Source organism: Salvia splendens, chromosome 11 (genome assembly GCF_004379255.2).
Source record: "Salvia splendens isolate huo1 chromosome 11, SspV2, whole genome shotgun sequence".
Classification (NCBI taxonomy): Eukaryota; Viridiplantae; Streptophyta; class Magnoliopsida; order Lamiales; family Lamiaceae; genus Salvia; species Salvia splendens.
The window spans coordinates 2904756-3047010 of NC_056042.1; the positions used below are offsets into that span (position 1 = coordinate 2904756).

Consider the following 142255-nt stretch of genomic DNA (forward strand, 5'->3'; position numbering starts at 1 on the left):
CCGCCATTTATGGAACCAGAAACTGTTCTAAATCTCTTCGATTCCAGGTGGTTCCACCTCGGAATCATCGGAACACCCCCGGAAACCTCAATCTCACCACCGCCGCCGCCATTCCCCCACCTCCAAATCCCACAGAATCATCCAAATCAAAAAGTTTCGCGCCAAATATTGTCTCTAGCGAGATCGAAGAGCGACGAGCTGTCGAGTTTCGCAACACGGAACCCCTCTCCCGATTCAGTCCTCAAAACCCCCCACCTCCAAACCATTTTCTCCGACAGAGAGTTTTCAATTTCATCGGAAATTCCGAAGATTCCGCTGGCGAAGAAATCCGCCGTCGATGGAAGGAGAAAGAAGCGGCTGAGCAAGAGCATGTCGGAGCTGGAATTCGAAGAGGTGAAGGGATTCATCGACATTGGCTTCGTTTTCTCGGAAGCGGACAAGGGGGATTCGGCTCTTGTTGAAATCATTCCAGGCCTGCAAAAATTAGGGCAGAAAATTGAATCGCGTGATCGGAAAATTGAGGAAGCTTCTAGAATGAGGGCGAAGCCGTATCTATCAGAAGCGTGGGAGTTTTACGAAGAGGAAAGATTGATGAAATGGAGGGTTCCTTCTTCTGCAACAAGTGAGATGGAAATCAAAGATAATCTCAAATCTTGGGCCCACACAGTGGCTTCTGCTGTTAGATGATGAGATTAGTGTTAATTTTCTTCTTTTTTAAAAAAATTTAAGTAGCGTTTTATGTTGGTTTTTCTTCTTTATTTGTATAGTTCAAAACTCAAATTCAAATTTTTGCAAATACCAAATTGAGCTGCATTGTTTGTTGATTCAAATTGACACATTCATTGATTACATTTTATATGTAGGTGTGTGTATGTATCTTTTGATGGCAGTTTTTTTTTGTCATATTTACATGTGTTATGCTTTGATTTTGTTACTGATATCTGGTCAAAATTGAATCTTGATTTCCATAGATGAGATTTGTCATGTGGATAACTCTTATTGCTTTTCAGAAACCAATCACCATAATACTTCCATAGATTAGATAGTATTTCAGTATTTGTCCTGATTATTATAGTTTTACAGTGACTGGGTAGTTTAGAATCGAGTTAACGAGTACTATACTAACGAGTTTTCGATATTATGGAAGAGGTTGGTGATGATTGCCTTCATTTCAGATTGGTGATGTTCAGCAACAATGTCTATGCTAAACACTGAGAGCTGGTGTTTCCTTTCCTTTGCAATATTTTCCATAGAGCATTCAGTTTTAATTCATTCTTCTTTTCCTTCCAAGCATCAATTCACTTTCCTTTCAAGCTTTTCCTCTTGGCCTTAATTAAGTCAGCCAAGGTAGTGATGCATTTGTTTAATCTTGAGAAATTCCTTGTGCTTCTGTTTGATTACTATTCAATCTCTAATCTTCCCTTTTTTCTTCAGACCTGCAGCATGTCCGGTTCCTTCCTTCGAGATCTTGTAAGGTATTCTCAATAATATACCTGATTCTAAATAAAATCTTATCTATCTGTGCCTTGTGCTTTGCTCTTTGAATGTTCTTCTTATCTATCCTTGTTTTTGCTGTCATCACTAGTTTTTGAAAATAAAGTTTTGCACTTTATTGCTGTCATCACTGGACTTTGGTATCAGTATCATTACCTTGTGCTTTGGTGTGTGACTGTGTTTTTTTTGGATGCTCATTGATTCACATAATTCCAATGACTTGTTCCAAGTCATTGGCTTGCAAGTCTTGGGCACCATTTGTTACTCTTGTCATTTCCTGGCACTTGACTGCAACTTAATAGCCAGAAATTGGCTGCCTCAACATGCTAAACAAGCTCAATCTCACTCTACAACCATGATATCCCACCCTCTTTACTTGTTCTTCCTCATCTCTATACATTCAACACTCAAAACCACCAGCGCCTCCACTGTGGAAGCTTACACCGCCACGGAACTAATCTGATACGACATGGAAGGTCTACAAGCGAGGAACAAGCGAGGAAAGAGGGAGGTTGTTCTGGCCAACAAACCGGCAGAATAGCAGCTGAAAGATATGGCACATGCTCAACAGACTCGGCATTTGTTATTATTATTTAAGATTTGTTTGTTGCTGATATTTCTCAGTGTTAGTTATTTGTGAGTCTATTTATTTGGATCTATCCCAGACGATGAAAAGCATCTTGGAAGTAAGATCGGATTAGGACGGCAGTAGCCGTAGGCCTCTGCGGAGGATTTCTCTTCATTGTTCTTTCATATTCAGTTATTCAATAAAGCCGAGTATTTCTTTTCCCAGAATTCTATCCTCTCTTTGTGGCATTTCATTGAGCACCGTTTGTGCTCTTCCAACTCGACGGCCTTTACTCTATCAATTGGTGCGGTGAACGATGGTGAATTCTCGTGTGGACGCGCGTTTGGACAGATTAGAGAAGGCTGTTGGGAATCTGGAGAAAAGTACGGTTTCGTTGAACGCTGCGGTCGACGAACTGAATGCCCAGTTTCTCAAAACTGATGAACGAGTGACGGCGATTGGGTCTCAGCTCGAGACGTTCATCGGGGAAGTACGGGCGGCTCTTTCGTTCGAAAAATCAACCACCAAATCTGGATCCAACGACGACGACTCTTCTGACGGCTTGGGGTCACACACGGCGGTTACGGGCATCACCCCGCCGATGACCTTCCCCACGTTTGATGGCACTGATGCAATCGCGTGGCTTGCTAGGGCAGAACAATACTTTATGGTTTCCAATGTACCACCGGAAAATCGCGTGATAGTTGCCATGGTGGCACTGGTGGGTCCGGCCCTGCCATGGATCCAATTATTGAGGAAACGAATTCCGACCCTATCTTGGGATCGGTTTACGCAGGAGATGATGAAACGCTTCGGGGACAACGGGGCTCTCGATGAATCTAAAGCTTTTGCTGCATTTCGACACGACGACTCCCTAGCTGAATTTGTAGCGAGGAAGGCTGCCAAGATAACCAATTCCTCGGATGCAGTCAAATTAACCCTCAACATCGACCATCTGTCGGGAACGCAACCTTCGACTCCGGTCTCGGTGCCAGCCGCCACTCCGGTGCCCATGAATCCAGGGGTTCCAGCGCGATCGTTCTCAAAGGGATCCTCTCAATCCCCTTCTTCGTTTTCGACAGTGGGCTCCTCTCAGCCACCCCCGCGTCGTTTTCGGAGTATGTCAACAGAGGACTACAAGAACCGTCTCGCAGCAGGCACTTGTTTCAAGTGTGGACGGAAATTCGACCCCACCCATAGATGCCCCCCAAAGACTCTGAATGATTGGTTCTGTGACGACGACGACGAGGCCCCTAACATCGTCTCACCTGACGATAACGAGGAGTTTGACTCCGGAATTGAGCTACAGCTGTCGGAATTATCCTTCAATGGTAATGATACCTCTCAGACTATGAAACTTTTCGGGGCGATTGGGCAGCACAAGCTGAAGGTGATGATAGATAGTGGCGCCAGCCACTGTTTTATCTCGGACCAGGTCGCCCGCACACTCCAGCTCCTGATCACTCCTACCGTTCAGTATTCGGTGACATTGGGCGACGGGTCTTCGGTCAGGGCCGCGGGTTTTTCAGGTTTTACAGGCCCATTCTCTCGTTGTCAACCTAAAGAAATGCCTATTGGGACGCCAGAGTGTGAAATGTCATATCGTCCCCTTCGAGGGCGTAAGGATGGATCCCTCCAAGGTGTCTGCTGCTTTGCGGTGGCCGACCCCGTCTACTCTGAAGGGAGTCCGTGGGTTAAATTTCCTTACTTCCGCCTTGAGGACAAGGCTGTTTCGACGGACGGGGCAGTTGATACGACATGGAAGGTCTACAAGCGAGGAACAAACGAGGAAAGAGGGAGGTTGTTCTGGCCAACAAACCGGCAGAATAGCAGCTGAAAGATAGGGCACATGCTCAACAGACTCGGCATTTGTTATTATTATTTAAGATTTGTTTGTTGCTGATATTTCTCAGTGTTAGTTATTTGTGAGTCTATTTATTTGGATCTATCCCAGACGATGAAAAGCATCTTGGAAGTAAGATCGGATTAGGACGGCAGTAGCCGTAATCCTCTGCAGAGGATTTCTCTTCATTGTTCTTTCATATTCAGTTATTCAATAAAGCCGAGTATTTCTTTTCCCAGAATTCTATCCTCTCTTTGTGGCATTTCATTGAGCACCGTTTGTGCTCTTCCAACTCGACGGCCTTTACTCTATCATAATCCTCCTTAGCTGCGGCACTTCAGCAACCACAAACGACACCAGCCTCCAGAGCTGGGGCACCGATCAAGGTTCGAAATACATCCCATCAAATGCCCCCTCCGTATCTTCCTCTTCCGATGCTTCCACCATGGAATCTTCGGTTTTTCCAGTCCCTTACAAGACTGCTCGTGTCTTCCATTCCCCTTTCACATACACTTTTCCCCTCAGTGAAGGCCAGAAATTCCTCCGCCTTTACTTCTATCCCAACATCTACTCGGACATTGACACTCGTCTATCTTTATTCTCTGTCAATGCAAATGCCTTCACCCTGTTTACAAACTTCAGTGCATTCCTTCATTCCAAGAATTTAACACGGCCTTCTTTTATGATGGAGTTCATTGTTAACATCGGAGCAACCCAAAAACTCGATCTAACCTCCACCCCCAATCCAAACTCTTCTGCTTTTGTTAATGGAATCGAGATTGTGTCAATCCCTGATAAACTCTACCTTTCGAAAGAAGGTGTGGGAATCAAATTTGTGGACAGGTTGGTTGATCTCAACAGCGACATGGCTTTGGAGAATATTTACCGGCTGAATGTGGCGGAAGCGCTGTTGACATCGGAGAAGATAGTGTGCCCACTCGCAGCATGTTTTGGGGATGGAGTCCTGATGATGACTACATATTCTGCTGCGATTACGGGTGGACGCCGCATGACGAAGGAGTTGTGATCAACTACACCAACCTTACTCCTTCCTATACTGCTCCCCTAAAGTATACATAACTGCTAGAACCATGAGCAACATCAGCAAAAGTTTAGAGTGGGCATTTCCTGTTGATTCTGGATTCTTCTATCTGCTCCGTTTCCACTTTTTTGATTTTCTGCACAGAAAGGAAAACGACATGGTGTTTACAATAAACATCAATAATCAAATAGCAGATACTGAAGTTGATGTCATCTTCATGGCTGGCGGCCCTGATTTTCCCATCTTCAAAGACTACAAAACATGGGTTCCTGATGTTGGAAATCGTGGAAAGCAAGACCTGCTGCTATCTTTGGTGCCTTTCCTTGAGATAAGACCAAGATATATTAATGCTTTGCTGAATGGCTTAGAAATTTTCAAACTCAATGATTCGGTAGGAAGTTTTGCTGTATCCAACCCTGAACTCGTGATAAATTCACCGCCGGTGTCACTAGAGTGGAACCACCTACCAGCAGCCGCGAAGAAGAAGAAAATTGGTGTTGTGGTGGGGAGTGTTATCAGCGTAGTTGTGGTGGTTGCAGCCGTGGCTATGTTGATTATACGGCGGCGTAAAGTGAAGGACAAGGCGGGCACAAGTGTGACCGAGTCATCGTTGGTAACACTTTCGACGAGGTCAAGGTCGACTCATGATACATGCAGGTATTTGTCCATTGACGAGATCAAGGCCGCCACCGGTAACTTCGACGACAGCTTCGTCATCGGCAGGGGAGGCTTCGGACGCGTCTACAGAGGCTTCATCTGCAACGTGCCCGTAGCAATCAAGAGGCTTAACTCCACCTCCAGGCAAGGCACTCGTGAGTACCTCACCGAGATCGACGTGCTCTTCAAGCTTTGCCACCTCCACTTAGTCTCCCTCGTCGGCTACTGTGGCGACGACGGTGAGATGATCCTGGTGTACGACTATATGGCCAACGGCAGCCTCCGCGACCACCTCTACGACTCCGAAAAATCACCCTTGACGTGGAAGCAGCGCCTCCAGATATGTGTGGGCGCCGCCAATGGCTGGACTACCTCCACAGCAGTGGCACCATCATCCACCGCGACGTCAAGTCTAGTAACATCCTTCTCGATGAGAAATGGGTGGCCAAGGTGTCGGACTTCGGCCTCTCCAAAATGGCCAAGTCCACACACGTCAGCACGGTCGTCAAAGGCAGCTTGGGTTATGTTGACCCAGAGTACTACCGCCGAAAACAGCTAACGCTGAAATCCGATGTGTACTCGTTCGGGGTGGTGTTGTTGGAAGTCTTATGTGAAGGCCGCCGATAATCGCAACATTACCAAGAGAGCAAGTGAATTTAGCAGAGTGGGCTACATTTTGCTATGGGAAAGGGACAGTTGATCAGATTGTGGATTCCAATTTCAAGGGCAAGATTTCGGCTGAATGCTTGAGCAATTTTGCAGAAATAGCCGTAGCATGCCTCGTGGAGAAGGGCATTGATCGGCCATCGATGAACGACATTGTTAGGAAATTGGAGTTTGTGATGCGGCTCCAAGTGAACCACCCGTATCGCCCATCGGGGGCATCTTGCTCGTCCACCGGGTAAGGACGGTAACCACCCTGAATTTGAGAACCTTGGGTTAGAGGAGGGGGCGAGAATTCCGTTTCCGGACTAGGGAACCATTCGTGGTTCCAACCACGAGAGCCGGATGGGTGATCGTCGGAGTCGGACATTTTTTTTGCAAGAGTGAAGTGAAAGATTGATAATTGATAAGAATTGTATAGTGTGGCGTAAAAATTTTTGTATGAAAATGAGGATATTTATAGATGAAAAATGAGAATTTTGGGGAAAAATTTGAAAAATAAACTAAAAATGATGAGAAAACAGATATAATTTATTGGGAGGTGGGAAAATATATTTTTTATAAAATAATTTTTAAATTAAAATTCGATTTTTTTAAAAAATGAAAAATTCCAACGGCTAAGCCGTTGGCCAATTGTGTACTGCCACGTCGCCCTGCTCAGCGGCACGGACGTGCTCGATTTATCGAGCAGCGCCGTACCGTCGGCGAGAGTGCAGCGGTGGACGAGGCGTTGTCGCGCCGTCGGCACGGACGCCGTCCATCCCAGCAATCACCATTAGGGACCGAAATATACGAATGATATGATATACGAATGAATCGAAATATACTAATGATATTATTATTGTTAAAAAGCCTTAAAGTCCACCCTAAGAATACCTGTTTCCAGCTATATTATATGTAAGGCGTGTTGGATTTCGGACCACTAACGGTAGGTAGTCCAGTCTTATGTGTGGTTCAATAATTATTCTAATTGTCTTTTGCATGTTTATTGTTTTTCTCCGAAAGGATCTAGACATATTCAGTTGTTTTTAAGAAGATATTACAACTTTCATTTGATTGAGTACATAAAAAGCCTATGTCATGTAGAGATTAAATAAATTAAGGGGATGTTCGGTTTGCAAGATTGTATCCCGGGATTAAATATGTACTAATATGTTTGATTTATGAGATTTAATCACACAACTCAATCCTAGATGGATAATCATGAGATAATTAGTCATACCTAACCCCGTATGACTAAAATAATCTTACAACTCTATCATAGATTATACTCCTATCTTGGTACTCCTCTGTCCCACTAAAGATGACCCACTTTCCTTTTAGTTTGTCCCAATCAAGATGACCAATTACTAAAAATAGAAGCATCTTTATCTCTACTTTATTCTCTCCCTCTTACTTTACTCTCTCCAGTTCACACACAAAACAAACTTGCATAAATTCTCGTGCCGTCCAAGGAAGGGGTCATCTTTCTTAGGACAGAGAGAATATTATTTTATCTTGAAAACCGAATACCACCTAAGTGTATTACAGCATCCTAACAATACCTTATCAAATTACACAATATACTCTCACGGAAATCAAATAGTAATTCAGTGTTTCGTCATATTATCAAAGAGAGAATTATCGTTTTTAAATCACCAATATACTCTCACAACTACTTAAATTCTGCATATCGTCCACGGTTTTGTGTTAAAATGACAACACCATTTAAGATGACATTGTACCACCAAAGACAATCGTTAGATTTAAGAGCAGATTCAACCTTAGCCTGCCACGTGGCAGACTTGTTTGCCTATGTATCGTAGATTGATTGATTATCTTTGATTTCGTATCACAAATTGATTGAAACCATATGTCGTATTGCTTGCTTATGTATCGCAGAATCCTTGCCTAGATTGTAATTTCAACTAAGGTTTCACCATAGTGCTCTGATTTCGTATCTCATATTGATTGGAACCATATGCTGAATTGCTTGTCTATGTGTCACATATTGCTTGTTACTTGTTGTCACTTTAAGAGTTGTGTCACCCTAACGCACCCCTATCGTCCACCGTTTATTATTTTGAAATTGAAAAATAGTTAACTATACTTTCTTACAATTTCCTGAACCATTCTCATAAGGAGAGAGATTGCCTTGAGGCCATCCACAACGCTGTTCCTATACCGTTCCTATATCGTTCCTTAAACCACTATTTGAGGGCCCCACTGTACTTTTTTACTCCATTCCTTAACTAAGGAACGGAACCTGCAACCCTCCGTTCCTTAACCGTTCCTTAAATTACTATTCATTCAATTTCATTTTTTTTATTTCCAACCCAATTCAATTTAAATAAACACACTTTATTAAAAAACAAACAAACTTTATTAAAAAACACACAACATTAAAAAAAATTTAAACTTTTAGAAAAATAAAAAGCACACAATTAAAATCCTAAAAAAATAAATTCGAATTTATAGAGAGGAATAGATGTGTGTTTGTGATTGAAATGAGTATGAAATAGGAGTATTTATAGAGTAAATAAATAAATAAAAAATAAAAAAAATAACGGATATAAAAAAACGGTCACATTACCGTTGCAATTTTTTTATTATTATTAAATTCGATTTTTTTTAAAAAAAAAATTTGAATTATTGCGTCACCGGGACGAAGCCCACTCGCGGGGCAGCGAGTGGGCTTCACGCGTCGAATGGGAGGCCGCCACGTCGCCTCGGCTCGTGTCGGAACGTTTCGTTCCGCGTTCCTCCGGAACGGAACGCGGCACGGCATAGGAACGGCATGGGCACGGAATGGCGACGGAACGAACTCCGGAACGGCATAGGAACCGCAACGGCACAGCATTGCGGGTGCCCTGAAAATTTTATGCTCAATGTAGTAAGTACTTTTAGCAGTTGAATTCAGTTATGTAAATATATACAAACCCAGGCCCTATTTATTAAAATTTCATCAAACCAACTGTCACTCACTCATGACTTAACTTATCATCATCCCTTCATAAAACTCGACAAATCTCAAAACTAAAATCTTTTATTACACCGGCAAAAATGTCACCAGATCCCTCTCCCCTCCTCCTCCTCCTCCTCCACCTCTCCCTCCTCCTCCACCACACCACCGCCGCCGCCGCGACCCCCACCTCCTCCCCCACCCCCAGCCCAAAACCCCCCTCCCGCTCCTCCCCCATTTCCCCCTCAACCCTCGACCCCAAACAGCTCCTCGCCCTCCAATCCCTCAACATCCCCACCTCCAAAGACCCCTGCTCTCACTCTCCCTCCATCTCCTGCGACTCCTCCTCCCCCTTCCGCCACCTCCTCTCCCTCACCCTCGCCAACTGCTCCGATGACGTCGCCCTCTCCCTCACCGCCCTCAAATCCCTTTCTACCCTCACCTCCCTCTCCTTCCTCAACTGCCCCGTCTCCCCCATCAAACTCCCCTCCGACCTCGCCTCCAATCTCCGCTCCTTCACCGCCGTCGCCAGCCTCAACAAACTCACCGGCGTCTGGCTCAGCCGCCTCCAGAATCTCACCTCCCTCACCGTCTCCCACGTCGCCGTCTCCGCCAGCGGCCCCACCATCATCCTCTCCGGCATGAAATCCCTTCACTCCGTCACTCTCTCAAACACAAATCTCACCGGAAATCTCCCCAAACACTGGCATTCTTCAAATCTCACATTCCTCGATTTATCGGTGAATCAGCTCAAGGGGAAAATCCCCAATTCACTCACCCAATTAGAGAATCTCCTGCATCTGAATCTCTCCTCAAATTCCCTCAACGACACGATTCCTTCCACAATCGGCGACTTGACCTCTCTCCAGAATCTCTCTCTTTCATCCAATTCTCTCTCCGGCCCGATTCCGGAATCCCTAGCTGCAATGGCGGCGCTGACGCATCTCGATCTGAGCTCAAACCAGCTCAATGGGACAATCCCCAATTTCATCAGAGACATGAAGAAGCTGAAGCACTTGAATCTCGCGAGCAATTCCTTCCACGGAGTATTGCCTTTCAATTCAACGTTTATAGAGCGATTGGATGTGTTTAAGGTCGGTGAAAATTCGAATCTTTGCTACAACCACACGGTTTTGGGGTCGAAATTGAAGCTGGGGATTGCCGCCTGTGATAAGCACGGGCTGCCGCTGTCGCCGCCGCCGGCGAAGGATTCGTCGGCTGATGACTCGAGCGATGGGGATTATGATGGTGATGAAGATGAGAATGTGGGGGAGAAGAAGAAGCGTAGCAGTGGGCCGAGTAAGGTTGTTCTTGGCTTTGCAATTGGGATTTCTTCGATTGTGTTCTTGATTGTTTTCTTGGTTCTTTTAGCTAAGTGTTGTAAATGAGTTTGATTTTTTTTAATGGTTGATTAGGTAGGGGATTATTGATTTATTGTGACATTAAAATTCATTTCATTGAGTTTGTTTGATTTATTTGGTGCAAGAATTTCGAGAAAGAGAAAGGGGTGAAATGAAAGGATGATTAATTTTTTTTGTGTTTGAACTTGAAGAGTGTTTCTGTTGACTACTTTTTTCTTAGATGTGGAGAAGAATGAATAAGGGGAAAAAGGAATAAAAGTGACTGATTATCACTTTTTAATGCTGTTGAGCTTGGGAGAGGATCCCCTGCTGTGCACAAATCACAGCAGGGCCCTGCTGCCCCTCACAAACAATTTTAAAATATATTAAATTTTTATTTTTATTTTATAAAAAAAAATAATAATAAAAAATGGTGGTGTATGGGGCAGCAGGGCCCTGCTGTGATTTGTGCACAGCAGGGGATCCTCTCCCGTTGAGCTTTACTTTAGAATAGTACTATACCTCTTCAACTTTGTTTATGTTTTAGATGCAAGAATCTGTTTTTTGATCATCTTCTTCATCTGGGTGTTTTCATCTTTTTTTACTTTTTTTGGATTGAATATAATTATGAAATGTAATAGTAGTAGTAGTGTTCTTGTTTTGATTTGGGCAATAGTAGTAGTTTTTTGTTTGATGACTTGTTATATTGTTGACTTATTATTTCAACAAATGTTGTCTTTCATTGAAATTTACTCAAATAAGTTGACATACTAGTACTATTTTTTATTTGCATAGGAGTTGGATTGATTGTATTTCATTAAAAGTGCCATATGGTTCTCAGTTTTCTTTGTTTTTGACTTTTTGGTTGCATTCCTTTTATGAAGGATGCAGGTTTATGTCCTTCAAGACTTTGGTTCATGTCTTTAATGGGTAGGCCATGAATTGAATTATCTAAGTTCACTCAAATAACTTTGCAAAGAATCATATCTATCTTGCTTCCTATTTAATTTTATCTACCAAACCTAACGTGGTAGTGTTATTGTTTGGGTTGGGCACTTGGACATGCATGTGGATGTGGGAAGAACCTTCAACCCATTTTATGGTGTTCTACATGTGTACAAAAATTAGTTCTTGTATTTTGATTTAATATGACAATTATGAATTCAAATTAACTATATCTAACTTTAGTAGTATAATTTACGTTTTAGCATTTAATATTGAAGTTTAGCTGAACACGTGATTTAAAAGTGGATGATATCATACGCATATAAACACATGAGTTTGGCCATTCATCATGTGCTCAGTTTGCTACTTGGATGTTGACATCATTGTATCTTCCCTGGAAAATCAAGTTTGCAACCTAATTTCACTTCCCAAATCCACTTTTTTTTTCTTTTATTTTGGAGAGGGTCATAATTGAATCTTAACATATAGTAGTATTTTTTTATACTATAAACAAGGTGTTACGGACTCAATTCCCAACCGAGCAATTCCCACATCGGTTGTGAGAACAACTGATGTGGGGTATATAGACTAAATGAGTTTTCTCTCCTAACAGGCTAGTATTTTAGGGATGAGTTCTCCTGTTTGGTCTGTATCAATTGGTGCTTTCATTGAGAGCTCAAACGACTCGGAGTGGTGGCCGGGCAACGAACTCGCCGTGACCAATGAGTGCGTTTGGGACCGCTCGGAGTGGTGACCCACGGAGTGGTGGCCGGGCAAAGAATCCGCCGTAACCAACGTAACTAGTCTTTTGGGATGAGTTCTCCGGTTTAGTCTGTATCACAAGGTTCCTAATTTAGGCATCGACCATGTGCAAACCAAAACATACTACCAATTTTTAACTTTGCTTCCTAGGATCTTGCTACACCAAAGGGATTATTTCATGATTAATTGAATGAATAGGGTTAAAACCATGGAAATAAGATAACTAGATAGTAGGGAAAAAGAAAGTAGAGGTGTGACGACTAACGAAGCTAACATGCAAACATATATTTACTACTACTATTATTTTGGAACGAAAACTACAAGCACTAGATTTGACAATATAAGGAGGATTTTGTTTTTTGTTTTTACTTTAATGATCAGCACCTAATTTAGAAATCTACATCACTTCCCTATTTAGGACTTAAGATTTAGTGGTCAATTTTTTTTGTCTGGCCATTTTTATAGTATATATCATTTGAATTCTTACTGACCAAAAATCGATCATATAATATAAATATTGTTTTAAAATTTCAAATTAATATCAATTTTAATGTACAGTACTCTATTTTAATAGGAGTATAATAATATTTAAATCACACTAATTTCTGGACTGGATAATACACGTACGGATTCTGGTAGATGTGGTGTATGTGAATTCCAGACTTCTTTGCTGAATCTTTGCAGTTTATTCTTACTCGCCAGAAAATATGGGAGGATGCCTTCTCAATCCTCATTCCGTTCTTCAATTTCCGTCGCTCTCTGCATTTGCCCCACTCAGATTCCGGCAACCATACTTCTCAATTAAAGGTAGTAATATAATCTCGCATCATCTCTTCGATTATTTCTAATTCTATGCCCTAATTTCGATTACGTCAATTCACTTCTGTGTAGATTCGTTCCTTTTCAAATTGCAGTTGGTAGTTTTAGCTGTGTTGTTGATTTATTTGGCTGGTATTATGCTTCTTTAGATTGTGTTTTGGAATCATGATTGAATTCGAGATCGCGATAACAAAAATTTTAGTACTATTTTTTGGTGAGGAAACCCCCAATCTGCTCGCGACAGAGCCTTCATTTCTGCAAATCAGGTTTCATACTGTTCAAGAGCTATCAATCTCAAGAAATTCGGTGCATTAGCTCATACATTGGAAATGCTCCTGATAGTTCGGAAAATAAGTAGTTTTCCCTTATCCATGCGATGCAGGATAGGGTATTTGCTAGGATAAAACCTCTCATCGTTTGGTTGCTATGTTTACTTGTGACTAACGCCATGTCTAATCTTATTTCTTGTGTGGTTGCATTTTCTCAAAAACTTGCCCGAGACAATGTATCTTGGTCCGTCTCCGCAATGTCAAAATTACATTGTATCTCATTATTAACTATCTCACCTCCACCTCTATGACTAATTTAATCCTAGAAAAACTCTATTTTGACTTATCTCATATTGTATCTCACGATTATCTTGCCACGCCACCTTAATGTACTTGTATCGATCCCTTGTTTTCTCCCGGTTATGAATTAGTATGATTTTCACTTGGGGCCTTCAGTAGAACTGTGGATCATTCTCCATAGTTTTACTAATGTGAATTCATTAGCCCTTCGTGTGAAGCTGTTTCCAACACCGAACTGAGGTATCATTTCTTGATGCAGCTTGTTCAATTTGGCAGAAATATCTGATCGATCTTTGGTATTGAGCATAAGAGCTGATGATGGAAAGAAAGGAATGCATAATAAAAAGAACCCTTATTCGGGAAGGGCACCTAAAACAGATGGGGCAGATGATGGTGCTCAATCTTCATCTCTGTCGCCTAACAAGGAAGAAATCCTAGCCCTCTTTAAGAGAATACAATCTTCGATCTCTAAAGGGGAGTCAGTAAATCCCAAGAAGAGAACTCCCAAGACGGCTGAAGATAGGCTCTCTCCATCGCCCTCAACCTCGGCTGAATCAATTCTGGATGTTCTTCATCAATCAAGAACACAACAAACACAACAAAAAGGTTAGGGCTGATGCATACCTTTTCAGCACAGAGAAAATAGTGTTTGTGCCAATAATCAGATTTGTGATGTTATGTGGAGTTTCACTATCATTTGCTTATAGTATCTTGATTGATCTGAAGTTAGTGTTTGTTCCATGACAGGGAAATCTGTAGCCAAGAAAGGCGATAGATTCCTCGATACTCAAAAGGATTCGTTGAAGGAGAAGGAGACTGCTGCAGCTGCAGCTGCAGAACATATAACAAGGCCACCATCAAGTTTCACCAGGAGGTCTCCAATACGCTCTCTGTCAAGCCCTAGAAAACAAGTTCAGTCACCTACTATCGCAATTCCAAGGGATGAAACTGAGCTGACAAATGAAACATCACAAATAGACGATGACAGTGATCATCAAGCCGTAAAGTTGGCAGAAATGAAACTTCCCGAGCTAAAAGAAGTTGCCAAATCCAAAGGGATCAAGGGCTATTCCAAACTCAAGAAGAGCGAGCTCGTAGAGCTCCTAAGCAAGTCGCTGACTGACGCCTCTCCTTGAATCTAAGTTGTTCAATGACTGTTAATGCTTGAACTTACCTTAACTTTCAACCTTTTTCCATTTCCATATTCATTAATTTGTAGAAGGGCGCTTTAGTCTGTCAAGAATTCTCCATTTGCTTCCATTTTTATGTATTCCCAACACATTTTGATTAATTGATATGGCCATTGCTGATCTCTGATGGTTCTTGATTGAAGCTACTGAGTGTTTCAGAAACAGGAAAATCAGAACAAATTTACTCGAAAAAACCAAGGGAGAATGAATGCTATAACTAAACAAGCCATCAAAAAATTACAAAGTGGCTGCCCCTGCAAACATCTTCTGTTTCCATCTGAAGAACTGCTGTTGCTCCCGTCGCTCCATCTCCTCTCGCTCCACTCCTCCACGAAGCTGCTGTCAACTGCGCCACTCACATTTCTTGCAGCCTCGCCACATATTTCACACAATCTACAACCCAAATTCAAGAAATCAAAACTCATCATGAAGCAACTAGCAAACAACAAAACTAAACAGAAGTGGCCAAACAGAGTTACTCACCTGTTCCCTTTAACTCTAAACCAAGCCTCGCCGCATTGCAAGTGAGCAAATCCAAGCTCACCTTTACACCCGCATCCAAGCTCTATCAACTCAGCTCCGCTCTTCCCAATCTCCTTCGCACTCAAATGGCACACTCTACAGACCCTCTCGTTCCCCGCCACAGCCTCCACCATCGAGCCAGACGAACATGCCTCCCCATTCTCCACATCCACCACAGATGTCTCCTTTCCTCCTATTGCAATCACAAATTCCAAATTTCTTGAACTATCACAGTCTTCACTCTTATCTCTCAGTTCTTGATCCATAGCCTCTCTTACACAACCAAATCACAATGTCAATGTATGTATATGATCAGCTTACATGACATACTTTTCTTGACCAAAGATAGTGGAGTTCCATATTCTTTGAGAAGTTGACTCATCTCTCTCTAATCTACATATTCTCTGAGAGGCTGAGTAATAGTACTATATAATGAAACAACTTATTCTGTCAGAGACCATTAAATGTTGATATATAACATATTCTGAAGCAGACATGAATTATTGGGTTGTTATAAGTTACTCTAATTTGGAATATTTTGCTTACAATAATCACACAATTTTAGTGCAAATAAAAGACTGCATAGTGTATATGGCTATAGACAACTGTATTGTGTAAGGCTGGCATTGATCATTACAATTGTAGTTTGGGAGAGAGAAACCAAGCAACATCGACATCTATGTAGAGAATGTGGTTTGTACAGTAGAATACACATTTTGGAGTTTTGTTTTTTTATGTGATTAGTAGTTATTAACAAGTTGTACATGTCTTTCAAATCAAATCATTGAATTCTCTTAGTAAATGATTCAAGGTATCAGTCAATTCTATAATGCCATCAGTTTAGATATATATTCCAATTTCCAACTACTAAAATTTAAGTCTGCACCAAACATGGAAATATTGATGTTGTATTTTTTGGATTTAAATATTGATGTCTTTAAAGATATTAACATATTCTAGATAACTGGATAGACACTTAACCACTCAACCGGATGATTATTTTATGACCCCTCACAATTTTTTTATAATGCAAAATTTTAAAAATTCCTTCACAATAATTATTATCAGCATAGTAGTACTATATAGTTAGGGTGCATTTTTGGATGGGCCGGATCAGCCCAAATGTTGTAAAGCCCACAGGCGTAAAATAGATCGAATTTAAACGGTAGTTGAGTCAGTTGAAAAGGGCCCGCGAAAGTGTCAACTTTATGTTAGCCAAAAACAAAGCCTTTTTGAGTGGCCAAGCCTTCTTTTTTTCCCTCAAATTCTTCGAAACAAAGCATGGAGATTTTTTTTAAAAATATTTACCAACTCTGTTTGGTAGAGAGTTGCTTTTTGCCAATGTGATTTTTTCTTGAAAATACATTTCTAAGAATATTTATTTATCCAATATTAATAATAGTATGTTATACCAACTGAAACTTAACTTGCAATCCCTGCTTATTCTTGATGTTTCTGCTTCATCTAATCCCATTGCTCCATTTTCCCACCAAACCTCCATTTTTTCCTCATGAATATCATCTCACACAAAAGAAAGTGGAAGAAATAAAATCAAAGCTACAAAGTTTGGTGTGTTCATGCATTCTTGGGCTGATAATGTGTCTAAAGATTAGTTTTTTTTTCACTGTGATCTTACTTAGAATTCAAAGGCTTTAGAAGAAATGGGAGGAAAGCAAGGCCCTCGTCCCAATTCATTAAGCTTCGATGCTTCATCCGGATTGAAGGATCATATGTTGGTGAAAGGATTCAAGAATGACTATGCCAAGTTCAGTGCTTATGGTAAAGGTGCTTATGCTGGCAAACGCCACGCCTGGTGGCCTCGTAGGCATGTGAGATCCGTTGTCTTCATCTTCGCGCTGCTCGGATTCTTTTTCTTGCTTGATTCATTCATGTACTCCTACTTTGATCCCACTTTCCTCAAGAATGGCCCCACACCAGCTTATGCACCAAAGGTAAACAAATCTACACCTTTTCAATCTGCATTTACATTTTATGGACTAATTTTGCTTGTGTTGCAGGACTTAAATGCTGAAAACGAGGAAAATGAAAGAGGGCCGGTCATGTACTCCCGGCTAGTGCAGTTGGCGTCGTTTTCACTTGCAAAGGTCTTATTCGAAAACATAATTGTGGTGTTATGTGTGGAAACTTGAAAGATAATTTAAGTCTGATTTGTTTGTTGTACAGATAGATCAAGAACAAAATTTAACCGAGTTTTGGAAGGAAACTCATCCCGAGGCGTCCACTTGGAAGCCCTGCGCGGATAGGAACCAGAAAAGGTGCATCTATATCTCCTAACTGATTCAAAACTTGTTGCCAACCTGTTTAACCTTTTGTGTTTGTCAGGGCAGGGACGCGAAAAACACCACTGGTTTTATACTGGTCAGTGCAAACGGTGGCCTAAATCAGCAGAGAGTCGCTGTACGTGCACAGATAACTGTCTCATGTTGTTTGTTTGTGTCTTTGCATTTGAGATGAGAGTTTTAGGCTATTTGTGCAGGTTTGTAATGCTGTGGCTGTAGCATCTCTACTAAATGCAACATTAGTAATTCCCAGATTTCTTTATAGCAATGTGTGGAAGGATCCAAGGTGGTGACTATCATTTAAACGCAACTTAGCTTCATTCTTTCACTCATCATTTCATGTGATGTCGATTTTTATTGACATCGGTTATCTGCAGCCAGTTCAGTGATATTTATCAAGAGGAGACATTTATGAACATGCTGAAGGATGATGTAGATATTGTAAAGGAGCTCCCTCCTCATCTGAGATCGACTGATTTTGAGGCCATTGGCAGCCTAGTACGTTGCCTATTCAACCTCAAGTTTCTGCAGAAAAGTTCTCTCTAAGGCCTCTCTTAAACCTTTTTTTTAGGTAACAGATGCAGACGTTTCGAAGGAGGCAACGCCTGATGAATACGTACGAAACATATCTCCAATATTATCGCGTAATGGAGTTGTTCATTTCCTCGGATTTGGCAATAGGCTTGGCTTCGAATCAGTGCCTTCTCATCTCCAGGTGAAGTCTATACACAGTGTCATTCTTTTCACTCATCTCCTTGTTTTTTAACAGTTTGTGATATGTGTAATATGTGCAGAAACTCAGGTGCAAATGCAACTTCCACGCCTTAAAGTTCGTACCAAAAATACAGAAACTTGCAGCCTTATTGGTGAAGAGGATAACGAAATACGAAGCTTCAAGAAGCTTGTTGGATAGACAGCTTCTTGGAAGCTTTATCCCAGCGGAGCATGTTGAGGCAGCAAATCCTTCCAAATATCTGGCGTTGCATTTGAGATTTGAAGTAGATATGGTGGCTTATTCTATGTGTGATTTCGGAGGCGGAGAGGGAGAAAGAACACAGCTCCAAGCATACAGAGAGGAGCATTTCCCTCTCCTTCTCGAACGTTTGAAGAAAGCAAAGTAATCAAAAACACGAAATGATGAACCACAGCTCTTTCTAGCTTCCCCTAATAGTACTAAACTTTTTGTTTTCATGGCTGCAGACAGCCTTCTCCCGAAGAACTGAGGAAGATGGGGAGATGCCCTTTGACACCAGAAGAAGCTACACTCGTTCTAGCTTCTCTTGGATTCGACCGTGGAACATACATCTATCTTGCTGGATCCCAAATCTACGGGGGTGAGTCGAGGATGCTTCCTCTAGTCAGCCTCTATCCTAATCTGGTGACGAAAGAGGACCTTCTCTCACCCACTGAACTCGAACCTTTCAGTAATTTTTCGTCTCAGGTAAACTTTGGCCTTTCTAACATTCAAATTTGATGAATATTGTTTGTTTGTTAAGTCTTTTTATAAATGGATGGATTGATGCAGCTTGCAGCATTGGACTTCATTGCATGCGGCGTTTCTGATGTATTTGCCATAACAGACTCCGGAAGTCAGCTGTCGTCCCTAGTGTCTGGTTTCCGGACATATTATGGTGGAGGAGATGCACCTACGTTGAGGCCGAGCAAGAAGAGGCTGGCCGCGATCTTGCAAGAGAACAGCACCATCAGTTGGCCTAGTTTCGAGAAGAGGGTGAGGAAGATGATCAAGGAAGGTCAGAGAGTGCGCCTCAGACGACCTGGCAGAAGCATTTATCGACAACCTAGATGCAGAGACTGCATGTGCAGTGACGGATCAGTAGTTGATCAATAGTTCATATTTCATGTCAATAGCCTTCCTGTGTATTTTGAGTTGTTATGAGATTAAATTTTGTGCTTGATGACGAAAAGACGAAGAAGATGATGATGAAATATATCGTTATTGGATTAAACTGTTATAACCCGAGCGAAAAGGGGATGGTTAAAACAAATGAAAAAATAATTGACAGAGGGCGATCTGTCTAGAACTCCTCGTTTCGAGTGTCTCCTTGGCGCTGTCCTTGTAGTCGAGTGTGTTGTCGAGGAACACAGACACGAGCAGGGCCACGGTTGGGGACGACAAGAATATGGTGTTGAGGAGATCATTGAACTGCATTGCATCACTAAAGAGTTATGATGGAATTTTCATCAGAAACAAGGAAGAAAAAAACAAAGTGAAACTGACCCATCCAGCCTTTGTATGAGCAGGGCCATGAAGAAGAGCAGCACTTGTCTTGTGTATTCTCTGAAGTACTCGGGAATGGACAGTCCGAGGAAGAGAGACACCCTGACTATGAAGAGGTTCCTCATCGAGTACATGTCCGTGAACTGCAAGAACGACAGCCCCACAGACGCTGCACCATATCCATCCACGCACAATCAATCACATTTTACGTTGGACAAAAACAACAAGAAGATAATAGGATGCTCACCAACAAGGCCGAACATAACGCAATATAGAGCTGCAAATATAGTGAAAGGTATTGATGATGCAAATAATGCTCCAAACTTGCCTGCACAAATTCAAACACGTCACTAACTCTGCTCAATCTGTTTACTTGGTTTATATATTTCGACTATATGATACTATGATGGTAGCCTTGCTTACCTAGAATAGCGATAAATATCATGAAACCAGCCGAAATTTGGATTACACGTCGACTGCCAACTCTAGTGCTTCCGAGAAGACCAATATTTTCACTGTTTTCATATATAGAAAGGTCAGACAAAGTAAACAATAAGCCAACAAATCCATCGAGACAGATTAAAACACTTACACAGAAACTGTGGATCCTGTAACTGTCCCAAACATTCCATCCAACAAGATCCCAATGCCCTGCCAACCAGGGGCGGACGCAGAAATTTTTTGGACTAAGGGTTCCACTATATATTTCCTCCATCTGCCATCAAGTGTTAAATAGTTATTTATTGTCCATCAACCAATAAATGTTGAGTAACTTTTTTGGAAAAAAAAACTAACCAGATGTCGATAAAAAAGAAAATAAAGCATTATAATTTGAAATAAAATTTATTTCTACTCACATAATAAACACTAGTGACTGTGAGAGTAGTTGGCCCACTTTTATGTCAGTCTTACATTTACAACCCAAACAAGTTCCATTTAATAATACTCCAAGTAATAATATTATAATATTATTATTTCATTCTGATTGGCAAGTATCTTCGTTTTCTCTATACATCAGAAACCAACTATGGCTGTTTTCTCTGCAACTTGAGAAATTTCAACTCAACCCTTTTTATCCTCCAATTTCTATCCATTTAATCTTCTATAGCACTAACTTGGTAAGGGCTGAACCCAAATTTCCAAAATTTCTAAAATTTTGTTTATAGAAAAAATATTAAAATAGACATTTGGGTAAGGGCTTAAGCCCCACCCTCTCTATGAGTGTGTCCGCCCCTGCTGCTAGCCAATTCCTCGGCTAAGAACATGGGCAGGAGGCGGCGTGGCGCTTGCTAAACGAGAAGCTGCTTTATACGCTCCGGTTGACTGCATACAAAAAAAGGGATTTCAGAGCTATGACAAAATTACCATCCAAGAAAAAAAACAATGAGAAAAGTAGAGTTTTGAAGTACCTCAATCATGGAAACTAGTACAGCAGCCATCATTCCAAAGGCATGGCCAGCATTGAATATAGGTGCACCCCACTGAAGTGGATATGGGATTTTGATCCTATTCAAGAACAAAACTTTGCACGAGTTTTTCCATTCATAGTTAATGAAAATGACATCCCATCACACTAACTAACCATGGTGCTGAGGAGATGAGGTTTGCTCTGTCAGTGCGGCAATTCATCTGAGTTTGCTCGGGATGATGCCTGTAAGCGCCACTTGCTGTTAGGAGGTGCACGTAAGCCCATATAACAGTCACCGATAGCAGAAGAGTGAATCGCTCCAATACTGGGATACCTCTAGTTTGGAAGTGCTTCAAGTACTATTCAACAAACCACCCATAAACACAAGCATTTTAGTGAACCATAGCTACTTAGTTTGGAGTTCATTTTCAAGTTGATAAAGACACTTTGCATTACCTGAGAAAAGGCAATGAACAAGAATAACATTGGAATGCCAATTTCTACACATCTTACAACCTGTTACCAGCTTATCAGTTACCTTATTTTTATGTTCTAAACAAAAACAAAATAGGATCATCTGAAACTGAAGACATACCACTGGAAAACCTCTATCAAGAAGGCCAAATCCCACTAGAGAAATGACTGGAGCCATCCCAAGTGGACTGAAAAACCTGATCAAGAAAGCATTTTTCTTTCAATTAACACACTCACAAATAAAAGAGGAGGAAATCGGGTATCTAGGCTAGTTTGCCTTTAAGATTATGTAAATGTACCCATTTTGTTATCTATTCCATAAATGGGAAAAACGCCAACCGCATTGGCGTTTCTATAAGTAAATACGCTAACAACATTAGCGTTTTATAATCTCGTCGTATTTTAGCTATATTTTCGCCAAATACAGCTACGTAAAAAACGCCAACTTAATTGGCGTGTTACAAGAAAAACGCCAACTATGTTGGCGTGTTTAATTTTAAAAACGCCAATGTAGTTGGCGTGTTAATCTAAAAAACGCCATTTCGAATGACGTGTTTAACATAAATACGCCACCCTAGTCGGCGTGTTTCTATTGAACCATATACCAATCAGATCTCCCCCAACATCGCGAACCCTAAACACTTTCCCTCCCCAAAACGCGAAAACCCTTCCCAAGGCGGAAAAACCTTTCGCTCGGGTCGACCCGGTGGTGGATTTGAGCGTGGAGATTTCGATTTTGGCTCATTCTTCCAAACATTAGTCCTTCTAATCGGTTAGTATATCAAATTTTAGACTCATTCTTCTAAACATTAGTCTTCCAATATTTGATGGATTGTTGTGATAATATATATTGTAGTGTAATTAATATAATAGTTTGACCAATTGTTATGGGCACACTAATATTTTGATGGATTATTATGATAGTATATATTTTAATAGAAATATTTTGACCAATTGTTATGCTATTATATGTTGTAGTATATCTAATTTTGTTACCAATATTTAATGTATTGTTATGATAATATATATTGTAGTGTATTTAATAGAAATATTTTGTCAAATTTTTGGGTCACTCTACATAATGATGAATATAAAAATAATACATATTTATTTGTGTTTTACATTATTGCAGATAGTATGACGTGGTGTGACAATTTATATTGGGGTGGAAAGATAATTCCCGGAGCAGTTATTTCGTATGATCCTCCTTTTGCTAAAGGATTCATTATGTTGGATGAAACAATTTCGTACGATGAACTTGTGGAAAAAAATTGTGAAAGGATGGGGATAAGCATATATGAAAACAAAATTCAAACAATATGGAAACGTACTATATGCTTTGGATCCGGAGTCACGTTTATAGGTGTTCAACTAGAAGAAGTATGCATGCAACTAATGTTTAGTGAGAGTGGTTATTGGAGGTGTAATTGAATTATATGTTGAGTATTCGGCAATTACTCAACATCATAGTCATCATGTCATAAGTTATGATGTTGGTACGTCTACGAGAGCCCAAGAACCATATTTTGCTGCAACACAAGATTTTGATGTTGGTACGTCTATGAGAGCCCAAGAACCATATTTTGTTGCAACACAAGATTTTGAAGCTGGAGGCTTGCATTTAGGGGAACGTGACAATTGTGATGTGGTTGAGGACATAATAGGTCCTGATAAAGCCGACTTTCTTGATCCACAATCACCTTATTATTCTGAAGATTCCGACACGGTTAGTACAGACTCAGATGGTGATCCGTCGGATGATGAACAATTTGTTGCTTCAAGACCATCCATTCCACTTGGTGATCCACAATTTGGAGAAACAGCAGTTGGAGAAACATCAGTTGGTGGAAGGGCAGTTGGAGGAAGAGTAGTTCCACAGTTCCCACAGCGTGGAATCAACTATTTTCGCACCTTACCAGGTCCATATGATAGTTTTGATCCCAAAAACTTTGAGCGTGATGATCCCAGTGTGCATTATTGGACTGAAAAAGATCATAGCAATGTCGGTTTGCATACTAAATTTAGAACGAAGTTGGAATTGAAGGCAGCTGTGACTCATTGGCATTTGGAAAAAATCCGACAATATACAGTTGCTGAAAGTAAAAGAAAGAGATGGCATGCAGTTTGTAAGTGGCCACAAGGAAATCCGAAAGATAAGTCCTTACCGCCATGTTTGTGGGAGTGCCGAGCAACACTGAGGAAGCATGATGAACACTGGAAAATTAGAGTGTTTAGCACTGCTCATACTTACATGGGGGATCGTAACTAAAATGGTCACGCTAATCTTTCGTCGGGTATGATAGCGTTGAGTGTTCGCCATCAGATAGAAAACGATCCTTGCTACAAGGTAAAAACAATTGTGGCGGATATTGAAAATAGATTTCATGTCAAAGTTAGTTACAAGAAAGCATGGTATGCTCGGAGGACAGCGATTGAGCTTGTATACGGTGGATGGGAGTAGTCGTTCAAAGTGTTACCAGCTTATTTGAATGAAATGCAAAGAAAAAATTCTGGCACAATTGTGGAATGGTTGCACGATGACATATTAAGCAATGGTATGAACAAGGTATTCAAGTACGTATTCTGGGCTTTTGGACCAGCTGTGGAGGCTTTTCAACTATGCAAACCAGTTTTAACGGTTGATGGAACTCATCTACGTGGACGATGTCGAGGTAAAATTCTTATTGCCGTTGGATTTGATGCTAATAAGAAATGTTTGCCTGTTGCATATGTCATTGTTGATGAGGAAACCAAATAAAGTTGGAATTGGTTTATGGAACGCATTAGACTTCATGTAGCAAAACATGAAATATGTGTCATATCTAATAGGCATGTGGGAATCATAGATGCAATGAATTCTCCCATATGGAAAGAAGAACCCAATGTGGGTCATCACAGATTTTGCTTGGTACATGTTAGAAAGAATGTTTTGCAGAATCACAAAGGTATCATGGTCAAAAGACTTGTTTGGAAAATTGGTATTGCTACCAAGAAGCGCAAGTTTAAGATCAGGCGTCGTTTACTTCGAAACGTCAACACCGAGGCTTTGCAGTACCTTGATGCCGTGGAGTTAGAAAAATGGAATCTGGCGTATGACAAACACAAAAGATGGGGTGAGGTGACCACTAATATGGTGGAATCTTACAACAATGTGTTGAGAGGCACAAGACAACTCCCAATTAAAGCTTGCATTGATATGATATTCTGGAGGACAATAGAATGGTTCAATGACCGGTCAATTGCATCAACACAGTGTGCCACACCACTTACCCCGTGGGCGCATGAAAAGGTGTGCAAAAATGATGCAAAAGGTCAATTACATAATGTGAGAGCACCCAACACAATTGCAGGCCATTATGTGGTTCGAACAAAGCGTCGAATTGGTGGAAATGGCGCTAATAAATGGAAGGTAAAGTACTTGGAGTCGCACTGCAAATGTCAAAAGTGGCAGATGTGGAGACTTTCATGTTCACATGCAGCGGCAGTTGATCGGTTTAGAAACGACAACATGATGTCGCTTGTTGATCCCGTATACCGCACAAGTGTTTGGGTAGACCAATATTCTACGGTGTTCAATCCACCCAGACACCAAGATTATTGGGCAGTGCCTGAATGGACTTTGCAATGTTCACGAGCTCAGTTAATGCCTAAAAGTCGCGGTCGATACCGTACTACTAGGATTCCTAATCAGATGGATGTCCGTGAAGCTGACCAGCCATGAGCCCGACGCCGATGTAAACATTGTCGTCAACTAGGTCACGACAGGCGCAACTGCCCGAATGCTCTTTCAAGGATGGATACTCAGTTGGTAAATGATGCCGCTGACGATTTTATGCCTCCACCTCCACCAAGATATGCAGTTCGAGGTCGTCATTCTATCAGTCACACTGATGATGCCGATCACGATTTTATGCCTCCACCTCCACCAAGATCTGCAGTTCGAGGTCGTCATTCTGTCATTCTGTAATAGAGTTAAGGCTCCCCCTACATCCGTCCTCATAGCAACGGCCGCTTCACACAAATTGTGGTACAAGCAAGCAAGCGTCGCACCACTCCAGCTATATGTAGAACACCGTTCTATATCCATGAAAAAGTGTAGGTAGAAGAACGAAATTTTATTTTCGGAGCCGTTGGGGATCATCAGACCACCAAGTAATAGCAGACAATAGATACGAGCCCGCTGAGCATATATGTTGTGTTCGTGGTCACCAGACAGCTCAATCCTCAATTGACGCGATAAGCTTGTCTGCTTAAAAGCCATTTCCTTCAACTCGGATGCGTCCGGTATGAATCCTAGAAAATCCAAACATCTGTCCTTCCAATATCCCGCTTCCGTCGGGGGGATGTAATCTGTCAGAGCCTCTCCATCAACTTTTAGGCCCCATAAGACCTCCACGTCTTCCAGTGTCACAGTCGCTTCACCGACTGGAAAGTGAAACGTGTGAGTCTCTGGCCTCCAACGTTCAATCAAAGCTGTGATAAGATGGTGGTCAATGTCTTTTGGTTTACCACACCTTAATATACCCCTAAACCCCATCTGGTCCACTATTGCCAAGACATATTGATGGATGGGAACATCCCAAATTATTCATTCATATCATCAGCAGCGTACATATTCGGATGGAACTCCTGCCCATATGTTGTTAGAGACGTGTTGTCTCTGAAAATATAATACAGATGGATCCGCAGGACCACATGCAAGCCGACGACGAGAGGTTGAAGATGATGCCATAATTTACCTACACAAAATATAATGCATGTGGTCTTGCGGATCCATCTGTATTATATTTTCAGAGACAACACGTCTCTAACAACATATGGGCAGGAGTTCCATCCGAATATGTACGCTGCCGACGATATGAAGGAATAATTTGGGATGTTCCCATCCATCAATATGTCTTGGCAATAGTGGACCAGATGGGGTTTGGGGTATATTAAGGTGTGTGGTACACCAAAAGACATTGACCACCATCTTATCACAGCTTTGATTGAACGTTGGAGGCCAGAGACACACACGTTTCACTTTCCAGTCGGTGAAGCGACTGTGACACTGGAAGACGTGGAGGTCTTATGGGCCTGAAAGTTGATGGAGAGGCTCTGACAGATTACATCCCCCCGACGGAAGCGAGATATTGGAAGGACAGATGTTTGGATTTTCTAGGATTCATACCGGACGCATCCGAGTTGAAGGAAATGGCTTTTAAGCAGACAAGCTTATCGCGTCAATTGAGGATTGAGTTGTCTGGTGACCACGAACACAACATATATGCTCAGCGGGCTCGTATCTATTGTCTGCTATTACTTGGTGGTCTGATGATCCCCAACGGCTCCGAAAATAAAATTTCGTTCTTCTACCTACACTTTTTCATGGATATAGAACGGTGTTCTACGTATAGCTGGAGTGGTGCGACGCTTGCTTGCTTGTACCACAATTTGTGTGAAGCGGCCGTTGCTAAGAGGACGGATGTAGGGGGAGCTTTAACTCTATTACAGAATGACAGAATGACGACCTCGAACTGCAGATCTTGGTGGAGGTGGAGGCATAAAATCGTGATCGGCATCATCAGTGTGACTGACAGAATGACGACCTCGAACTGCATATCTTGGTGGAGGTGGAGGCATAAAATCGTCAGCGGCATCATTTACCAACTGAGTATCCATCCTTGAAAGAGCATTCGGGCAGTTGCGCCTGTCGTGACCTAGTTGACGACAATGTTTACATCGGCGTCGGGCTCGTGGCTGGTCAGCTTCACGGACATCCATCTGATTAGGAATCCTAGTAGTACGGTATCGACCGCGACTTTTAGGCATTAACTGAGCTCGTGAACATTGCAAAGTCCATTCAGGCACGGCCCAATAATCTTGGTGTCTGGGTGGATTGAACACCGTAGAATATTGGTCTACCCAAACACTTGTGCGGTATACGGGATCAACAAGCGACATCATGTTGTCGTTTCTAAACCGCCGCTGCATGTGAACATGGAAGTCTCCACATCTGCCACTTTTGACATTTGCAGTGCGACTCCAAGTACTTTACCTTCCATTTATTAGCGCCATTTCTACCAATTCGACGCTTTGTTCGAACCACATAATGGCCTGCAATTGTGTTGGGTGCTCTCACATTATGTAATTTGACCTTTTGCATCATTTTTGCACACCTTTTCATGCGCCCACGGGGTAAGTGGTGTGGCACACTGGTTGATGCAATTGACCGGTCATTGAACCATTCTATTGTCCTCCAGAATATCATATCAATGCAAGCTTTAATTGGGAGTTGTCTTGCGCCTCTCAACACATTGTTGTAAGATTCCACCATATTAGTGGTCACCTCACCTCATCTTTTGTGTTTGTCATACGCCAGATTCCATTTTTCTAACTCCACGGCATCAAGGTACTGCAAAGCCTCGGTGTTGACGTTTCGAAGTAAACGACGCCTGATCTTAAACTTGCGCTTCTTGGTAGCAATACCAATTTTCCAAACAAGTCTTTTGACCATGATACCTTTGTGATTCTGCAAAACATTCTTTCTAACATGTACCAAGCAAAATCTGTGATGACCCACATTGGGTTCTTCTTTCCATATGGGAGAATTCATTGCATCTATGATTCCCACATGCCTATTAGATATGACACATATTTCATGTTTTGCTACATGAAGTCTAATGCGTTTCATAAACTAATTTCAACTTTCTTTAGTTTCCTCATCAACAATGGCATATGCAACAGGCAAACATTTCTTATTAGCATCAAATCCAACGGCAATAAGAATTTTACCTCGACATCGTCCACGTAGATGAGTTCCATCAACCGTTAAAACTGGTTTGCATAGTTGAAAACCCTCCACAGCTGGTCCAAAAGCCCAGAATACGTACTTGAATACCTTGTTCATACCATTGCTTAATATGTCATCGTGCAACCATTCCACAATTGTGCCAGGATTTTGTCTTTGCATTTCATTCAAATAAGCTGGTAACACTTTGAACGACCACTCTCATCCACCGTATACAAGCTCAATCGTTGTCCTTCGAGCATACCATGCTTTCTTGTAACTAACTTTGACATGAAATCTATTTTCAATATCCGCCACAATTGTTTTTACCTTGTAGAAAGGATCGTTTTCTATCTGATGGCGAACCCTCAACGCTATCATACCTGACGAAAGATTAGCGTGACCATTATAGTTACGATCCCCCATGCAAGTATGAGCAGTGCTAAACACTCTAATTTGCCAGTGTTCATCTTGCTTCCTCAGTGTTGCTCGGCACTCCCACAAACATGGCGGTAAGGACTTATCTTTCGGATTTCCTTGTGGCCACTTACAAACTGCATGCCATCTCTTTCCTTTACTTTCAGCAACTGTATATTGTCGGATTTTTTCCAAATGCCAATGAGTCACAGCTGCCTTCAATTCCAACTTCGTTCTAAATTTAGTATGCAAACCGACATTGCTAGGATCTTTTTCACTCCAATAATGCACACTGGTATCATCACGCTCAAAGTTTTTGGGATCAAAACTATCATATGGACCTGGTAAGGTGCGAAAATAGTTGATTCCACGATGTGGGAACTGTGGAACTATTCTTCCTCCAACTGCCCTTCCACCAACTGATGTTTCTCCAACTGCTGTTTCTCCAAATTGTGGATCACCAAGTGGAATGGATGGTCTTGAAGCAACAAATTGTTCATCATCCGACGGATCACCATCTGAGTCTGTACTAACCGTGTCGGAATCTTCAGAATAATAAGGTGATTGTGGATCAAGAAAGTCGGCTTTATCAGGACCTATTATGTCCTCAACCACATCACAATTGTCACGTTCCCCTAAATGCACGCCTCCAGCTTCAAAATCTTGTGTTGCATCAAAATATGGTTCTTGGGCTCTCATAGACGTACCAACATCAAAATCTTGTGTTGCAGCAAAATATGGTTCTTGGGCTCTCGTAGACGTACCAACATCATAACTTATGACATGATGACTATGATGTTGAGTAATTGCCGAATACTCAACATATAATTCAATTACACCTCCAATAACCACTCTCACTAAACATTAGTTGCATGCATACTTCTTCTAGTTGAACACCTATAAACATGACTCCGGATCCAAAGCATATAGTACGTTTCCATATTATTTGAATTTTGTTTTCATATATGCTTATCCCCATCCTTTCACAAATTTTTTCCACAAGTTCATCGTACGAAATTGTTTCATCCAACATAATGAATCCTTTAGCAAAAGGAGGATCATACGAAATAACTGCTCCGGGAATTATCTTTCCACCCCAATATAAATTGACACACCATGTCATACTATCTGCAATAATGTAAAACACAAATAAATATGTATTATTTTTACATTCATCATTATGTAGAGTGACCCAAAAATTTGACAAAATATTTCTATTAAATACACTACAATATATATTATCATAACAATCCATTAAATATTGGTAACAAAATTAGATATACTACAACATATAATAGCATAACAATTGGTCAAAATATTTCTATTAAAATATATACTATCATAATAATCTATCAAAATATTAGTGTGCCCATAACAATTGGTCAAACTATTATATTAATTACACTACAATATATATTATCACAACAATCCATCAAATATTGAAAGACTAATATTTAGAAGAATGAGTCTAAAATTTGATATACTAACCGATTAGAAGGACTAATGTTTGGAAGAATGAGCCAAAATCGAAATCTCCACGCTCAAATCCACCACCGGGTCGACCCGAGCGAAAGGTTTTTCAGCCTTGGGAAGGGTTTTCGCGTTTTGGAGAGGGAAAGTGTTTAGGGTTCGCGATGTTGGGGGAGATCTGATTGGTATATGGTTCAACAGAAACACGCCGACTAGGGTGGCGTATTTATGTTAAACACGCCATTCGAAATGGCATTTTTTAGATTAACACGCCAACTACATTGGCGTTTTTAAAATTAAACACGCCAACACAGTTGGCGTTTTTCTTGTAACACGCCAATTAAGTTGGCGTTTTTTACGTAGCTGTATTTGGCGAAAATACAGCTAAAATACGACGAGATTATAAAACGCCAATGTTGTTGGCGTATTTACTTATACAAACGCCAATGCGGTTGGCGTTTTTCCCATTTATGAAATAGATAACAAAATGGGTATATTTACGTAATCTTAAAGGCAAACTAGCCTAGATACCTGATTTCCTCATAATACGCCCAAAATACGACACAAGTATAAAACGCCACCTACGTTGGCGTCTTTACGTGTAAACACGCCATTAATATTGGCGTTTTACTTAAAGACACGCCAATTTCATTGGCGTTTTTCTCATATGTGGAATAGATAACAAAATGAGTACATTTACATTATCTTTAATGTAAACTGCCCCAGAAACTCGATTTTTCCAATAAAAGAGTTACTACATTTTATGACTTTATTTAACTAGAGTGAGATATATACCTGGAACATATAGCCCACAGCTGACTATATCCCAAAATAATCTGCACACTCGAAGCTACTATCAAAGCACCTTGTATTGTTCTCATTGTATTTTTAAATCTCTACAAGTAGCAATGATCCAACTCAATCCATAATTTATACACCATCATATTTACAGTATCAAACATCAAAGTCATAGTTAAGAAAAACACAAGGAGAAAAGCAGACATACCACTTCAGGGTCTGTGATACTTTGCAAAGATGGATCATGGATGATTGAAATTATAGCCCATGAGCCTCCTATAACAGTAGGTAATCTAGTTCCAAACAATGTCTGCAGCAATCTGTTTATCCCTCCAACAAACAGCAATGTCTGAACCACCCTCACTTTATCATCCTAATCACAACCAAAAAAAAATCATAAACACCTAAAATAGTAAAACATCCCCACAGCTGAGCCAGCTTCATGATTTTAGTTAAGTTTATAAAATAGTGATTGATTAGATTACGTACATCGGTTCCGCCCATCAAAGGTACAAGAAAAGTTGGAATCACCACAGCCGTTCCCAAAGCCAAAATGTAATGCTGAAATCCAATTGCTGATGATTCCCCTGTTTTCACAAGCTTATATTATTAAAAGGAAAAAAAATCCCACAAAATGGAGAAGGAGCGGAGGAATTAATTAGCCTACCCCAAGAAGGATTTGAATCGATGCAATACTCCAAGCCTTGGAGCTGGACCATTGGCGGATGGCTTATTTCCTCTGGTTTTGGAGCTGCCATCACTCACACACACTCAAGTTTCCAAAAGGGATTCAAGAATGTAGCTAGGATTAATGCAAACCAAAGAAGTCTTGGTTTGCAGTGATTAAAGGTACAAGTTTTGTCAATAAAAGGGGAAGTGAATAGAGAAAAGGAGAGTGGAAAAAGGTGGCAAAGGGGGAGAGGGAATGAGAAAGACAGTCGGTGTGAAATGGACCATAATCTTGTATATTTATATGAACATGTAGTGAAAGAGAGGGCAGTGTTGAAGCTTTTTCAAGTGTTTCTTGATTTGCTTTGTTTGATTTCAAGTGTTTCTTGATTTGCTTTGTTTGATTTCAAGTGTTTCTTGATTTTGCTCCCTTATTTACGATATTACCCCTTAAGGAACTGCCAAAACAAGATGTTACCGTTAGAACTTGAATTTGTGACTGTACTTACCCTTTTTCTTTTCTTTTGCTGATTTATAATATTTCAACTCTTTTTTTAAGTGGAGCGTTTTTATAAAATTTTGTTTTAAAAGTTAAATGAAGAGTGAATAAAACATAGCTAATGATTCTATTTTAAAAAAATACTGTATCAATTTTAATGGACATCCAAAAAAAATGGAGATGGACGAAGTACTATGCAAGATGATCACAAACAAATTGTATACCAGGATTCCGTGACAAAGCCAAGATTTCGTTGCTAGAGAGTCCAAATAGCCGTTAACAATTGTAGGGTATTTTAAGTTACCGTTAACATATGTGAGATATATTCTCGTCGGCGCATAGTGATTGTAGTTAAAAATGACTTTGAGATCAATAGACCACACTAAAATTCAAGGTAGATGATAAAAAAAGATGAATTAATGCAAAATGAACTTGCACAAAAAAATAAGTATTTAGAAGTAATAGAATAGATTTTTGTGAGTGTTTATGTGAAAAAATTGAATTAAAGTAACATTGAAAATAAATGAAAAGATCAAGTGCATATTTTTAGAGTAACATAATTTATGAAAGGAAACAATTCAGATATAACTAAAAAGAACCAAACTTAACTAAATTAAATTGAAATGAAGAAAATCGCATGATTTTTAACTAAGACAATTTGAAATAAGGAAGTAAAACAAAATAAAAGAACAAGTGCATATTTTTTGGAGTAAAATAATTTGTGATGAGGAAAGAATTCTAAAATAATTAAATTAAACAAATTTAAAAAAATGAAAAAAAAAACACATGTTCTAAGACAATTTTGAATAAGGAAGTAAAATAATTATGAAATATACTAAAGTGAAATAGAAAATAAACTAAACTAAAATAAGTTAAATATAAGAGGTAAAATATCTAGCACCTTGATGTAGTAGAATCGAGATTAGGAGTAATAATAATGTGATGTGTAGACTCCTTGGTCGCAGAGAATATACTTGAAAAGATTCCTCTGAAGTTATCATTAGCCTGATTCCAATTAAATTACAATCCAAAGAAATAATTAAAATATCAACGGCTTTCTTGCCATTGGAAAGACAAAATTAGCTTTGTTTTTAAAGTTTCTATGCTACATTTACATTAAATCATCATGACAATTACAGGTTGTGAACATGGACATGCGTTATAGTAGTATATATAAATTGAATGCAGAAAATTAATGATTAGAAACTTTATATATTCATATAAAAATGAAGATTAATTACAAAAGGTAATTAAGGTTTCAATTGTTGTCTTATCAAAAAAAGTCTTGAACCCAAGTTATTATATTTCAAAATGGAATATAAAAAATCCTGTGCACCTTTTAAATTTATCCTTATTTAGTTTCCAATAGAGCTAATAGTTTAATACTATCATAATATTGCAAACTCTTATTTTTCTCCGATATCAGTGTCTAGCCGGAGTAACAAAAATTCTTGTATCTAAATAAATTCTACTCAGCTCATAATATAAAATCCTAATTTGACTTTTTAGAAATTTTAAGAAATTGTTTATCTTTACGAAAATAAAGTTTGTGTAAAAAAGTAGACGATATTTATTTACGATTTGGGATATAACTTATAGGCAAAGAAAATAGAGGATTAAAAACGTGCTAGTGAGAGCCATGTTCACAGTAGGTGGAAAGATCGCACTAAGGTTATAATAATTTAGTTGTAAACAACTAGCAATACATATAAAGTAGATTGGTTTATTTCTCAATCAAAAAAGAGGAGACTGGCCTGGCCTGGCCTGGCCTTCCTTTCTGCTTTGATTCCATATCATCAATGAAGGAATCTGACTACAGACAGTGACACAAGATGGATTATAACCAAATTACAACTCATCATGACACAAAACACAAGAACAGCATTTCACTACATGCTGATTTACCTGGGTGTTACAGTTCGAGTACATACGAACCATTAGTGCAACATCGCCACCAAAATACTGGAAGGTAGGATTGATATCGATGGCCATGCATACGACGTATGTTCTTTACACAGAATACCGTCTTGAAATCTCTGTAACTAGCCAATCCTTTCATCTTCATGTTAGTAGCTATAAGGCGAATACGGGCAGCTTCATTATCTTCTGTCCGATTTTCTATCACTAGATCGTCTATCTTCTGCCTCCTTCCTTCGTTGTTGCCTGTCACAGAACCAAATTTGGCTCGTTCAAATACCTAACTACTAGAATATTGCAGAATGCAAATGCATTGTAAATGTTGCATTACACACTTGACTCAATCCCAAAACTAGAGCAGAATACTAAGATAAAAAAGGTAAACGGGACGGGGTAATAAAACTCCCAATTCTCGAAAGATGAACTTACGCAAATGCTGAGTATCCGCTACCAGCTTTAGCAGCAGATAGGAGTGCGGCATGAGCACCAACAGCAGAAAGATTTTCTTGCCCTCCAGCGGTCAAAGAACTCTTTTGGTCAACATCCACCTGAAACCCATTACGATGAATCAACTATCTCAAACACATGATTTTTCTTCAGAGCGGCAAATCTTTTTCAATAGAACAAAACCTTATCCCATTTTGACTTTTTGTTCTGTCTACCATCCCGACCCATGCTTTCTGAAGTAGCTGATGGTACGTTTACTACACCGGAAACAGCAGTCAATCCTTAGAAGACAGGATAAAATAAGAATGTAAACCACATGTGTTATTCGAAAGGGTAATATGCTGAAGAGTAAGACGGGTACCTGGAGTTGGTATGTTGATTTTTGGTGTAGGGAGAGCATTCCCTGGCTGTACTCCTCCAGGAGTGAACTCTAACTTCTGACTTTTTTTCCTTTCTTGCTCTTTCCTTTCGAATTCCCTTCTCATGTCAGCTTCTAATTAGCACAATTAAAAGGCGAATATCAGGACATATAATATGATTGTTTTTCCTTCAGAAAAATGGCAATAAAATTAATACCATAAATTCAACAGCATCTGTACAATCAGCCAGCAAAATTCAAAATAATTACTGACAAGTAAGAACAAAAGTTAGCAAAAAATAGTACTAATACATAAAGAAACCCCAAGTGCATAATATTAGAGAATATCTCAGATCCACCATTGAATAAGCATAATGGAATTCCTTTTTCCGATACTTTGGAAAGACCATTTGTGATTGTGGCATGCAAAAATCTCTCAAACTAACAATTATGTCATGTGGAAAGGAATCTTCTGACAAATTCACCCGCTAATAGTTTATACAAGCAATGATTACTTCCAAAAGTTATTAGGTGATAACTATGCTCATGGTAATATAGGTGCATGTACAAACTTATTAGTTTATACTCATGGTACAGAGTGATTTTGTAAATGCACTTAAGAACCATTAATAAAATTTATCAGAGAACAAATCAGAAAACATCGAAAGAAACAATTAATCCTGCCTCCTACACAAAAATATAATATTCGTGCACTAATTTGCACATGAAAATATGTGGCAGACACACATCAAAACTATGATTCTTTTGCATGAGGGGAAGAATAAAACAGAAAAAATGAAATGGAAGTAATGCGCCCATCTCAGGGGAACTGGATCCAGCAATAAAGGACAAATGCAGCTGTGGTAAAAAAACAATTCGTTCAGACCAAAAGCTAAAGCTCTAGAAATGGTTCTTCGTGTGATTGAATTTTCATATCAAACTAGCCCCTTGCACATAATTAACATATTTTCAGAGGCAAATCCTTTTAACACAATGAATATTTCAGGATGGAAAAATTGGCAGGTTTAAACCTGCAAACATCTAGAAGTTGATGTATCAGATAAAATCCACAATATATAATCTGAATAAATCTGGATCTAGATAAACATCAAACAACTGAGTGAAAAGGAGGCACTAAACACATTCCAACACAAACCCCAAACAGACAAAGGTTGTCTTTTGTGGGAAAGATATCATTTAGATTTCATGACAGCTAACAAAGGGAATACATTTAAGCTAAATCTAGATAAACATCAAACAACTGAGTGAAAAGGAGGCACTAAACACATTCCAACACAAACCCCAAACAGACAAAGGTGGTCTTTTGTGGGAAAGATATCATTTAGATTTCATGACAGCTAACAAAGGGAATACATTTAAGCTAAATCTGGGAAACTAGCAATCAAACCTATTTCATCGTAGAAGTCACTCTTGTCATATCCATGTGGGTCAAATACATCTTTACTGAAGCAGGATCCTATCTGATCAATATCTTGGTAAGTCACAGCATGCAGCAGGAAATCAGGATTTCGATATTCCTTTCTATTCCGCACCTCTGCATTAAAGCTTCTTCCAGTAGTCTTCTTTAGAGCAAGAAACCTACTAATCTTCTCCTGAAGCAACAAATCAGAAAGAAAATTTTAGATTTAAATGAAAGCTGATAAGAGAATATTCTGCAGCATAAATAACATAAGTAATACTAACGTACCAAAATGTGAGAACATTCTAAACATTAATATATTGATTTGTCAATCACACATCACACCCCTTCCTTGCCTAGGTATCTTAATTTCAGCATTATCAACACAATGCTCTATTCCAAAATGAAATATGCATTACTGGAACAGAGAATCTAAAAAAATTTGAAGCCACATTCCAGATAACCTTTAGACCATGTTTGACATAATTTAAGGTAAGAGATAAACCAGTAAAGTGTTCATGAGTCTGACACTAACCAACCAGAAGCTTAGTACACTGAATCACAACTAATCACTTCATACCTATTGGTCCATGTTGCAGTAATTTATATTTTTTGCTACTCTATCAATGCTTACTTGAGATTTATTTATTTTTCAATATCGACTATATAAAATCATCCTCTTTTATGTAGCTTTACTTATTCAACGTGATGAAACTAATGCATTATAGGCCATTTCAGAATATACAGCTAAGTTCTAACTAATGCTCAAATGCCAGGCCCTTGCAGAGCATCAAATAATCACAATGTTGAAAAGTTGACCACTCCAGGAATATGAATTTGAGCAACTGAGACCCTACACAATTTTGAAATTTATGTTTTCTCTTTAACATAATGGCCAAGTTTACAATGAACCAAGATGACTATACAGTAAAGGCCTAGTTTTTGTCATATTTCAAAATGAAGTGGTGGTTTTATTGAAGTTTTTTCTTCAGGTAGAGCGCTTACTTGCAGCTCTTCTGAGCATTTGGACCTGGGAGGTGGGGGCAGAAATTTATCTAATGGATCAATATTCTTTTGATCCTCAACAGAAACCATAACAGCATCCTCAGTCCCTGCAGCTTCTGATTCATTTGTAGCATAATCCATGGCATCTGTTTCAGGCTGATCTGGTTCTAATGATTGTGGGGTAGCAGCTCGAGTGCTAGGCGTTGGAAGCCGAGCCATACCTGGTGATTTCTTTTCTAGTGATTCACCTAAAGCACAAGCAGTGATTGTAAAAACTCTTGCAAACTAAAGAAACTTTAAAATGTTAGTATTTAGCTTTCATGTAAAAGGACCTTAAATCTTCATATACCACAGTCAGATGCTCATATTAAATTTATATGTATATAATGAACAGCATGATTATCACATTGTATTCGGTCTTAAAATGTGGGGGCAGAAGGTATAACTATGACCATCAACAACACACAAAAGAATACAGCTAATGCACTATCAAAGAGTATTGAGCCTCTTAACCATTTGATGTATCAGTGCACCATCCTTTCAAACAATATTGGGTTGAAGATTTCTAATTTGCTACTAATAATAAACTACCACGCCGGAATCCAATAAATTACATCGAATTCTACACAATTTTATGCAAGAAAATTAAGATAAATACAGAAGCAACGTGAGAAGACAAGTACCATCACTGCTTTGAAGTTGCTCCCCATACATTACTCGTCCAGTCGCCTTTATTCGACCTTCCTGAAATTATACAAGTTAACAACCAAATTCCAAAAAAATAAAGTAATACAGAGAAGAAAAACAATCACGTCATAAACATAAGAACCTCTGCTTCCGGAGACATGGCGCCCTCTTCATGAACATAATCCACAATAGTCGGCCGACTCTTTTGGCTCTGACCATTATTCAAATCCGAACCGAACTGCTGCGCTTGCAGCCGCTCTTGGGGCGAGAAGATCGTTTGCTGTGGAGTGGCGGATGCTGGAGGAGTGTAGCCGTTGAATCGACCACTCTCTTCCTTGCTGTAATCTGCAACACCATCGTTATCGTTCACGGCGACGGCATCCGACGCCGGAAGGGGAATTCCACCTTCATCGATATTTTCTACTTCCTCGTCGAGTTCTTCCATCTCATCATCTTCGTCGGCGTACATCGAGAGCAAGGCTATGCCCTCTGAAGGTTTCTTCTCAGATGCCATTCCCCCAAATTGAAACCTAATGTGAGGAAACGTTTTCCCCTCTTTCTGCTGAACCAAACTATATCCCTCGCGATCCAATTAGAGAAAGAAATCGAGGATTTGTGAAACTAGGGTTCAAATTGTTTGTGAACGATGAAGTGAAAAGACTAGAGCAAATTACGTACCAATAAATCTGGGGAAATACATTATTCATATAAAATGTATTACACTTATTTCAAATTGGCACAGAAATTTTAAGTTTGATACAAAACTTCGGCTGACTTTCATTTTAATACAAATCATAACCACCATCTTAACTATGTTAATTATATGCTTATGTGGCATATAACTCATCAACTAAATAAAAAAATGAGAAATTATGGGAAATTTATTCTAAACTCTCTGTAAGTAACTTTTGACGTTCCCTTTGGAGAAGTGACTCAAGCAAGACAAGCAATACTTCTCCATCTCTCTCATTTACTAATATGTGCTAAATGAAATGATGAATATGGTCGCTCGTAGCATTTGATAGTACTTGAGAGGTACAAAGCCTAAATGTGCATAGTTCTTGTTGGGAGTTAGGGTGTCCACAATGGTGGCCCTTGAAGGTCATCAAATGTTGGGAGTTAATGTTATTTTTAATTTAACTATATTATATTTTATTAGACTTTAAATTTATGATATTTATAAATTTAATTAAAATAAAATAATTTGGATCGTAAATAAAAAAATTCACAACCTAAAACCAAAATGTAACAAGAACTCCGTTGTATTGTATTAAAATAGGAAAATTATACAACGAAAGTTTTCTAATTTAAAAACAACAACCCGAAAACCCATATCACTCTGCGGCCCCTTCTACGGTTCCAGACCTCTTCAACCATATCAGCCTGCAGTGATGTATGCGATATTTGGCTCCGCATATCGGTGTACCGCTGGATCAAGTATTCATTACTACGTGGTACACCCATTTGCAGGGGCTCCATGGCAATACCCGAGCTCGAACTAGCACCATCTTCTGGTGTCCATCGCTCTGCAGCAACTCCGCCGCATCTTCCACCTCGTCGGCTTTACGTTGCATCGCTGCAACAAGGTTTTGGAACTCCAGATCTACCGCTTGTTGGAATTGTTCATTGTCGGAATCCATAGTTGCAAGGTTGAATCGAAATTGGAAGGAAATATTGGAAAGATTGGAGGAAAATGGAAGTAAAATGGAGTTGGAAAAATTGAATGGAAGTGTAGTATTTTATAAATAATTTTTGAAATTTAAAAAAAATTAAATTAAATTCTGCGGCCCAGCCGCGAATGGCGGCCCTCGGCTCTCGGCCCTGCGCCCCGCCTCTCGGCTCTCTGCAATGGGGGGGCGCGCACCGAGCCGCGGGCCGCGGCTCCCCCATTGTGGACACTCTTAATATACTATCTTTATGTTAGAATTTGTTGGAGTTCTTGATAATATTGGTGTTTTCACCTCTTGGAATTTAAATAGAGCTTTTTTCCATTTGTTGGAATCTGGTGATTACAAGAGATAACAAAACCGGGCGTAATACAACCCAAAAGAAAGAAAAGGAGAAACTGAACTAAATGAAATTACAACGTAAGAATTCGAAACAAAGAACCGTGAACTAAGTTTAGCCGAGTCGAGGAGGCCTCTTCCCGCAAGACGAGATACGCCCCGGTAGTGCTCTTCGGTTTGGCGTGTCGTCCCCAAAGGTAAAACGGCTACGTCTCTATTGATGCAGCACCGCAATCACTAGAGCTCCGGCGAACTGGATGGAGGAGAGAGCAGAGCTTCGACAGAAAGACAATGCAGAGAGAGGGAGAGAGCTTATGCAGAGAATGCTTGTATGTGTTGTGTCCTAATGCAGTGGTATGACTAGCCTATTTATAGGCCAAGCCACCATGCAGGGTCAACCAGCCATTGAAGGCTCATCATGGCCAATTCGTAACCGACGTCGGTTACAGGCGTGTGGCAGGAGTGTGCCATCCGTGTGTGGAGCGTGTGGATTTCTCACGTGGCACCCGTGACTGTGCCTCGCTTGACGACGTGTCAAGCCACTTGGATTGCTGACTCGGCGGTGGTCCAAAAAGAATAGTTTGGGCCAAGCCCCAAGACCAAGACCAAGTCCAAGTCCAAGATCGGGATCGGGATCGGGCCCGCGGCCCGCGCCCACGAGCACGAGCACGAGCACGGGCTCGGGCGGGGCGGGCGGCGGCGGCGCGCTCGTGTGCGCGCGTGTGGGCTTTTTCACCCATCTTGATCCACTATAATTATTAAGTAACATAAAGTCACTCAATTTAAACACATTAAAGATGTATTAATCTTCCAATGTGGGATAATTAACACTAGTTAATTATTCCCTAAGCACATGCTCCAAGCTTTAATTAAAAGCTAATTATGCCCAACTTTAATCCACTATTTCTCACTCACCGGAAATCGGATTTGAGAAAGTGAATATACTACATTTATCTACGTAAAATGTAGATCGACGCTATATCATTTAATTTCACAAAATTAAATGTCTCGTCACATTTATTCTTTGATCAAAACCATTGACCGGACATATTTAATCCATGATTTTTACACCATTATCATTATTCTCTCTGATTTATTGAAGTGTGTAGAGTAGGTTGTTTTTCGTTTGTTTGTGCAGGGGGGTCAGGGGTGTGGATGGCCACAGTGACGGATTTAGGGGGTCGGCCGACTCCCTCCCCTTGCCACTAGTACCGCCGGAGTCGGGGTTCGGAGTTGCCGTCGACTCCACGACAGATCCAATTCGATCCCCCGACCCTATTGAGCACGTCGCATATGGAGTTGCACTGTTGCCGTCTGCGAACTGTGAAGAAATAAGCATTAGTCTGCTATTGAAGAAGACAAAGTCTAATATTTTGGATTACTAGTTTTGCTCGTTGGTCACTGGATCGAGATAGTTTTATCTTTTTGTTGATGGCACGCGAAGATTATAATATGTAGATTATTTGAGATTATTATTATTATTATTATTATTATTATTATAACATAGGAGCATTTGCAGCATTAGATGAAATCAATCGAGTATGATGAATTTTTAAATCTTTCTGAACCTGTCATACATTGATTTTAAATTTCGCTGAACTAACTTGCCATACATTGCTACACCAAAATTGCTTAAATCTTGATGTCGTTTGATTAGTCAAATGCCACATAAGCACCATAATTAACGGAGTTAAGATTGTGGTTACTATTTGTATTAAAATGGAACATAAACACAACTTTTTGTATTAGTTATGATAACTTGAAACCTTTTGTACTAATTTGAAACAAGGGTGATACACTTTGTATGAAAAATGTATTTACCCCCAATAAATCTACGGTAAGGTAAGAATCACCTAATCCTTTTCCTAATACAAAAAAAAAAACTAGAGCAAATCGAGGATTTGTGAAATTAGGGTTCAGATTGTTTGCCAATGTTTGATACTTACTCTCATCTTTTCATTTCGATTTCGCTCCAATAAAAAAATAATCTCATTTAAAAATTCAGAGTTTTTTTTCACATATATTATCACTTTTTCATTTTCCTTTCTTTATTTTATTTTCCTTTTATTTCAGCAATTATCATCCATCCATAGAATTAGAATTATTTTTAAAGTGGCCAATGACAACACTAGTTTCTTTTACATATTCGCAACATATTATTTGGTTGCTAAACACAATAGCATTACATACATAAGTAACATAATGAACAATAGTGATCAGAGAAATATAAAAGATGATATGAACGTGTCGCACCAATATAACATGTTTAGTTTTGATCAATTACAAAAAATTCGTTAACTAAAGTAGTCAATTACACAAGAACTCAACTAATCATCTTTTGTGTTTCCTTATGATAAGTTTTTGGTTAGTCCTTACTTTATTACTTAAATGATTAATGCGTGAACGAATTGTAATCCTAATTTTTTTACTATATTTAATTAAGTTGAAGATAATATTCACGTATGGAAGTAAATCAAAAGCCACATCAATTAGGCATAATTATACTAATTCTGACCCAAACTCAATTAGAATGATTATATCTTGATTACTTGTCATTAACTTTTAACAGAATATTGGTCTTTGAGTAAAATCAGACGTGCTAAATTCATAAGACTAGTAAGTAGTACACTACTTATTCAATGATGAATTTTAACAGAATATCGGTCTTTGAATTTTTAGCTCATTCTATCCGAAGTTTTTTCTGATGTTACTATTTCCGGCTTTTTTATAGTGTTTTTTTTTATTCTTCCATCCAAAAAAATTGTCTCATTTGTGTATAATACAAATTTTAATGAGAAATTAGTAAAATAAGAGAGAAAGAAAAAGAAATGATAAAATAAAAGACAGGGAGAGAAAAAAATGAATAAAATATGAGAAATGAGAAAAAATAGATAAAAAGATAAGATAAAAACTTTGTTTTTTGAGTAATAGAGCTATTTTTTTTGCACCTCTGACAAAAAAAAAATTTGGTTAATAGAATACTATTACTATCTTTGTTCCTGAAAAGTATGATTTTTTTTCTTTTCTGTAAGTTCCTTAAAAGTACGAATATTCTAATTTTTGGAAGAGAACTCTCTTCTTTATAATAAAGTGAAACTCATTCTCTACTATCAATACTTTAAAAAAAATGGATAATAAAATATTTATTACTTCCTCCGTTCATGAAAATGATGATTTTTTTCCTTTTTAGCCAGTCTCTTAAAAGTACAAATGTTTTAATTTTGGGAAGAGAACTCTCTTCTCTCTAATAAAGTGAGTGCTGCACTGACAATACTTTAAAAACTTTTTCTTCTAACTCTCTTTTGTTTTACCAATTATGTATTAAAACATATACTACTAAACTAAATGTTCATACTTTTCAGGGACGGAGAGAATAATAATTTTATGAATGGCCATGACCCATGAATTTAAATTGGGATTTGGACGGACTTACTTCACAACTGGTACATGAAACGTGATTATCGCCTTAATTATTCTTAATATAAAAATAATGAATAATTCAGTATATTGGATCATGACTTGACCTAATCCCACATAATCCAAACCAAAATTCTCCAAATAGAATGACAGCTGGGATTTTTCAACATGTAGAACTATTTTATGAATCAAAATTTCATAGAAAAAACCTAAATAGTAGTAACAAAACACATAAATTTGAATATAAATATAAATATAAATATAAATATAAATATAAATATAAATATCATGATTGGGAATTGAGGGCATTATGGAGATTTTTTAGTTTTCCAATATTACTATTATTATTTGTTGGGCCGGAATGAACAAAAAGAAGAATAAGCCTCCTGTTTACTAAATGGGCCTCTCATGGACAACTGATTAGACAAGGTCAAATTAATAGTTGTAGTCCAAATTTGGAACTTAAATGTCTTTTTTTTTCTTTTTGATTTTAAGTTTAGTATGATGTGACACAATTTCATGACTTTTGAATATTGATATTATATCTCAATATCATGATTTTACTTGCTCAAAAAATCCAATAACTATTAAGATATTATAATACTGTTATTAAAATATTTGTTCAATAAAAATATGAATCAATAGAATATATGTTTGATGTTTCCTTGGAATAATAATTCTGTTGGACTCAAAATATTATCTGATCAACAAACAGATGAAATATATAAATACTACACCACCTTTGACATCATAACACTTATAAAATTAATAAAATAATTTCAAATAGGTACTTTATATAATTACACCGACATATTCTTAGTTACGTGTTCCGCTTCCTGTCCATGGGGAAATAATTTGTCTATTTTGTGATGGACAATTTCAATAACGTGCATGCATGGCATCACCGTTCCACGTTCCACGTTCATAACCTTATCCATTTATTAATTTCACAAATATCTATGTATTGCTTTTCAGTTTTTCTCTAATCTTTCCTTTCAAACAATTAATTTCATGCTAGTTATTTATTTATTTATTTATAGTGATTCTAAGCATACATTGTAGAATATAGTACTCCCTCCATTCAAAACAAATAGGCATATTGGTGGATGGCACCATTATAATGAGACATTAGTAAAATAAGAAGAAAAAAAAGTATAAAAAATGGGAGAAGTATAAAAGAAAATTTTTATTTTTAAAATGAAAATATTTTTTATGAATATTTTAAAAAATAAAATAAGATTATTTTACTTAGTGAATATTAAATAAAGGCATAAGAGATTCAATACCTGCAGTGGCGAAGCTATATGAGGGGGGGCATGGTCCCCCACCAGTTTCAGTTTTACTAGCATTTTATACAGACATATATCTACAAATATATTATGGATATATAGCACAGGTGGTTGGTGACTCTGCCTTTTTACCTCAACTCCAGTCAGTGGCGAAGCCACGTCGGGGCCAGGGGGCCCATGGTCCCCCCACCAATTTCTCGCTTGCCTATATATTATATGTGCAAACTATGCTTTACATGTTATTTGAATGGCAGTTGGATGTAGGCGTCGTCTTCAATTGGGATCTCCCGAGTTCGACTCCTCTTCGTCCCATTTCCTCTTCTTTCTGTTGAATTTTTCTCTCTTTTTTTTCTATTTATGCATTATAGTGTGTACTTTTCCCTCTTGCTTTCTATTTTTAGAGCATAATATTTGTTCTCTTTTAAACTACTAATTATGTTAATTCAAAATCTTTGTTACTTTGTACTTTCTTCTATCATTATACTTATAATAAAAATTTTAAAAATTATTCTGTTCTACTGGTATTTGTTAAAATTTATACTATTATTATTTTTATTTTCTATAGTAAACATTTAAACATCATAAAAATTCGCTTTCATCCATTATATTTACGTAAAAATCGAAATATTGGTTATTTCAAGCTTTCAACGTCACCTACATCTATCTGTTAACCGTGATTTAGGCCCCCATCGTAAAAATTCTGGCTTCGTCACTGACTCCCGTGTTCGAATACCACAAGGGCTATAAACATCACAAAGTTTTTTTCTAGTTTCACAAAGCTTCTCTAATTTAGTTTTATCCTTAGTCTTGTTTCCATAAAATTCTAAGAAATCCATAAATGTATCTTATAAATATTATTAGTAAATTCAATTTTAAAGTTATGTCACACGTATTATCCATTTTTCTCGTAGTCCCCATCTAGGCCGCATAAGTTTTTGAATGAAACAAAAAATATCTCACAACCATGAAGAGTAAATGGGTCCCTCAACATTAAAATTCTGGCTTCGACACTGAATATGATTGGCTGATTTTCGTATTGTCCAAAAATATCTCTTTTTTCTACAGGTCTCAGCGATAAGAAGTGATAACTTACGGCAATGACTTTTCTTAAATTTAATCTTCATTTGACAGCTATAATGGCTATGCAGAATTGAAGGATAACTAACAAGTTCGGAAGTTCCCAATTTGATTGAGATATCAATAAAGATTACCAACCAATTGAAATTTAAGTTTTACTACTAATTTAAGCTTTTGTTTAAAAATTTCAAAACACTCCTCAGAAATTTCGAAGTTACTTACGTAGGTAATTTGAAAAGGATGTTCTGAATTCTACATTTATTTATCTTGAAAATATTAAATATTATTTGCATAGATATTTATTTTCCACAGTTTCTCGAAAGAAATTGACACCTACAACCTAAACTCGCACCGATATTTATACAAATTAAAAATTTTTTGTCATAATATAAATGAATTACTCTCCTATTTATATGACGTTTGACACCCGTCGGTTATATGTCGAATTATCACATACTACACGTCAGTAAATTAGCCTCATTTGTAGGTGAATATTGCCATCTACCCCCAACCACATGATTGGTTCGCACCCGCATGTGGTGATGCTCGCGTAGCACGAGATCATTATGCGGCTGATACCCGTTCCAACAAACTAGGCTTTAACGCCGATCACGCAAGCGGCCGTCAAGCAGTAGGGCGGCGCCGGCGCCTATTTTTATATAGAATATGTCACTAAAATAGTTTAATTTAAAATTTTTATGATTTGTGCATATATGATAAGAAAAAAGTTACTAGTATTTAATAAAAATTGTACTTCATATACTTATTTTTATGATTTTTAAACCAATATCCCAATACAAAATACCTACAAGTTTAATTATATACATGTGCATTTATTACAACTCATTTCGTTATTCACTGAAATTAATTTATTCCCAAACAATTTTTTGGTTAGTAATCATAGACTCAAGAATTTAATTAGATTCAACTTTCCAATAATTTTTTTAAAAAAACAAACTTTTATATAGACCTCAAAAAAATGAGAGGGCTTATAAACAGAAGAGGTGAATTCATCTACGCAATCGGGCCCTCACACCGCCTACATAATAAGCGGGCCCGCAAAATCTGCTGAGGAGAAAGATCTCATTCTGCAATCGGCGAGCTCGTTCCATGGCAGCCGCGGCCGCCGGAGCGAAGAACGCCGCCGCCAAGCACAAAGAGATCAAAGGCCTCCTCCTCGGCCGCTACGAGGTCGGCAAGCTCCTCGGCCACGGCACCTTCGCCAAGGTCTACCACGCGCGCAACGTGAAGACCAATGAGAGCGTCGCGATCAAGGTCATCGACAAGGAGAAGATCGTCAAGCTCAGCCTCACCGCGCAAGTCAAGCGCGAGATCTCCATCCTCCGCCGCGTCCGCCACCCTAACATCGTCCAATTGTTCGAGGTCATGGCCACGAAAACGAAGATCTACTTCGTCATGGAATACGTCAAGGGCGGCGAGCTCTTCAGCAAGGTCGCCAAAGGTCGATTGAAGGAGGAAGTCGCGAGGAAATACTTCCAGCAGCTGATCTCCGCTATCTCCTTCTGCCACGCGCGCGGCGTCTACCACCGCGATCTGAAGCCGGAAAACATCCTCCTCGACGAGGAAGGGAATCTGAAGGTCTCCGATTTCGGATTGAGCGCGATTTCCGAGCAGATCAAGCAGGACGGATTATTCCACACATTATGCGGCACGCCGGCGTACGTCGCGCCGGAAGTGCTCGCGAGGAAGGGGTATAACGGTCAGAAGGTCGATATATGGAGCTGCGGCGTCGTTTTGTTCGTTTTGATGTCAGGATACCTCCCCTTCCACGACCAGAACGTGATGGCGATGTATAAGCGGATTTACAAAGGGGATTTCAAGTGCCCTAGGTGGTTCTCCCCTGAATTGTACCGATTGGTGACTCGTATGCTCGATGCCAATCCGGAAACGAGGATCATGATCCCAGAGATTATGAACAACAGGTGGTTCAAGAGGGGGTTTAAGCACGTCAGATTCTACATCGAGGATGATAAAATGTGCAGCGTTAACGACGAGGATGTGTTCGAGGATTGCCTCTCCGAGCTATCGCAGTCGGAATCAGACTCTGAGCTGAAGATCAGGAGGAAGCTGCCTAGCTTGAACGCGTTCGACATAATCTCCTTCTCGCGTGGCTTTGATCTGTCGGGGCTGTTTGAGGAAGGAGGCGCGAACAGTGGCACGCGATTTGTGACAACTGCATCGGTTTCGACAGTGATATCGAAGCTGGAGGAGATCGCGAGTGTTGTGAGCTTTACACTTAGGAAGAATGATTTCAGAGTGAGCCTTGAGGGGTCGAGGAATGGTGTGAAGGGGCCGTTGACGATTGTGGCTGAGATATTCGAATTAACGCCGTTGTTGAGAGTGGTTGAGGTGATGAGAAAGGGAGGTGACAGATTAGAATATGAGGAATTCTGTAACAAAATATTGAGGCCTGGATTGCTCAGCCTCACCATGGGAATTGCTAAGGATTCTATACCTCCTTCAACTGATTTGGATTCCGACAGTGAATACAGTGACTCACAAGGGTAAAGGTAGCATTTTGCTATGTTTTCTTGGTTTAACCCCATTCAATACCTAGAGTTAGATGAAGATCAGATGTAAGCTCATCACAGAAGATGAAGTAGGCCATGTAAAATCCTCTAGAGAAAGAATGCACTGCACAACTTAATTGTTGATGTAATCCTTCAAGAATTCTCTATGTAACAATACACACTTTCCTTGTAAATAATACTCCTTCATTGTCCTTTGTTGAAAGATTTGCATTTGATGAAATAAACACAAGACTTTTCAAGGTGATTTACTGATGAAAATCAAGATCCTCATTTTACAAAGAGTTAACAAGTGAGAGAACTAATTAGGATCAGAGCCCTGCTTCTTATGTTTCTTCTCAGCCTTTTTCTTACTCTTACTCCCTCCAGCTGCCTTTCTGCTGCTGCCTCCTTCGCTTCCACTTCCCTTTTGCCTGTTCCTCCCAGACGTGCCCTTGCCCTTCTGCTCGACCCTGTGCCTATCGTTCTTGCTCGCTGCAAAATGATCGTCAGATGTGCAGGGCGGATCGTACACATCCGGACCCCATGAAACCCGGCATTCCTCTGCTGGTCTTCCTTCTTTCTCGCGACTTCCTCTTAGGGCCGAAACCAGATTCAGTTGAGCTGTTTGCGTGCTTCATTCTTCACCAATATTCGATCTTCTAATATATCCTCCTCCTCATTGTCACTGCCTGGGTCAGATTTTACATACCCCATTTGAGCTAATAATGCTTCTTCAGATAAATCATCTTCATCTTCTTCTTCCACCTCCTCAATGTGATAGCTATCTACATTATTTTTCCCATTATTGATCTTAAGCTGAACCGGTATGCTTGTTCTTAGCTCGTCTATTATATCATCATCATGATGATGATCATATCCTGAAGAAGCACGACCGTAACACATAGCTTTCGAATTTTCGAATGTACAGCAAAAGGAAATGTCCTCCATTTACAATCAACAAGATGAATTATATCTGAAAAATAAAAAATGCACAGAATGAATGCAAATATAAAACAGATAGGCTTAAAATCAACAATAATGTGCTACTACTGGTAAGCAAACCGCAAAGAGCCATGAATGAATCAACAGAGAGAAAACAATCATAACAATACTGGAGCAACAGATCTCAACATTTTACGATTGCGATCAGTTATATCGACAAGGGGACGATTAGATTAACTCAATCGTTTGCAAATTAAAAAAAATATTGTGATCCAATAACTGTTTCTGAGAAACTATGCAATCAGAGCAATCCAAAAAACTGCAATATGACTATTAATCATCATCACTCACCTAGTTTACTGACTCTGGCTGCAGATAACACTGGACAATTAAGATTGGGAGGATGGTAACAACTACTTGGAGATCGAGATTCAGAGAGGAAACCTAGAAATGAATAATATCCCCAAATAGGATAGTGAGTGGAGTGGATGGCCTCGTCGTTCTAGGAAATGTTAGTGGGCCTTTCTTGGTGGAGAAGATTTCAAGTAGGCCCAATCATATCTACTATCTTCCCTTAAATAATGATTAGAAAAGGTGATTCCAAACATAATCCATATTTATAGTTAGGGGTGGGTAGGTACGGTATACTTTACCGAAACCATCATACCGTATACCTTATCGAAAATTCGATATGAGAAAAAATCATACATTTACCTTACCAAAATTTTCGGTATACCGAACTTCGGTATACTTTATTTTCAGTATGACAAATTTCAATATCGATGCCATACCTTATTTTCAGTATGTCATATCTAAATTCGGTATACCGTACTTTTGCGGTATACCAGAGTTTTACAGTATATCGGACTACAATACGACATACCAAAATATCATTATTTTGTAAATAATTCTAAATACAAACAAAAATGAAAATAAAAATTCTAAAATACTTAGAAAACATGAAATTTAATCAAACTCAAACATATTCAATAAAAAACTGCAACAATTAAACTCCACGCAGTCACATAACGTTCAACGATATTTGTTTGGAACTAATTTAACTAAAATCTTATATTTGTTTGAATCTAATTGATTCAACGATATCAAGTTTTCCTAATTGAGTTTATTTGATTTTATATTTACATGATTACCCGACAACTATAATGAGGCAAGATTTGATTTCTACATGTAAATATTTATTTGTTTGGTAAAAGTATGAATTTACTTGATATAATTGGCATATATTGATATCGGTATATACCGAAAATTATGGTATATACCATATTTTCGGTAAATACCTAAAATTACGGTATATACCGTATTTTTGGTATACCCCGGTATATGAAAATTCATACCGAAATAAATCGGTAAGGTATGATACCTTACCGAAAATTGCGGTATATCGAAAATCTGGTATTTTCGGTATTTTTTCGATACGGTAAGGGCGGTATTTCGGTATTTCGGTATTTTTACCCAGCCCTATTTATAGTGACTCAATTAGTCACCAGCATGTCAGCATCTGAAATCTAATCATATAGTACATCAACAACCAAATTATAAAGAGCCAACCACATGTATATTACTCCCTTTATCCTAGATAATTTGTCCCAATTTTCCATTTCGGTCTGCCCCACATAATTTGTTTCATTTCACTTTTTACCATTTTTGGTTGTGGACCTCATATTCCACTAACTCATTCATACTCACATTTTATTATAAAACTAATATATAAAAGTATGACTCACATTCCAATAACCTTTTCAACTCACTTTTCATCACATTTCTTAAAACTCGTGCCCGGTCAAAATGTCTCAAATTATCTGGGACGGAGGGAGTAATATTCTTCAATTTCAATTTGACTTCCTCAATTCATCTTAGTTTTATTAGTCCTCAAATCCAAAATATTTTTGGGACAGAACTATCGCATGTGGGATCGATTGGATGATTGAATTTGAATATAATTTTTAGTTATATGTGGGGTCGGCCGACTCTACGCGTGCAAAGACACAGAAGATGAGATTGGGCGAGAAACTCAACGTAGGCAGCATGCATGCTTTGCAGTCCGACCACATCGCGAACGACGCTCTGGTGTACCCTGCATATCCTAGCCTAATGACCCCCTCCCAACAAGCCATTTTCGCCGCGCCGCTCCTCCGAATCGCTTTTGCGGTTCGTTAAGGTGTCCTTGTAACCTTTTATTTAGTATCATTTCAAACATTTAACTCAAAATTGAATTTTTAATAAAATATTCTATCCGTACAACATTAAATATCTCATGTTAGAGTATCATTTTAATATGTTCACCATTAAATGTCTCGTATCACTAACTTATTTTAGAAAGTTATCGCATTTTGGTTTGAACAGACATTGCATCTCGTTATGTTTATAATGATCAATTGGGATTGCATCTCTTTAGTTAGTATATCTATTTTTCGATTTAGTTTGTAACAAGCGAGGGATTATAAGAAGGGGCTAGAAACGTGTTTCTATATTTTGGATCGAGATCTCAATAAATTAGGTTTATGATTCGATTTGATGAGTGAGTGGAGGGGGAGACATATCCTCATTTCCGCAGGTGCTAGACGAAATACGAGAATGAGATCTATCATCATTGTTGTCTGAGTCCGACGATATAGCCACGTCGTACTCGTCATCTTGTTGGGAACCACCTCCCCTACCCCCACCTTGTTGCATTTCAGCGAGTAGCAAGGCGGTCCTATGATCTTCTTCTATCTATAAATGTTATATAAGTTGAAGTTATAAGTATGAACACAAAAAAATTTAGAAAACTCAATTTTATGAAATTATGTAATATGAATTGTAAAAATAAATTTTCATTACTTACTTGCATGCGTTCAGCCTGCACTCGGGAAGCCTCTTCCGTAATTTCTCGATGACTAGGTCGCCTTGATTTTGAGGGACGACTAGTACTTTGATCTTGGGCAATTCCCTTGCCCCGATCACCACGTCACGGTCCACCACGAGAAGAAGACATAGTGATATATGAAAGTAGTATGTATGGAGTATGGAATAAGTGGTAAATTACGAGCACAACAACAAATATAGTAGTAAGTAAAAACTAGTAAACAACTTGAGCAATTAGAGAGAATGAGGAGAGAATAGAGAAATGGAGATTGAGAGAAGGAAATCCTTGTTAACACAAGAATGGGGTGAGTAGAAATGAGGGGAAGAGAGGTATTTATAAGAGTAAAATTGGAAGAAATAAAAAAAAATTAAAATTTCAAATTCGGCAGAAACCGCCGGTTTACCGCCTGAACCGGCGGTTCAGTCCACGGTTTTCTGATGGAAACCGGTGGTTTCTGACCGGTTTTCAGGCCTACGCCTGCACCCTACGCCGGTTTTCTGCAACCCTAGCTTGCACCCCTACGGACCCTAGCCGGAATACCGTCGTTGGAACCGTTGAACCGCCGGTTCCTGTTCCGGTTCATGAACCGGCATGCCCGAACCGACGGTTAACCGCCTGGCCGATTCAATTTGTGCATGTCTACCCCTATATATATATTTATATATATAGGGTTGGTTAATTCAATATTCAAAGGCCCACAACCAGAATTCAATTGCTTCAATATTATTTGAAGTACAAGTATATTTACTAAAATTTCTTTAAAGGAAATAAATGTATGAGTAAGTGCTAGTACCATTCTCTAATGTGCACTCCGAATATTCTGTAATGTGTATAAGAATTAGAAAATATATTCAATCTGAATGGTAATATTAGTGTTAGAATAGCTGTAACCCTAAAGGTTATGCGACTAATCTTTCTCAATTAAGAGCAACATATCATATTTTTCATTTTAATCCATCCATATTCACCAAAAATAAGCCGCATCTTCTACACAATTAATTTCTAATAATCACATGATTGTATTTATCAATTTCATATTAAAAATCTACAATACGATAATATTTTCTTAATTGTATTTATCAATTTCATACTCCATTTGTCCCTCAAGAATATGCACTTTTCCCTTTTTAGTCCGTCCCATAAAAATATGCACTTTCTAATTTTGAAAAGTCTTTTTTTACTAATGAGGTGAGACCTATTCTACATTAACAATATTTTATTTACTTTTTCTCCCTAGCTACTTCTCTCTTACTTCACCAATTTTACATTAAAATCGTGTCGATCCCAAAGTACATATTCTTTGGGGACGGAAACAGAGGAAGTATTAAAAATCTATACTCCAAAACTACTTTTTTATGGAATATTCAAACATTATATGAGCTGACAAGTTTCCGAAAAGCCATAACGGCTGCTGCAGGTCGTATCTAAGTAACACGTACCAATTTCTGATATTACTGACGTGTATATAAAGAAGATAAATATATAAATTATGACTTTTTTCCGTAAAATTATACTTTAATAATCATAGAGGAATGGTATACATTGGTACTCGTTCGATAATTTGCAGAGAAAACTTAAACCCAGATTAATTAATAAAGTATTTAATACAAGATCACACCGTTTACACAAGAAATGTTGCCCTAGTACCACCACCTAACTAGAAAGAGAATAAACCGAAACATGAATAGTATTTCATGATCTATTCTTTCACATTAGTTAGACTCTATCAATATATGCATAATGTGTACTAGTAACCTAACACACCTCCATCTAAATGATTTATGTGTTTGTGATTTGTATATTGTTATTAATTAATTACAACATTTATTTAGTAACCTTCCCCCATTTCCTCATCTGAATCTGCATCATGGAGGTGGCCGCGAGGAACTGCACGCACTGCATGGGAGAGAGCACGTCGAGAACCCCCTTCATCGTCTTCAGCCTCACGCAGTCGGCCATCTTCATCACCTTCTCCATCCCCGCCACGAGCCCCTTCAGCGCCACCTCCACCTCCACCTCCACCTCCGCTGCCTCCCCATCGAGGCGCGCCAGCTCCACCATCTTCCTGTCCGCCATCGCCACCTGCTGCCGCTCCATCTCCCTCTCCACCCTCTCCTCCTCCGCCTTTATCCTCACCCGCAACGCCTCTATCCCCCTCACCTGCATAAGCACAACAATAATGTAAAAAAACTAAACACCAATTTGGATCCAATATTTTATTTTTTTACAAAAAAGAAATTAAAATATTGTGCTTTATTAAACATAGCGCCATGTTGCGTTTTGAGCCACAGCAGCAGAGGATCCAAACCCAAACTAAATCTAATTGATTTTAGGATGAAATTCTAAAGATTTGTAACGACCTGATCCTCGCTGAGGCCGGCGAGGCTGGAGCCGCTCTCGGAGCGGGCCTCCTTGAGCGAGTCAAGGAGGCGGAAGGCGAGGGAGGGCTTCCACCCGGTGACCCAGAGGTAGGCGTTCTCGAGGGGGCTGAGCCACTCCGGAGCGAAGAAGGGGAGGGCGTCGTTCTGGGCCGAGGCCCATTTGATTCTATAATACTCCTTGTGGTGGGCCGTGAGCTTGTTCACAATGGGCCTGAAGTCCGCCTCCCCCGAATGCTGCTGCTGCTGCTGGGGCGGCGCCACGAGGAGCAGGCGGAGATGGCCCTCCAGCTGCCTTATCCACCTCTCGTAGAATTCCGAGAATTTTTCCTCACCTTGTGAATCCATAAAGACTTGCACTGAACCATCTCTTTATTTTTTCTCACTCTGTATATATATAGGTAGAGAGAGAAATAAAGAGAGAGAGAGAGAGGGGTGAGTTGTGAGGGGAGGAGAGTGACCAGATGGAGGGAGAAGGGTGAGGCCACGCTGCGATGAGGTAGAGGAATGCGTGGCCTTTCGCTAGCTTTGATCACGTGAACGTGTTGTGCGTCTAGGATTTCATGCATGGAATTCAATGCAGCGTGGACTGCTGCAGTACAACTATGTGTTACAGTGAGCATGCATGTAGATGAGTCTGCCCCTTCAACACACGGTGGTGGGTGGGTGGGGGGGACTGTATACGTGTCGGGACGAGAGGGAAGCGGGCCCCACCTGGGGAATATTGTACGATGTTAGTAGGTTGTCTCTATCTCGGATATGAGATACCGACCAATGCAATGCTTCTTAGTTTCAGGTGATTCATTGTTGTTTTCTTCTAATAATACGCACCTTAATCGTGTTTAATCTTTCAATTAAAACCAACAAACTTGTTTGCAGTGTCAACGCGATTTCACCTCAGGTTTTTCAACGCTGCATTGTTTTTATATTTCTTTTTATTGCCCATCCTTAATCTTGTTTTTGTACTCCTAGTTTATGTTCAAATTAGTTAAATAAAACCAATCCATTATACCTCATTTTATTGAACCGTGCTTTCTTTTGGCATTTCTTTTTATCGTCCCTCCTTAATTTTGTTTGATGGTGTTTCAATCTTTAGAAAAGATAATATTGATAAACTATAATTTGAGATATGACTAAAGGGGAGCATTAGGGCGCATCTTTAATTAGATTGCTAACATACATCCAATCACGTGCTGCCACGTGGCACGAAAAAATGCAATATTGTATACAGGAAAATGCAATATACATTTGTCAAGCTGTAAATGCATTTTCGTAGATTGCATTTTAGTTATAGGCAAATTGCATTTTATATTGTTGAGTTTTGCATATTAACATAAATTGTCTAAAATGTAAAATAAATTATATATAAATGCAATCCGTCTATATATAAAATGCAAATAAACCGCCTATATCTAAAATGCAAAACTCAACAATAAAAAATGCAATCTGCCGAAATTCATCTATAATTTCTATAAATGTATATTGCATTTTTCTATATACAATGTTGCATTTTTCATGCCACGTGGCAGCACATGATTGGACGTCCATTAGCACTTAAAATTAATTAGCATATTAGTATATCCCTATGACTAAATAAATTAAATTTGTCTAGCCAAACGGCCTTATTATTAAGTAGTACTAAGGGTAGTTCAGGTGTTATATTTATTTGTGATTAAAATCTATATATGTCTAATCTTATCTCTTAATATATCAGTGATTGTCTTTTTCTAAAAAAATTTGGTTTATGACAATGTATCTTGACTAATGATCTTGTATTTTGTGATTATTCACCTCATATTCACTATTATGATTAATTTGTTCTAGATACACTTCATTTTCATTTATCACGTTATCTTGTCCTAATGAATTCAGTGTCAACCTAGTTTACTAGATGATTCCTAAATGTGCTTTTGTCTATATTATATTATAGGAATATTAAGATTTATAAGTTACACTACTTAAATATCTTATATTCCTCTCCGTTAAGGCGCGAGCCTCTTCAAAGAGTTTACTAATCACCATGAAACAAATAAGTTAATGTGTGTAAAAGCTTCAACAAACCAATGCCAAACAACATGAATTAATCTATGTATACATTCATGTGCCTCACTCTTCAACATTTGATTTCAACAAAAACATCTGTCACTACTCACAACACACTCAACTACTATACACCAATATTTGTGAAAAGAAGCAAACCACTTTATAGGAATGGCATACTTACAAACCGCCTTTTTTTGCTGATATTGCATCAAAATTCAAGCTGCCTCTTGTGATAAGATCTCAAGTTCAGCCCACCAAAGGGGAGAGAGTCTCGGAAATGCTGCTTCGGGTGAGATTTCAAGCACCTGTCTTAATATCTGAATGGCTTCCTGCATCGTAGGTCTTGTCCTCGCTTCTTGTTGCGTGCACATCTGTATCACCTCGCACAGAACTTCAAGTTCCTTGTCTTTTACAGACTCCAAAGATGGATCAACCAAGTTCTTGATGTTGTGTTCATTCAAGTGCTGAGAAGCCTGATAATCACAGTTGATGAAAATAGTATCATTATTATACATTAGACTCCTGTTTCAAACATGCATTGATGGAATGAGGACTAAATGTATACCCAGTTTAGAATATCTCCATTCTCCTTCGAGCAAGGAAGCCTTCCAGAGATGATCTCTAGCATCAGTATTCCAAAAGAGTAAACGTTTGTTTCGACATCAGCAAGTGGAGGCAGTAAGGAATGCTCCGACTCATTTTCTGCAGCAGGAGCTTTTTTGGACTTGGTTATGAGTTCCTCCCAGAAAGCTACATCAGAGATCTGCACAAGCAAGACTCGATTAGTGTAAACATTGTCGTAGCTAATGAGCAATTATTTAGAAGAAGAAGACGAAGAAGAACTTTACTTTGGCAGCATAATCATCGGTGAGAAGAATCTCGTTGGAATTCAAGTTGCTGACTGCTAGTGGCGGATTGAGTTCGTGCATGTATAGAAGGCAATATGCAGTTCCCATTATTATCCGCATCCGTGCTTCCCAGTCAAGGTGCTCGTAATCTTCAACTGAAGACACAGAAAATGCTCAAATTAGCAAAGTGCTTTTTCACCAACTTTTATTGATAGCAACATTTACCATGCAGATGTTCAAAGAGAGTGCCATTTGGAGCATACTCAAACACCATCATCCTTGTGAAAGGTTTATTTTCTTCACAGTAGCCGAGAAGATTCACGAAATTCTTGTGATTCACACGCGACAAACTATCAATCTGTGAGAGGAGGAAAGCAGAGGGTGGCTTTGAAATGTTTAGATTTTGAAGCCTTCCAACATCAAAAAAAGGCTATATCATCTATCTAACCTTCTTTCTAAATGCAAATTCTGCTTGTTTTGACCATGCACTCGTGGAAGCAATAGCAGTTGAAGCAACACATATCTCTACTCCACTGGATAAAGTTCCCTTGTACAAAGTGGACACACCATCGATTGTGGTGATAATGTTGCTGAAATCCTCACAAGCAGTTTCTAGCTCAGGTCTGTTCAATTTAGGGACCCCTGAAGACGAAGAATGACCATTTCAACATGGGAAAATAGAACATTACACATGCTATCATAAAACTAGTGATGGTGAAAGTTGATAGATCACGTTAGAGCTCACCTGTAACAAATGCTTTCTGCAACTGCCCACTCAGTCCAGTTTTCCAAGGAACAATTGTTTTAGCTGCCTTGCTTCTGGAGACGATAAACATAATTGCCAAAAGAATGAGAAAGAAGATTGCAGCCGAAATCCCAATTATAAATATGAGTGATCTTCCCGAATGTCCAGAAGTGTCAGGAGGCTTATCCTCTTGACCTAGAGGAGGTGAGGGTACGGGAGGAGATACTTTTGGAACAGCAGGGAATGATCCACTACTTCTGCTTGGAAGAGTTTCCGTGGGCACCAATGGGGTTAGGGATGGAATATCAGGAGGAAGGGCAACAAGGTTAGTGGACTGTTCAAATAGTATGCGTCGCACAGTATTCCCTTCCTCGTATGTGTTCTGGATGAAGCGTTGCTCTGGCGGATCTAGATATTGCAGGAGGATGTTCAAAGTCATATCAGAAATGCACTAGCAGATAGAGATATCTACTAGATAAAGAAATTGTTACCTGTTAGATTGTTGTAGATATCATCAGCATGAGTCTGGGGTAATTCACTGCCAAAGCTGAACCTTCACAAACAAGACAACCAGTTACCACACATAAGATGCAATTAAGAAAAGATGACATATAGGACAAATGAATACAACTGTGGCTGCTTACTGCGGGAGCAGATTCAGGTAATGAGGTACGTTCCTTTTCATAGGTGTACGGGCAGAATCTGATTTCTTGGGTTGCTTAGAATTCTGCAATATGCTGCACAATACATGCATCATACAACCATAAGAACACCATAAATTTGTGGAACGGTAGGATGGGAGTAGATAACTATGACAAATATAGCCTGCAATAACTTTATGCCTAGAATAAGTGGGAAAAGCATAACTAGCCATGAGCTAAAGAAATTCTGCAGCAACCAATAGCATTTCTCAAGAAAGTCATTGTATCGAAGGACTAGGTATTCAAAGTTACTAATTTAGAAAGAAAATGTACATGTGAGATTGTGAGTGCATTAAATTCAGGCATTATTCTATTAAACGAGGTTAAATTCTGAAAGTGTGCAGCAGACTTGTATAGCCATGTTCAAAACAAGAATTATTAGGTGACGAGATTCGAACTGAATCCAGAAATGGCATATGTAGGAGGCCAGATAGGAATACTTTACCAGTGCCCAAATTTTCTATTTGTGCAGCCAATTCCAGAAGCATCAGAAGTTGTAAAGATGCAATCCAACTGCAAATCAGTTAGCAAACTAAGCTTCTCAATCTCCAGAGGCATACTTCCTTCGAATCTATTATTACAGAGCAACCTAGGACGACACTTCAAAATCAGCAGAGCTAAAATAATAATGCATCCAGCATCGCAAAAGATATTATTACATTAGATGGTTTACTTACAATTGTTTTAAGGAACGCAGTTTGCCTAGTTCTGCAGGAAGTGGTCCGCTCAAGTTATTATCTCTCAGGTCCAAAACTTCCAGAGATGTAAGATGTCCAAACCCTCGAGGAATGTTGCCAGACAGGTGGTTCTTGGATAGGTCACTTGTGGCACAACCAAAATACATTAATCGAGAATATCAATACAATTCAAAAGGCATCATAAAGACCAAATGAATTTCCATGTTATATGCATATTCAAGTTAAGGGAGTGAGAGAAGATAAAATAAGAAATTAGTTCCTTTGAATAGATCAATTCTTTTCCCAGTCAGATGTTTTTGTGTTTGCGTAGAAATAAGGTCAGTTCATTCGATGTTCAAATCTACAATTGCAAACATATATCTCTGTGCTCACTGCTAACCCCGAGCAGGTATGGAGAGAATACACCTATCTCTAAGAATATCGACCAGACTATCTGTAGCCTCACCAGGAAATCATAATCTGAGGGATCTATGGTGTTCTAGTGCAAGATCTGCTTGGGTAAAAGCTGTTGTAAATGAGAGACTCATTTGCAGCAACAAGTCAATAATATGATAGTAGAGCAAACAATGACATTTCATAGGTGCGAAAATTATTTATCACTAAAGAAGGAAAGTGATTTCAGTAAGGAAGAAAGGAGTTGATACTCACAGAAATCTTAAATGATTTAAATTTCCAAGCTCTGGTGTTAACACTCCCTCCAAATCATGTCCATTGAGATCTCTGCACAAAACATATGTTCATGAATTAGGAAACACACAAGTTCATTATACAGCAATAGATAAGTAGAAAGTTGCTTGAGATTTCAAGACAATAGAAGAATTGCTGCACTTGTAAATGAAGTAGGGACAGAAAGAAGATAAAAAAAAAAAAAGAAAGAAGATGGAGTTTGTATAACGGGACTTACAGCGAGACCACATTACCATCCGCACACTCAATCCCTGACCACATGCACGGATCACTGTCATCAGGATTCCAATTTGCTAAAGCACCAAAAGGGTCAAAGTCCAACTTCGCTCTGAAATGAAACAACGCCAACCCTGCATAATTCCCATTTCTGTGAAACTGCAGGATGCACTAAACAACACTTCACACTGATAGTTATACACCCAATTACCTTCCGAATTGAGGGACAAACAACCATGAATTTCCAACGCAATGACCAAAAGTGCGGAACAAAAGAACTCTCTCCCACCAATACTCCATCTACCAGCCATTGCTTGCAGAACCAACAGCCAGGGCTCTACACAAGATGATAAATATACTCTCCAGCTTTATAGTGCAGATAATCCTCCGAGCAATGTCGAATTACTCGGACCAAAAAACACTAGATCGAGAAAACTAGGTTCACAATCACACTACAAAGGCCAAAGCTACATGCCAAGTACACCAATCTATATCAGCTCTATTTAACAAAATTGGGGTCTGTCATCCTGCATCAGCTCCTACTCTTGCTATAACTGCATCATCAGGCTCAATGAACTAATTTTTCGATTCGACCTTCATAAAGAGGAAATTCCCACAATCAATAACATTGATATCCAAACACGCAACGAATCTCAGGAAACAAGCTTATCCAATAGCCCTCTATAGAATAACGGAATAACCCTAAAAACAAGCAACCATTGGAAAAGCAAAAAGGGCAGGAAACGTAATGTGATTACAGAATCAAACTAACCGGACAATGGGAGACAAGAATGAATCCGCCCTCTTTTGTAGATTCTGTGGAAATCGAGGAGAAAACGGCAAAAAAGGTCGACGGTATAAAAAATTATGAAATTGTGAGGTGATGGAAAATGTCAATACGGATTGAAAATTGGGGAAATTTTGATACAACACGGGGAAGAATGCCGTATGGGATTTCGTTGAGTGGCCTTTCCTGGATGATCTTAGAGGTGAAAAATCTCCTCGACCATCTTTCAGAAGGGGGGAAATGGAGAAGAGATTCTCTCTCTTGTTTTCTCACTCTAAAAAAAGAAGTTAGTCCCATCACCACCGGTCGAAACTGTGTTAGTTTATTTTTAATTGTATGCTACATCGATTAACATTAGAATTAAATTGGTTGATTAAATTTGCAATATTCATAGACATTGGAAGGGTGGGTAGAAGTAGAGAAGAGTCTGATGAAATTAAACGGTTAATCGCCGGCAAACGTTTTCGCGGGTGTTTTTGAACGGGTGGTTGTGCGGGCCCCACCCATCCACGCGCTTTTGCAATCCATGAATCAGTCTTTCTCTCTCCCGCTTCATTTTTATGCGTGCCGGCCATTTATATTTCTATATAAATTGATAAAGTAAATACATTATTATTATTATATGTTTTTTAGCAAATTTAATATAATAACAAAATGATATCGATGATGTCTTATGTAATGTAAGGACACTAATGATGCGACACTTAATTTACAAAATCATATTATAGTTATCAGTTCATTAAGAATCCTAATTTTAAGTTATACAAATAAAAACACACCCAACACAATCCTACAAATCATCGACTAGGTTTGCTTGCCGGTTAAAATTGAAGATTCTAAAAGACTAGTACAAAGACAATCGGTCGAAATGCATCGACGATGATAGCTTCTTCGACTTTAAAAATGATGAGGTAACGAAGAACGGAGGTCGTGTTCGGCCTCATGAGTTTCTAGCTACGACTAGGATTGCCTCCTTAGTGCTGAAAAGAGCGGGAGAAAATATCCAACTTTTTTGTAAGAAAATTCAGTATTGCGGATGCACTAATTATACCAGCGTCGATACTCTATTAGATATTAGGGTATCATGCTTAGTCTGTAGGATTTGGTCACCAAACGAGGATAAATATTAATTTTCGCAAATTTTGGATAGGTTACCCACCCCGATTAGACAACCATATAATTGAATTAATTTAGAAATTATATTGTGCGATTTGTTTATTTAAATTTTCTTTCTGGTATTTGTTCTGTGTTCACAGAAACTAGAAAGTCGAAACCCTTCTTTGTAGTGCCATACTCAATACAAAAACCTCATTCTTATTCTGAAAATTATTTCCACATACATCCAATATGAATATTGGGCTTTTAGGATTCCGCATATATTGATTGGGTAATATCTGTGCAACTTGAATTGGGCCTCTGTGCGAATATATAGGAATAGATTTACTCTGCATTTATTCTAATTTTAATTTGTATATTACTTATTTGTTAAATATTTAGTATGAAGTACTTGTTAAATAACTAGATATTACCTATAACCCAAAAAATATGGATTACTATTTGAATACATGGAAAATACACATATATAAATCTAATAGTAATGTCTTTTATTAGTTATATAAACTTGTATAATTGCTACAATGATGAAAAAAAAACTAGCTATAGCATCACTCTTGTGTACTACTATTTAGTACCACTACGTACTACAGTAATAGAGGCATTTCATTTTGAGCACTCGTTTTAAAAAAATGATAATAAATGGTTAAAGTAGAGAAATAGTAAAGTAAGATAAATAATAGCGTAGAGAGTACAATATTCTTTATCTTACTTACTCTTTCTCTGCTTTAACCATTTATTATCAGTTTTTCAAAACGAGTTCTCAAAATAAAATGTATTTGTTACTATGGAACAGAAGGAGTAGTATTTACTAAGGAGAAGACTTGATTGAAACGGATTGGTCTAACTTAAGAATAATTAAAAATTTGAAAGGTCAATCTTCTTCTCAAGAAATCTACGTATATCCTTAGATTTCAGAAATGATCAGCTATACATTAGTTTCGACTTGTATTTTAAAAGAAAACAATAAAATTGAAAAGGGAAGTTGAAAATCAATGCAACATCACTGTCGTCTCGACTCTGATCAATCATCTAAGAATAATATTTATAGAAAAAAAATATTCCAGCATGATGTCGTTTTGTTCATTACACTTTTTCAATGAATGTTGCAGTAACAGTTACGGTTGAACGATAAGTGCTTATAATTCGTTTGATCAACCACTTAATCAAACAAATTAGTAATCAACATGAAAAGTAGAACAAAGAATTAATAACTTGGCATTCGCTTCCAAATATTTTTTTTCTCACAATAGTTTATTTAGCTGTATTTTTCTCATTTTCTCTCCATTCGGAAAATCTATCAATTAATATATAACGTTATCCTTATTAAATTATATAATATTCTTCAAAAACATCCATATTCTAATTGAATTTGACAAATGCATTATATATTATGATGACATCGATGTGTCTTTTAAGAAGAAAAATATAACTTTCATTATAACCCATTCTTAATATATAGACTAAAATTAATTCTTGTTTATTACTACTAGTTTTTAATCTATGCTAGGCTGTTGCTTTATCAGTCCATTACAAATATGCAACATTGGTCCATCGATTTTAACAAAATAGTTGATATATGTGATTTTTAATGGATATTTTAGGATGCCTTACAATTCCATCATGTAAAATTAAGGATGGGGTTTTTTTTAATCAAAATACTAATATATATGGTTGAAATTAAAGTAGAGTGTGACGCTGTGTCCTACAAATGAATTGTGCCAAACCTTTTGTGGAAGCTAACTAATTGTAGTTATGTTCCACTCATGGACGGAACTAGAAATTTAGGTAAGCCGGTGCTGAAAAATAAAAATTATTAATAATATTAATAATTCATTTTCCGAGCCAATTAGTAAACTACCTAATTGAGCATAGATAAAAAAACAACAAAATGAATTAAATTTTACTAAAGATAGTATTTCATTTGATGAACAAAGTAAAATATATTTTCCATCCTTGGATATGATAATCAAATTACTGTTAAAAATCATATGCATTTAATTTCAAATTAGTATCAAAATAATGCGTTTAATAAATATTTCCCATCCTTGGCGTTCAAAATGATAGTTTTTATTTGAAAAAGATAAAAAAGAAAATAAATAAAGAAAGATGTTTATTCTAATAAAAACATAGTTTTGTACACTTAAATACCAAAAAAAACATTTTGTACATGTATGTGATGATTGAGAAAAAAAATAAAAATTCATAGTTTATTATACTGAGTTCGAGATAAATAAATAAGTATTATGGAAACATGCAAATTAATCTGTTAAATATATACAAAATATTAGTGTTTAATATTAATACTATTATTCAACAAAAAAGAGTGCATCTTCGATTATATCATTGTTTTAATTTATTTAAGAAATATACGTACACACAAAACGAAAAGTGGATCCCGCATGACCGCTGTAAAGTAAAATGTGTAATTGTTTTTTAAGTTTAACCCTCTCTTTTCCCTTTTTTGGCTTTCACTCTCTCTCCTTCCCCCCTCTTCTGTCTATATAAAATTAAAACTCGCCGCAGCTGAAACAAAAGCAGTGACGGCCATGGTGAAAGTTCTGCGACCGGGACCGGCTAAGCCCCCGCTGGAGCGGCGGCTTGGCCCACTGTATCTCCGTCCCTGGTTCTTCTACTCATGAGTCTGATTCACATAGCAATTATTTGTGAGTTGTGACGATTATACGCAGCTTTGAAGTATATGAAAATTCAGCCCAAATATAGTACTATAAGTTTTTCATACTTTCTCATAGTTTGAATACGAATTGGTCAAAGCCCATAGCTTGAGATAAATTTAACTATTTAATTACTCTAATATTTTAGCGTATACGTTATATATCTAGAATCTGCAAAGTTCAGTATCTGCCTTCTTAATTGATAGGAAATGAGCTCATATAAACTTTTTATGTTCAAATTTTCAACCTTTGAATAATATTGATTTGAATAAACACTTGTATTTAACTTTGTTGAAAAACAATGACAATAATTTGAACTGTTGGTAGTCTGAAATTGAAAATAAGTTCAACGGTCAAGATTGTAATTCTAAATTTGTACGAATATTTAATTGCTTCAGTTACCAATAATATTACGACAATCATAGAGGTAACCAGTGGCAGTGAATATTTGATGGAATAATGGATGGAAATCATGGAATATTTGAATGTGTTACATGCAGATGTGCATGGAACAAGGGTCAAACAAAAATTATTTAATTTCAAGACAGCTAAGCCCAGACCAATTTTTAAAATTTTAATCCAGGTGCCCTTCTATTTTTCAATATTAGTATATATTTTACTGATCACTGACAACATATTGTTTTTTTAATTACAATTTGTGACTGATCTTTCATAATTTCATTATAACCAAATAAAATTTTCATATCCAGTGATTAATATACATTATGAATTGGTTGATTAATATTTCTGTTATGAGCTATATATTGCGTTTGAAACTACTCACAAATACTATATGGATGATGTGATATATTTTAATTTGATGAGTAAAATTAATAAAACATTGAATATCGAATATAGTCAATGGCATTGTTAGTACGTGAATTTTAGTATTTGTCGACTGATTCCAAAAGTTAAATTAACTATTAATTCCTTCTTAAACAAAACTATTACTGTAACATTTGTTGATATAACTAAAAAAACCATACTATATTACTCATAATAATACTCACTCTAAAGTTATACTTCCTCCGTCCCACAAAATATGGACATTTAAGACGCGAAAATTAATGCACAATTGTTAAAGTAAGAGAGATAGAAAGAAAAAGTAATTAATTTATTGGTGAAGAATGGAGTCGTCTATCTTATCAGAGAGAAATAACTTACCAAAAATAAAAAAGGAATATTTTTATAAGACATCTCAAAATGAAAAATATCCTTAATTTTTATGGATGGAAGGAGTATAAGTGATTTACTCCCTCCGTTCCCCAATTAATAGGGGACTTAGGGAGTACTCCCTCTGTCCCGCTTTAGCAGTCCAAGTTGCTTTTGAGCACTCATTTTGTAAAAATGATAATAAATAGTTAAAATGAATAAATGGTATAGTAAGAGAGAGAATAATATAGAGAAGAGTCTTGTCTACATTATTCTCTCTCTTATTTGACCAATTCTCCACTTTAACTATTTATTATCATTTTTACAAAACGTTGCTCAAAAGCAACTAGGATTGCTAAAGCGGGACAGAGGAGTAGTATTTATTTGTCACCACTATATATGTATAGTTGTAATTTGTAACTATAAAAACAATTAGCGTAATTAATGAAATGTCTAGCCTGTAAGTACTCAATATTAATACTACTAATTACCAGGTGATACATACGCATACAGTATATATAATATGTGTGTGTACTATGTACTAGTACTATAAATTATTTATTTATTTATTTATTCAATAAATGACAATTTAATTTGATTTTATTTTCTGCAATATTTTTTTAATTAATTATTTTTACGAAAGTCGTTCAACATTTATTGGTGATGGAACAAAACATTAGTTCATTAAGAGTAGAGTAATTCTGGAGGCAAATTCTCCATCCATGTATGACGATCTATACTACCTTTACTAGATTTTATTTTTATTTTTATTTTTTACAATACCCCAAGTCAAAAATGGCTCTCTATCATATATGCTTTGAAAATTAGTTCACATAGTGGGTACATATTTATATATCTAAGTTTTTGGTGAATCAACGTACATGACGTGTTATATACCCATGCTACTACATAGTCAACAAACATGCATAAACCATGCTAATAGTAACTTATTTAGATTAGCATTTACAAGATCCTAACATATTAACATATTAGTAAGGTTTGTTTTACTATTCTACAAGCCAACGTTTAGGGTTTTCCCACTATTTCACATTGCAAAATCATTGGAATAAGTTTGAATAGATTAACACATAATTTAACTGATACTCTCTCGTCCACGACTAAGAATTCCGTTTTTTCATTTTAGCTCGTCTGCGAAAATGAGTCCCATGTCATTTTTTATAAATGATACTTGGGCTCCAAATTCCACTATATCATCCCACTCAAATTTAATTTAAAACTAATACTGATATATACAAGTGAGACTCATATCCCAGTAACTTATTTTCATTCGTTTTTCTTAACATTTTTTAAAATTCATATCGAAAAGAAATGATTCTCGTAATGTCGGACGAGGGGAGTATATGCTTGCAAAATCCCCAACCCTAAAAAACAATTAATTATGAGATCAATCTACCTTTTTGAGTTGTTTAAATACTTATTTACTTAAATAGTAGGCCGGTGATGGTTATAATTAACTTGAGTGTTTGCTACATGTAATTAACTATAAAACCCTTGGTGGGGGACCAAAAATGAATAAAAAGTTGGTTAATCTATAAAAACTAATGTGCTACATTCAATTATACTATTGAATGGCCTCAGTTTTAGAAATCTAAATTAATAAATCTTACTATTTAAACTAACCTTGACCAAGCAGGAGTAACTCTTCCTAACATGCCACATTAATTCGTAGGCAAAATAGTAGTAATAATAACAAGTCAAAAGAAGAACTGTATAATTACTTAAGACCATGCTTTAATTCAATTGATTAATAGATACAAGACCGTAAAATATGCCCACTGTGGATAAAAGAAATGTTGTTACATGCATTCTCACGTCAATCATTACAATAATATACTGCTCTACTCCATATAAATAAATATAATTTTGGAAGGCGGTCGATCGATATGTATTTTAAATAATTAATTAGATAATATTTTGCACTTGACATTTTGGTTGAATGTCGACATCCATGAAATATTTATACATAAATTCAATGAATGATTCCAGTCTAAAACGAGAAGAATGTCAACTCTACCACAAAATAGAAGACAAGAAATCATATGTTTTTTTAAGATGTGTAGGGTTTCAAAATATACTAGTTTTCAAGCTTTTATACTGTAAGAATGTTTATTTTTTAAAAAAATTCCATTATCCCCATTTTAAAATAATATAGCCTCTCTCTTGCTAATTCTCTGAGTATTATCAAAATAAAAGTGCGAAAACAGTTCTCATCGGTATTTATATGAGGTTCGGAAACCCTAACAACTAAAAAGAAAATTACTAGAAATTAAAACAAAAAAGAGTATTCATCTAACTCAAGATAATCAGGTTAAGCTTATTTAGATTAATCTACCATGCATTAATTAATTATTTAATTATATTTTAAATTTAATTTTTCTTAGATCAAAACCCAAGTAGTATGTATATATACCGTTAGGGTCATCTTCTATTGCTTATAGCATTATAATCCAAAATCAAGACCAAATCTCCACCATTAGATTTCAAAATGTGTGGATGAGATTAAATCTTACGAATTTCAATAAATAGTAGACAAAATATCAACAAAATGGTAAGATCGTCATTCTATTATCATATCATAAATTTCGTGTTTTTTTCATTATCAACATAGTGTATTACAAATATCAACACAATGACATGGGTATTTCAACACAAGTACACGAAAATATCAGCACAGTTTTATTGAGATTTTACATGCATTATGTTGAGATTTTACATGCATTATATTGAGATTTTACATACATTATATTGAGATTTTTTTTATGTATTTGTTAATAAAAATTTGTTTGTCAAAATATACGAAAACTGAAATAAAAATCATCAAATTCCATCATCCGAACGTCGTCGGAACATATGCAATTGAGATATCGTTAGAATTCTTATAAAATTACCTTTAAATTGATATATTTTTTGCAAAAAAATAATTTAAACCGAGTGAGTTACGTAAATTTAAAGTTTTTGGATAATTTTAATAAGAGAGAATTGACATTAATACTCTTTAATTTTATTTAGTAATTATTTAAATTTAAAATATAATTTACTTGACATTATATCAATCACTAAATCTTTAATTAATAGTTAAAAATTGGTCTTAATTTTAGATTGCTAATTAGTTAGTAATTGAACACATTTTATAATTAATTAAGTAACCAAATTTTTGTCATCGCAAATCCAATTGTTGGTTTAGCAAGAAACGCGAATATTGACTGACGTAACGCTGTAAATGCAGGTGACATATTAATTTAGTAAATTTGGTGATACAGATTCAATTAATTAACTTAGTTATATTGTTTGGTTTTACATGAAAAACAGAAACGTACAAGAGACAGTAGGTGATGCCCGGGCGGAATTGGAAAAAATAGAAATTGCCATCAAAATTGACTAAGTATATTGCAGTTAGATTTCCAACAAGAATGCATCAAATTCCACATAAATGTTCATTCTTTAATTACTGCCATATGCAGCTGTAATGCAATTAACATACGAATATTGGAAGCATTGAGAAATTATTCGTGGCTGAAAAAAATTCTTGTTAATGGCGATTTGATTTAACTGCATTTTCTTGGTCATTAAATTATGAACATGATGGGAGCAGTTATTATTCAACTATCATGCGTGGCTGTAAAAATTTAGAGCATCCACAACCGTGCTCTTGCCAGCGGCACGGTTGTGGGCCCGGGCGATACTATTCATGCTTGCTCTCTGACAAGAGCACAACACCCACAACTGTGATCTTCCGCAAGGACGAGCACAATTAATTTAATATTCAATTAAACATAATCATTTCCATAATACTAAAATTTATTAAAAAATCACAATAAATATTACAAAATACAAATAAAATAAAAAAGACATAATTAAAATCCTAAAAATTAAAAATTACATAATTAAAATACTAAAAATAAAAAATTACATAATTATTGGCTAATATTACCCGAGGAAGACTACTCATCCGGCGGCAACAACCCCAATTGTTTTTGGAGACCCACTATCATGCCCTCGTGCGTTTGAAGTTGCGTGGGGGTCATAGTTGACCTATCGGCCATATTGAGTTGGGCCAAAAGGGCCCACAACGAGTTGTTCGGGGTGGAGGTGGAACATAGGGTGCGGGTTCGGGGGCGGGGGCCGATGGAGTCGCGGAGCGCCGGCGCTCGGCCGCCGCCTTCTTCCTTCCTTGCGGTCGGCGTTGGGAACCGCTTGGTCCGGCGTCGGGGCTACCCAAGTTAGCTCCGGCGAGTTGGCTAGCCACTTCTTCGGAGCCGGAGTCGGATAGGGATACCGACCTTGACCGTTTGGAGGAGCCGCTAGAGGAGGATGTTACGCCTCCCAGATACCTCGGGTGGAACCGCGTTTCATGCCAAACGTTGAGGTACTTGAACGACTTACCGTTCATGGATTGGTATGTGCTCAGCGCCGCAGTGATGATGTCGACCTCGCTTCGGCCGCTCCCGGCATTCCGCTACTCCTGGAGGAAATAGCCATTGAACTTGCCAATTTCGTCGTTGGCTCGGCCGATGCAGTTGCGCGCCATACTCTCGTTGCGCTCGATCGTTCCCGGCGGCCGGTTTGCATTGTACCGGCGAGATACACGCCACCAAAAGTGATCGCCCGATTGGTTCGTGCCAACCGCCGCATCTTCGGAGATTTCGAAGTACGCCTTGAACATTTTATCCATCTCCGCCGGCGTGTACGGTGGCGGACACCGCTGCCGCGAGTAGGAGCTTGCGGAGGTTGGGATGGGGCGGTCGGCCTAGGCTCCGGTGTCCACCCGTATCGTCCTTCGGAGGCACCTTGGTCGTCGATTGGGTATGGACGGTAGCCACCCGGAACGGCCGAATCTTGGGTTTGAGGAGGGGCCGAATATTCCGTTTCCGGACTAGGAAACAGTTGTGAACCGAACCATTCGGGGTTCCAACCGTGGGAGCCCGTAGGGTTATCGCCTTGGCCGGACATAGTGATGTTGTAGGGTATGAGAGAATGAAGATGAAAATGGATATGAGAGATTGAAGATGGGAATGGAGATGAGAGAATGATGATGAGAATTGTGTAGTTTGATGTGAATTTTTGGGAGTGAAATTGGGGGTATTTATAGATGAAAGTGTGTATTTTTGGGGTAAAAAAAATTAAAAAAAAAATTTAAAAAGTGGGAAAAAACGGTTATAAACGGATATAATTTTTTTGGGAAGTGAATTTTTTTTTATCAGTTTTTTAATTAAAAACCGATTTAAAAAAAATTATTTAAACCCAGCGGCTATGCCGTTGACGAATGAGGGCGCGCCACGTCAGCTGCTCGCTGGCACGGCGCTGCCAGCGGCGCGAGCGCAGCGGCGGCGGGTGGCGTCCGTGCCAGCGGCGCGGACGGCGGTGGCGAGCAGCGCCACCGTTGCGGATGCTCTTAAGGTGCTTTTGATCTCGGTACGTAGTAGTCGTGAATGACGGTCACATGAGTTACGTAGCATAACATGTATGCATTGATCGAGTGCAATTGAGTTGAGGTGAGTCGAGCTAGTACTGTTGTTATACTTAATTCACGTAGCATAAAAATTTAAGGTGCTTTTGGGTTGTCCGATCATATCAAATGTTTGCACACATGTATGCATTGACCTACTGATAGAGTGGTTAATGCCCAATAGCCAATGTCTCAGGTTTGTATCCTTTGTGACATAGTCTTTAAAAAAATGTTTGCTCACATATATATTCCTTCCCTCAACAAATGTGTTTCGAAATACTTTGTAACTACGTATAGGGACTATTTTTATTCAATTAAAAACTTTAATTTATGTTTCTAAACACATCATCATCTGCTCTTTAAAAGGCGTCCGGATTCTTAGTTAGTGTTCCATTTAAAACTAAAGGGCGTAAAAGAAAACGTCCCAAAAAAATCTATAGATTAAGGTGTAATTAACAATCTTGTCCTCAATTTAGGACCATTTTCCTTGCACTTTTAAAAGAGTCAATCTAGTAATTGCTTCTCTCATTTTGAGGTCTTTAAGATGAATTTTTCGTAATGGATGCAATATTTGTTGTTTTCTTTATATAATATTCATAAATGAACATAAATTTAAAGGTCGTATTACGATAGACTCGAACTGAACCTTCAATTTAAAGCATTAACCACTCTATCACTAGGCCAACACATAATATATACTATGATATATATAGTGTGTACGTCATATATATTTATTTTTGGAAACCCTAAATAATGATGAATAAACAATGAAGCACATGGGGACAGAAAACTGTGATTTCACATTGTGGACAAACGAAGTCTTTGTTTAGGTAAGATAAGGTTGATACGGAATCCATTTTCAAAGTGATTTCTTGGAAAGCATATAATGCCCAGAAAGATCATTTATTTTTTATTGAGCAATAGATAAATCAAAGTCAGCAGAGTCACTAGCTGAGATGAAAAATAACACTAAAGCAATTAAGATAATCACATGACTAGATGAGAAAAAAAAAATTATAAATAGGACAACTGTCAAAGAAAAAAAGGGGTTTTTTATTTTTAGGGAAGTCACATGTTACTCAACAGCCAATGGGGCCCCATTCTTCATCTGTATCCATAATTCAAGAATTATTGCATTATTACACACTACACAACAAGTTGAGTGTCCGGCCATAATTGAATTTTCATTTTTTACAAGTTTGCATGAAAAAGTCTAGGTAAAAATCTCCATATTCTTACGAATAGTCGTCTTTGGAAATTAATTCCATTGTTGAAACAAACTCCATAATCTCAACCCTCCCTTTCTCTCTCTCTCTCACTCTCTCACCATTTCTTTATCCATCCTTCCATCTTCTTGATCAAAGATTTTCCCCAATTTGATCATCTTGTTAGTTGCATTCCATCTTTGATTCTCTTGATCATCAGAAAAGCATCGATTGACGGCTGGAGTCGGTCGAACGAGAATCCACGGGATCGAGGAATGAAGATCATCATCAGTTGGTGCTAAAAGAAGATCGAATACAACTGAGCCTCTGATTATATATCTCAAGGGTTTGTATATGTCTTGATTTAATTAATATTTACTTCATTAGAAAACCCTGATTTTAACCTTTTTGTTTTTAGACCAATATATCAGAGTCCTTTAATCTTTTCCCCTATGAATTTACTATTTCTTGAATGGTTATTGGTTTGATGCTTTTCTATAGCTTTTCACACTTAACAAATTAAGCAGATTTTAAAAAATCTGTTCAAAGAGTTGAGGTTTTGATCTGCAGATACACATCCTTTCTAGCTAGGATATGTACACAATTAACTTTTATATATACATAATTAATTTATTGTATGCTTCATGTAATACTGCCACTCTTTCTTTCAATCCCATTTTTAGGGTTTTCTGTTACATCATATCTTGAGCTATTTATTTGCAAATAATGAAGATGTAAAGATTATGAGTACTATAATATTTAGAAAATAGTAAAAATATTTGAGAATTTGTAAAACATTGAATAAATTTCCTCTCTCAGTCTATCTCTCTGATTTCCACTGCTTTGATTTTCAAGTTATTAATCTTATCTGGAGGTATAAAATTTTATTTGGTAACATGAGAATATTCTTTATTTTTGCCCCCTTAAATTTATTTTCTTATTCATCCTTGTTTTATTTTAATGGGGTATGGTGAGGGTGGATTTATCATTTATGTATAACTGTATATCAAACTCTTTCAATTTCTTCGTATAAATTCAACTGTCTTACCTGCCCATTTGGAGTTTTTTTAATCAAATCTACTTCCATCAATGAAGCTGAATGAAACAATCAATAAATTCCATACTTTACCATGATCTGATTATCCTTTTTTTCTGATGATTTATTCTATATACATGTATAATCTTATCCAAGAGCCCTAGTGAATGAATCTGTATGGTTTTGGTAAACTCAAATGTGTACTCCATATTTCTGTAATTTAACCTAATTTGATCTTATTTAAGACAGTTGAATCCCAAGAATTAATAATGCTCAATAATTCAAGTACTCAATTAATAATTTAATAATGAAATCCAACTAATATTCTTCCCTACTTATTCTCTGAATTCTTATGCAATTCATATACACATGCAGGTTTTGTATTAGTAGTAATGGCCTTAGAAGGATAGTGTCCATTCTAAGACAACATGGCATCATCAGATTCCTTGGAGAACCTGTCCTCGATCGACTTGAACGAGGAGGCCGGAAGCAATGTAGTAGGCGATCCCACGATTGAAATGTCGGGCATAGACGACACCTCCAAATCTGAAGATGGCAAGGATAAGAAGAATGCAGTTCGCCAATACGTTCGATCCAAAATGCCGAGGCTTAGATGGACTCCAGACCTTCATCTCTCCTTTGTTCATGCCATTGTTAGACTAGGTGGCCAAGAACGTAAGTTTTAATTACCACTACACATATCTATATGCATGATTTCTAATAAATTTAGGATTAATTATTTTAATATCAATTTTTGCAGGAGCCACTCCTAAAGCAGTGCTTCAATTGATGAATGTGAGAGGATTGAGCATCTCTCATGTCAAGAGCCACCTGCAGGTGCACAAGGCTAGCGTAACTTACTACTATATAATATGTCTTCTTTATAAATATTTTTTCTAAAAATTACATATAATATTGTTTCAGATGTATAGAAGTAAGAAGCTGGACGAATCCGGACGAGGTATGTACATTTTTCACATATATGTACACTACTATTTAATTTCAATTTTATAAAAATTTTGTGATTAATATTTGGATGCAACAGTAATAGGTCAAGCAAATAGGGTTTACATTCAAGGGAGAGGCTACTTCTCTACCTCATCATCAGCTTACACTGAAAAATGCAGCCCATTTCATGAGTTGAGAATGGAGAATGGTGGGATTGTCTTTGCAAAGAATTCGAATAATCAGCTCCATTGCTCCGTTCCATTTCCACAAAACTTGAAATCCCATCTCAGTTATGATCAGATCATGCCTCTATCTTCTTCCAGGTTCGTGTAAATTTGTTACGTACTCTAATGTCTCATATTAGTTGTGTAAGACGGCTAGTGTGAGGTTACGTTATAGACCAAGCGAGCGCTCTCTCCTAATATACATGTTTTTGGTAAGGCAGGTATCATCCATGGGCTTCATATCGCCATGAACCGAAAGTTAGGATTGAATCCGGCCGGATCCATGCATTGCGCGAGAGCTACTCGAACAACGGACCACTCATGCCGAGCCAGTTCCTCCAAGGGAGAAAATGGCCTTCTAGAGAATACATCCATAACCAATCCAAAGACAAAGAAATCTCCAAATCCAACAACATTTGGATCAATTCAAGATCACCACAATCTCGATGGAATAGTAATTCAATCGATAGCATCAGGATCAATCATCAAAAATCGCCTCACGAATCCAAGGCATTCAATCTCGAGAATTCCTTGAGGCTTCAGGTAATTAATTAGCTAACAATTTTCATTTCACCTCAAAAAAATTTGTAATTTTTTAGCATAAACATGTTTATAATTAATTAATTCATCTGCAGATGAATGAGGATTTAAAACTAGGATTGAGCCTCAGTTTAACCAGCAATAGCAAGGATGGCGCGGATCATTCGGATATTAACACGAAGCTTTCGCTTGCTCTAGCCCCTCACTCATCTACTGCAACATAGCTATAATTTGATGTTTTTTGATATATTATTCGATCATATATAGCTGATGAATAATATGCACATTTTATAGAATATATACAAAAAAGTGGCTTTAGTACTTGAGATCTGACCGTGTATGCTTGAGAGCATGGTAGTGAGATCTTATAAGTACTTAGTCTTTTAGAAGGATACACTTAGAAATTAGGTGCATTTTTGCATTGAGAGACATGAATAAAATCATCTGTATTTTTATTTTTCTTCATGTGTAATCTCATGACTTACTCTTTTGAACTTTAGTTTTACTTATGCTTTAGATTCTCAACTTTTCTTTTTGGTAGGTTAGCTTTGTCGGAGTTCTTGGTTTTGCCATATTCAATGATTTAATTTAAATATTTAATTGTCAAATAAGAATGGAAAAGAATTTTGCATTTTTTTTTAATTACAGAATGATTGAATTTTTAATAAGGAATGATGGGTAGTTTGGTCTAACACAATACATACAAAAAAAATATAGAAATAAAATTTTAATGCAATCATATGGGAAAAGATGGATTATTTAAGAAAAGAGAATACTATAAATGGTGGATGGTTATCAGTCAATTTGCAATCATATTTAACAATTATTACCTTGACCCCTTCTAATAAATTACATTAATTGAGCTTGATTATGATTTGGACAGGACAATTGAACAACAGTACCTAAAAAGTCCTCATTTTAATTAATTATTGAATGTTGTACTGGATTTTCGTCTTATTTTTTCTTATTTTTACACGACATCGATTCTTATGCAATTTTCGATAAGGAAATCTAAACTTTCGTAAGATAATAAAACACCCATTAATTAAGCCATATTCAGAAGTTAAAATGATTGATGTATCTGATTCTATAGTATTATTTTACATGATATTAACGTGAATGGCCATATTAATTTAGTATTTAATTTAGGCGAGGATTGGACCCCACACTTTGACTTCAAAGGAGCGGCAAATATGATTATTTTGTTCCTACTAACTGCTACACTTAAATTAGAATAATTAGTGATGATAAGTAGGGGACCCCGCCATTGTAAATAAATGAGAAATTATGTTTAACAACCTATTTTTCCTGCCCTAATTCGTTAGTCGTGACATAGTCGCCATGTAGTACTATTAATTTGCTATTGCTGTAGAGTAGTTAATATTGATGTTATGGGCCGAATATTGTAGGCCTAATAGATGATAGAAGTCCATCATCTTGGGCCCAAGCCCAGTTATAAGTAGGCACGTGGTATTAGGCCTCTGGGCTCCTCACAAAAAATACTATTGGGCTTTAGTAAAAACTTTGATCCTATATGTATCAGGAAAATTATTATTTAGAAATTAAATATTATTTTACTATAATTTGCAATTTGTGAATGTCGAAATTGCGGTTTTGGAGTTGCGAACCCCAATCTAGCTTTCGTGTAATGGTGAGTTGCGAATCACATTCATGAACCAAAGTTATGAATCCCAAACACCGAAAGCCTAAAATTCAGATGATGATGAAAATCAAGTGGAATATTTTGATAAAATTGTAATTTATAACTTTTATTGTTAAACAAAAATATAACTTTAACACAGAAGATCGATCCAAATATGGACTTTCTGTGATAATTAGGAGAAACCAATACCACTCTTCATCTTAATCTCACCACCATACAAAAAAGAGGGTTAACAAAAAACTATAACAACTGCCCTTCAAATCTCATCAACTTGACTAGTAGTATTTCCTCAATAAAATTAGTATGATCTGGAAGGTCTTGCAAATCTGCAAGCCAAGACACTTTCCAAAGAGCATTCATTGTGTGGATCCCTACGACTTCATCGGCCGCCTGTAAGAGGCACGATGCCCGAGCTCCTGCAAGAATACAAGCACGGAGTGAGAAAAGATGAGACAAAAACAATGGAACAGCCAAAGCCAAATTTAAGTAGGTGTCACACCTCTGAGTAGCGGACATGATCGTTTCGGGAGTTGGAAATCTTTACAATGGTCTCCCATTTGGAGTTGGTGAGTGAGGCCTTCTGCCCCTGCAGTTTCTTGGAGTGGAGAGGGCTGCCTCGTCGCGAGTTAGCAAATGGATTTCCTAGTGTGATGGAAGGCAGAGTACGCCAAAGCCAAGATTCCGATGGAGATTTTGGGAGTGGTGGAGGTAAAGGAGATCTCGGAGGAGGATCTGTCTCTATTCTTCCATTATCATCTACTTCCTTCATCGTGAACCCCACTTCACAAGGAGCTTCATTTCTTGATTCTGGCTTAGGTGAAGGTATGAATCTAGGACTTGGTCTGTTGGCTTTGGAGGCATCAAGAACTTGAGATTTTTTGGGAGCTGGATTTGTGCTGGGAAGTTCTTTCTTCTTCACGTAATCTACATGCACTGTTTTCTCCACAGGATAGTCTGCAGGGGCTGCGTTTATCTGATTCCTCGACACATCTTGCAGGGCCCTGAACATCTTGCGGGATGAAGCAATCTTAGCATTGAAAATCTCGGCTTCTTTAGGGACGCCAAGAAACCCTGCTCCTTCGCGAAATGGAGACTTTGGGGTTTCGTTGCGATATGGAGAAATGTTGCCACTTCGCTGGCGCCCCAATGGAGACACTCCTGCTGATCTGTGTGCATCACTGGAGTTGAGGTACTGGTTGCTAAACTTGTCGATTCTTGGAAGATCTCGTGACAGCACTCCGGAATGAAATTTCGTCTTTTGTACCACCTGGCAAGCATTCTGCAATTCAATAGATCATCATCAATCAACACAATGTGAATAGATTCATCTGATAAGTGTGAAAATTAGTTGAAAAATGAAATAGGATTGTTTTGAGAGATTGATCACCTTGTCAAGTGGTCCACTGTGTGCATTTCTAGTGAATCTTTTCACTTCACGCGTTGAAGGGGAGGGAGGCCGGCTCTTTGGCTTCGACTTCAATGCAGGGAGAGGATTCAGAAGGCACAGCGAATTCTTGACACAAAATCGAGGGATGATCCCCCAAGCTTTCCCAGACTTTTTACTCGGAGGAGCAACTGACTCCTGATCCTCGTCTTCACTCTCCATGCTATTTATATACTTGGTGTAATACGGTAATGCATCCGAACTATATTGCTTGAGTGACGACTTCATCTCCCTAGAAACTGCTTCCTTCGCCGGCTTCTTCACAGCGTATTCAGGCGTTTCCACAACAACGGCCTTGGCTGCTGGCAGGAACCTATCCATCATGAAATCTCGAGTTTGTTTGTCTACAGAAAAGGTTCCAGACGGCTTCACGCCAGAACTCATGTAGCCACTGATCCCACTCACACTGTAGTTGAAGGACCATGACTCTGTCAGTGAGAGTGTGTCGAGTGCATCTGAATACGCGTCATCCCCACTCTCTGAATCCGAATCGTCTTTACAGTTCAAACTATCATTCAATTTCTCCAAAAGACTAGCATGATCAGTAAAGGAAAATGCGTCAACATGGGACCTGTAAACATTCTGATCGTTCGTTCTTTCACCAGAACAGTATCTCGAGGGACCAGATAACCGGCCAGGAGGAAGCTTTGGGATTTCGCCTGAGCTGCGCCTCATGGCGTCTGATACCCTTGCTGGAGGAAGGCGCGGTGTGGTTGACTCCTCAGGGATATGTGAGTGGCTCTCGGCTTCACCTTTAGGCCTTCCCGGGATATGTTCCCAGTGAAATGGAACAGAAGCAGGTTTTGTCATCATCACCTCCTCACATTCCCATTTGGGTTTCGTTGGTTGAAGAGATTGCTGCCGGGAGGGCTGTGGCCTCTCCACCACCTTCCGTTTCACTAGCTCGGAAGATTTCGAAGGTGATGAATATCTCCTTGCAGACATAAGTGGTGCATTGAAATCTAGTTGCCTCTTTTCCATTTTGTGATTATGCTGTGTTTGTCAATCTAACACATAACAAGGACTAAATTAGTAAGTAGTAATAAAATTCATCAGTGATATACACAATAAAATTTCAACAACTCAAAAGTGTGGTAATTTCTTTTGAAATTTAATCAGCAATAATAGTGTTGATGATGAATCATTGATGGGCACACCAAACCTATGAATTTTTACGGCAAAGAGAACTGACCAATGCAAAGGCATTTACTTCACCCACTTTCACTTATCAACCAAGTTAAATTTCAAATTTAAATAGGCCATGAATGCCTCAACAAACCTCATCAATGTTCAGTTACCAGTCATATTTTCTTTCCCTTTTACAAATACAAACAGCCCATTTCCATAATTTCCCAGAAATTAGTGAGATTGCATCCAAAGTTTAAGACAGTCTGATCCAAAAGGTAGAAAATTTGACTACTTATATCATTTTCTTTTCCTTTTCCTTTTCACCTTTGAAGTCCATTTCCTGAATTTCCAGCAATTATATGCATCTACAGCTTGAATTTTGTGCTTTCATCAAATTTTATCACTAACCATTTATTAACAAAAACACAAAAATCAGAGACAAACTGAGCAGAATCAAAACAAAAATGTACATTCTCACAAATAAACCAAAAGCAAATCAAGAAAAGCTAGTTTCAAGAACTTCTCTACACCCCCAAAAAAAATCAAAGAAATCTTTAAAATCATCAGTCAAGAATGGAAATTTACTAAAACCCACAACACAACACTCCAAGAACTGCACATTGCACAAAGAAAGAACAAGAAAACCTTCCCATTTCAATCCATGAAAATACAAAATAAAAATGATTCAGGCATTTCATCGAGTACCTGGGGAAGAAAGAAGAAGTCCGCGGATTTCTTGGATTTGGAGTTTCTTCCCGCGAATGGTGGGAAAGGAAAAGGAGAAAAAGGAAGAGAGAGAGAGAGAGTGAGTGTTTGCTTTTTAAGGTTAATGAGTATGTAGTAGACAAGAGTAGCGCTGATTACTGACTGACTGAAATGTATGCGGATGGTATGACGTGGTGGGGCTGATTATCTTTCTCAAAAAAAGAAGAGGGCCAATCGCAATTCTTGAATTTCTCCAGTATTATCACTGGAGATTTGTCGTAGACGTATGTCACGGACATACCGTTGGATAACAGCGACAGTTATGAAAAAAACCTAACCGCATTTATTTCGCGCGCCCGTTTTTATTTTGTATCGGTCTTCGCCCGGTTTTTATATTTTTCTGGGCCGGACCCCTCTTTAATGTTCACACCACACAAAAAGCAATTGGATTTATTTATTTTTAGAAAAAATATCAATTTACATAAATTATATCTCTTGTTTTAGAACTGGATCCGATTAGTTTTTTGAATCGGTTCTATTTTTAGCGATGTAATCAAGATTAATTGATTCTTACGACATAATTTTGGATTTCTTGAACACTGTTATTAGGAAAAAAATCATTCGATTATGAATAATTAATTAACATAAAATTAGATCTTATATAATTTATTGCAGTACTATATACTTTTAAAAAAAAAAAAACTAATTACTATTTTTTTAGTTTCTACTTTTTGTTTGCCATTTTGTGTTATTCTCTTGTAACTTGTTTCTTTTTTTCGTTTAATTTTATAGAACGAATCATCACGAGGTATAAATCTTCAAGTCTATAACAATGGAATCATTTATCTGAAAAAAAGTGTTTTTCTTTTGAAATTGGAATTACATAATAAAATAATGTAATACAGATTATGCGTTTTTTTATGTGTTAATTTTATTATTGTTGTATTAATTTTCTTTAGCTTGCATATATCCCTTTTCATTATATATCCAAAAACAAATTGCGATGTGAATGTTTTTTTTTTTAATTGAATTTTAGAGATAAGTGTTTTTATCTGAAGTAAATATTAAACATTATTTCTTTCTTAATCAACATGAGGGCTGATTAATAAACTGAAAATTCAATTAAGATGAATAAATCCCATTATGTTTGGAAATTATGAAAATGACAAAAAAATCTTGATTATGCCTATACACTTACGTAAATTTATCACTATCTCTATTTAATTATATTGTCTGCTAGAAGGCAATGACGAATCTTAAAAAATGGAATTGAGTCATTGATTGCAAGTGAAGAAGAGCAAGTTCAAAGGCTATGTTGTGGAATTGACAGCAATTTCAAAGCGAAATTAATGCAGCTTTTCGACCAACTATCGCTGCAAATGCTTATTTTAATATTTGCCGTGAAGGTTAGGAAGAATAGCTTTAATTTCTCCATCTGCTGCAACTATATTTCTACTCATTTTTCAATAGCAATCTTTAATTTCTACGAAAATCTAGGTTTTTTTTTATAAAGATATTCAAAGTTCGTGGTAAATATAGTACTTATTAGTAAATTGTATATAATTTTTACTATATAATTCTATAAAAATAATGATGACTAGTCATTAATTCTGATTCTATCAATTACTTTAAGGTCCACTAATATTTTGTGACTATGCCTTAAACCAAAATAAATGCCCCTGATGATTTGTCGTCCGTTTATGGCGTCAATTACGTGATTTACGTACAATTTCTTCAATCTGAAATAGGATATCATTTGAGATTTGACATTCATGATCTCTAATAGTCGAGCAGTAGTGTGTGTGTTTTTTTTTGTCATTTTCCATACTAAAGATGCAATTTATTTCTCTTATATTACTGGCTCTTACTATAATATCTTTCTCAATCTGAAAAATAACTTATACTACGACTTTACTGTCTGCCATTAATTAATTGTTGACTAAATCAATTCAATCAATGTAATTTTCTTGTTGGTAGGATACACTTTCGGCTCGATGCATGTTATGGTATCAGTGGCGGATCCAGGAATTTATATTCGGGGGTGCGAGTCATATGATAAATCATTATAGAACATACCAAAAATAAAAACTAATACTAAAAGCAATATATTTGAAATATACAAATTTTAGAGTTATACATTTCAAAATACAAAAATAAACTACATTATATCTAATTTATTTTTCGACGAGTCTTCATTTCTTCAAAACGATTCACTATTGATTCAAACTCCACGAACACGCCCTTCTTGAAAGAGAATATTGATTCAATTAGTCTTAAGAATATACATAAGGTGCATCCTATGTTTGAGGTTTGATCAAGATAACTTCATTCCATCAAAACTTATGACTCTCTATTTTTAAAGAGACTTTAGAAGTAAAAGACATCTATTGGGAGAGAACTCATTAAGCTATTAGGTTTCTATCTTTAAGAAATTAATTAAAAGAGTAAAATAGTTAAAGCTAGAGAGGTTCAACTAGGAATAAAATAATAAATCATAAGATCAATTATTTAATCACCCCAAACAACTTAATTAACAAACAAACCATAACTCTTCTATCCAACAAATAGAAAAAAAGTCCATTCCTCACTTAGAGTCCAATACTTTAATTAATGAGAGGTCAAACTTCTCCTTTCTCTTCTAAACAAATCGGCCCACATAAAAAATAGTCCAACAATTTAAGAAATAAAAACTAGCCCAAAAGGAGGCCCTTCTTGAGTTGAGCCCTAGTTCTACCAACTAAAACAAAAATCAGATTTTTGAAAAAAAAAGAACGCCTCTTCTTCCTAACTCTCTCAAGCCTCTTTCCACCTATCTCTCTCGTCACTCTTCGCGGCCGGCTATAGCGTCGCCGGTCGTGCTCTACCTCCTCTCGGTTCTCATCTTTCTCCCTCTCCCCCATCAAAATCACAGCTCACTTCCTAATACTACTAAAAAAAAAATTTTGGGGGTACACTCGTACCCCCATTGTTCCTGCTCCCTCCGCCACTGTATGGTATAGGAATAGATTTTTCCATTATGTTTTAAAAGAAAAAGACAATCATCTGATATTAAAAATATTTTGTTTTGATTCTACCTATGAGACAAATATGTCACATGGCACTTCATCAATCCCAGGATTTTGCTAATCACTGATGTTGCTTTTCTTGAAATACTAAATTAGAGTAAAAAATTGGATTTAAATGGTATTGAATTGTCACCTACAATTAGTTTATACTCGAAAATACCTAAATCTTGGACTGTTGTATATACACAATCAGTGTTATAATTAGTACTCCACACCAAATAAAAAACTACTTAAATATATTTAGTACTCCACTCATTATATATGGAAAGTCAAACATAAGCAGCCAAGTCAAAGTTGCTATACTTCAATCGGATCCCTTAATTAAAGACACATCTTAATTGATTAATTATTAATCAAGCTTTTATCTTATCATCCGAAATTTTCGCTGCCTCTAACTAATTTCTCCCAAATTGTGTCACTACTTTATTAAGGTTATAAGAATTAGAATTTATGTACCCACACATACTTTTGTCTTGGAGTTGTTCATGAATATATTATATTGTTTCCATATGACAAATTGTCTTCTTTTTGGTAAGGAAATTGGGGAAATATTATTTTTCCAGATGATGTATGAGAAAAATGGATTTTAATCAGTCCATAAAGGTTGAGAACAGACCAATTGGGCTCTTTCATGGGCCTCAATCATCAACCGAAATCAATATGATCGAAAATTTAAAATCTCGTACATTAATATTGTTTGATACTAGTAGCAGTATTTAATTACATATTCAATGAAATTACTATGTACGTGCTAATTTTTAAATTAGTGCTAGTAAATAACTACTACCTCAAGACAAGGGTCGATTTCTTATTCATTTACTTGCTGATTTGGACTAAAGAAAAATAGTGGAATATAGTATTATTGAGTAGTAAAATATTTTATGTATTTATTTTAATTCCAATTCTGGGCCTTGCTCTTGGAACTGTCATCATAATTTCATTACTATGGTTATGCATGGTTGTTGAGAAACAAGCCATGCCCTACAATTAAGGAGCCTCTTATTCCAGAGAAAAAATAGGTCGGCGAATTATACAGTATAACAATATATTTGCATTTTTAATGATCATAATTAATTAATTTGATCCTTAATTTCGTAAATTACCTTGGTCTAAAAAAATCATCAATGGTCCACTTAATAAGTATAGTGACTAGTGAGGCTTGTGACCTTGTTGGGAATAGGGATATTGACTACAGCGTGAGCATGCATGATTTTATTGAAAATTTGGAGATATTTGTCTTGGACTATAAAGCTAAATCTAGTTTTATTTTCATAGATAAAGTCAAAAAAGTGTCAATAGTTATTATCTCAAATTACTTTTCATTTTCAATATTTAACTACGCAAACGTTGTAGGGATGGAACCTCTATTTCAAAGTGTTTACTAGTATTTATATCAAAAATGAATTATTAGCTCTAATTATGGAAGTCAAAAAAGCCTTTTACTATAATTTAGTGCATGCATAAAATTTCTTATCAAACTTTAGCTCAACTTTCGAAGTTGGTTTGAAACTTTGAACTCTCAGTTGCAATTAAGTAATTAAATGAAATTGTGATATTTTAATAAAAGTTGAAAAAAATAATTAAAAAGTATATCATGAATGAAGAAATTAAGTAGTAGTACTACATAATTAGTTAATCAAAATCAATATAAAATGACAAAATTTTTTGAATGAGTGCAAAATTTAACAACGCTAGGAGTCGTAGACGTTTATTGATATAAATATACATACATTGTATTAGACGGTATTAGACGTAGGGTTGGGTAATCAATATCATTCTTATTCACTGTAATTAGATGATAGGATTACAAGTTATATAGAAAGCTAGATATGTACAAAAAAAGGAAAACATAATTTACATTGATTGCTTCCTTTATTTTAGGCTAAATATATTCCTGTATCTTCTCTTGATTTCCCGTGATATTCTCCGATATCTTTCAATATCTTCTAACACTCCCCCTCAAGCTATGTAACGGGATTGCCGATACTTAGCTTGCACAATACATCTTGGAATGACTTTGAGTTCACTGCCTTCGTCAATATATCAGCCAGTTGATCTTCAGACTTGACATAAGGCATCTCCACCACTTTTGCCTCAAGGTTCTCTTTTATGAAGTGTCGATCTACCTCCACATGTTTGGTTCTGTCATGTTGGACCGGATTTTCTGAGATACTAATGGCCGCCTTATTGTCACAAAAGAGTCTGCATGGATGGGTTGGCCGTAGGCCTAGTTCTGTCATCACTCTCCTTAGCCATAATATCTCCGTTAATCCACTTTTAATTCCTCTGAATTCTGCCTCGGCACTCGAAAGGGCTACCATCTTCTGTTTCTTGCTTCTCCATGACACAAGGTTCCCTCCTACAAAAGTAAAGTACCCAGCAGTTGACTTTCGGTCGTTTGGGTTACTTGCCCAGTCTGCATCAGTAAAACCGTGTATCTCCATGTGTCCATGTTTCTCGAACATAAGTCCGTGTTCTGCGGTTCCTTTCAAGTATCGAATAATCCTCATGACTGCCTCCCAGTGCTCTTCCTGTGGCGCATGCATAAATTGGCTTACCACCCCGACTGAGTAGGCGATATCTGGTCTGGTATGAGAAAGGTAGATCAGTTTTCCAACCAATCGTTGGTATCTCCCCCTGTCTGTCTGCTTCGCACCTTCCTTCATCTGTAATCCATGGTTCTGAACCATAGGAGTGTCTGCCGGCTTACAATCAATCATCCCAATTTCTGCCAATAAGTCCAGTATATACTTCCTCTGATTTATGAAGATTCCCTTCTTCGACCTGAGTACCTCTATTCCTAAGAAGTATTTAAGAAGGCCTAGGTCCTTCATCTCAAACTCCTTGAAAAGATTCTTTCTTAATTCAGCTATCTCATCTTCGTCATCTCCTGTAATGATCATATCGTCTACATAGATAATCAGGCACGTGATCTTCCCGTTCCTCTTCTTAATAAACAGAGTGTGGTCGGAATTACTCTGGGTATAATCATACTTCTTCATCACCTCGGTAAATCTTCCAAACCATGCTCTCGGAGACTACTTTAGTCCGTACAGTGTCTTCTGAAGTTTGCATACCTCCCCTGTACCAAACTCACTCGCGAACCCGGGTGGGGGTTCCATGTAAACAGGCTTCGGCAGTTCCCCATGCAGGAAAGCGTTCGTCACATCGAACTGGTGTAGTGGCCAATCCTTGTTCGCCGCAACTGAAAATAATACTCTCACAGTGTTGATCTTCGCTACCGGTGAGAAAGTCTCAGCGTAGTCAACCCCATATGTCTGGGTATACCCCTTTGCTACTAGCCGTGCTTTATATCGTTCAACTGTGCCATCTGGTTTTCTCTTGATTGTGAATACCCATCTGCACCCAACAGTCCTTGCTCCTTCTGGTAACTTCCCTTTTTCCCATGTACTGTTCTTCATAAGTGCCTTCATCTCGGTAAGCATTGCTTCCTTCCACTTCTTATGTCTCATTGCCTCTTCTGCTGACTGTGGGATTTCCTCCTCTTCATATAGTGCAGCTTCAAATGCACGCGCCGTTTTAGTCAGATTCCCTTGTACAAAATTTGCTACTCCATAGCGACTCCTCTTCCCAATTTTCTCGGGTGAGTATCGTTTAGGAGGGACTCCCCTCGTAGTCCTATTAGGGAGCACATACTGCCCTGTGTCACCATCAACTGTGTTGTCCTCGTTTACAGGTTCTGTATCGCCAGGGTCAGTGGTAACTGTATTCTCGACAAGACTTGGTTCAGAAGTTACCTCGGATATCATCGGAGAGGGATTGCCTGGGCTTGGATGAGATGACTCTTGTGGTGAGACGTGCTCGGCGGCAGTGACTATCTCTGGTTCTGTTAGATCCTCAATCGAGGAGCTTGGAACTGGCACGACCCAACTTAGGTAGTCCGTTGTACCACCTGGATCACTCTCCCCCTGACTACTAAGGTGGGTATGGTAGAAGAATTCGGTTTCCAAAAAATTGCAGTTCATGGTCGTGGTAATTTTCTTTGTAAGTGGGTCAAAGCAACGATAACCCTTTTGGTTCATCCCATATCCTACGAACACACATTTAGTGGCACATGGTGAAAGTTTGGTTCGCTCATGTTTAGGAATATGGGTGTAGACAGTGCAGCCAAAGACTCTGGGTTGGAGGTTCAAGTGTTCGGGGATGTTGGCTTGCTTGGATAACATGTCAAGGGGGGTTTTCATATGAAGGATTTTAGTGGGTAGGCGGTTAATGAGATAAACTGAGGCGGCAACTGCTTCTGGCCAAAAAAATTTGGGAACCTTAGATTCGATCATGAGGGCTCGGGTCATTTCTAGAATAGTTCTATTTTTTCTCTCCGCTACCCCATTTTGTTCTGGTGTATATGCACAGGAAGTTTGATGGATTATACCGTTATCCCTACAAAATTGGTTCATGGTGCCGTTTAAAAATTCCCTCCCATTATCTGACCTAAGTGTTTTGATAGTGATATGGTATTGTGTTTGAACAAGTTTAAAGAAAGCGGTAAATCTATCAAATACTTCAGATTTATGTTTCAAGAAATAGATCCACGTCATTCTAGTGCAATCATCAATAAACAACACAAAATAACGAAAGCTATTCCCCCAATAACCGGTGCCGGCCCCCACACATCAGAATGTACTAAAGAAAACATAGATTTCATACGAGTGTTTGTTGGTCTAAAAGATTGTCTGTGGCTCTTGGCCAAAACACAAGTCTCACAGGCAAAATCAGATGGAATAGAAAGGTTTGGATAAAGTAATTTAAAGTAACCCGGAGAGGGGTGTCCTAGTCTTCGGTGCCAGAGCCAAGTTTCCTGTTTTGTGGATCCGTGAGCCAGCATCGCACTGCCATGTTGGGCTATCTCGTCCACGTAATAGAGCCCATCTTTCTCAGTGCCACGCCCAAGTATCCTCCTCGTCTGAATATCCTGTAGAATACAAAAGTCGGGATGCATCAGAAGAGTACAATTTAATTCCTTAGTCACATGACTAATAGACATAAGCCGTTGAGACAATGTAGGAACATATAAGCAGTTCGTGAGTCTTAGAGTTGGGGATATCTGAATTGTGCCCGCCCCAACAACAGTAATCAATTCCCCATTAGTTGTTCTTATGTAGGTTTTTGTCACTTCACTAAAGCTAACAAAATCATCTTTTTCGGGAGTCATGGTATCAGTTGCTCCACAGTCAAAAATCCAACCCTTCGATTTTCTATCAGATACATAGTGAACATGGAATGCAGCGGAAATTAAGGGGGCAAACTGATTTTTAGACACAAAATTCGGGGTATTTTCGGAAATTAGGGAAATTCTGGACTTAATTTCAAATATATCATAGTCTGGGGACTGACATGAAATAAGGTGGGGTCTTTTTTGATATTTTTCGTTTTTAAAGGGGGTGAGGTGATATTGAGTAAAAGCTGATTTAGGGTTTGGTTTTAACCCAAACCCTTTACCTCTACCCTCCTCAGCGCCGCTCCTCGATTCCGTCCGTTCCGCAAAATTTCCGGCGCCTCGAACGTTGCCGCCGGCTGACTGACCCTCCAATCGGACCCCGGCACCCTGTCCAGTGTTTTCCCCTTCGCTTTTCCGTGGGTTCCCTTCACCGTCTATCCCGACGGCCATTTTCGCCTGGGCCGTCGCTGCTCTCACCTTTTGCCGTTCCTCCCACCACTCTGGGTACCCCACACGCTTGAAACATGTATCCCATGTGTGTTTCTGCTTTCCACAGTGTGAACACCATAATTTGGAGGTGTCCGGTCGATTGGAGCGGTTGGGAGCGCCGGTGCGCGGCGGTGGAGGCCCGTTTCGGTTCGTGGGGCGCTGACTCTGGGCGGCGAGCCCTTGTCCGATCTCCCCCCCAAATGATGAATCGGCCGATCCAGGTGCTCCTACGGTTGGTGGAGAGGACGCCGGTGGCATGATGTTTAATCGAGCCGCCTCCTTCTTCACCATGCCGTAGGCAGCCTCGACTGATGGGGTCGGATCTTCCTTCAGAATTTCTCGCCTGATGGAGTCATACTCGTGATTCAGTCCCGTTAGGAACTTGATTAACCGCTTCTCGGTTGAATGCACTCGGAATTGGTCGATTCCTTTATCGCAAAACTGATCGGCTGTTTTTGGCATCGATCGATGTTAATCCACAGCCCGTGGATTTTTCGGTAGTATGTTTCCAGATCCATGTTGCCTTGTTTGATGTATATTGCTTGTTCTTCCAGGTTGTAGATGAGGTACCGATCTGCTTTGTTCTCGAATGTCACCGCAAGGCTGTCCCACAGTGCTTTGGATGTTTGATGGTGTGCGAAATCGGAGATGATATCGTCTTCGATATTGTCAACGATCCACGAGAACACTACCAAGTCGTTCTCTTCCCATTCGTCGAACCCTTTACTCCCTGGGTTCGGCGGCTCGTTTCGGATGTATGAGTAGGCTCCTCGGCCTCCAATTTTCACTTTGATCAATCGTGACCAAAGGGGGTAATTTCTTCCATTCAATTTGAATGCAACAGTAATTCCCTTACTGTTTCTCAGGCTCGTAATCGGCTGTTCTGTGGCTGTTTTTGTATCTTCTGCCTCTGACATTTTGATGCAGGATTATGGTTTGCTCGGTTGGTTTTTGGCTGGGATTGGTCGGGAAAGGTATATTGGCTATGATGAAACGTTTCTGAGCCAAGGATCGATTTGCTCTGATACCATTTTAGACGGTATTAGACGTAGGGTTGGGTAATCAATATCATTCTTATTCACTGTAATTAGATGATAGGATTACAAGTTATATAGAAAGCTAGATATGTAAAAAAAAGGAAAACATAATTTACATTGATTGCTTCCTTTATTTTAGGCTAAATATATTCCCGTATCTTCTCTTGATTTCCCGTGATATTCTCCGATATCTTTCAATATCTTCTAACACATTGAATAGCGACAAAATAATCAAACTCGATTGATTTTCACTTTTAATAATGACGCGAACGTAGAAGTATAGTTTAAAGGTTAAAGCCACTTCTTCCCAGATTCAGATTGCCATGTTTCCGGTTATCATTCTCAGATTTATGGCTGCAGATCTTCCGGTAACTCTCCGTCGTCATTGTTACCGTTGTTTCTTATCTTCAAATTCTCGTTAAATTGTTCCATTTTCAACTTTTATTGACGTGGATTCGTTAATAGACTGCTGCTCGATTGGTTATTTGTTCCTTTGTACATAATGAACGGATGAGGAAGTTTTGTTTGGTTGATTAATTAGAAATGAATCGGACAAAGGAGTAAAACAAGTGTTTAAGCTGGATTATTCTGTTTTCAGTAGTTTAAGCTTGATTTTGTGGTGGTATATCGGCATTACTGCTATCGTCTTCTTTACTTTTAGTCAGGGATGTGCATTGGTTTTGTTTCTGTTAATTATTGACTCTGTCACGAGAATGAGGTTTTTCCCTTCCTATATTGACTTAATTGATCAATAATCAGGTGAATTTGATCCTTCATTATTGTTTCTTATAATTTCCTTATTGTCTTGTGTGTGTGCGGGCGCCTTCGTGCTTGTGTATTGGAGTCGTGGAGAGACGGCTGCTGTTTGATGGCTTTGTTGGAGAAGTAGATTGTCCTTTTAGCATAAGTAGAGTGCACATTTGATTTATCACAGGGGTTTCTGGTTTAGGAAGAGTGTATTATGTTATTGGTTATCACAGTGCATTCTGTTGGCTAATGTAGGATAAGTTGGAGCAAGTTTCTGTTCTCTTGTATAGTGAATTTTACAAAATCTGTACAAGCAAAGCCTAGTTTTACTAATTATCGAGTGCTGAAAACTAGAAATAACGTGCAAGCAGTGTACCACAAAAACAAAGACAGAAAGCTTGTTGCCTAAGCTACGAAAGTTAGTTTACAGTGAATCTTCCATGCTGGAAGGCGAATGTGCTTCTCCGTTATAAATCACTCTGATGCCACAGAAGATAAAGAAAGTGGCATGCATCAACTACAACACTTGTCAGGATTTTTTTCATATTAATTGACATTTTTGTGGACAACATTTTCTCAATGTAGTTTTATTTCAAAACATTCTCGTGGAAAATGAATAGGTGATCCTGAAAATGTTTCTTTTATATATGGTGTTCATTTTGTTCCATTTTTTGGGAGGAAATGGAAGTTTGTTTACTCGGTTACAAAATGCTAATTCGTACATTCTGTTATGGAACACAATATTATAACCACTGTAAAGACTTCTAAGCTTTCTCATATTTTCCCCTCCTTTTCAAGTTGCAGATTATTTGTTCTACAGTCAGATCATAGACAAACTGTTTATAAACATTTTCTGTAGCAGAGTTTGTGTTGGCTATGACTCTTATGCACGTTACAAGTTACCAAACATGACATTGTATTTTGAATTGAAGAATACATGGAGGAGACAACAGACGATACTAGGCTGGTGGAAAGACCAGTTCATAGTGGCCAATGGTGGCAGTCAGGTCGTATTGATAAATTGCGGAAAATTTCTCTGGCTTCTCCAAATGAAACCTCAAGTTCTAAAGCAAAAGGTCAGCTTGACTGTGGGAGTCCAGCATTTCATTTTCCTCTGTATCTCTTGACCATTAGGTTAGTATCCGTTTTTTTTAAAACTTATCTAAGGGGCTGATGTTTCAAATGATGAGGAATATGTTCATTCCCACGTCTTATTTTGCATTCTAAAATATCCCTATGATGTGCCACCTCATCTTTCTATTTGCATAAGCTAGATTCACAATAAATTTCATTCAGGCAATAATTTTCCTTTCTTTGCTGAGAAAATTATTTTGGCTCTCTATATATTCAATCCAGTGTGTGAGCAAGTTCTTTCCTTAATTTTGTGAATTTAGTTCACCTGTTGATGTAACTTATAGTGACTATTTCTTCATGTATGAAATTCTGTAATGTTTCAGTCCCGAGCATCCTCTATTCCGTGGACATGGGCAATCTTTGCTTGGAGATTGCAGCCATTCATTCCGGGAGTATGACAACGATATAAATGCATCAAGGTCTGTGGTCTTCAGCATTTTTAATATAATAGTCAGTTTACAGTTATATTAAAAATGATTTGTCACTATAAGTTACATCAACAGATGAACTAATCATGGATGTAAGATGTCAATCAGGAAGTCAGTGTCTGTTTACTGGTTATTTTCCTGTAACTGGAATTAAGCCTGGGAAAGCATTGTCTAGCATATAAGCTTGTGATAAAAATTGGTCAGCATATAAAAGTTTTGGTTAGCCTGCCATTGATTTATCTCATTGTTTAGTTACATGCATATAGCTAGCTTTCTTATCTGTCTCATTAATATTGATCTTGTGAGTTTGTTCATAATGATAACATCTCCTACCTTGGCCTTGATACTGCTAAAAATATAATAGTGGGCTAAAATTAAGGTAAAAACTGAGAACGTATACATTTTTAATGCCTATTGCATTAACTGTAACCAAAAATAAACTCAAGTCCTAAACTTTAATTTGACCTTATACTCACAGATTCATTTTAACATGCATTTCTACCAATCCCTCTGCTTACGTTTTCTTTAGAAATACGTGTTGCAATGCCTTTTCGCATGTAGTTCACGATCAAATTCAAGGTCTGTTGGTGCATCTCCAATAGAATCTCGCAGAAGAAGACGGCGATGTATTAGCATGGTTGCTGAGATTGGTGATGATATAGTGAGATCGTTCTCTCTTTATGCTTGATTTTGTTGTTGTATCTTAAAATCTTTGGTATAGGGATATAAATTGTATGACAATTGTACTATGTGAAGGGGTCAAACCTTCTTTATCACTGAAGATGGAATGACTATATGATAACTAACCAGCACCAGATGATGGGTTAAATTACTCTTACATTCCATTTGGCTTCCGGAAAAAACTTGTCCATGTGTTTTATGAAGGTTAATATTGATATGATTGGGTGGAAAATAATCCATCGCATGAATTATGGCAAAATTATGATCATTGCAGAAGTTGATGTGAACTTTCTGATGTGCCTGGCTGAGCATGTTTATGAAAAATTTAAATTGAAAATTTATGCCTGGTTTCATGCATTTATTATTATTTCTACTTGTGTATTCTTCTTGAAAGAAGCGCTAATTGTTTCAGTTATTCAAGTGAATTCTATCTTTAGCAAGGCTGTCTGCTTTCTATTTTAGAAACCTCTTCAGCTCGGGTTGAAAAATATTTCTTTACTTAGCATTTTGTAGTTTAACTGTTGTTTTGTTAAAGATGCAATTCTGCACATGGTCACCAAAGTTTGAATTCAGGGCTGTTCGAGAAATGAGTGAAACTCTCAAGAGAAACCGTCATCCAGAGGAACAAGTATCTTCATCTTATAGCTGTTCTGCGAGTGAACAAGAAGACTGCTCAGACCTCCTAGGAAGTGTAGGCACCTTCTCTTCTGTTATTCCTTACATTGAGGAGTGTACTTCACACAGTATTTAGTTGGTGATAAAAGAGTCAGAAAAATATTTATTTGCAATGAAAGTTTTCTTTAATTTTAGTTTGAGAATTATTGTCTTGTAGTTAGTGCTGAACTTGAGTCGGCAGTGGTTCATATTTATGCTTTCCATTTTCATTCCTTAGTTTCTTACCTATTGTCAGTTTTGCCTTTAATAGACTTGTCGCTTTATGCATGAATATGTATACATGCCTGCTATTCATCTTCAATCTCTATGTTGGTAGTTGGATTTTTTGTATTATGGCCATCTTTCCTTTCCAGGTGTCAAGGCTCAATCCGGACGCACATGATGGGCTATATGGTCAAAAGCCTTCGACATATAAACTTCCCCTGAATCTGAAACAATTACACTCTCACAAGGCAGTCTCTATGCCTTCTTCTCCTCAGAGGTTTTCCAGGAAAGCTTCTCTTATGAGTGACACATCAGAAAATTTTGCAAATCCTGATATGATATCAACATTCAATAAAGTGCTTGAATCGTCAAAGTTCCTCAACGAGCCACTTCTACCCTTCGAAGAATGGAATATTGATTTTTCTGAGATAACTGTCGGAGCTCGTGTAGGAATTGGTAAGTATGTTCTTATATCGTATGATCACTTGCAATTCAAGACTATTTTATCTTCTTCCTTGTGTATTAGGATTCTTTGGTGAAGTTTTTCGTGGCACCTGGAATGGGTTAGAGGTTGCCATTTAAGTATTTCTTGAGCAAGATCCGACTGCTGAGAATATTGAAGACTTCTGCAATGAGATATCTATCTTGAGGTAAATATTTGCTGTACCTCTGATGTTAAAGTGTGTTGTGATAATGATTTTAATTTGTTGGGAATATGACATATTCAGTTTCCTAATGATCCCTTTTCTATCCTGCAGCCGGATTCGCCAAATGTTTGTTAGAAAAAGCACATTATCTTCTTAATCCAGTTATATTATTCCTTGGTGCGTGCACAACACCTCCGCGCCTGTCCCTAGTTACTGAATTTATGGAAATGAGTTCGCTGTATTACTTAATCCATGCAAGTGCGCTGAAAAAGAAGCTGAGCTGGCAAAGGAGACTCAAAATGCTTATTGATATATGCAGGTGTCTTGCTGAATATAGCGTCTTTGTTTCATTTTTTTCATGCTTACAGCATTGGGCTTATTGGAATATAGCATCTTCATCAGAGCAAAAATAAGACCACAAAGGCTTGATTCTGTGCACATTCTGTTCGGGCTTTTCCATAATGTAGTATGTTTTGTCGATTCTAAATGTTAGGTGGTATCTATAATGTCAAATGAGATTGTGAACGAATTGGATGATGTGTTTTATTGATCTGGTATCATTAGGATCACGAGCAAAGACTGTTGGGATTCGCACACACAAGGCTTTCACACACTCAAGAAGATCACACACACACTCACTGTTGTATGAGATCACACAATGCAGAAACACACACACTCACACTTTGAGTATTGAAGATGATAATCTTGGAGAGAAACTGGAAAACTCTTTATTGATAAAACTCATACTCACTACATACACGGTTTATGAGCTATTTAAAGCTCTACAATCAAGTAGCAACTGCTACTAACTAATTACAAGAAGAATCAAGAAAACAAGAAGAATAACCGTTACATCTCAGCTAACTAACTGCAGCTCCAACGGCTAGTTCGGCTAGGTTGCTTCTTCCTTCTCGGCTCAAGACCGAACTCCCTTCTCGGCTCAAGACCGAACTCCCTTCTCGGCTCAAGACCGAACTCCCTTCTCGGCTCACAACCGAACTCCCTTCTCGGCTAGTTCCAGCTCAAAGCCGAGCTTCCTTCTTCTGCCTTCTTCTTCTCGGCTAGTTCCAGCTCAAAGCCGAGCTTACCGAACTCTGCCTTCTTCTTCTTCCAACTGAAATGAGCACTCCATTATTACAATTCTCCACCTGAGGGCTCATCTCAGTTCTTGCACAAACATTGATCAACTTCTTGCAATGATCAAACTTGTCTCTACCTAGAGACTTTGTTAGCATGTCAGCCGGATTGTGCAAGGTGTTAATCTTAATCACCTTCACTCTCCCCTTCTCAATCTCGTCTCTAATAAAGTGCAACTTTATGTCTATGTGCTTGCTCCTTTCATGAAAACCCGGATGTTTAGCCAAGCACATAGCTGAGCTGCTGTCACAATGAATCACCATTGTCTTTTGGTCAAAACCAAAGTCAGAAATCACTCCCTGAATCCAAAAGCTCTCCTGTACAGCTGCAGTGAGAGCTATATACTCTGATTCTGTTGTTGAGAGAGCAACAACACTTTGCAACCCTGATTTCCAGCTGATTACAGTTCCAAACATGGTGAAAAGATAACCTGTTTGGGACTTTCTGTTGTCCAGGTTTGCAGCATAGTCTGCATCACAATAGCCCTGCACAACCTCCTCAGATTCACCTTCCCAGCCATTGAAGACAATTCCCCAGCCACTGGTTGACTTCATGTACCTCAATATCCACTTAAGAGCATTCCAATGCTCCTTCCCCGGGTCAGCCATGTATCTGCTAGTCACTGAGATAGCATGTGCCAGATCTGGTCTGGTACAGATCATAGTATACATAACACTTCCAACCACACTAGCATAAGGAATAGACTCCATCTCCTCAGCCTCTTGCTTAGATTTAGGGGCCTGCTCCTTTGAAAGCTTAAAACTCTGGGACAGAGGAGTTGATGCAGCTTTTGCATTTTCCATTTTGAATCTCTGCAAAACTTTCTCAATATAGTCAGTTTGCAGCATCCACAGCTTCTTGCAGCCTCTATCTCTCTGAATATGTATGCCTAGGATCTTCCTTGACTCTCCTAGATCCTTCATTTCAAAGCTTGACTTCAGATCTTGTTTAACTTTCTGAATTTCTGTCATAGAAGGCCCTGCAAGTAGCATATCATCCACATAGAGTAATAGGTAGGCAATGGGAGTCCTGCCTGCCTTCTTGATGTAAATACAATCATCATATTCTGACTTGGAGAAGCCAATCTTCTTCATCTGTGCATCAAACTTCTTATTCCACTGTCTAGGACTTTGCTTAAGTCCATAAAGACTTTTCTGTAACAGGCACACCTTGCCTTCTTCTCCAATCTTCACATAGCCCTCTGGCTGTTCCATGAAGATAGTTTCCTCTAGATCTCCATTGAGGAAGGCTGTCTTCACATCAAGCTGTTGTAGCTCCCAGTCAAGCTGATTCACCACAGCCAATAGGATCCTAATTGAAGTGTGCTTCACAACAGGTGCAAACACTTCATTGAAATCGATTCCCTCCTGCTGTGTAAAGCCTCTAGCCACCAGCCTTGCCTTGAACCTGACTCTATCCTTATCAGTGGTCTCAATCTTTCTTTTAAACAACCACTTACAGCTTACCAGCCTCCTTTCCTTACCATCTGTACTCAGCTTGGATTTGTCCACCAAAATCCATGTTTTGTTCTTGAGTAAAGACTCTATTTCCTCATTCATGGCTTCAATCCATCTTTCTCTATCTTTACTCTGCATAGCTTCTTTATATGTGAGTGGATCTGCACCATCAATACTTTCAGCAGCCTGGTTGCCCTGAGTTGGAGCCTCTTCTTTATCTGAATCAGACTCACTCCCTGAGTCAGTGACTCCACCTGCTCCTAGGCCAACCCCCACAGGCTCCACCTTGAAGAAATCACCCTCATCTTCACTGGAGTCCAGCTTATCTTTCAGGTATGGCATCTGATCCTCCAAGAACACCACATCCCTACTCACCAAGACCTTCTGCTTACCGGGCTCAATACACCAGAGCCTATACCCCTTAACACCCCTCTGATACCCCAACATAATACATTTCAGAGCCCTAGCTTCAAGCTTGCTTTGCCTAGCATGAGCATAGGCCACACACCCAAACACCTTGTACTTTGAGTAGTCACTATGAGCTCCATACCACATGTAATCAGGAGTTTCAGATTTCAGGGCAGTAGATGGGCATTTATTGATAAGATAGGCTGCTGTATACACAGCCTCACCCCAGAACCTGCTGCTCAAACCAGAACCAAGAAGCAGGCACCTCACCCTCTCTAGGATAGTCCTATTCATCCTCTCCACAACACCATTTTGCTGGGGATTACCAGGAACAGTACGGTGCCTCTTCATACCCTTCTCTTTACAAAACAGATCAAACTCAGCAGACAAGAACTCTAGGCCATTGTCTGTTCTTAAGCATTTAACACTTCTACCCTTCTCTAGCTCAACCTCCTTACACCATATCTTGAACTTTGTGAGTGTTTCAGATTTTTCTTTAAGAATATATACCCACAACTTCCTTGTATAGTCATCAATGATAGCTAGATAATACTTTCCTCCACCAATTGAACACACCGGTGAAGGCCCCCAAAGATCACTATGTATGTAGTCTAAAGGGGCTGTAGAAGAGTGAATACCTGTAGGATAGGGTGCCTTCTTTGCTTTTCCAAGTATACACTGCTCACAGGGGTCCATCTTGTTGAAATCTCCAGAGATCAGGCCCTTCTTGATGAGTTCTTTCAAGCTTCCTTCTGCTGGATGGCCCAGCCTTTTGTGCCATAGCATTAGGGAATCATCTGACACAGCATTGCTTTCTCCATCAACAGCCTTAGCCTTCAAATAATAGAGAATATGCTCTCTGTCAGCCTCCATCATCACTGCATCTCCAGATTTCACAAACAATTTTCCTTGACTTATTAATATAGTGAACCCCCTCTGCTCCAGCATTCCCAATGAGATGAGGTTCCTCTTCACTTCTGGAATATACCTCACCCCAGTCAGGATCTTCACAGAGCCATCTTGTAGGCTTAGCTTCACCTTCCCTATCCCTTTTATCTGACAAGTATGATTATTTCCAAGAACAACCGTACCCGATGCTTCTTGAAGATCATGAAACCAGCTTCTATTGGGGCACATATGGAAGCTGCACCCCGAGTCCATTATCCACCTGTGACTGACCCCACTGTCACTAATATTCATAAGTTGAGCCGGGGGATCAGCACTCTCCACACAATCAGATTGGTTGTGTCCCTCAGAGGCCATCTTTCTCTTCCATGCATGACAATCTTTCTTCAAATGTCCAGGTTTCTTGCACCAATAGCAAGCTCTGGTTTCCTTCTGAGCATCAGAACTTGAGGGTTTAGGGCCCTCAAACTTCTTCTTGAAGTTCTGCTTCTTGAACTTCTTCACATTCAAGGCCTCTGCAGCTTGAACATTGGAGCTTGCAGAGCCTCTGTTGGCTGTCTTCTGGAGTTCTTTGGCCATCAAGGCTGAATAGACTTCTGCATAGGTGATAGGTTTATCTCTTCCATTGATAATTGCATCACTTAACTGGTCATACGAGCTAGGCAAGGCATTCAATGTGAGAATGGCCTTATCCTCATCTGAAATCTTGACATCAACAGATCCCAGGTCATCAATGATCTTGTTGAACTCCTCTAGCTGCTCAATGATGGACCTATCTCCAGAAAAACTATAGGCATACAGCCTCTTCTTGAGATACAGCCGGTTAGCCAAGGATTTGGCCAAGTAAACTTCATCCAACTTGTCCAAGATCTCCACCGCAGTCTTGGCTTCTTGAACATCCCTCAAGACCTTATCTCCAAGGCACAGAATCACTGCAGAATGTGCCTTGAGCTGCATCTCCTCCATCTTTGCCTGAGCTTTATCATCAAGCACTGGAGCCTTTCCTTTCTCCTCTGGTTTTGCAAGAACTGCGGCCAAGCCTTGTTGAATCAAAACCGCCTTCATCTTCATCTTCCACAGGCTATAATCATTCTTGCCTGTGAACTTTTCTGCATCAAGCCTTGCTGTCATCTCTGAAACCGTTTGATCCTCTGCAAATCAGCTTCAATATCCCTTCCCACAGACGGCGCCACTTGTTGGGATTCGCACACACAAGGCTTTCACACACTCAAGAAGATCACACACACACTCACTGTTGTATGAGATCACACAATGCAGAAACACACACACTCACACTTTGAGTATTGAAGATGATAATCTTGGAGAGAAACTGGAAAAATCTTTATTGATAAAACTCCTACTCACTACATACACGGTTTATGAGCTATTTAAAGCTCTACAATCAAGTAGCAACTGCTACTAACTAATTACAAGAAGAATCAAGAAAACAAGAAGAATAACCGTTACATCTCAGCTAACTAACTGCAGCTCCAACGGCTAGTTCGGCTAGGTTGCTTCTTCCTTCTCGGCTCAAGACCGAACTCCCTTCTCGGCTCAAGACCGAACTCCCTTCTCGGCTCAAGACCGAACTCCCTTCTCGGCTCAAGACCGAACTCCCTTCTCGGCTCACAACCGAACTCCCTTCTCGGCTAGTTCCAGCTCAAAGCCGAGCTTCCTTCTTCTGCCTTCTTCTTCTCGGCTAGTTCCAGCTCAAAGCCGAGCTTACCGAACTCTGCCTTCTTCTTCTTCCAACTGAAATGAGCACTCCATTATTACAAAGACAAATACTTATGTTTTTCAGTTTATGATATGTTTCACTTGGTTGATTCTTCTTCCTTTTGCCACTAATTTTGGTCCATTCTTTCCTGGGCTATGCAGGGGATTAGCAAGCATCCATCGAATGAACGTGGTACACTGTGATCTGAAAAGTGCGAACTGCCTCGTGAACAAGCATTGGGTGGTGAAGATATGCGATTTTGGACTTTCGCGGAAACTGATCACCACGCTGATGAAAGACTTCTTCTTCAGCTGGAACGCCAGAATGGATGGCACCAGAACTTATTCGCAACGAGCCATTCACAGAGAAATGCGACATCTTCAGCCTGGGCGTCATAATGTGGGAGCTCTGCACACTCAAAAGACCATGGGAAGGCATACCATCTGTACAGGTAAAACCTCAGCATATACAGCAACCATCACACGAAGTCACGAACAAAACTCCATTTATATTTAGCAAGCCAGAGAGGGTCACATGATGCACATTTGTTGTTGTTCTGACGAGCAGATAGTTTATGCTGTCGGCAACTACAGGCAGACACTTGAAATCCCAGAAGGCCCTCTGGGAAAGCTCATAGCAGGTATACTACTTAAAGCTCTGTGTTCCTTTTTTAGAGAGTTACAAATTTTATTATCTTCTACATCTTCTTCAGATTGCTGGGCTGAACCAGATGAACGACCAAACTGTCACGAGATCCTCTCGCGCCTACAAGAATGCGAGCTCTTATTGTGCTAATATGCGACTCTCTATTCATTTATTTCGATTAATACATTAATGCTGCCTTTTCTGTGCACCAATTGCACATACAAGGTGTGGATGGGCATTGTTGATAGTGAGCATTACAAATATGGGCCGATAATTGGTAAATGTGGGGTAAATTAGCATTCTTTAGTAGTGCTAATCGTCACTTGAATATCAATTTTCTTGACAGAATGTAAACTATGATCTGATACAATTGTATGGAATGAAACTGAGCAAAATGTTTGCATAACAACACTTTCAGAGAAACTTGCTGATCCTACAGTTGCTTCTTTTCATATAAAGCAGTAGGCATGAAAAGAAATACACATTCAACAAAAAAACTGTGAAAGGTAACTTATTTCCTTCAAGTATGACTGGAATTCCATACATATGAGCATGTTGGGGCCGCTACATTATTCAAGAATCGGATTTATCTGTCTGTTCTCAACCATCACACTGCATTTCATCGTATGATATGTAAACTTAAAAGGCTAAGAACAAGTACAAGAATGAAGACGAGACCCTGTAATCTGTTTCTTTGTACACCAAGAGATGGAAGGAAGAACAACGAAAGCACACCCTGTATTATGGCGCCCTAGGGTCTGTTCCATGTTGCCAAACATAGACAAGCTCATCCCAGCCAGTGCTCGCCAAGAGCCCCTCAACAAGCACGCTCATATCAACGCCAACTGCAAACTCTGTGTGGTGATCGTACCTCCCAATGAGTGCATCCTCGACCATATAATCCCATAGGCACACGCTCATGTCATACGAGCAAGACGCTATCATGCTCGCCCTGTGGGGAGAGAACTTCACCTTCCTCACTGCGTAACCATGCCCGTTTAGCACAGCTAGAGGCACTCTGTAGTTCCTCACATCCCAAACTTTAATCGATTTATCCACTGATGCAGTTGCTATGATGCAGTCCTCGTATTTATTCCAATCACACGCCAGGATTTCAAATTCGTGAGCAGGAAGAATCATCGTAGAGCCTGAATTTTTTTAAGATCAGTAAAATTAGAGGCGATTGAGCAATTTTATTCGAATTTGTTCAACTACTGAAAACCTAATCAACAAAGACCAGCTCAATTCGCATTCAAATTGGACAGGTTGATACTTCATCTGAAACCTAAATTGCATAATTTCTGGTGATTGACTGATTGAGCAATTTTATCTGAAATTGTTCAACAAATGAAAACCTAATCCACAAAGACCAGCTCAATTCGCATTCAAATTGGACAGGTTGATACTTCATCTGAAACCTGAATTGCATAATTTCTGGTGAAATTGAGCTAACCTGGTTCTCTCACATCCCAAATGCGAGCGGTGCAATCACCGGAAGCGGAAGCGAAGACATCGGCGTGCCTAGGGTTCCACGCGGCGGCGTACACGCAATAAGCGTGCTCCTTGAAAGTCCTCACGCTCGCCGGCCGATCGACGGTCCACAATTTCACGGTATCATCCCACGACGCGCTCAGAAACGAATCCTTCCTGACGGTGTTGAAATCGACGCCGTGGCATTCGCGAGCGTGCTCGTGGAGCGATCGGATCGGATTGGCCGCCGCCGGCAGCGAGAGGTCGTAGATCTTCAGCGAGCCATCGGCCACGGCGGCAACGATGAGCGAGTCGTGCGATTCCGACCAGCAGACGTCGTAGACTCCGTCGGCTGTGTCGAAGGCGGCGCGCTCGGTGATGGTGGGGCCGAGCTGGAGGACGTGAACCCGGCCGTTGCCGAGTATGCCGAAATTCTGCGCGGTGGCGACGGCGACCTGGTTCTCGTAGAACGGGCTGAATTTGACGGAGTAGCCGTTGAACGGCGTTTTGAAAACTGGCATTTCTCGGCGGCGGAGATTGGGGTTTTACCGGTGCTGGATTAGATTATCTCGAGTGGTGTGATTAGATACAGCGCCCAATTATTCGACAACACCAACTCCAGTTAATATCTCTGCAGTTTCCTCCAGTGAGAGAGCCATCTTAGCTGAGACTAGGCTTCGGCTTGGGCTTATTTGGGCTCAGACAACATATTTAATACTCTATTTGGGCTTGGACTCCAAAAATTGAGCAGTGATTATAATACCAAATATGTGGACAATGTCATACCATACGGCCCTACGCCTATATTGACTATTTCTTTTTCGATATTGCCTAAAAATTATAATCCCTCCAAACTTTTTTTGACTTGATTATTAATAAATTGTTTGATTTTCTAAAAAATTAGTGAAATATAAATCTCACTTTTATCTACAGAGTATTAATGATACAATATAACTTGAGTGTTTTTTATATAGTCGAGTGTGGTGTTCACTAAGTCATAAATGGAAAAGGGTCAAATGGTTAGTGGACCTTTAAATTGTGGATGTTCGCATATAGTAAAATGGATCATTATTTTATGGACGAGATGGAGTACAAGAAAGGTAAGCTACGCTATAAATATACTTTGTGATAAAACTCAATCTGTTGGATAAGATGATGCACGTACATGCACAATTCAGTTGGTAAGACCATTTTTTCACCTGATGGATTGAACATTCAAATCATTGTTGATATTTGAAAACGCAAAAAATTTTAGTTTATGAGCTGTTTCAATTTTATAGTATTTGAATATTTCCACGTATAAATTTTTACTTTCTTATTGTCATTCCGGTCACAATATTTGTATTTCATAGTCACTATCCCAGTGCAGAGATTTATTTCAATGTAATTTGTTAAGATTGAGAATCCAATTGTCCAGGTTTGCAAGAAATGCATAGTGCATTTTTTAAAGGAAAAAATTAAGGAAATCCCCTATGCTCATGTCCCTCTGCAACTCAATTTCTAATTCCACTTGCTCCATTTTATAAGTATTCAGTTACATTATTTTAATAAAGATATTGAAGGGTCCTACATCTCTATTTATTTTATTCCTAATTAATAAATGGATTAATTCACAACTATGTACTACAGATGCCTGGCTAATATTGGTTTGGATTTATTCACTTATTTCTTGGAATATGTCAAAAGAGTTGGTGGAGTTGGCCAACAGAGCCAAACAGAAACTTATGGTGCGTGATCAGATAGTATTTTCTGAAAAAATAATAAAAGTAAGTACTCCTTTCGTTTCTTCATAGTTGAGTCATTTTTCTATTTTGATAAGTTTTTCATAGTTAAGTCATTTCTTTATACAGTAACTTTTTTCTCTTTCTTACTTTATTCACTTTCTACTTTATTCTCTCTACTTTTTCCTTCTCTTACTTTTTTATCTATTTATTTAACACATTCAACGTCTCTTTCTTAAACTTCGTGTCAAAAAATTTTACCTCAACTATGAAGAAACGGGCATAGTAATACTAACTAAAATTTAAGAAATAAAGTTAAGATTCAGACAGCCCATGACGTGACCTCAAAAAATTCTAATGATACCTATAACTAATTAATGTTGGTTTTCTTAAACCTAATCATCCACAAGCAAGTAGATTGAGTAGTACTTTCACTCACATTATAAGGCCACCCGAAATGCGTTACGCGGGTGGCCCGTATTTCGTTCCTGCGTGATGAAACCGGGGCGGGACGCGTTGCAGCGTCTCGTCCCGTCACCAGCCCGCCCCCAACCTGTCACCAGTCCCGTTCAGCCGTGAGGAAACGCGGGACGGCTCGCCACGCGCCGAGGCGACGTGGCGCGCTCCCAGACCATGCGTGACGCCTACTCGCCGTCCCGCGAGTGGGCATCGTCACGCTGACACAATAATTCATTTTTTAAAAAAATTCGGATTAAATAAAAAAATTAAAAAAATGTGCAGCCGTTTTTCCTTTTTTTAATTTTTTTAATTTTTTTACTCCATAAATACTTCTAATTCGTCATCATTTCGCACACAACTACACATCTATTTTTCCCAAATCATCACCATTTCCTCTCCAATTTTTATCTAACATCTAATCACAAAATATCCGGCGACGGAAACTCCGGCGGTGGCGGCTCCGGCTCATGGGATCTCAACGCGTTCGGCGACTGGGGGAACATGTACAACACATTGGGTGGTTCCGGTTCGTCGACGCCGGGCACCCAGGGTTCGTCGACGTCGGGGGGTACCAGCCACCCAATTTTGATGTGGATGCATATACTCGTCCCTCCGCCCCGCGGTATTCGCAGGGACTCTCCCAGATTCGGGAGGATTATCCGGTTCAACCCACTCCGGAAGAAGGCCGAGGCGGGGGAGGAGGATCTAGGTCAGCATCCGTACGGCCCCAAAGAAACTCTGGCGGTGTACAACGCCTGGATCAGCGTCTCGTACGATCCCATCGTCGGGAATCAACAACCCCGGAAGTGCTTCTGGGAAAAGGTCACCGAGGCCTACCACGAGATTAAGCCGTAAAAGACCCGCCGCCGCACATATAAGATGCTCCGCGCTCACTTTGACCGAGTCGACAGAGAGGTCAAACGATTCTGCGCCATCTACAAGCATGAAGCGGCTCAGTACCAAAGCTGAGCCACGGGAGCCGACATTCTGAGGTCGGCTTTGCGGGTCTACTTCGAAGACACCAGCAAACAATTCAAATATGTCGATGTTTGGGAGGTCGTCAGGGACGAGGAAATGTGGGCCGGTGGTGTGCGGTCCAGCTCGGGCTCGACCTCGAAGCGCACGAAGCACACGGCGAGTGGCCAATACTCGTCTGGTAAGGGCGGTTCGGGCAGCGGGCCACAAGAGTTTGCCTCGCAGGAGGAGGAGGCCCCGGCAGACGATGCCGGGGGGTCCTCCCGTGGGCGCCGTCGGCCGCAAGGGAGAAATGCGGCGAAGGCGGCTAGAGGGAGGAGGGGCCGAGCCGAATCAAGCCATGCGGGCTCGGGCTCGGGGGGACCCTCGAACTCTCTTATGTCCATGTACATGACCGCCACAATGGCGGACACTTCTCGCTTTACGTCCACCCAATACCAAGTCTGGCTTAACGGAATTATGTTTATGGCTGCACAACTTGGCATGCCGCCTCCTCAAGGCTTCGGTGCACCTCCACCGCCTCCTCCGGGGGATGATTCGCCGGCGGAGTAGTTTTTTTTTATTTTCTATAAAATTGTATTTTAAATTATGTCATTTTTATTTTTTTTAGGATTTTAATTATGTTTTTTATTTTTTGAATTTTAAGTTGTATTTTTATTTTATGTTGTAATGTTATTTTCTTTTTAATGAAGTGTGTTTTTTATTAATTGAATTTGTTAGAAAAAAATAAAAAATTGAAATTGAATGAATTGTAATTTAAGGGACGGTTAAGGGATGGAGGGTTGCAGGTTCCGTCCCTTAGTTAAGGGATGGAGTAAAAAAGTACAGTGATGCCCGCAAATAGTAATTTAAGCGACGGTTAAAGGACGGTATAGTGACAGCGTTGTGGATGACCTAAGCATCGATCGTATTCTTTTCTTGTCTATCTCATTATAATTAAGTCATTTTTTTATAGTAAAAAATAATATTTTATTTTCTGTTATTTTATTATACTTTCTATTTATTCTTTTGTCATTTTAATATTTTAATATATCTCATATTTTATTTTCTCTCTACTTAATTTATTAAACATCATTTAAAAATATTCTCTCTACTTAATATATTAAACGTCGTTTAAATGATTTAGGAAAGATTAAGATTCAGGTAGAAAGCATGAGAAACTCTCCAAAATGGACCCCTCTCATTCATCCTTCACATGCCGCCCACTAACATGTACATTTCTACCATTAAATGATATGGGTCCTCCAACTCCATTAGACCATATATATATACACCCACAAAATTATTATTTATTTAGGATATTAATCAAATCATAAACTATTTCGTTTCTATCTAATTTGCTAGTGACCTTTTCTTTTTGTCCTTGGCCCACGGGGGTGATATACATCAAATCAGTTATATCTAACTAAATTCTTTGGATATCTGTCATTAATAAAAAGAAATATTTTTACGAGTCATCATCTTGCTTTTGAATTTCTTTATATGAGGTTAAGTTGAAAAGACTAATGGATAGAGCTTAGTTATAATTTAGAGAAAAAGTTGGTATTTTTGCTAGGTAATAAGAATTAGATGCCCAACTAGGATCATGGTTTAATATTTGTCTATAATATTATTCTTGGAGAGGGTGTTACTAATCAACATCAATGTTTAAAATAATTAATGAGGGTTTAATTTCTTGAAATTGTTAAGCTTGTTTATCTGGTTAGGGATTTCTTATATAGCTAGTGAAAATATAAAGGGTGTTCTCCAAAGATTTAAAATGGATCTTGGATTGGATTAATGGTATGACAAACTTCACCAAATTGGGTTAATAAGACAAGTAAATATCTCACAAGTCAAATGTATTTAGCACTTCCAAAAACAAAATAAAGTTTTAAGTCTATCATATCCCTCACTTTCCAATGAAAACCACAATCCACATGACCTTTTCCTACCTTGTGGATATTGGAAGATCACAAATCCTCTCAAAAGAATATGTACAATTGTACATCCAATACACCCCAATTGTACAAATCCTCACAAGAATATGTACAATTGTACATCCAATACACCCCAATTGTACAAATCCTCACAATATCTTGATTTCATATCCTAATATTTCCATCCTCAATCTAATAAACACCATAGAGAGATTCTTCACCCTCTTTCTCCCTATCTCCCACTAAGGGAATCTCCGACCATCCCCTAAAACCCAAATTTGCAATTGAAAACACCTCCAACCATACTCCTAAACCCATCCCAAAATGTCCTTTTTTTGCGTTTTTGAACAGTTTTACTCCAAAGATGGAGTAGCACTGTAGCAAATACAAATTATTTCTGATAATTGCAAATAAATCCCTCTTGTTGTGAGATATACCTGATTTATGGAGAAGGAATAACCTATTTGTTGAAGAAGATGAACCAGAAACATTTACGCGAAGAAGACGGCCTTTTTTTAGGTTTTTATTTGTAGTTGGTCATATGGGCTTTGGGCTGATAATTTTAGTAAATAAAAGTAAAGCCTAATAAATTAATTTGACTGGAAATGGGTATATTTTTTTGGAGATTAGTAATCGGAGATTAGCGATAATTTAATTTTTTTTATACTATTATTTGAATTGCTCACTGAGCAGTGGACGCATAGTTTTTATAAGTTGTCACATATTTCCAATTATTTGAAATTCAGTTTACAATAAGTAGTATTAATTATTTTTTATAATATGTGATTATATATAACATGATTTAATACTATAAGTAAATAAATCAAATAAATTATTGATAAGTATTGTGGGATTAATGTGTAATTTAGATAAATATGTAGGTAAGATTGAAAAAGTAAAAAAAAGGTAAATGTGGAATATTCTTTTAGATTTGGGTTTGGTGTAAATGGTTGGAGTAAAATTACTGTTTGACGTGACATATACTGAAAAATGGATTTGAGTTTGGTGTAAATGGTTGGAGATGACCTAAACACTAGTAGTACTAAATTGACGCAAGCAATTATAAATAGAAAAGTGTCGTATTTCTATCTCGCATGTTAACTAGAACCCACGACCTATCGGATGAGATGACTTGGCGAAACCAATCATGGACAAACATGTGTCTCCACAAGCATGGATCCAACTCCTCACACCCAACCCAAATTATTGAACTTAGTGATAGAGTGAGGGGGGATGGCAAAGGGGAGAACGAATGATGGATCCAAAAAGGCAAAGTACAACACTCATTAAATCATGGCAATTGTTTACCAAATAAATAGTATGTATATATGTGTGTCATGATTATAAAAATGAAATATTATTTGCCAACATAAATAAGTGGAAATTGAAAAGAAAGGTCCAAAAGCATATAATAGAAACATGCAGGATAAAAACAACAACTCAATTGAAGTGATTGATACCCACCACCATTCTTCTCACTAATAATTCTCCACGAGATAACTCGAACGTCATCATCTAAGCTGCGGATCATCGTATTTATTTCTCTTCAAATATAAGAAGTGAATAAATAGAAAGAAACTTCTCTTCATCTTCATCTTCATCTTCATCTTCATCTTCATCTTTCTCTCTCTGAAAAAAATGGCAGCCATGAAAAACACAATCAGGTGCTGCATTTCCTGCATTCTGCCGTGCGGTGCGCTCGACGTGATCCGAATCGTGCACACGAACGGCCGCGTGGAGGAGATCAGCGGCGGCGCCGTGACGGCGGCGGAGATCATGAAGCTCCACCCCAAGCACGTGCTGAAGAAGCCGTCGACGGCGGCGGACGGCATGTGCCCCAAAATAACCGTCGTTCCGCCCGACGCGGAGCTCCGGCGAGGAAAGATTTACTTCCTGATGCCGCTGCCGCCGCAGCCGCAGCCGAAGAGGAAGAAGAGCGAAGCTTCTAGAAGCGGCAAAATCGCTTCCAAAAACGCCGAAAATAACAACTCCGTTGCCGAATTGCTCGTTTCCGATCGGTATTTGAGCGAGATTTTATCGGAGAAGGTGTCGTCGCAGAGAGATCGGCGGCGAGGGCGCGGCCGCGTTTGGAGGCCGCATTTAGATAGCATTTCCGAGGCGGCATCTGACGCTTGATTCATGGCGAGTGATTTTTCCTTTTTCCTTTTTCTTTTTTTGTTTCCTTTTTTTAGATTATTTAATAGGGTTTCTCAAACGAATAGCTTAATTTCTTGTTTTTATTTATAGTTTTCTTATTTTTTTGCTGCTTTCTCCAATGTTTTGCATGAGCATTCAAAAATTCAAAGTTAAGTAAAGATAATTTAAATAATTGAATTTGTTGGAGTTTGAATACCTGTCCGGTCTGACGTGGCAGTGTCTCCGGTACACGTGGATTAGTGCCATAAATAAATAAAATTACATCAATAAACAACAATATATTGGAGTAGTATATTTATTTGAAGTTTTTTTTTTAATGGAGTTGGTGCGCAAAAATTGGGATGAATTGATATGAATATATGTTTACTTTAGTTTGTGATGGTAATTACAACTACTAATTAGTGAAAGTCATATTAAATATGTATAGATATGTGATTTATTTACAATGTATATTACTGTATAAGTGAGAAAGAAAAGCTCAAACCCGTTTCCATGTTTTCTTGCAAAATATATGTAGTGGTCGTATATATATAAATAAGAGAATAAAGAATGTAAAAAATTAAATTTTTGAAGGCTGTGATGTCGGTTGGAATAGTTAATTATGGCCAATTCGGTTGGAATAGTTAATTATGGCCAAATAAAATTGGGAGGATTGGCCCTACTTTATATGTTGAGTATTACTCTCCCGTTCCATATTAATAGAGTCATTTCCTTTTTAGTAAAAGTCAACACATTTCTCCACATCTACTTTACTCTCTCTTACTTTATTCTCTCTTCATGTCTCTACTTTTTTTCATTTTCCACTTTATTCTCTCTTTACTTTACTCATCTAACACAATTTTTTTTAATCTCCGTGCCGAAAAGAAACGTCTTCATTACTATGGAACGAAGGGAGTATATAATGTGAAAATATGTTGAGTTGTATAATGAAAGTCCTTTTTAGACGAAGGAAATTTTAATTTGCTATAATAATTATGTGATTAAAATTTGTGAGCTAGCTTAGACATTTAATTTAACACAAATTAAATGAATTTTTCAAGACTGTCTTCGCCTGGAAAAAATATAATCCGGCCTCTTTCGAAAAAATATAAAACACGAGGATTAGTTGGAGTAATATTTTAGTCTATAAGTAATGCTTTATAAAAGTAGCTAGAATAGTTAAAACTTAAAATTATTATAGTTCCCTATAAAATATTACGTTTTTAATGATAAATATTATCTTTCAAGAAAAAAGTATTATTACATTTAAATTAAAGTATTACCTTTTGAGTTAAAAAATATTATTTTGTACTTTGAGTGTAAGTATTATTCCCTTAATGAGCATTGCATTTTAAAGATATTAAGTGTATATAATCCATGAAACATATCTTAGTTGAAGTATATTACTTTCTCAACAAAAAAGGTTCACTTTTTATTTTAAAAGTACAAAGTATAATAAAAATGAATTGCAGTAATTCAATAAAAAAGTGTTAATACTATGATTCTCCTTAAATAGGGAGTGTTATTTATTTCCTTTATTTTTTATTATAGCAAAACCTTTTGATGTAGCCATTAGCCAACTTCGACCATTCACATTTTGAGCATATATAATGTGTGTGTGGATGACGATTGTACCAATTCTAAAATCTACCACACATATGTATGTATAAAAGTTTAGTAAGTTAGGGGATTGTATATATAGATGAGAGAGAAATAAATATTTTGGGGTTGGATTGAGTGTAAGTCACTGATGAAGATAGTCTAAGTACGGTCTTGGAATCTACACAGATGAACCATGTTCCGATGCACACGAGTTGGATTCATTGTTATTGCTTTCGATCCTTGATCATTATTGTTAGACAAAGATGAGTCAATATCAACTCCGGCCTAGTGTTAGAATCAACCTTGTCCTTAAAGCAAATGTTTAGAAAGAAGATAAACAAGCATCTCGACAGACTCTCAGGTAGCATAGTCCATAAGGCCATCCGATCGAACAAATTAACCTTTGCTTATATTGGAACGAAGACCGATTGGCCTCTGAAGAAGGTGTCTAATAGCACGCCTTAGTAACAAAATGGTTCAGTTTATTTATATTTTCAATAATAACATTTTCAAAATTTTGAGGGATAAGGCTATATTATTTTATTGTTTTATTATATATATTAGACAGAGAAGACCATCTTACCAATTAAGCTACAGTAGTTTATGTTCAGTTTGATACTCCAAATTAATGATATTTAATTTCAGCAAATAACATTTATCTGTATGGTTTAAAATCATTAAACCACCATGTATCCATTTGATTAATTTGGTGACCCAAGCCCAAGTGTTTTCAGTTTATTTAACCCATCATTTAATAAATTTAGCAGACAAGCCCATTTCATCCCACATGTGAAGTCATTATGTTGCCAAGCTATTAGGCCAGCAATTTTTCTACTCATGGAGTACTACTATAAAAGGGGAAATAGTTTAAAAAATTGATGAAATTCGGTCAAATTTTAATTTATCATAATTTTTTTAAAAATTTATTAAATTATAATTTTGATGATTTTCTGAATTGTTATATGAATTGTAATTAAGGGCAACAGAAACCTATGATGTCATTTTAGTCCAAGTCATCTGTTCTCGATGTCCATGTTACACTTAATTTTCTCCAAATTCAGATTCATTAGATAATTCAGAAAATAGTAAAAGTTAAAATTTAATCAGTCATTTTGTTAAAATTATGGGATGGATCAGAATTGATCATATTTCTGACACTTAATTTCTCCAAATTCAAATTCATGGGATAATTTAAAAAATAGTTAAAGTTATAATTTAATAGGTCATTTCTATTAAAATTATGGGATAGATCAGAATTTGATCATATTTTATGGCATAACGTAGTACTATAACTATTTTTGTTTTTTTACAATCCATGACTATCATGGTGCGGTGGCCTCATTGCCGCCTCCGCCATAAGCGCCGCCGCAGCTGCTAAACCGATAAAACACAACAATTGCTATTAATCAACAGCTTGTTTTGTTTCTATTCTTATAAATTTTCAACTTATGGGCTTGAATACTTTGAGAATTAAGAGAACTTTAACTAATGTCGAATCAGTCTCATATTACAGATTTAAATAACTTATGTAGTGTTGCCTCGTCTAATAATAAGCCACGAGATCAAATATTTTTTTCATAAAAGATACTAAAATTACTTCCTTTAAAAATTAATAAAGTTATATAACATAGTTTTACGTAGAATTGGTAAAATAAGAAAGAGATTGAGAAAAAAGAAGAGATAGAGGATCAAATTAGTTTTTTTTGGGGGACGGGGAAATAGTAAAGTTGATTGTTAAAATTTAGATTGCTTTTCAAACATGGTTTCTTATGTAAATAGAGCATAGGCAAATTTATTACTTTCTCTGTCTTAGAAATTATGTCACTATTTTTTATTTCCGTGCATCCCATAAAATTTGTCACATTTCCTTTATATCATTTTTGTGGCAGTGGATCCCTCGTTCCACTACTTATTCCCATTCACTTACATTCCAGTTAAAATTGACTATTACATCCCATAAAATTTCTCGCACTTCCTTTATACCATTTTTGTGGAAGTGGATCCCAAGTTGCCATTCACTTACATTCCATTTAAAATTGTCTGTTATAAAATTTGGGGGACGGAGGGAGTAAATCTTAGTACTACCTTTCAAAAGGGGCAAAATCCCAAACCCTAGAAACCGCAGTCTACCGGCGCATCCTCTCTCTTCTTCACGTCGCCGATTCTAGAAGCTTCCTGCTCAATTTCGCGGCGGCGGCCGACGGCGGCCAATTCATACGCTCCTCTATTCTTGCAATTCCAGCCCAAAACTTGCTCAAGCATGTCGATTGCTCAGGATCTGTATCCTACCGAAGAGGACTACCTCTACGAAGAAGAGGTACTTCGAAACCCTAACAATCTCAAATTGTGGTGGCGATACCTAATCGCGAAGAGCGACGCGCCGTTCAAGAAGCGCGCCATTATCTACGAGCGAGCTCTCAAGGCCTTGCCCGGAAGCTACAAGCTTTGGCACGCCTATCTCCGCGAGCGCCTCGAGATCGTGAGGAATCTACCGATTACTCACTCGCAGTATCAGACGCTGAACAACACTTTCGAGCGAGCCCTCGCCACGATGCACAAGATGCCCCGCATTTGGACTATGTTTTTGCAGTCTCTGACGCATCAGAAGCTGATTACTCGGACGCGGCGCACGTTCGACCGTGCATTGTGTGCGCTGCCGGTTACTCAGCACGACCGAATCTGGGAGTGTTATCTGGTGTTCGTGTCTCAGAGGGGCGTGCCGATAGATACGTCGCTGAGGGTGTACAAGAGGTACCTGAAGTATGATCCAAGTCATATCGAGGATTTTATTGAGTTCTTGGTTAATTCGCAGTTGTGGCAGGAGGCTGCAGAGAGGTTGGCTGGGGTTTTAAATGACGACCAGTTTTACTCTATAAAGGGGAAGACAAAACATAGGCTATGGTTGGAACTGTGTGATTTGTTGACTCAGCACGCCACTGAGATATCGGGATTGAATGTGGATGCGATAATTAGAGGGGGGATTAGGAAGTTTACGGATGAAGTGGGGAGACTGTGGACTTCGTTGGCAGATTATTATATTAGGAGGCAGCTTCTTGAGAAGGCCAGAGATGTCTTTGAGGAAGGGATGACGACTGTAGTCACAGTGAGGGATTTCAGTGTTATTTTTGATGCATATTCACAATTTGAGGACAGTGTGTTGTCAATTAAGATGGACAATATGGATGACAGTGATGAAGAAGATGGGAATGAGGATGACATAGAGGAGGATGATGAGGAGGATGATAGGTTGGATATTGAGAAGTTGAGGAAGAGGATCAGCTGTTTTTGGTTGAAGAATGACAAGGATGTGGATTTGCGGTTGGCGAGGTATGAGCATCTGATGGACAGGAGGCCGGAGTTAGCTAACAGTGTGCTTTTGAGGCAGAATCCTCACAATGTGGAGCAGTGGCATCGGAGAGTTAAGCTTTTTGAAGGGAATCCCACAAAACAAATTTTGACTTACACAGAAGCTGTGAGGACTGTGGATCCCATGAAGGCTGTGGGGAAACCCCATACTCTGTGGGTTGCATTTGCTAAGTTGTATGAGACTCATGGAGATGTTTCAAATGCCCGGGTGATTTTTGATAAGGCTGTGCAGGTTAATTACAAGGCTGTCGATCATCTAGCAAGCATTTGGTGTGAATGGGCTGAGATGGAGCTCAGACACAGAAATTTAAAGGGTGCACTGGAACTGATGAAGCGTGCTACTGCTGAGCCATCTGTCGAGGTCAAGAGGAGAGGTACGATTTTTAGTTCCCCCGTCACACACAGATTCCTTCTCCCTTTATTCATGTGTGAGGATCTTTTATTCTCATGAAGTTGAAATTAAGTTATACAGTACTATGTTCTAAAAAATCTTTATGACTTCCAAGTAAGCTTCTGTGCTGTGCTGTTTTGGTGAGTCTAGTGCTGAATTGGGTCAAGTGACATGGAAGTCACATTTTTATTGACAAAATTGATCACGGTCCATGATAATGCTGCAGCTATATTATTTGGTATACATGTAAGCGGGAGGGACACTTGTAATTTCAATATGCATCTTGTGCTATCATCATTGCCAGTTGGTTAAATCTGTCACTTCTAGATTCGAAGAAATTCATAGAGCAAGAGTAGCATGTTTATTTTAATGTCTCCCCTACCAAGAAACTTTTGTGACCATTTTGTTTCTCTAGATTACTCTTCCCAATTATGAGCATGTGTTCATGGCTAGTCTTGATATCTTGTTTTCTAGTGAGTGTTGCACGAATCAGAATTTATAATATTCTACCCTGCCCACAAAAGCTTGAAAGTTGAAATACATAACTTCCTTCCTACAAGTGTACTGGAGACCATTTTAATATAAGGTGGATAAATTTCTCAAGTTACTTTGCTAGCAAATTAGATAGTTTATTAACAGAAGCACTGCAAGTTCAGTTAAAGTCTGCTAGTTTGTTTTATCTTTCTCCATTTGCCTATCTTGACTTTCACATATTTATAATACTCCCCAGTCGGTCCACGAAAAATAGACAAGATTGTGAATGGCACGGGTTTTAATGTATAAATGGTAAAGTAAGAGAGAGATAGGAAAAGTAAGAGAGAGGGAGGGAAAAGGTAGTGAAATGAGTGTTAGTGGATTGTGGGGTCCACATTTAGAATGATGTGCAGGGTTAGTATTGGTTGAAAACTTTCCTTTTAGTACTTAGTCAATTTTTTGTGGACGGACCAAAATGGCAAGACTTGTCTATTTTCCATGGACAGAGGGATATTTTCCATGGACAGAGGGAGTATATTCAAAGGGATTTTATGGATTATGAATGTAAGATTAAAAAAAATACTCCATCAATTTTAATTATTTTAGTTTGCATCAGGCCATGCTTTTTTAGGCAATCTAAGCTGTAATTCGTACACTTTTTCTATAATCAGTTGATATGATTGGAATTGAATTCGAATGCTTATTGTGCTTACCCTTTTATAGTTGCTGCTGATGGAAATGAACCAGTGCAAATGAAGGTTCATAAATCCCTTAAGCTTTGGACATTTTATGTGGATTTGGAGGAAAGCTTGGGTACCTTGGAGTCAACTCGTGTAGTTTATGAGAAAATATTGGATCTAAGAATTGCTACACCCCAGATTATCATAAACTATGCAATGCTTCTAGAAGTAAGTGCTAATCCTAATCCTCTGGTAGTAGTAGTTCTCTCATTCCTTTCTCCAATTCGCTAGATTGAGAAATAACTCCCTTGTGTCATTTTCCAGGAACACAAGTACTTTGAAGACTCATTTAAAGTTTATGAGAGAGGTGTAAAAATATTTAAGTACCCGCATGTGAAAGATATATGGGTCACATATCTTTCCAAATTTGTTCAGAGATATGGAAAATCAAAGCTGGAACGAGCTCGAGAGATATTTGAGAAGGCAGTTGAAGAGGTATGTTGATTCCTCATTTGCTATAGATTGGAGACATGTAGATGATTTATCCTGCTGTTTTGCAATTCTTTTTTATTATCTGTGCTATAAACTTGCAAAGCAGCTTTCAGTCAGTGCCATGATTCGCTACACGATTTGTTGGTGGCTCATTTACATGGTCTGCTTATAAGTTGCTTAGCTGACAAGTTTTGTCCATTGACCATTTCGTATCTGCTTTGAGAATGCGATGGCTGAAGCTTTTGAGCTCTTTCACAAATTTAAGGTTATCCCCACTTTTTGGGCCAAAAAGTAAAGGAGAAAAAAGGACGATCTTATGTTGGAAAACTTAGTCATTGTAATGCACAACACTGTGATTGCTTAAAATTTTAAGCTCTGAAAACATCTTATATAGCATGTATGATTTTATAACTGTTGAAATAAGCTTCTTGCTGAATATCTTAGCAGAAAGTTTTATAAAATAATCTGTTTCTTTCTTTAATCGAAACTATTGTAACTGAGGGATTTTGCAGACATTCTCTGTTGATCAAGCATAGAAGTTTTTGTAGCATTTTCCTCTTGAGTTACTGGGAAACTCCTCTTACTTCATTCTATAGACCTTGGTCATAGTGTTGTTTTCGTTATACCCTGTTACTGATATGTGTATTATGGCCGGCCTTGGGTTATGTGAAGCTTTGCATGCTTTTGTTCATAAGAGCCTGTGTTAATCCTCGATCAACATCCTTCTTTGTGTAAATGCACAAGCTTGTGCATTGTTTTATTTTTATACCTTCACAGATGCTGATTGATTAAATAAATTTTCCCTTGATTAGGCTCCTGCAGAATCAGTGAAACCCCTGTATCTTCAATACGCGAAATTAGAGGAAGACTATGGTCTGGCCAAAAGAGCAATGCGGGTGTATGACCAGGCTACAAAAGCTGTCCCACCCAGTGAGAAATTGGGCATGTATGAGATATATATTGCCAGGGCAGCTGACATATTCGGTTTGCCAAAAACTAGGGAGATTTATGAGCAAGCTATTGAATCACGGCTGCCAGACAAGGATGTAAAGGTCATGTGTTTGAGATATGCTGAACTCGAGAAGAATCTTGGTGAAATCGATCGTGCTCGTGCATTATACAAGCATGCATCACAGTTTGCTAATCCAAAATCTGATCCTGACTTCTGGAACAAGTGGCATGAATTTGAAGTGCAGCATGGAAACAAGGATACATATCGGGAGATGCGCAGAATCATGAGAAGTGTTGATGCTAGCTATAGCCAGGTAAAATATCAATTCTACAGGTTGCATGCTGCTCTGTTTTTTTTTCTGGAAACGTTTTCCCTTGACCGTTGTCTATTTGCAGACGCACTTTATCCTACCGGAGTATCTGATGCAAAAGGACCAGATGCAGACCCTTGACGAAGCTAAGGATGTTCTCAAGAAGGCAGGCGTGGCTGAGGATGAAATGGCTACACTTGAGAGGCAATTACTGCCCACTACCAATGAAACCAGTGCTAAAGATGGTGGTAGACGATTAGGATTCGTGAGTGCTGGTTTGCAGCAAAATGGAGAGACAACAGCAAATACAGAGGATATCGAGCTTCCAGAAGATAGTGATCCTGAAGATGAGGAGAAGGTTGAGATCGCACAAAAAGAAATTCCAGATGCAGTGTTTGGAGGATTGGTGCGGAAGAGAGACGAAGCAGACGACAAAGGTAAAGAAGCAACTGATACGGAAAACAAAGAGAGCGATGGTCATCTAGGTGCCTTGGAGAGAATCAAACGAATGAGACGAGGCGCCTAGATTCATCTATTTGAAGTTTTTGTATACATGAAATGGAATTTTGTTGATGTATCTTACTTCAAATATTGTCTATGTGAAATTCAAGTATGCTTATTTCCTTTTGAGATCTCATAACCCTGACTTCCTTGTATGGTGCAAGGCTTAAAAATGAGTTAAATTACGAGTGTAATCATGTTTGGAGCTTGAAACACGATAACTGATTTATGAGTATGATCTCAATTGGATCTTAAACTAACCAAATTATCCCTTTCAACAACTTATGTTCTAAACCCTAATTATGTTCGAGTATCGCTCAATGTGAATGTTTCGAAGTCATATGTAGAGATATTGATGCTCAAATATCCGATGAGAATAGTGTCAACCGTTAAGTTATTCAAATACATACTCTTCCCATTTCATATTAATTGAGTCATTTATATTGTGTACAAAAAATTAATTCTTTCTCTTACTTTATTCACCACCAATTTAACACAGTATTCTTAAATGACTAAAGTCCCAAAATGGTCCTTAACATATGACGTTTTTTTTTATTTTGGTCCAAAACATTATCTTTTGAATTATTCGGTCCCTCACATTTGAAATCAAACCACATTTAGTCCAAAATTGACGGAATAGTTAAAATGTAACGGTCAACAGAATTTAAATCAATTTTGACCGGATTAAGATTTATAACTATGTTTTATTAAGGACTAATACCTAATTAACCTAAAACTTAAAAATGTAAAATGTAAAATAAGTTAAAATATAAAACTTGCAAATAAAAAATAAAATAAAAATGTTCGACTGAAATGCGAAGCGACGCAACCTTCATCCACACTTCGAACAAACTCTTCCCTTAACTCTTCACAAAATTCGAATAGATTAGGGTTCTTTCTGCACATAAATTCCAATCGACACTTGGAACCCTAGATTTCGCCGGCGATTCAACCCGTTTCTCGCCGGCGATTCCAAAGTAGTTCGCAATGAGTTGGTACGTGTATGACTCCTATCACCGTTGCCTCGATGATCCTCGTGATAACAAATACACGTTTGAGAGGAGGAGGAAGGCGTTGCACAGTCAACCAACGCCGAGTGAAAATCGAGAAGGTAAGCTTTACTTCATGTTTAATCTCGTTTCGAAAGTGGTCCTAAATTTTTGTGTCAATTTGTCCTCTATTTGTCTCAATTTTGTCTTATTAGGAATTGATTTGTCTCGATTTTGTCTTATTAGGAATTGATTTGTCTCGATTTTCACTTATTACGCGATTAGGGTTTTGTCTCGATTAGGATTTTCACGCTGAGTGTGCTGAGCATGTGGGTGTGGTGTACTGAGTGTGCTGAGCATGTGGGTATGTGTGTATATTCTTTGATGTGTGTTGGTGGGGACCAAGGTTGGTGATGTGTGTTTTGCTTCGAATTTTAAATGCTTATGGTATGGTGTTGAGGAACAATCTTGGTAGTGGGGACCACACTTGTTAACATAAATATTTGATTGTTTAAAGTAGATGTTTTGGACTGATATGATTCTCATTTTCTTTTTATTGAAGATGGTACCTTCACAACAAAAGTGCATTATTCTGGATATATGGATGAAAGCCGTGGAAAACAATACGTGGATGAGATGACTGAGTACATGCACAAATGTGACCCAGAAAAATGGTCGAAACTTGAAGTAGATGACTTTGTTGAGAAGAAGCTTGGTCTAGATGTAAGTGTGTTGGAGTACTTTTACTTGAAGACTGGGATGAATTTAAAAGAAGGCTTGGTCCGCTTATTTGACAATAAATCCTCCATGGATGTGGCTGAAATTAGAGTAAAAGCAAGGATAGTTGACCTCTATGTTGTGGAAACAACTGGGGTAGTGGTCAGTCAAGTAACTCAAGACCATGGAGATGATGGAAAGTCCACTGACAAAGGAAATGAAAGGCTAGATGCGGCTGCTAAGGGGAAGGGCGTGGTTGATGTTGATGAGGAGGACAATGTGGAGGTGCCTCCATATGTTTATAGTGACTACGACCTTACACAAGACCATGGAGAGGCTAATGTTGATGATGGAAAGTCCACTAACAAGGGAAATGAAAGGCTAAATGCGGTTGTTAAGGGGAAGAGCAAGGTTGATGTTGCTGAGGAGGTCAATGTGGAGGTGCCTCCATTTGTTGATAGTGATTATGACCTTAGTGATAAGGATGAAGATAATAATATGGCTGCCCAAGTGGAAGGGTGGAAAAGGGTCGTGGATGTAATGTCAAGGCACCATACAGATCATACTAGTGACAGTGATCAACTTCCTAGTGACTCACCAAGTTCGGGATCCGAAGATGAAGAAGAGCAAGAGCATGATGACGATACAAGGCGTTTGACTAGAAGATATAAGGCTGACACTGATCTCAACGACCCGATATGGGAAATCGGGTTGCGTTTTAATTCCAAGGCAGACTTCAAAGACTTAATTCGTCACCAAGGAGTATTGTTGGGGAAGAAGCTGAGGTTGAAAAAAAATGACAAACATTCGTTGCATAGCTCACTGTCGAGGGGTACTAAGAAGCAAGAAGAATAGCGAATGCCCGTGGCTCGTGGTATTGGCTCATAGGCCTGCCCATGGGTTTTGGCAGGTTTACCGGCTCCACAACAAACATAAGTTTGGCGGGGCTTCATATAACCATGGATGTGCCAATGCACGGTATCTCGCTAAGAAATACAAGGAAGATATTCGAGTCATCCCTGGAATAACTGTTGGCCAATTTATAGAAAAGGTGCATTGTGACATGAAGATCACCATTTCTCCAGGAAAGGCCAAGAGAGCTATGCAACATGCACAGAGGCTGATAGAAGTCGACTTGGTGAAGCAGTACAAGCACCTACATGACTACAAGGCTGAAATTCTCAGGACTAATCCGGGAAGCACGGTTGTCTTAGCAACGCAACGACTTGAGGATGAAAATGACAGGTTTAAGGCCATTTACATTGCTTACGAAGCATATAAAACTTCTTTCAAACGCCATTGCAGGCGCTTGATAGGCCTAGACGGGTGTCATTTGAAAGGGCAAGCCAAGGGAATTCTTTTGACAGCCATCGGATTGGATCCGAATGATCAGATTTTTCCCATAGCTTTTGCCGTAGTTCAAATTGAAAATACTGACACATGGAATTGGTTCCTAGAGCTGTTGGTGCAAGATTTGGAAATTACGGACTCTAGCAAGTGGACTTTCATCTCGGACAGACAAAAGGTACAGTAAGCTAACATAGTATGCTTAAAGGTTCCTAAGTTTAAGCATAAGGCTATTTTATGTTATTGAACCAGAAACTAATCAGTATGTTTTCTGTGATTGGCTGTATATTTTGGCTGTTTTCTGTGAATGAACCAGAAACTAATCAATAACAGGGGCTAACAAATCTTTTTGTTAATGGCAGGGGCTAATCAATAGCATGAGAAAGTGTTGCCCGCATGTCGAACACCGGATGTGTGTTTGGCATATGCACAACAATTTCAAGAAATTGTTTCCTTCAACTATTTTGAAGGACTTGATTTGGGAGGCAGCTCGAGCAACTAATATTCATGGCTTCGAGAAGGCGATGAATGAATTGAAGGTAGAGAATGAGCAAGCATACAAGTGGTTGGCAGATCACACAACGAAGGAGAATTGGAGTCAAGCCTTCTTTGGGTTTGAAGCAAAATGTGACATCCTTGTTAATAACATTTCTGAATGTTACAACAAGGTCTTACTATTTGCTCGGGAGAAGCCGTTGTATGGGATGCTCGAGTGTATTAGGATGTATCTCATGGATAGGTTTACCACAAGGAGGAAGATGGGGGCAAAGTTGGAGGATGCTTTTGGGCCGAAAATCAGAAAGAAGCTTGAGAAGACAAAGGAGAAGATTGGAGAATGCATGGTGAGAGAGGCAGGGGAGTGGATTTATCAAGTCAATACAAAGTGGAATGACCAATTTGTTGTCGACCTGCGGGACCGCACTTGTAGCTGCAGGCGCTGGATGTTGACTGGATTACCGTGTCAACATGCCATTGCAACGATTGAGATGACTTTGGACAATGTTGACGACTTTGTCGCAAAGTGCTACTCAAGGAAACCTTTGAATTGGTGTATGAAGCCATCATCTATCCGATCCAAGGCCCACAACTATGGACAAAGACGGCCCACCCGAACGTTATTCCACCCGAGCTGACCAAGCTGCCGGGACGTCCGAAGGGAGCTAGACAAAAGAGCGTGCAAGAGGCTCGAGAAATAATAAAAGAGAAGGCTCGGGCAGCCCGTATAGTGCAAGTTAGAGATGACATTAATGGAGGCCAAAAGATGTCACAGAAAGGGTTGATGATGGATTACAAATGTCGGCTTTATGGAGTTGTCGGTCACAACAAAAGAAAATGTCCCCAACGTGAGCCAGCAGCTCCGAGGAGCCCAAAACGCACAAAAGGTATAATTATTTTCCATGTTATAAACCCTAAAAATACATAAACCTTACTAATGTTGATTGTCAACAACCTGTTTTGTAGGGAAGAAGCGGCAGCGAGGCTAAGAGAAACGAAAATGCACATTGTGTCATCATCCCGGTCACAATAAGCTATGATGCCAAACTGTTGTTGCCGATATGTTTGTGGATCAGCCCTCCTCGGCCGTGGGTGACAACCATGCTACTTCATCAACTGTGAAGAAGAACTGAAACTATGCTAATGTGTTTTTGTCTATGAAACAATTGTGTTACCCCCTCAAAACTCTTGTGTTACCACCTGAAATTCTTAGATTTTGGCTGATTTGGTTGATTTTGGTTTGGGCAGTGCCCATTGTGGTGGTTTATTGCCTACTTGTTGTAGGTTATGGTGGTTTCACTTTATAAACTGGTGGTTGATTTTGGTGGTTCTCATTTTGGTTAATGTATGTTGAATATGGACAGATTGCAAGGGAAATGAATTGTATGTTGATACTTGTTATATCCCAATCTTAAAATTTCATTCTGAATTGCTAACTTCATTTTGAACATACTTGTTATATCCTAATCTTTAAATTTCATTCTGCATTGAGATACTAATTGCAAGGGATGCCTCGTTATATTCTGAAAAGATAATCACCAGATTGAAAATATTTTTTGCACTCTTATGCAACATATTTATATAAGATTACACTGCCAATTTGGTCCTTAACATTTTGATAACATTTTTTGCAATCTTCAATCATACAACTCCTCCCCCGAGATTTAGTCCTTAACATTTTTTGGTCCATCTAAAATGCTTAGATTTGGTACTTACATTTTTTGCACTCTTAGAGCATACAACTCCTCACCCGAGAGCATCAAATCCAGCCTATAAGCCCCTAAATGCACCTCCTCACCCAAGAGCACCAAACTATGCGATACTCACATTTTGAAAACAATGTATATGTAATTCATGGCAACTCTAAAATCATGATATGAAGGTGTAGATCAGTCCATGCCACTGAAAGTCCAGTAACAGCCAACAAGAATATATGCATAGAGTTGCAGATATTCTTGCCCTTCAAACACCAAGAAACGCAATTTTGGAGTGCAATTCATACCATTCTGGAGTACAACATACACCAAGAAACGAAATTTGATTCAGATTCCAGATTTGATTCACCATTGGAAACGGAATTTCATTACTTGAACCCTAATATACAAACAAACACCACAACAAATAAACAAAATCCATACATCACAACACTACGTAATTTCTCTATTGCCCTATTATTCTCCTCGATTGATGACAAAATCAAACTAAAACTCTCACTTTCGGTCTCCGGCAGCGGCATTGCAGATGTCACGGCATCGTCTTCATCGATTGGCTCACACCACTTGAAAAAACGGCAATCTTTTCTCTCACAAACAAAGTATAGCTTCCCCCTTGTTGGTTTTCCATGGGTGTTGACGATTCTCAGCGAAGCCCGATTCTTGCAATGGCAATTCATACCGGAATCGGAGGTTACGTCTACCGCCACTCTCAATGGTCTCTCTGCTGTGGTTCGAATGGTCCATGGTTGGGGAGTTGGGGTTACTTGATGTTCTTCCGAGAACTAGGGTTTCTTGCGTTTATCTGCCTTCCTCAGACGAAGAAGATGAATGGAAATGAGAGAGAGAGAATTAAAATTAGTTTTATATTTATTTTATTAAATATAATTTTGAACCAAATTTGCGTTTATTTCAAAAAAAATTGAATTTTTATAAAACTTAATCGGGTCAAAATTGATTAAAATTGCTTTGACTGTTACATTCCGTTACATTTTAACTATTCCGTTAATTTTGGACTAAATGTGGTCCGATTTCAAATGTGAGAGACCGAATAATTCAAAAGATAATGTTTTGGACGAAAATAAAAAAAACGCCATATGTTAAGGACCATTTTGGGACTTTAGTCTTCTTAAATTCATTGCCAAAAAGAAATGTCTCTATTAACAAAGAACGGTGTGAGTATTAAATATTAGTAGTATTGTTTGAACTAGTTAACTAAAGATAAGCCTTACTCATGAGTATCATTTTAGTGGTGTAAAAATAAGAATGATGCAACGTCCACGGACGGAAATTGATTTTGTATTGAATTGATGCAAACTAGTGGAGATACAAAATATCAACTGGCTCTAGATTACAACAATGAAGAACATTCAACTCCGGTGACTCGTTTCTCACCGAATCTCACTCAGAAAATAACTCTCTCAACCATGGATGAAACTCTCCTTTCTTCTTGCCTAATCGCTCAGAGATATTTCTCAATTCTGCTCTCTTTAGCTCACACACACCTATTTGTATCAATGCGTGTGTGAGTGCAACATTTACTTCTACCAGCTCAGCTCAGCTCAGCTCGCAATGAGCTCAAGCGGTTGTCAGCACTTAAGAATTGAATTGTTAATATAGTAAACACTTAAATAAGCATTGAAATCAAATAAATAAACCCTAATCGTCTGTGGCTAAATAGATAGGGTTAGAGTATCCACAATAGGGGCGGCGTGGACGGATGGAAGGGGGCGGAAGGGCCATCGCCGAGTAGACGGCGAGGACGCGGTGGGGTGGGGGGCGGCGCAGCGATGCACGCGGCGGGTGAGCCGCGACGGTGGACAAATTTTTTTTTCTCATTTTTTTAAATTTATTTTAATTGCCTATAAATACACCCCATTCACCTCATTATTTTCACACCATTCCAACTCTTTATTCACACTGTCTCTTTAAAATTTGTGGATTCCATTGCTATTAAAAAATGAATGATTTGTGGAATGACGCGTGAGATTCTCTGATTCAAGAGGTGCAGAGGGAAGCCGACGAGGATGATTCTTCAATTTTAATTTATTTAATTAGCCATTTTTTTCTAATTAGGTATAGTCCGATAATTTTAATATTCATTGAATTAAAATATACAAAAAATAAAATAAAATAAAGTGAAATGTGGCAAAAAAAAGTATCCACTATTGCAGTGGAAACTTTTTTTGTGGCTGTGGACAAATCAGAAATGGCGGAGGACAAATTGAGCAACAAGAAAGGGCAAAATCATCATTTCACGGTCACGGCAATTGCATGACCGGACACATCTTCCCCAAATCCCACGCTCAAGTCATCATCATCGGCCCATCCGCACCGTGCGATCACATTTTAAGGCCAAAACAAATTTTTTTTCTTCTTTTTTTTTTTGACTGAACCTAGACAAAAAAGTCCCTAATTGTCCGCACCAAACAATCAATCATCGCTAAAAACCTAACCCACAGACGTAGCGTGACGCAGTTACCAATGACAATTCGGCCGAATTCGCGTGACCGTCGTTCTCACGCGCTCCCCCCGCCGATTACCAACACCCCCTCTCCCAGTCAGCCCTATCCCCTTTTTCTCCCATACATATCATCTCTCAACCCACAATCGCCTCCCGCCGCCTCTCCTTTCCCCCCCAATTTCCTTTCCCGATTCCTTCCCCTCGTTGAATTGAATTCGCTAGGGTTACCGATCCATGGGCGATTTGACGGAATCTTCGACTCCTCACGCGCCGGCACCGCCGCGGCAGGGGCCTTTCCGCGAGGACTGCTGGACGGAGGAGGCGACGGCGACGCTCGTCGATACCTGGGGACAGCGCTACCTCGAGCTCAACCGCGGCAACCTCCGCCAGAAGGATTGGCAGGAGGTGGCCGATGCGGTGAACGCGCTCCACGGCCACACGAAGAAGACGCACCGCACCGACGTGCAGTGTAAGAACCGGATCGATACTCTGAAGAAGAAGTACAAGACGGAGAGGACGAGGATCGCTGAATCCAACGGCGCCCTAGCCTCGTCCTGGCCGTTTTTCTCCACTTTGGAGCACTTGATCGGATCTAATTTCAACAAGCACCAGCAGAGTAAGGTGATTACGTCGCCTCAATCTGCGCCGCAGCTGTCTCTGCCTGCTCCGCCGCTGGCTGTGCCGTTATCCTATCGCAAACCGATGAATCCTGCGGTGGTGACGCCGTTTAGTCTGCCGCAGAAGCGTCCGATGTCGTCGCCGGTCGTGGATAAGTCGTTCTTCAGGAGAAATTACTCGGCGATGGCTGCTGCAGCAGCTGCACCTGACGATGAGGCTGATGATGGTGATGATGAGGAGTTGGAGGGTGATGAAGTGGAGGGAAGCGAGGATGGGGCTGAAGAGGAAGAAGAGGTAGGGCAAGAAGGGATGAGGAGACTGGCAAAGGCTATAGAGAATTTTGGGGAAATTTTTGAGAAGGTAGAGGGTAATAAACTGAGGCAGATGGTGGAGTTGGAGAAGCAAAGGATGCAGTTTGCTAAAGATTTGGAGGTTCAAAGGATGCAATTGTTTATGGATACACAGGTCCAGTTAGAGAAGGTCAAGCGAGCTAAACGACCTGGTTCATCTGATGGTATAGCTGCTATATTGTGATATAATCACTTTTCTATCAAATTTTGACATTTAGCTATATGTTTGCCTGTTCTTTTTCCTTGCTTGGTTGATTATATAAATGAAATTGCATAAAGAGGTTGCATAGTTTGGCACTATGTACTGCTAACTAGTTCGGACTTAGAATAAGTCTGTAATACTGTTCAGGTTGAGGCCTGTATTACCTTGGTGATTCTGGTTGGTTCCTTACATGTGTTTCTCATATAGTAGCTATTAATAGTTTGTCATTGCATATTGACAATTGACTTATATATGTATGTGTGTGTGTGTGTGTGATTCTAGCCCGTTCCTACATATTATTTGCTTTAGTTATAAATAAGAATTGGTCTGCATATTCTGTTATGTTAGCCCTTGGTGCATCTTGTTGATGTTGATATTAGGATTATTGAGGGAAGAGGAATGTGATCATGTCACCATGCTGGAAACTCGTTCCAAGGTCTTCAACCCACTTTTCTTAGTATTTCTTTAAACCCGTGCCGGAAAGAAATGAGACTCCTATTCGCGGATGGAGGGAGTCCTTATTAAAAGAAGTGTTGGCCTCTAAAGAATTATGAATGCATGAGTGATCTGAGTCAATAATCAGCTTTTCTTTTGTGTTTGATGGACTATAAATCCTAGATATAGGGTCTTAAGTTTGCTTTCATCGTACAATGTTCCTTAGGATGAACTATGAAGCCTGGGTTCGGCTTTGATGGCTGACAAACTCTCTTAGTTGGGGAGTAACATTAGTTGCATGCATAAGTATAGACAATGATGATACAATGAAATAGAAGTAATACTGAACTGATTGCCGACCATTATGATAATATCAAGTTAGTTTTGCTTTATCCTATATTGTCACAATGCCACTGTTGCTTTATTTTGAATGTTTCTGCAAGATTACATATTTAGATCTATACAAGATTCATTTAAATAGTAGGACTACTATATTATTGAGCAAGGCTTTTTTTTTTCTTCTTTTCATCTTTGTTCTATCTTGATATCTGTGCCTTTTCATACTGGATGGGCTACTATAGGTTCAGTACTTCAATCAAAATGGCCCCAGTTGAATTCTTGGACCCTTGAATTGAGTTTTTCATTTACCTCAGTACAATTTGTTGTAATCTTTTCCCTTTGCTTTTTGACTTCAGTGGTTATAAGTCAAAAGTGGATGTAAAATTTGGAACAGTTTCACATTATGATTATGGCCATTGCATAATTTGGAACAGTTTCTCTGCGGAAAGCATTGAGTTGTTTGTATCACCATCTATCTACATTTCGTATGCACTTATTCTTGATTTGTTTTCTGAGTTGCGATTTTCTGGCAATTATGCAGATATGTATAGCTAGTGGTGTGGACTGGGACGCCGTGCAAATCCTTGGTGCGGTCGAGCATTGAGCAGCTGAACAATATGGTATTTCTTCTTGTTGATAGGTGAAGAAGATTCTTTGGCCGGGAAAGAAATTGACTAGCTAATTTTTATGTAGAAGAGGGATTCATGTCAATGTTAGGCTTCCTTTGATCAAAATCTACTTTTGTCTGCCTGTTTAGGATCGTTAATTTTTGTTCTTGTCAGTTCATATAGCAACTTGTTAGTGTTTGAATGTGTTTTCATATAATCATTCGTTGTTTATTTCAGTTTCTGATGGTAAAGAGTTCTCTACCTTTGCGCCTATGCATAAACTATGTATACAATTGCAGAACGATTTATGATGAACTAAAAGCGTGTAGGAAAATTTTATCTATTCCAAATTACTATAATTATTGGTTAGAAATATATTTCATAGCTTTATTTTCTAGGTTTATATAAATCAGTTTTTATTGTGTAAATCAAATTTGAAAATAAGGTTTGATTGTGTAATATAGTGTTTTAATTGTTTAAATCACATTTTAATTATGTAAATCAAGTTCGGGGTCGTTGTCGGGTAATTGTTGCATCATGTCAATTCATATTATATCGCATCTTTAACGGGTTCATGTTGGATTCAGATTTATAGGTAAAAAGTCGGATTCGTGTTCGGATTGAGAATTTTCTTAATAAAGCGGGTTTGAGTTTTGTCTTAGATTAAGTCTTTATCAGATTGACCCGATAACGATTTAAGAACTGCACTTCCTATTTCAAGTGGGGCAGTAGTGGAGGAATGAGTTCTTTCACCTAAAATGTGCAGGGAGGGTAATAAAGGCCCAACTGAGTTCACGTGATGAGATTTAATTTGAAAGCATAGATCCTAACTTGTCATACTATTTTGTTTGGAGAGTACATTTTCGAAAAGCATATTTCTTTTAGAATTTTTAAACTTTAGTTCAATTGGGAATCTTGTTTTTTTATTTATTTAATATTTGGGAGAAAGAGACTTGTCCCGTGAATTGTGATCAAATTTGTACTTTGAAAATAAAAATATTGGGTTATGATTTGTAATTTGAATCTCGTGATTAAATCTGCTGAATTTGTAGACTTTATAGGTTGTTTTATTATTGTGGGACTGTTGACTATTCTCAGCTAAATGAATTGCATTTGGTTGATATATTTTGCAAATGTTATTATTTGAATACGAACTGGTTTCCAGAAATACTAAATTGTCAAGATGACTCAATCTCCCATCCTATAAATCAGAGGACATATTTTTATCAATTAAGTCATATTAATTGTGGTTGTATCTGGTCTAGTTACATAAGAAACATAAGCTCGAAATTGCACGATATATATAATAATCCACCTGTTATACAAAAGTATCTTTTTCCATATCAATCTCTATTGGGAATCTCATTTTATTTTATTATAAATAATAAGTATAATTCATTTAACTTATATTTTATTATAAAAATAATATATAAAAATATATTATCATATTTTTATATCTTTATAACTTATAGTAAGTTTTTTCATTTTTTAAAACTCATGATGAAGAAGGGAATTCATGAGGGAGTGTTATTCTAAGGGCGTGTTCAGTTTCCATTTTTCGCTTTGGGCAGAGTTGAAACTCGATGCTAATTGAGTGGGTGGGGCCCACCAATTCTTGAATGAATTAGAACGTTGAGTAAGCTTGAATTGGAATTTTTCTCTGCAACTTATTTAGCCAAAATTATGTGTATGGACTAAAAAACTCCTCTCCCTCCACCATGCGCCACCTCCTCTCCAACACTAATTTGGTTATGTAGAGATGCGTGCAGTTGGGGAATTCATCACTCAACACATTGTTTCCTTCCTCTCATCTATTGCTAATTTCTCAACAAATTTGGCCGTGAATGGAGTTCAGATTACCATGCCCAATGCAATTGCATTACTCTCTCTCATCGTGGTCAGATCTGAATCGGAATCAGAATCATGAGGATGTGGAGCGGCGGCCTCACCGACGCCTCCTCCCTCCGCCGCCCAATCCTTCGAACGTCGCCGTCGCCATCGGTTCCCTCCGCTTCCTCGAGGTTGTCCGCTCCAACATCGCCTCCTCCGGCAGCTCCCATATCCACTATTACCAAGCCAGTCCCCCTCTCAATCCGAAACTAGAAAATCATTAGAGTTGCGGGCTGAAAGCCGCGTCCTTCGGCGACAATAGTGAGGCGGAATGAATCTTTGTGGAGCAAGAGAGAGAGAGGAGTGAGCCAGTAATGGGATGAGAAAGAGGAGAAATGAAAATGACTGGGGTAAAAAGGTAATCTTGTTCCAATTCTAGGTTTAACTAGCACGCCCAGTTCCAAAAACCACCTCATCTTCAAGATTTCATTTTGGCCCATTTCCTATAGTAACAGTGCGGGCCCAACCCATATCTAGGGCTTTCAAGGATTTAATACAAGAAACTGAACGCTAGATATTACCCAGAATTAGGCCTAATTCTTGGTATATCCTAAAAACTGAACACGCCCTAAGTATCCACCTATATTTAGTAGCATTCTTTCTAAGTATGAAAAATTTGCATTTTCAGAAACTAATAAACGAAATTTCAAATGGACTCTATTACACAAATTGTATAGTATAAAATTGTAATTAAATGAGAACCACAAATCATATTATTTTATTGATTCATTAATATCAATTGACTTCATAAAAATTGTTGACTTTCAATATAAAAAAAATCTACTAATATTAATTATGAATTAATGATCTGATATTGAATCAGATATGTTTTGTAATATCAATTAATACTATTAATTCATCAGCAAATTGATATGGATATCAGTTTCACTTTAATGGTGATCTTATAGAATATGATACAATAGTTTTCCAAGATAAATACTACTATTAATTAATTAGCAAACTGATATGAATATCAGTTTCACTTTAATGGTGATCTTATATAATATGATCATATGTATATAATTACACATGTACAATAGTTTTCCAAGATTCAATGCAACAAAACACGAACCCCCTCGATTGTATAAATATATTGATCAACTTTTTTTGAGCTTGAAAGTTGAAACCACAAATAATTCGAATGGTATCTAAATGTAAGCCCTCTAGCTAGAGTACTACAATAACACCAAACTACAACAACATACATAGATATAAAATTACTATATTAAACTATATTATATGTATATTTACTATATTAAACTACATCTACAATAATATAGGATATGCTCTTGATCTTGCAGTACTTTTACATCACTTAAAATGTCTGTTATTCATTCCCAAGCTTTCTCATGTGGTGACGAGTAACAATTTACTTCTTCTTTCTCCATCCACTACAACTTCTTGCTATGTGAATTTAGACCTGCAAATTAGAGAAAAAAAACAGTAATAGAAAATTTAGATTAAAATTATTTTACAAGCAAACACATGCATATTGATTAGAAAATTTTGCTCTTGTTCCACTAGATAGATTGAATCAGAAGTTGATCATTCTGCATAATCATGCATAGTCTACACGTTTTTTTAGTTTCATGATATGCTCATCATATTAATTCTAAAACCAAACCAACAATATGTGACAATTTTTTTGTGAATGTGAATGCAAAATGATCAAAGCTAAGGAGATGGCGAACAAAGTCCACCAAAAACAATCGACAATCCAAACATCTACTACAAACCAACATATGAACAAGGTATACTAAAAAAAACAACACAAAAACTGAACAACGGACAAAATCAGCTAACACACAAAACAATCTCAAGTCCGCCTATCTTCTTTAGGAGCGGTATCGATCTCGCATCATGCATCATATCCAAATAATATCCACGCAACAAACACAAAAATCATGAAAAAACAAATACTCCACGAAGGCAAACAAAAACAAAAAAGCATAGCCTTAAACTACTCAAGTCGACAGTTTTAGAGAATCTAAATATGTCATCTGTTGCGACAGTCGACAATGAATGCCAAGGCGATTAAGCTAATTTACCAGAACAATGTCTATAAGATTAAGGCATTGTCATACTTGGTGTTTGCTTCCAATGATACTAAGAAACACTTAGATTTAACTTCAATTCGTCGGTATCCAAGAACTTGTTGAACTTTGAGATACAAACTTGACCGGCGAAAATTACACGGAAAAAACAAGGAACAAATTACACGGAAAAACTTGTGGAAAGCGGTAAGCCGAGTCGAGGAGTCCTCTTTCCGCAAAACGAGATACGCCCCGGTAGTGCTCTCGGTTTGGCGTGTCGTCCCCAAAGATAAAACGGCTTCGTCTCTGAAGTAGCAGCAGAGCTCCGACGAATGGGAGTAAGGCGGAGGTAGAGCTTCGACGGGAAGATTATGCAGAGAGCGTGTATGCAAGAATGCTTGAGTTTGTTGTGTGTAGAATGCAATGGATGCATGCCTATTTATAGGCCAAGTCCACCCACAGGGGTTGCTGGAGTCAACAGACATAATGTCTGTCATCAAGGCCATTGACCGTAACCGCCGAGGGTTACTGACTGGTGTAATAGCCGTTGGGAGTTGAAGAGACACGATGCATCTGGACACACTACACAACGGGGTACACCATGGACCGTCGGGGTCCATCGGGGACCTTTTGTCTCCTGTTATACGTCGGGAACATGACGTGGACCAGGACCACCATGAGTCGGGGTCCGTCGGGGATAACGTGGAGTTTGAGGTGGTCTAAAAAGAACAAGCGGGGCTTGAACCATGCTCAACGACCAGCTCCAAAGAACAGCCCAAAGACCACCCAAAGACCAATTGCCAAGATCCAAGGCACACGACGCTCGGTGCACGGGTCACGGTGCGCGGCTCGCGGGGGGGCGGCGGCGCGCGTGTGCGCGTGTAGTCTCTATCACCCATCTTATTCCACGATAATTATTACACATAATAATTCATTTTATTAAATACTTCATCAAAGAAGTTTATCATCCCCGATGTGGGATAATTAACACTCAGTTAATTAATCCCTTAGTTTTTCTCATAGCTCATTTCTAGCTTTATTGTGACCAACTTTAATATATTATTTCTCACTCACCTGGAATCGGATTTGAGAAAATGAATATACTACGGTCATCTACTCGGAACGTAGATCGACGCTATTGCATTTAATTTCACAAAATTAAATTTCTTGTAACATTTATTATTAGTCAAAGTCATTTGACCAAGCACGATTCTAACAATCCCCCACATGAGTGGAAATTGCCAAATGCATATGTATGCAAACACAAGTTCAACCCTCAAGAGGTATGTAAGCATAAGGACATGTAGTTTTTGGCTTTAAACCATCCATAGTCAACACCATCGGATACATAGGCGGACTAGTAGCGCGATGCTTTGAACTATTTCAGGCGGACTAGTAGCGCGATGCAAACACAGAGACAATGATATCAACACTTAAACACATCAACCTCATCCGTTCTCACATTTTGTGTCCATTTCAGGCCTTGGACACCACTTTGGATTCATAAGTGTATTGTTTGAAGCAGCCCCACTTCACACTTACATAGGTGATTCCTCGTTAAGTATCTTGCCATACCTGGTCTCCTTGAGAACTTCACCTCAACGGATACTTTAGGGATCATTAAAAGTCATAGACTTAACCTCACCACTATGCAATTTTTTTCAACACTCTATTACTCTCTAGGGAATAGATATAGATGAGTGTTCACACGAATTCTTATAGCTTAGTTTTCCCATTGAACCAAGTTCTTGGATCTCCAATCATCATGGTTGGGTTACCACTATGAAAATTCTTTTAGTTTGTGGATTTCAAACTCATTTCCTCTAGCAATTTATTCATTTGATCACGATTTAACCCTTTGGTTAGCGGATCCGCTAGATTATCCAATGACTTCACGTAGTCAATTGTAATCACCCCTGTTGTGATCAAATGTCTCACGGTATTATGTCGTCAACGAATGTGTCGAGACTTACCAGTGTACAAGCCATTGTTTGCCCTCCCAATAGCGTCTTGGCTATCACAGTGAATTAACACTCGAGGCACGGACTTTGACCAACATGGAATATCTTCAAGGAAGTTTTTAAGTCATTCGGTTTCTTCCGCAGCTTCATCTAAAGCTATGAATTCTGATTCCATGGTGGATCGGGCTATACATGTCTGTTTCATGGATTTCCACGAGACAACACCACCCCCAATCGTAAAGACATATCCACTTGTTGAAAGTGAGTCTTTGTTATCGGATATCCAATTTGCATCGCAATACCCTTCAAGTACCGGGGGTATCCCGAAAACTGTAGCCCATGATTTTGAGTATACTTGAGATACCTCAAACCTCTTACAAGAGCTTTCCAATGCTCTTTGCTTGGATTGCTCGTATAACGGTTTAACTTATTCACGGCGCAAGCAATATTAGGTCGAGTTCAATTAGTAAGATACATAATGCATCCAATGACCCGTGCATAATCTTCTTGTGCAACTGGCTCACCATGTTCTTGCTCAAGTGAACATTGAGCTCTATAGGCGTCTTAGCCGGGATGCCATCATAGGCGTTGAATCTCTTTAATACTTTCTCAACATAATGAGATTGTGTTAAGGTGATTCCTTTGGATGTTCTTAGAATTTTCATTCCAAGAATTACATCGGCGAGACCCATATCCTTCATGTCGAAGTTTCTCTTTAACATGGCTTTCGTGTCGTTAATCACTTGGGTGTTACTACCCATGATTAACATATCATCAACGTAGAGACACACTATAACGTATCCATTATCAGTGTTCTTAATGTAGACACATTTGTCACATTCGTTGATTTTAAATCCATTTGATAACATCACGTTATCAAATTTCAAGTGCCACTGCAACGACGCTTGTTTCAATCCATAGAGGGATTTAACCAGCTTGCATACATTTTTCTCTTGTCCAGGTACTACAAAACCTTCAGGTTGTTCCATATAGATTTCATCTTCAAGGTCACCATTTAGAAACACAGTCTTAACATCCATTTGATGAATCTCAAGATTGCGTACAACAGCAATCGCGAGAAGCACTCGAATTGATGTTGACCTTTGTTTAAAGCCTTGTTCGATACCTACTCATCTTCAAGGTCACCATTTAGAAACACAGTCTTAACATCAGGCCTTGTTCGCTTGCGCGATTCTGGCTCTTCATCCGCTGATTTAGAACTAGTGGCTTCATCCTCAATTCTCGTCTCAGAATTGGGTGCAATATTTTCCTTGTCTTTGTGAGGAAATATATTTTTAAGAAATACAACATTTCTTGACTCGATTGTTGTTCCCACGGTCACAGTCGGTATTTCAGACTTGTGGACAACAAATCGATATGCACTACTATTGAGTGCATACCCAATAAAGATGCAATCAACTGTTTTAGGACCGATTATAACTTCTTTGGACGGAGGAACCATCACATTTGCCAAACACCCCCACACTTTGAGGTATTTGTAGGATGACTTCCTTCCATTCCACAACTCATAAAGAGTAACGTCCTTACCTTTGCGTGATATTTTTTTAGGATGTAGTTGGCTGTCAAAACAGCTTCTCCCCACATGTTCTGGGGCATCCCCAAACTGATCAGTAATGCATTCATCATCTCTTTGAGAGTTCGATTCTTGCGTTCTGCAACATCATTAGATTGTGGTGAATATAGAACATTCGTTTGATGAATTTTACCACTTGCGTTGCATAATTCCTCAAACGAGGCTACGTATTCCCCTCCTCTATCACTTCGAATCATTTTGATTTTACATCCAAGTTGATTCTTGACTTCGTTCTTATAATTTTTGAACGCTTCTATTGCTTCGTCTTTACTTCTTAAAAGATAGACATAATAATATCTTGTGCAATCATCTATGAATGTGATAAAGTATTTTTACCACCTCTAGTTTGCACTAATTTTAAGTCACATACGTCCGTGTGAATTAATTCAAGGGGTTTCGTGTTCCGTTCAACCGAATGAAACGGTAACTTAATCATTTTCACCTCAAGACAAGTTTCACATTTGTTTTGAGTTTTTACTTCATTTGTCTTTAGTAAATCTAAACTTAGTAATCTTATAATAGCATTTGGATTTACATGTCCCAATCTATTATGCCACAAGTTAGAACACTCAGTCAAGTAAGAAGAAGTAGATGCATTCTTATTATTAGCCAACGACTTAGGGACATGGCGTGTAGCTACACTAAGCTTGAAAAGTCCGTCGGTTACAAAACCTTTTCCAAGTGAATTTCCAAACTTGTACAAAGAAAACCTATCAGGTTCGAATACAATTTTAAACCCCTTATTCACTAGTATTGATCCAGACACTAGGTTCTTGCGGATGTCCGGGACGTGCAGCACATCCTTCAAAGTGATGGTGACGCCAGACGTCATCATGAGAACCACGTCCCCAATGCCGAGGACTTGAAACGAGTCTTGATTCCCCATATTGATTTTCCTCCCTTCAAAAGCGGTGTAGGAGTCGAACTTGCTCTTATCGGCACAGACGAGGGCAGTAGTTCCAGTGTCGATATACCAACCACCTTTGTTATCAACAAGGTTGACTTCTTCCGTGACCACAACAACAAGGTAACTTTCATCCCAATCCTTGAACTCTTTTTCAACAACGTGGGCAGCCGGCTTCTTCTTTGGCTTGCGGCAGTCTTTGGAGAAGTGGTCAGGTTTGCCACAGTTGTAGCAGTTGCCTTCAACTTTCCTCGCAGGCTGCTTCCCCTTGCACTTGTCCTTTGTAGTTGGACGAGAGCATTTGTTGGAGGGACCGCCCCGCTCCAACAGATTGGCCTTTGCAACAGGTGGGCCATGACCCTTAGCCAAATCATCGCGTTTGCGCACGTCTGACTCGATGCACAGCTTCACAATCAAGTCTTCAAGATTCATCACCTTTAGCTTGTGCTTAAGGTAGCTCTTGAAGTCCTTCCAGCCGGGTGGAAGTTTTTCAATGACCGTGCCCACCGTGAAAGCTTTAGGCAGGGTCATTCCCTCTGCGGCGAGGTCGTGGATGATCAGCTGGAACTCTTGCACTTGGTCCATGATTGGTCGGGAGTCGACCATTTTGTAGTCCAAGTACTTGGCTATTACAAATTTCTTAGTGCCCGCATCATCACTATGATACTTCTTATCTAGCATTTCTCACACTTGTTTTGATGTGAGAATAGTGCAATACACGTTGTAGAGACTATCATCTAAAGCACTAAAAATAAAGTTTTTACAAAGATAGTCTCCTTTGAGCCAAACGTCATACTCGACGTACATTTCAACACGTGCCTCGTCCTCACTTGGCGGGGTTGGCTCGTTCTCCTTGAGGAAGTTTACGACGCCCAACGTTGTTAGGTAGAACAACATTTTCTGTTGCCACCTCTTGAAATCCGTTCTCGTGAACTTCGATGGCTTCTCGGCGGGTGGCATCATCCTTGGTGCTATTGGTGCCGAGTTTGTCCCATGAAAGGGACCAACTCCTTTGCCCCCGTAGGAGCTAACAATTGGTTGGGGCACATTACCCCCCATATTTGCGTGGAGCATAGAGGCCCCCGCATTCATGCCGACTCTGAAGTATCCAGCACCCGTGCCGACCCCGAAGGATCCAGCACCCGGGCTTCCCCTGAATGAGCTAGCACTCATGTTGACCCCGAAGGATCCAACACCTGTGTCGTGCCCGAAGGCCCCAACACTCAACCCAATGAAGGATTCAATGGAACCACTGAAAGTGGAACCGACCGATCCACTCGAGGTGAATCCGGAAACCGTCCCAAAGGGGTTGTTGAGGAAGAAGTTGAAAAGCCAGGAGTCGGAATCATCGTCATGTTCGACGACGTGTTGACGGGTGCAACGGGGGACACAGTGGATGGAACGGTGGCAGCGGCGGTAGACGGGTCAGTCGACATCTCCAAGCAAAGGTGCTGATTAAGTTCAGTTGGTGTGTGTAAACTCCTTTAGTGATAAGAATATCTCGTCTTGCGAATGTTGAACTTTGAGATACAAACTTGCCGGGCGAAAATTACACGGAAAAAACGAGGAGAAAATTACACGGAAACAACTGAAAAATTACACAAAAAAACTTGTGGAAAACAGTAAGCTGAGTCGAGGAGTCCTCTTTCCGTAAGACGAGATACGCCCCGATAGTGCTCTCGGTTTGACATGTCGTCCCCAAAGATAAAACTGCTTCGTCTCTGAAATAGCAGCACCGCTAGCAGCAGAGCTCCGGCAAACGGGAGTAAGGAGGGGTAGAGCTTCGACGGGAAGATTATGCAGAGAGGGAGAGAGCGTATATTTAAGAATGCTTGAGTTTGTTGTGTATAGAATGCAATGAATGCATGGCTATTTATAGGCCAAGTCCACTCGCAGGGGTTGCAGGAGTCAACAGACATAATGTCTGTCATCAAGGCCATTGACCGTAACCGCCGGGGGTTACTGACTGGTGCACTAGCCGTTGGGAGCTGAAGAGACACGATGCATCTGGACACACTACACGGCGGGATACACCATAGACCACCGGGGTCCATCGGGGACCTTTTGTCTCCCGTTATGCGTCGGGATTCATCGGGAACATGATGTGGACCAGGACCACCATGAGTCAGGGTCCGTCGGGGATAACGTGGAGTTTGAGGTGGTCTAAAAAGAACAAGCGGGTCTTGAACCACCACCCAAAGACCAGCCATAGACCAATTACCAAGATCCAAGGCACACGGGTCACGGTGCAAGGCTTACGGCTCGTGGGCGGGCGGCGGCGGGCGCGTGTGGGCTCTGTCACCCATCTTATTCCATGATAATTATTACACATAATAATTCATCTTATTAAATACTTCATCAAAGAAGTTTATCATCTCCGATGTGGGATAATTAAAACTCAGTTAATTAATCCCTTAGTTTTTCTCATTGCTCATTTCTTACTTTATTGTGACCAACTTTAATATATTATTTCTCACTCACCGGGAATTGGATTTGAGAAAATGAATATACTACGGTCATCTACTCGGAACATAGATCAATGCTATTGCATTTAATTTCACAAAGTTGAATGTCTTGTAACATTTATTATTAGTCAAAGTCATTTGACCAAGCACGATTCCAACAGTACTTTGCATCGAACCACCGTAGTTTGCAATTATCGGCAACTTTAGTGCAAAACAAAGTGATAGATTTCGGAAAATGCAAATGCGGAACTAACATACGCTGTCAATTAGATGGACAGACTCTTGCAGTAGTCCATTGAAGAGTTTGCTTAGGGCAACGAGTTGAGATAATCAGAATAAATCTTGAAATCTTTGCCAACCGAGCCTAACGCCCATACATATATGGATTCATCCTCGCGGCGGTTTCTAACGGAGACTTTGAAATTTCATACTACTATTTGATTTATTTATTTAACATAAAGATCAAAACAATAGTACCATAGGGATGTGTGAAATTCTGTCAAAAATCAAAGTAAATCTCAGTCATTGGATCGTGTGATATAACCGTTAGATTAATGACACGTGTCATTTAATAATGTAGATTGTATAGTCTAATAATATATTACGTTTTAGTCTAATAATGTAGCTCGGATATTATTATCACAACCATCCAATTTAAGGATTCAAGGGCTGAAATTTGCTTTGATTTTTGACAGAATTTCACTTATTGACCATAGTACGCCCTGGTACCATATATAGTAAAATATGCATGAGGCATGTTTACATGTGCAAATATAAATTAATGAGAGATTTAGCAGCCTCTACATGTGAATTTTAGATTGATATGTTGATTTATTGATTACACAGTATAATATGAGTAAACACATTTCCTACAGCATATTTGATTTAGGAAAAAACGAAGTGTTTCATACGGAGTACTACATTTTAATGAAATTCAAATTCACAAAATAGATTTATCCATGATAGACCTAAAACTTTCAAAAACATCTGTCATTTGAACCTTTTCCCCAAATATGATTCACTAGAAACTTATTTAGAGGTTTGAGTTTTTGTAACATGTCACGATTCTGATGACTTTTCGGGAAATTTCTAAGTTTTCTTGGGATCAATTTCTAAGTTTTTTTTATTAATGACATCGACCAATTTAACTAGATCAAAAGGGACTAAAAGCGCCAAACTTATGAAAGTCTTTAATATACTCTGCTAATTGAGATAAAGTTAAGGGACTAACATGGTGTCAATATATAATTACAAGGCTAAATAACCTTTCAAAGCACTACTTTATGTTTGAAAGAACTTGGCTCAGTTCAAGTAGGTCAAAAGAGATAATACATACATATGGGGATACATATGCTCAAAAGAGTTGGATTATAACCTAATGTCAATAATAAAATTAATTAACTGCATTTTTAAGGCTTCTTTAAAAAACCTTCACAATCCTTCTAGCCTACATTGCACTATCCCAAGTCACATGCACACTATTCAAGCAAATGCTACCCTTGTTTCACCTTTGAGCTGCATTTTCTCCATTAAAATATCATTATAATAATTTTTATTCAATTTTGCATAGATATCTACCACATCTTATGATATATATCCTTTTTTTTATAAGTTCCATATGAAAAATATGGAATGACATATAAAAGGGAATAACCCTTTATCTTTTACTATGATTTTGGGTAAAACTAGGGCTCCCAAAAGGGAATTATTGATACATATCCCACACCGATTTGGAATGACATATAAGACCCAAGGGAAAGGGTAACAAGTGGAAGGTGGTCATGTGGCTTTGGGTTTGCCACTCGGCGTGGGCCATTCGTGAACGTTTCATTCAAAAGGAAGATGGATTGATACGTATCTCCCGTCGATTCCACATGAAAGTTTGGAATGCGAGGGAGTCAACCTCTTTCCATTTCACCATGGTTCTGTATTAAGTTACGACTCCCTATTTTTTTTCTTAAAGAAAGGGGTTAAAGCTGAAGACAAACCAACTAATAAATATAAGGAACACCTAATCTATCATGGATCAACCAACAACTGAGCTTCAGGGGTGGTGACTCTAAAACATGAAGTCCTTTATCAAAACTATAAGTAAAATGCGATAAAAAATTAGTAGAAAAATTACTAATGCACACAATGAATCACTACTAAATCAAGAACTTGAAGTAACCCACACACTTAATCCACTATGGAGCGACAATTAAAGAGACATCATACTACTTCATGATCATAGAAGCACACACAAAGCTTTCACTTTTGACTCCCTATCTTAATACTCTTATCATCTCATGAGAATCCACAATCAATATTCAACAACTTTTTTATTGTAAGAATTCAGCAATATCAAACACTGGTTGTGTTCAAT

The 142255-nt window shown here is 38.5% G+C and overlaps 17 protein-coding genes and 3 pseudogenes across 22 annotated transcripts in view; 11 read left to right on the forward strand and 9 right to left on the reverse strand.

The window, feature by feature from the left end:
* Positions 1-9: 9 nt before the first annotated feature.
* Positions 10-687, forward strand: LOC121756086. Its single transcript, XM_042151548.1, has one exon. The coding sequence runs from the start codon at positions 10-12 to the stop codon at positions 685-687; it is 678 nt and encodes a 225-aa protein (XP_042007482.1).
* A 1162-nt stretch (positions 688-1849) lies between these two features.
* On the forward strand, positions 1850-6667 carry LOC121756090 (annotated as a pseudogene).
* A 2627-nt stretch (positions 6668-9294) lies between these two features.
* On the forward strand, positions 9295-10745 carry LOC121753721 (receptor-like protein 51). Its single transcript, XM_042148968.1, has one exon. The coding sequence runs from the start codon at positions 9310-9312 to the stop codon at positions 10594-10596; it is 1287 nt and encodes a 428-aa protein (XP_042004902.1). The 5' UTR covers positions 9295-9309; the 3' UTR covers positions 10597-10745.
* A 2141-nt stretch (positions 10746-12886) lies between these two features.
* On the forward strand, positions 12887-14955 carry LOC121753782 (SAP-like protein BP-73). Of its 2 annotated transcripts, none has more exons than XM_042149035.1 (3): positions 12887-13062; positions 13920-14249; positions 14391-14955. In XM_042149035.1, the coding sequence occupies exons 1-3, from the start codon at positions 12963-12965 to the stop codon at positions 14777-14779; spliced, it is 819 nt and encodes a 272-aa protein (XP_042004969.1). In that variant the 5' UTR covers positions 12887-12962; the 3' UTR covers positions 14780-14955. The 2 variants fall into 2 exon arrangements, with proteins under 2 accessions (XP_042004969.1, XP_042004970.1); XM_042149036.1 differs by having other exon boundaries at positions 12926-13062; positions 13903-14249.
* Positions 14956-15003: 48 nt separating this feature from the next.
* LOC121753784 (E3 ubiquitin-protein ligase MARCHF8-like) lies at positions 15004-15771 on the reverse strand. Its single transcript, XM_042149037.1, has 2 exons — positions 15317-15771; positions 15004-15226 (listed from the first exon to the last, which is right to left on the reverse strand). Exons 1-2 carry the CDS (start codon positions 15619-15621, stop codon positions 15004-15006), a joined length of 528 nt encoding a protein of 175 aa, XP_042004971.1. The 5' UTR covers positions 15622-15771.
* Positions 15772-16795: 1024 nt separating this feature from the next.
* On the forward strand, positions 16796-19622 carry LOC121756125 (O-fucosyltransferase 8-like). The gene is made up of 10 exons (XM_042151590.1): positions 16796-17307; positions 17374-17460; positions 17540-17631; positions 17704-17773; positions 17853-17941; positions 18033-18153; positions 18227-18370; positions 18450-18772; positions 18856-19096; positions 19181-19622. The coding sequence occupies exons 1-10, from the start codon at positions 17017-17019 to the stop codon at positions 19502-19504; spliced, it is 1782 nt and encodes a 593-aa protein (XP_042007524.1). The 5' UTR covers positions 16796-17016; the 3' UTR covers positions 19505-19622.
* LOC121756126 lies at positions 19572-32263 on the reverse strand (annotated as a pseudogene).
* Positions 32264-34040: 1777 nt separating this feature from the next.
* On the reverse strand, positions 34041-38972 carry LOC121754252 (SAP30-binding protein-like). 3 transcript variants are annotated; one of them, XR_006040567.1, is made up of 9 exons: positions 38375-38972; positions 38229-38289; positions 37546-37793; positions 36529-36733; positions 35124-35255; positions 34946-35043; positions 34745-34863; positions 34304-34561; positions 34041-34211 (listed from the first exon to the last, which is right to left on the reverse strand). XR_006040567.1 is itself a non-coding variant. In XM_042149625.1 (8 exons), the coding sequence occupies exons 1-8, from the start codon at positions 38744-38746 to the stop codon at positions 34498-34500; spliced, it is 1299 nt and encodes a 432-aa protein (XP_042005559.1). In that variant the 5' UTR covers positions 38747-38972; the 3' UTR covers positions 34041-34497. The 3 variants fall into 3 exon arrangements, 2 of the variants coding, with proteins under 2 accessions (XP_042005559.1, XP_042005561.1); XM_042149625.1 differs by having other exon boundaries at positions 34041-34561; XM_042149627.1 differs by having other exon boundaries at positions 34041-34561; positions 34946-35019; positions 38375-38968.
* Positions 38973-47012: 8040 nt separating this feature from the next.
* Positions 47013-48831, forward strand: LOC121756464 (CBL-interacting serine/threonine-protein kinase 12-like). Its single transcript, XM_042152014.1, has one exon. It carries the CDS (start codon positions 47132-47134, stop codon positions 48548-48550), a length of 1419 nt encoding a protein of 472 aa, XP_042007948.1. The 5' UTR covers positions 47013-47131; the 3' UTR covers positions 48551-48831.
* A 40-nt stretch (positions 48832-48871) lies between these two features.
* On the reverse strand, positions 48872-49455 carry LOC121756091. Its single transcript, XM_042151553.1, has 2 exons — positions 49262-49455; positions 48872-49145 (listed from the first exon to the last, which is right to left on the reverse strand). The coding sequence occupies exons 1-2, from the start codon at positions 49453-49455 to the stop codon at positions 48872-48874; spliced, it is 468 nt and encodes a 155-aa protein (XP_042007487.1).
* Positions 49456-54184: 4729 nt separating this feature from the next.
* Positions 54185-55086, reverse strand: LOC121756092 (protein DOG1-like 4). The gene is made up of 2 exons (XM_042151554.1): positions 54721-55086; positions 54185-54520 (listed from the first exon to the last, which is right to left on the reverse strand). The coding sequence occupies exons 1-2, from the start codon at positions 55084-55086 to the stop codon at positions 54185-54187; spliced, it is 702 nt and encodes a 233-aa protein (XP_042007488.1).
* Positions 55087-56818: 1732 nt separating this feature from the next.
* LOC121756312 (protein MALE DISCOVERER 2-like) lies at positions 56819-61771 on the reverse strand. The gene is made up of 14 exons (XM_042151819.1): positions 61449-61771; positions 60888-61270; positions 60678-60810; positions 60422-60493; positions 59753-59896; positions 59521-59664; positions 59019-59111; positions 58866-58927; positions 58375-58782; positions 58078-58271; positions 57855-57987; positions 57630-57784; positions 57347-57544; positions 56819-57254 (listed from the first exon to the last, which is right to left on the reverse strand). Exons 2-14 carry the CDS (start codon positions 60985-60987, stop codon positions 56997-56999), a joined length of 2094 nt encoding a protein of 697 aa, XP_042007753.1. The 5' UTR covers positions 60988-61270; positions 61449-61771; the 3' UTR covers positions 56819-56996.
* An 11318-nt stretch (positions 61772-73089) lies between these two features.
* Positions 73090-76322, forward strand: LOC121753938 (putative Myb family transcription factor At1g14600). Its single transcript, XM_042149238.1, has 7 exons — positions 73090-73421; positions 74487-74786; positions 74872-74948; positions 75036-75072; positions 75157-75382; positions 75505-75826; positions 75919-76322. The coding sequence occupies exons 2-7, from the start codon at positions 74540-74542 to the stop codon at positions 76045-76047; spliced, it is 1038 nt and encodes a 345-aa protein (XP_042005172.1). The 5' UTR covers positions 73090-73421; positions 74487-74539; the 3' UTR covers positions 76048-76322.
* A 1243-nt stretch (positions 76323-77565) lies between these two features.
* On the reverse strand, positions 77566-80985 carry LOC121754144. 3 transcript variants are annotated; one of them, XM_042149489.1, is made up of 4 exons: positions 80764-80985; positions 78874-79937; positions 77986-78765; positions 77566-77902 (listed from the first exon to the last, which is right to left on the reverse strand). In XM_042149489.1, the coding sequence occupies exons 2-4, from the start codon at positions 79909-79911 to the stop codon at positions 77858-77860; spliced, it is 1863 nt and encodes a 620-aa protein (XP_042005423.1). In that variant the 5' UTR covers positions 79912-79937; positions 80764-80985; the 3' UTR covers positions 77566-77857. The 3 variants fall into 3 exon arrangements, with proteins under 3 accessions (XP_042005423.1, XP_042005424.1, XP_042005422.1); XM_042149490.1 differs by lacking the exon at positions 80764-80985 and adding an exon at positions 80383-80742; XM_042149488.1 differs by lacking the exon at positions 80764-80985 and having other exon boundaries at positions 78874-80742.
* Positions 80986-90675: 9690 nt separating this feature from the next.
* On the forward strand, positions 90676-101675 carry LOC121755088 (annotated as a pseudogene).
* Positions 101676-101817: 142 nt separating this feature from the next.
* On the reverse strand, positions 101818-103462 carry LOC121755087 (peroxisome biogenesis protein 7-like). Its single transcript, XM_042150376.1, has 2 exons — positions 102773-103462; positions 101818-102467 (listed from the first exon to the last, which is right to left on the reverse strand). The coding sequence occupies exons 1-2, from the start codon at positions 103308-103310 to the stop codon at positions 102061-102063; spliced, it is 945 nt and encodes a 314-aa protein (XP_042006310.1). The 5' UTR covers positions 103311-103462; the 3' UTR covers positions 101818-102060.
* Positions 103463-109327: 5865 nt separating this feature from the next.
* Positions 109328-110192, forward strand: LOC121754220. The gene has a single exon (XM_042149587.1). It carries the CDS (start codon positions 109502-109504, stop codon positions 109997-109999), a length of 498 nt encoding a protein of 165 aa, XP_042005521.1. The 5' UTR covers positions 109328-109501; the 3' UTR covers positions 110000-110192.
* Positions 110193-113569: 3377 nt separating this feature from the next.
* Positions 113570-118890, forward strand: LOC121755802 (pre-mRNA-splicing factor SYF1-like). The gene is made up of 5 exons (XM_042151202.1): positions 113570-115341; positions 116556-116740; positions 116837-117007; positions 117817-118269; positions 118352-118890. Exons 1-5 carry the CDS (start codon positions 113862-113864, stop codon positions 118790-118792), a joined length of 2730 nt encoding a protein of 909 aa, XP_042007136.1. The 5' UTR covers positions 113570-113861; the 3' UTR covers positions 118793-118890.
* Positions 118891-126433: 7543 nt separating this feature from the next.
* Positions 126434-129294, forward strand: LOC121754032 (trihelix transcription factor ASIL2-like). Its single transcript, XM_042149356.1, has 2 exons — positions 126434-127623; positions 128977-129294. The coding sequence occupies exons 1-2, from the start codon at positions 126726-126728 to the stop codon at positions 128988-128990; spliced, it is 912 nt and encodes a 303-aa protein (XP_042005290.1). The 5' UTR covers positions 126434-126725; the 3' UTR covers positions 128991-129294.
* A 2694-nt stretch (positions 129295-131988) lies between these two features.
* The window catches only part of LOC121754998 (protein LIGHT-DEPENDENT SHORT HYPOCOTYLS 10-like), a 12831-nt gene continuing 2564 nt past the window's right edge, over positions 131989-142255 (reverse strand). Inside the window, exon 2 of the mRNA XM_042150286.1 lies at positions 131989-132353. The gene's annotated coding sequence lies outside the window, so the exon portion shown is untranslated. The remainder of the gene's footprint in view (positions 132354-142255) is intronic.

Coding starts and splice junctions, on each gene's coding strand:
- LOC121756086 (XM_042151548.1), top strand. CDS start 10: ATGGAACCAGAAACTGTTCTAAATCTCTTCGATTCCAGGTGGTTCCAC.
- LOC121753721 (XM_042148968.1), top strand. CDS start 9,310: ATGTCACCAGATCCCTCTCCCCTCCTCCTCCTCCTCCTCCACCTCTCC.
- LOC121753782 (XM_042149035.1), top strand. CDS start 12,963: ATGGGAGGATGCCTTCTCAATCCTCATTCCGTTCTTCAATTTCCGTCG. Junction 13,063..13,919: donor ACCATACTTCTCAATTAAAG/GTAGTAATATAA, acceptor TCAATTTGGCAG/AAATATCTGATCGATCTTTG. Junction 14,250..14,390: donor ACAACAAACACAACAAAAAG/GTTAGGGCTGAT, acceptor GTTCCATGACAG/GGAAATCTGTAGCCAAGAAA.
- LOC121753784 (XM_042149037.1), bottom strand. CDS start 15,621: ATGGATCAAGAACTGAGAGATAAGAGTGAAGACTGTGATAGTTCAAGA. Junction 15,227..15,316: donor TTTAGAGTTAAAGGGAACAG/GTGAGTAACTCT, acceptor TTTGGGTTGTAG/ATTGTGTGAAATATGTGGCG.
- LOC121756125 (XM_042151590.1), top strand. CDS start 17,017: ATGGGAGGAAAGCAAGGCCCTCGTCCCAATTCATTAAGCTTCGATGCT. Junction 18,773..18,855: donor GAACGTTTGAAGAAAGCAAA/GTAATCAAAAAC, acceptor TCATGGCTGCAG/ACAGCCTTCTCCCGAAGAAC. Junction 19,097..19,180: donor TCAGTAATTTTTCGTCTCAG/GTAAACTTTGGC, acceptor GGATTGATGCAG/CTTGCAGCATTGGACTTCAT.
- LOC121754252 (XM_042149625.1), bottom strand. CDS start 38,746: ATGGCATCTGAGAAGAAACCTTCAGAGGGCATAGCCTTGCTCTCGATG. Junction 38,290..38,374: donor CCATGTCTCCGGAAGCAGAG/GTTCTTATGTTT, acceptor GTATAATTTCAG/GAAGGTCGAATAAAGGCGAC. Junction 35,044..35,123: donor AATCAACATACCAACTCCAG/GTACCCGTCTTA, acceptor CTGTCTTCTAAG/GATTGACTGCTGTTTCCGGT.
- LOC121756464 (XM_042152014.1), top strand. CDS start 47,132: ATGGCAGCCGCGGCCGCCGGAGCGAAGAACGCCGCCGCCAAGCACAAA.
- LOC121756091 (XM_042151553.1), bottom strand. CDS start 49,455: ATGTGTTACGGTCGTGCTTCTTCAGGATATGATCATCATCATGATGAT. Junction 49,146..49,261: donor GCATTATTAGCTCAAATGGG/GTATGTAAAATC, acceptor TTCGGCCCTAAG/AGGAAGTCGCGAGAAAGAAG.
- LOC121756092 (XM_042151554.1), bottom strand. CDS start 55,086: ATGGATTCACAAGGTGAGGAAAAATTCTCGGAATTCTACGAGAGGTGG. Junction 54,521..54,720: donor CCGGCCTCAGCGAGGATCAG/GTCGTTACAAAT, acceptor GTGCTTATGCAG/GTGAGGGGGATAGAGGCGTT.
- LOC121756312 (XM_042151819.1), bottom strand. CDS start 60,987: ATGGCTGGTAGATGGAGTATTGGTGGGAGAGAGTTCTTTTGTTCCGCA. Junction 60,494..60,677: donor GATGGTAATGTGGTCTCGCT/GTAAGTCCCGTT, acceptor TGTTTTGTGCAG/AGATCTCAATGGACATGATT. Junction 57,545..57,629: donor CCGATGATTATGCTGCCAAA/GTAAAGTTCTTC, acceptor TTGCTTGTGCAG/ATCTCTGATGTAGCTTTCTG.
- LOC121753938 (XM_042149238.1), top strand. CDS start 74,540: ATGGCATCATCAGATTCCTTGGAGAACCTGTCCTCGATCGACTTGAAC. Junction 74,949..75,035: donor ATGTCAAGAGCCACCTGCAG/GTGCACAAGGCT, acceptor ATATTGTTTCAG/ATGTATAGAAGTAAGAAGCT. Junction 75,827..75,918: donor AGAATTCCTTGAGGCTTCAG/GTAATTAATTAG, acceptor ATTCATCTGCAG/ATGAATGAGGATTTAAAACT.
- LOC121754144 (XM_042149489.1), bottom strand. CDS start 79,911: ATGGAAAAGAGGCAACTAGATTTCAATGCACCACTTATGTCTGCAAGG. Junction 78,766..78,873: donor ACAGTGGACCACTTGACAAG/GTGATCAATCTC, acceptor ATTGAATTGCAG/AATGCTTGCCAGGTGGTACA. Junction 77,903..77,985: donor ATCATGTCCGCTACTCAGAG/GTGTGACACCTA, acceptor GTATTCTTGCAG/GAGCTCGGGCATCGTGCCTC.
- LOC121755087 (XM_042150376.1), bottom strand. CDS start 103,310: ATGCCAGTTTTCAAAACGCCGTTCAACGGCTACTCCGTCAAATTCAGC. Junction 102,468..102,772: donor TTGGGATGTGAGAGAACCAG/GTTAGCTCAATT, acceptor AAAAAAATTCAG/GCTCTACGATGATTCTTCCT.
- LOC121754220 (XM_042149587.1), top strand. CDS start 109,502: ATGGCAGCCATGAAAAACACAATCAGGTGCTGCATTTCCTGCATTCTG.
- LOC121755802 (XM_042151202.1), top strand. CDS start 113,862: ATGTCGATTGCTCAGGATCTGTATCCTACCGAAGAGGACTACCTCTAC. Junction 116,741..116,836: donor ACTATGCAATGCTTCTAGAA/GTAAGTGCTAAT, acceptor GTCATTTTCCAG/GAACACAAGTACTTTGAAGA. Junction 118,270..118,351: donor TTGATGCTAGCTATAGCCAG/GTAAAATATCAA, acceptor GTCTATTTGCAG/ACGCACTTTATCCTACCGGA.
- LOC121754032 (XM_042149356.1), top strand. CDS start 126,726: ATGGGCGATTTGACGGAATCTTCGACTCCTCACGCGCCGGCACCGCCG.